Source organism: Tursiops truncatus, chromosome 15 (assembly GCF_011762595.2).
Source record: "Tursiops truncatus isolate mTurTru1 chromosome 15, mTurTru1.mat.Y, whole genome shotgun sequence".
Taxonomy (NCBI): Eukaryota; Metazoa; Chordata; class Mammalia; order Artiodactyla; family Delphinidae; genus Tursiops; species Tursiops truncatus.
Window position 1 is genome coordinate 36,387,088 of NC_047048.1, and position 104,432 is coordinate 36,491,519.

At 60.2% G+C, this 104,432-nt stretch overlaps 4 protein-coding genes across 33 annotated transcripts; 2 read left to right on the plus strand and 2 right to left on the minus strand.

Moving 5' to 3' along the window:
• Positions 1-283: 283 nt before the first annotated feature.
• PKD1 (polycystin 1, transient receptor potential channel interacting) lies at positions 284-47,702 on the plus strand. Of its 8 annotated transcripts, XM_033839620.2 has the most exons (47): positions 289-725; positions 16,709-16,780; positions 16,901-16,972; positions 17,058-17,227; positions 17,574-18,245; positions 18,344-18,527; positions 19,680-19,900; positions 20,241-20,356; positions 20,767-20,893; positions 21,236-21,483; positions 21,972-22,727; positions 23,613-23,744; positions 23,949-24,124; positions 24,346-24,479; positions 25,138-28,757; positions 28,985-29,134; positions 30,650-30,793; positions 30,882-31,161; positions 31,233-31,446; positions 31,530-31,701; positions 32,021-32,173; positions 32,912-33,056; positions 33,276-33,896; positions 34,165-34,321; positions 34,492-34,744; positions 34,848-35,043; positions 36,589-36,759; positions 36,840-36,983; positions 37,080-37,290; positions 37,389-37,515; positions 38,623-38,739; positions 38,821-38,870; positions 39,081-39,265; positions 39,356-39,449; positions 41,854-41,943; positions 42,324-42,436; positions 42,518-42,720; positions 42,796-42,990; positions 43,404-43,543; positions 43,903-44,015; positions 44,273-44,420; positions 44,546-44,671; positions 44,940-45,114; positions 45,194-45,484; positions 45,559-45,693; positions 45,768-46,073; positions 46,169-47,702. In XM_033839620.2, the coding sequence occupies exons 1-47, from the start codon at positions 511-513 to the stop codon at positions 46,640-46,642; spliced, it is 13,008 nt and encodes a 4,335-aa protein (XP_033695511.1). In that variant the 5' UTR covers positions 289-510; the 3' UTR covers positions 46,643-47,702. The 8 variants fall into 8 exon arrangements, 7 of the variants coding, with proteins under 7 accessions (XP_073648533.1, XP_033695511.1, XP_033695515.1 ...); XM_033839624.2 differs by lacking the exon at positions 41,854-41,943; XM_073792430.1 differs by lacking the exon at positions 36,589-36,759.
• TSC2 (TSC complex subunit 2) lies at positions 47,699-85,025 on the minus strand. Of its 18 annotated transcripts, none has more exons than XM_073792433.1 (42): positions 84,884-85,025; positions 84,199-84,365; positions 83,066-83,152; positions 81,320-81,430; positions 80,358-80,502; positions 79,218-79,335; positions 78,761-78,809; positions 78,218-78,343; positions 77,809-77,882; positions 76,620-76,746; positions 75,653-75,796; positions 74,638-74,775; positions 73,624-73,727; positions 73,114-73,195; positions 71,823-71,978; positions 71,212-71,328; positions 67,738-67,860; positions 66,860-66,966; positions 66,514-66,664; positions 65,099-65,221; positions 64,477-64,611; positions 62,895-63,084; positions 61,959-62,052; positions 61,638-61,740; positions 61,281-61,375; positions 60,006-60,134; positions 58,409-58,573; positions 58,107-58,259; positions 57,856-57,968; positions 57,087-57,302; positions 55,544-55,747; positions 54,764-54,832; positions 53,373-53,503; positions 51,929-52,428; positions 51,589-51,664; positions 51,238-51,344; positions 50,137-50,276; positions 49,798-49,937; positions 48,591-48,669; positions 48,430-48,521; positions 48,242-48,340; positions 47,699-48,093 (listed from the first exon to the last, which is right to left on the minus strand). In XM_073792433.1, the coding sequence occupies exons 2-42, from the start codon at positions 84,334-84,336 to the stop codon at positions 47,923-47,925; spliced, it is 5,421 nt and encodes a 1,806-aa protein (XP_073648534.1). In that variant the 5' UTR covers positions 84,337-84,365; positions 84,884-85,025; the 3' UTR covers positions 47,699-47,922. The 18 variants fall into 18 exon arrangements, 16 of the variants coding, with proteins under 16 accessions (XP_073648534.1, XP_033695520.1, XP_033695519.1 ...); XM_033839629.2 differs by having other exon boundaries at positions 50,137-50,323; positions 51,238-51,324; positions 58,409-58,570; positions 84,884-85,024; XM_033839628.2 differs by having other exon boundaries at positions 50,137-50,323; positions 51,238-51,324; positions 84,884-85,024.
• Positions 85,026-85,067: 42 nt separating this feature from the next.
• NTHL1 (nth like DNA glycosylase 1) lies at positions 85,068-91,054 on the plus strand. 3 transcript variants are annotated; one of them, XM_033839650.2, is made up of 6 exons: positions 85,068-85,205; positions 86,400-86,673; positions 87,214-87,384; positions 88,303-88,462; positions 90,650-90,755; positions 90,836-91,054. In XM_033839650.2, exons 2-6 carry the CDS (start codon positions 86,599-86,601, stop codon positions 90,957-90,959), a joined length of 636 nt encoding a protein of 211 aa, XP_033695541.1. In that variant the 5' UTR covers positions 85,068-85,205; positions 86,400-86,598; the 3' UTR covers positions 90,960-91,054. The 3 variants fall into 3 exon arrangements, with proteins under 3 accessions (XP_033695541.1, XP_033695538.1, XP_033695540.1); XM_033839647.2 differs by having other exon boundaries at positions 85,072-85,205; positions 86,435-86,673; XM_033839649.2 differs by having other exon boundaries at positions 85,083-85,205; positions 86,438-86,673.
• Positions 91,055-91,752: 698 nt separating this feature from the next.
• Positions 91,753-103,075, minus strand: NHERF2 (NHERF family PDZ scaffold protein 2). Of its 4 annotated transcripts, XM_033839644.2 has the most exons (7): positions 102,667-103,075; positions 100,014-100,214; positions 94,163-94,342; positions 93,706-93,859; positions 93,585-93,628; positions 93,156-93,218; positions 92,618-92,923 (listed from the first exon to the last, which is right to left on the minus strand). In XM_033839644.2, the coding sequence occupies exons 1-7, from the start codon at positions 102,877-102,879 to the stop codon at positions 92,765-92,767; spliced, it is 1,014 nt and encodes a 337-aa protein (XP_033695535.1). In that variant the 5' UTR covers positions 102,880-103,075; the 3' UTR covers positions 92,618-92,764. The 4 variants fall into 4 exon arrangements, with proteins under 4 accessions (XP_033695534.1, XP_033695535.1, XP_033695536.1 ...); XM_033839645.2 differs by lacking the exon at positions 93,156-93,218 and having other exon boundaries at positions 102,667-103,071; XM_033839646.2 differs by lacking the exons at positions 100,014-100,214; positions 102,667-103,075 and adding an exon at positions 96,848-97,962.
• Between the last annotated feature and the right edge of the window lie 1,357 nt (positions 103,076-104,432).

Below are 104,432 nucleotides of genomic sequence, written 5' to 3' on the forward strand. Positions count from 1 at the left end.
GGCGCACGCGGCGGGGAGGGGGAAGAGCGCAGACCTAGACTGCCCTCCCTGGGGAGCAGAGCCCGAGGCCCGGCCCACTGCTTGTGCGAAGGGAGGAGCTCCAGGCGCCCCGCCCATCTAGCCCCGCCCCGCAGGCCCCCAAGCTGCAGAGCGAAGGGCGGAGCCTTGGGGCGACCCGCCCTGGCGCTCGCCCCTCGCCGCGCCCAACAGGGCGGAGCAGGGGGCGGTGCCTAAGGGAGCCCCGCCCCGCGCCGCGCCGGGAGGAGGAGGAGCCGACGGCCGGCCCGCACTGCAGCGCCAGCGCGCGAGCGGACGGCTGCGGACTCAGAACCGGGCCAGAGTGCCGAGCGGGCGTCGCGCAGGCAGACAGGCCGCGGCCGCGCCGCCGCCAGATCCCCCTCCCGCGCCCAGCCATGCCGTGCGCGGGCCCACCCTGAGCCGAGGCCTCCGAGGCCGGGCGGGCTCGGGGCCTCGGGACCGGGCCGGGGCCATGCTTGCACTGCCCTGACGATGCCGCCCGCCGCGCCCGCCCGCCTGGCGCTCGCCTTGGGCCTGGGCCTGTGGCTCGGGGCGCTGGCGGGGGTCCCCGGGCGCGGCTGCGGACCGTGCGCGCCCCCCTGCCTCTGCGGCCCGGCGCCCGGCGCCGCCTGCCGCGTCAACTGCTCCGGCCGCGGACTGCGGACGCTCGGGCCCGCGCTGCGCATCCCCGCGGACGCCACAGCGCTGTGAGTAACCCGCCGCCCGCAACGCGGGCCGGGCGGTTGCCATGGCGCCCGGCGGGCGCAAGGACTGGCGGCTGCCGGGGCCCGGCGGGGCGCGGGGCGCCTGCACCCTTCGGGGAGAGGCCGGCCGGGCAGGCCGCCGGCCTGGCGGGCCTCACAGGGCGTGGGCGCGTCCCCGGCCTCTAGAAGGGGAAACGGAGTGCGGGCCAGGCCTCTCCCAGGGCGAGGCTCCAGCGCAGTGAGGTCGGCCCGACTAAATAAGGAAAACCTGGGACCGGGGCCGGCTCTCAGCCCGCCTGGCCTCAGCCAGAGGGAAATAGGAAAATACCGGATTCTGTGCAGGCAGAGACATCGCACAACCCGGTGGGGCTCCGCTAACGCCAGCTGACTGGGGGCCTGTAGCATCGTGCGGAGGCGGGGCGGGAAGGTCTCTGAAAAACACTTAAACTCTAATTAGAGCTTAATAGGATGCAGCTTGGCCTGGGGGCATACCCAGCACTTGGGAGCCCAGGAGTAGGAAGCTAGGAGGTGGAGAGCTCTATCTGGGATGACAGGGAAGGCTCTCCGGAGGGGGTGGACAAGAATTTGATGGATGTGTAAGAATTGGCCTGTTATTTGAGGGGTAGGAAGGTGGGTTTAGGGGAAGGGAGGAGAGAACCATGTGTGCAAAGGACTGGAGGCTGGACTTGGTCGAACGTGGGTGTAGGGGTACACCTCCAGTGTGGCAGCTGTGGGGGGAAGGGGTAGTGTGAGGGAGTGGGAGCAGGATGGGTGGTGGGCTGGCGTCATGAAGGGCCTCATTTGTGCAGTTTAGCGTTCTGATGTTATCCTGGGAACAGTAGGGGGGTAGCATGCCCATGAAGGGGTTTAAAACGCTGAAAAGCAATTGTCAGGTTTGCATTTTGGCAGAAATAATAACAGGCAGTCTTTATGGAGAGCTTGCCTCCAGCCCGGACCTGTGCCAAGCTCTGGTTGTGAACTGTCACACATAACCCTCATCCTAATCCTCTGAGGTGAGGTACAGTGAAGATGCCCATTTTACAGATGAGAAAACAGCCCAGAGGTGATGGTGATGTGATTTGTCCAAGCACAAGTAGCAAGTAACAGCCAGTACATGGCAGAGGCAGGGTTTGACTGTGAGGAGGGTTGGATTGAAAGGGATTCAGGGGACTGAGATTTTCAGATGGTTGTCCCCAGAGATGGGGACAGGCTCAGGGCCTGCTTATCCACATCCCTCCGGCCCCGTTTGGGTACTTGCAGACACCTAAGCCAGGACTCCATCACTCCCTGGCTGCATGCTGGAATCCCTTGGTGGGGGTTTAACATCCCCAGGCTTATTAAACCTGGGATTTGGTTTTGTAATGTTCCCTGGGTGACTCCAGTGTGTGGCCACCTTTTATGAGGAGGACCCTCATGGCCAGTGTTCAGACGAGTTTGGATGTTGGCGGGTGGGGCAGGGGTGGGTGCTTTTCCTGGATGGGTCCTCCTTGGGGCTTTGCTGGGGGTTGGGGCTGGGGGCTGGGGGCAACCAGGTTCTCCAGGGGCAGCGGCTGGGAGCCATGGGGCCACGCTGTCATCTTGCTCCCTGCCAGCTTAAGTGTTTGCCATCACGGCTGTCTCTGTGGAGGTGGGCTTCTGGCCTGGAGCCAGTGCCTACACAGTCGTTTTGGATCCACGCCACTCCTTGTTTCTCAATGCTGTGAGTAAGGTTACATACATCTCTCGTGGGCTGAGAGCTGCTGGGGGGTCAGGCCCCAGCTCCTGCTGGTTATTCCCGCTTCCTCATCACCTGGCGGCGTTTTGGCGTCCAGGAGCTGTCCAGGAAATAAACGGCACTGGTAGCTTGGCCAGGGGCCCGCAGCAGGGTGCAGGCTCCCAGGCATAGCAGCGGAGCCTGAGCCTGTTGCCTTGCATGTGTCCCCTTAGGCTCTGGTCTTGGGTTTTGGAGGTCCAGGGAGCTGGTGGCCTGGCCTGAGCCAGCAGGATTCCCAGGGTTGCTGATCCTGCAGCATGTGATGATGGGACTCTGGGAGGAGGGGGATGGGGAATAGAGGAGACTTCATGTTCTTGTTGACACTCTGAAGCTGCCTCTGGGAGATTTCCAGAGGACTGGGTGCAAAATGGTAAACTGGGCCCTTGGGTGCAAATGTTAAGGCCCCCTCACCCCAGTCCCTCAGGCCACCATCTGTGCTCTGTGGGCTGCCCCAGCCATTCTGCCTGTCCACCCTGCAAACCCCCTCCTCAGGGAGCAGGAGGTGGGTGAGGCTTCTCTTCTCCAAGGGAGCAGGGCTGAGCTCAGAGATGCCAGGGAGCCTCCCGGGTGAGGGTGTGCGTGTCCAGGGGCCCCAGTACCCCTGCCTCCTGGGTTTCACCAGCAGCCTCCTCTAGCGGGCTCAGGCCTGGCGTCTCTGTCATCAGTGTCTCGCAGCCACGCCTCCATTTGAGACTCCTTGGCCAGCCTGAGGTGTGGCAGGACAGCTGTGTCCAGACTTGGGTGGGAGGACAGGGGCTGGCTGGTGGGGGATTCGGGGCCCCTGGGCCTCGGCATGCAGGATAGCCCAGGAGTCTGAGACCGCAGCCTTTCTTGGGTTAAGTGATGCTGCTGGGAGATGACAGCCTGAAGAAGATGACGTTACTCAGTAAAATGTTGTTGCTCTCCTATTTTTAAAGCTTTTATCCTGGAGAGTTTGAACATACACAAAAGTGGGAGGAATAGTGTGATGAACCTCATGGACCCACTGCCCGGTGGCCTGGCCTACCCCTCCACACCTCCACCCCACCCCAACCCATTTTGGAAGCAAATTCCAGCCATCCTACTTTTGATCTGTAAGCATTTTGGAATGTATGGTGACACCTCGATCACACCTAAAACAGTGCATAATACCCTGATCACTTTGCATGTCCAGTGTGTTCAAATTTGTGGTTGTCTCAGTTTTTTTAGTAGATTGAATTAGGACCCAAATAAGGTCCACACAGTGGCAGTGCGGTTAGTTGATGTCCTTTAAATCTCTGTGGATGTGTAGGCTTTCCTTCCATCTGTTTCCTCTTGTGCGATTTATTGAAGAAACCGGCTCCGACGGCACCTTCTTTTGGATTGTGTCTCTGTGTGTCCCTCTGCCCTTGGTGTTCTTCCTGTACAGTGATGGTCGGGTCCAGAGCTGTGTTGTATGGTGAACCACATTTCAAGTGCTCGAGCCACAGAGCCAGCGGGCTACCATGTTGGACGGGACGGCATAGAGAGTTCTAGATGTGACAGCACTGCTCCAGGTGCTGTCAGTCATTTTCAGGTGTGGTTGCTTTTGGCTGACAGCTTTTCAGGTGATGTGAGCTGCTAATTTTGGCCAGGGGCCCAAAGTGGGCCTCGTACTGTCTTGTGAATGTTTGGGTCTAGGACTAGGCTCAGAGCAGGGACTCAATAGGCACTTGGTTTGCTGATTAAAATATTGGGGCCTTAGGGTCTTCCATTGGCTGGGGGCACCCAGGGCCTCGCCCTTCCTCACCTGTGCCCCTAAATAATAGGGGAATCTCTGGGCGACTCAGCCCCTGGGGCCTGCACAGGACATGGGTGTGAGGGAAGATGGACATCAGGGAGTAGACCCCTGGGCTTGGCGTGGGCCTGGCGTGTGTGTAACGTGTTAAATTGCAGGTGTCATGCACATGGCTGCCTTGAGGGCTGGCGGGGCAGCGGAGGGCCCTGTCTCTGGGCCCTCACCAGAGGGAGGGCCTGGCTGCTGTGTTCCTGGCCCTGTGCCAGGGGTCTTCAAGGCCCACGTCTCTGAGGCTTTTATGACAGCAGAGCTAGTGTTAAACCAAAAGACAGATGATAAGGAGGAGGCCATTTTGGAGGGGCTCCCTGGAAGGATCCCCAGTGTAGGTGACATTGAAGCCAAGACTCAGTGCTCACGCAGGAGTCATGCAGGGGCTGGGAGAGAGCGTCCCAGATAGAGGGGACAGCCTGGTAGAGTCTCAGAGGTGCCAGGTGATGGAGGGGCGGGCGGTGGGGCCTCTATCGAGAGAGCAGGGGGGCAGCATTGAGGGACCCAGGAGAGAAGCGTCATGATTGGCATCTTCTAGAAAGAACACTAGCTGGGGCGTGGAGACAGTGGGTTTCAGGAGGCCCTGGGTGTCCTGCGTACTCAGCTGGTCTCACCCTCACATTACCTGAGCTGCATATGATAGCTGGCACTTGGAAATGCAGACTAAGTGCACATGTAACATTAGTTTTGTGGTAAGACACAGACTGCAGATTTGTCTGAACTGTGGACAAGAGGGCACACACTGCCTTCTGTAAGGTCCCCTGGCAGGTCAGGCAGGTGAATGGGAAGGCTTCAGCTTCATCTGTGACACCTGGGGACACGAAGGGACCAACACCAGAGCATTTCCAGTGCCAGTAACCCTCAGGAGCCAGGCAGTAGCTGGGAGCAGTGAGGACAGCCACCATCCAGGAGGGTGAACACACCTGCAAAACGACTGCAGGGTGGGGAAAACATGCAAACCATCTATCTGATGAAGGACTTGTAGCTAGAATACATAAAAACCTTTATGACTCAATGCTAAAAAAATGGGCAAAGGATCTGAACAGTTCAATCTCCAAAGGAGATACACAGATGACCAATAAGCACATGAAGAGATGCTCAGTGTCTAGCTTTCAGGGAAACGCAAATCAAAATTACAGTGAGATACCATTTCATACCCACTGGGATGGCTGTCACCAAAAGACAGACAATAAGGAGTGTTGGTGAGAACGTGGGGAAATTGGAATCCTCGTGCACGGCTGGTGGGGATGTAGGATGGGGCAGCATTTTGGAAAACAGTATGGCAGCTCCTCAGAAGATTAAGCTAAGCATAGAGTTAGCATAGGGCCCAGCCATTCTCCTCTCAGGTGTATGTACACCCAAGAGACACGAAACCTACGTCCACACAAAAACTTGTACACAAGTGCCCGTAGCAGCATTATTCATAGTACCTGTAAGGTGGAAACAACTCAAGTGTCTATCAAGAGATGAATAGATACACAGAATGTGGTCTGTTCATGAAATATTATTCAGCCATGAAAAAGAATGAAGTACTGATACATGCTACAGGGTGGATGAGCCTTGAAAACATGTTCAGTGAAGGAAGCCAGACACAAAAAGCCACATGTTGCATGATTGCACTGATAAAAAATGTCCAGAACAGGCCAATCCATGTAGGCACAAGCAGACTAGTGTCTACAGCTGGGATGGGGGATGGGGGTGGGGGATGGTGGCCAAGCATTGTGGGGTTTCTGTTTTGGGGGATGAAGATGTTCTGGAATTAGATGGTGGTGGTGGTTGCACAACCTTGAGAATATACTAAAAACCACTGAATTGTAAACTTTAGAAGGGTGAGCTTTATAGTATGTGAATTATAAAACAAATCTCTGAAGAAAATATCCCAGGGGTGCACCCCACTTCTGCAGCCGCCTTGTCTTCTCCACGGTTGCCATGAGTGGGGACTCTCTGCTGAGCCCTTTTCTTGTGATGTGTTGCCCCAATGCAGTTGGGTTAGAACCACACTTGGTTCCATTTTACAGACCAGGAAACTGAGGCTCCCAGAGGTTGAGTCACTTCCTAGGGTCACGTGGCTGGTAGGTTGTGGCAGAGAGGTGATTTCATCAGCACGCTCTGGGACATATCCCTGGAACTGCATTCGGGGGCCTGGGGTACAGCACCAGTGACCTGCTTCGTCAGCAGACAGAGGTGGCGGTGGGGGCATCCCTGAGTGGGTCTGGGTTATGTTTGAATGGGACCAGGTGGGCTCTGGACTCAGGCCCCAGCTGCTTGCCTGGGCCTGCCCTCCCCAGCCCTTCCCACCAGCTCCCTCCTTGAAATTCCCTTGGCTGTCCGGGCTCTGGTCCTCCCCACTGACTTTCTATTTGGTTCCAGGAGGGAGGCAAGGAACACAGGAGTAGGGGACTTAGGCTCTGGGTCAGACCTGGTTCACATCCCAGCTCCTCCGCTTCCTGTATGACCTTGGCTGAGTCACTCGGCCTCTCTGAGTTTCAGTTGCCTCACCTGCAAAATGGGTACCATGAGTGGATGAACCTTATGTGGTTGTGGGGCGTCAGAGGTGAGGGTGTATGGTGCACCCACGGGACTCAGTTGATGGTGGCCACGATAATCATAACTGTTGTCAGAGTGGCCCCCCTGTCCCTTCTCTGTGTTCTCAGAGCCCATTACCTTATACCCAAGCATTGGCAGGAGTTGGGCCCCTAGGACCTGCCCTGCCACAGAGCAGACAAAAAGCCTGAGGAGAGGTGCCCCTGAGCTGGAGCACATGTGCCCGTGACTGTGTTGCTCAGACCAAATGCTGCAGCAGATGGGAAACGCACAGATTAGCCTTGGGCAGGCAGGCTCCTACACACCCCTTGGCACCCAGTCCAGGAGGCCCCATGTTCAGAAGCCTTCCTGCCTCCTCTGGTCTGGCCTCAGAGGTGACTTCAACGCAAAGCCAGGTGGCTGTTGGGATGTATCATACCTCGCATGTTTCTCTTGTGTTTTTATCTGTTTTATGCATTTGTGTGTTCGATGCCTTCATGTGTGGATGTGTAACATGGTGAAGTTATGAGGCATAAACCGCACTGTGAGCTCTCGTGTACACCTTGTTCTGTGCCCTGAGCTGATGAGGCACCATTGGAATCTGCGCACACTCGAGCTGCTCAGTGCTCCCCGTGGCTGCCCCGCTCACTGCAGCCCTCGAGTTGGCCCTTGAGGAGCTGACTGGTGCAGGCGCTTTCGGGTCAGGTGTGCCCAGCGTGCGCAGACTCGGTCTCCCTTTCCCAGATCTCTGCAGGCCCGTCCTGTGGCTTCTGCCTCAGAGGTTAGGTTCGGGCTCCTCTCCGGCTGCTCTGCCATCTTGTGACAGCTGGTCGGGTGGCGGTGCCGCCACCTTCGCCCCCCACCCGGGGGGCCTGTGCCATGTAGGTGGGTGTGTGGGGACCCTGGCTCCCGAGGGGGACCCCGGCTGGGGTTTGGTTTCAAGTGAGGAAGCCATTTTGGATGAGACACACATTTTCCTTTCCGGAACACTCTGCGGTGGCCAGCGCCACAACGGGAACCCAGCCGGGCCCAGCCCACCGAGTGCTGGAATGAAAACACCCTGCTCCGGCCGCGCTGTCTGGGGTGGCGGCCGCCGCCTGGGATGGGTGCGCTGGGGCTCACCCTCCGTGCTGGCTGGCCAGGCCACGTGCCTGCAGTCTCGCTGTCGGGCAATCGCAGCTGGAAAATGCGGCTCACGTCCTTTCTTCCCGGAACACCTCGTTCTTTATGGCTTGGCAGCTGTCTCTGCCGAAGGGCCCAGTGGTACCCAGCCGCCCATGCCAGGGAGGGGGCTACGTTTGGGGACCACAGTGGGCAGGGCTCTTTCTCCCTCTGAGGTGCCCATGGGCCCAGGCCTGGCAAAGTGTGTCCCCAGTTCTAGCAGGCCTGGAGTCCACTCTTGGATCCTATGGGGCTGCCCTGGAAAGGGCTCTGTCCTGAGGCGGGGCAGAAGCCAGCCTTGCCTTTTGGCTGAGGCGAGGAATGAGGGCCAGTGCTCTGGGCAAGGCTAAAAGCACCCGGGGCCTCCAGATCCTGCACCTCTAAACTGAGCCCTATAGCCCAGTGGCCGTGCCCAGCGGCTGACTGGGTGACGGGATTGCTGGCCACGCTGGATGATGCTTCTGCCCCTGGAATTCTGGAGGCCATGTGCCGGCTCCCAGGCCAGGATGGGGAGAGCCCCAGCTACCTTTGTCCCTCACTGTTCGGACTCTTGGGAGCGACCACAGGGTGAGGAGGGCAGCCTCCTGGAGCCTCAGCGTTTCCATCTGTAGAAGGGGTCGGCGCAGCCCCTGCCCTGGCTGACTGTGACGGGCCAGAGTGCAGAGGGACATCCCAGCTGAAGGCAGCACATGGGCGCCAGTGTCCATGGGTACTGGTCCTTTTCCTCCCCTTGCCCTGAAGAGTGGCCCCAAATCCCCAGCTGCAGGTGGAGGGGCAAGCTGGGCCCTCTCCTGGGAGGGTCCCCTCTTAGCCCTTCGCCACCCCCTGCCCCCAGTCTTATTAATGCCCTGACGGTGGCTGCCTCTTTGTAGGCTGATCTGGGAAGGCCCCTCTTCGGGGCTCCCTTCCTTGTCCTGGCCTGTAGTTCCAGGGGTTTCCTGGGCAGGGGATGTCACCACACCAGACGCCTGTGTCTCATCCTGGTGATGGTTCAGTCGTGGGATGGCCACGCCAGGTGAGGGAGCCCATAACATGCTCAGGGAAACACAGGCCACCTCCTATTCCGACGCCCTGGGACAAGGCGCCAGGGGGCTCTCGCAGGCCTTTCCCTGTCTTTGAGGTCCAGACCCCCCTTCTGGGCCCTAGTTTGGCGCCAGATGGGGGTGGGTGGCTCGGGCTGGCCCCTCCATGCCCTTGCGCCAAGAGCCTGCCCCCTGCCCACCCCTGCAGCTCACCCTCTCCGCATGTTTTTCTTCAGATCGGCTCTCTCTCCAAAACTTGAATTCATTAATTTAAACATCATCATTTCCGCCCCTGGAAGCCAGCCTCTCTCACCATAAATAGAAGGGAATGAAGACAGAGTGAGGTTACTAGACTCAAACTGACCCACCCCGTCCCACTGCCAAAAGGAGCCGTTACCGCGGCGTCGAGTGGGGGCACTGGGAGCCGAGCATGTGGGTGGGGTCTGGACCAGCCTGTGGGGTCCCAGGGCACCGGGACCAGCCTGTGGCCTCTCATCCCTTCTGCCTCAACCTGGCTCCTGAGGGGATGTGTTGGGGGTCCCCCGTGGCTGGGCTGAGGGAAGCCTGTTTCCCTGGAGCCCTGGGGCCTCCATGGAGAGGACAGGGCAGCTGAGGCTGCATTTCTGGAAGCCCAGCGAGAGCGGGAAGCAGGAGCCCTAGGCCTCGGATGGGGAGTGGGGGGCCTTCTGCCGCAGCTCTGTCCTGTCCTGCCAGAGGGAGGAGGCAGCTGCTGGCTCGGGCAGAGTGGTTACGTAACATCTGCAGGCGGCCTCTCCGGAGCCCATTCCCCCCCAAGCCCTGTTTCCAGCGTGGCGGCCAGCGCCGGGTGGGGTGCTGGGCTGGGGCCTGGTGCTCGCCTCCACTGCTGACCACATGCGTCTGGAATGTGCAGATGTTTCCTTGGGGGCTCCGGCTGGCCCCCAGACCCCGCCTGGCATCTGGACTGGGGAGCAGGCACCCTGGCCACTCCCCCGCCTTGACAGAGAAGGAGACTGAGGCTGCTTGGGGCTGCAGGGCAGGGTCCTGGCTTATCTGCAGCCTCCGTTTCCTCAGCTCTAGGAGGCACTGCACTTGGAGCCACCCAGGGCTCAAAAACGACCTCTCCTTGGCCTCCACCTCACACACCTCTTCCCACTCGGCTTTATCTAACAGCCCCTTCCCCATCTCTCCCTGTTGGGCCCTGAGACACCCTTCCCTGCCCCTCTGCGAGAACTAGGATGTGAGCAGGGGCTGAGCCCTGTGTGGGGAGGTCAGGGGGAGCCACCATTGTCCACAGGATGGGGGCCCCTCAGCACCTTCCGCTGGACACCTCCAGCTTGGTGGTGGAAGCAGGGGTTCTCCCCCACCCCCAGCTCCTGCTCGGAATAGGAAAGATCGGAGCCAGAAGGACACACTCCCCCGGGAGGCTTGATGTCTGATTTGGAAGGCAGGGGGAGTTGGGGCAGCCCAGTGCTGGGGGCAGACTGGGCTCTCCAGTGACAGCTGGGCACTGTGGGAAGAGGAGAAGGAAGGCCCAGGTGTGGGGGTAGAACAGGGGTCTTCACTCCTCCCCCAACACACTTAACTGTCTCGGGTCAGGAGGGGGAACAGGAGGGGACGAGCCAGGTATGAGAAAGCCCCCATCTCCATCCAGTGCTGTGGGCTAGCCTGGTCCCTGGTGCCCAGGGAGGTGACACGTGTCTTGTGCTGTTGTGGGTGTGTGCCTGTTCCCAGGTGGTGTGTGTGGTCCCCAGGTCACCCCTCCCCCTGAGCTGGCCTGACCCCTCCAGACTTGGGGTCCCTGGAAGTTGCTGGCTTGGGCCTTGGAGGGGTCTGGGAGGGTCCACATGGCCAGAGGGTGGACCCTGCTTGGCCTAGGACCTCTTGGGTGCTGGCTCTCTTCCTAGTGGGGGCTGGCTGCTGTGGTGCTTAGCCAGCCTCTGCTGCTTCTGCCAGCTCTGCTGGGCTCCTTGCGCTCCTTTAGGTGGCTCCCTGGGCTTGCTGTGTTCCCCACCGCCCCGCTTTGTAAGACAGAGAGAACCTGAGTGGGGGGCAGGGCGTCAGTGACTATGATGATGTCACGGGGGGGTGCAGTGGAAACCCGAGGGGCTGGGGGTGGGATGGGGCTGGCCCACAGCAGCCTTGGCATTCCCCCAGAACAGTGACGGCAAAAGCAGATGGAGGGACTTCCCTGGTGGCGCAGAGGTTAAGAATCTGCCTGCCAATGCAGGGGATTGGTCCGGGAAGCCCTGGTCCGGGAAGATCCCACATGCTGCAGAGCAACTAAGCCCGTGTGCCACAACTATTGAGCCTGCGCTCTAGAGCCCGTGAGCCACAACTACTGAAGGCAGCATGCCTAGAGCCCGTGCTCCGCAACAGGAGAAGCCACCGCAGTGAGATGCCCGTGCACCGAAACAAGGAGTAACCCCCGCTCGCTGCAACTAGAGAAAGCCCGTGCACAGCAATGAAGACCCAACGCAGACAAAAATAAATAAATTAAAAAAAATAAATTTATAAAAAAAAAAGAATCCACCTGCTAATGCAGGGGACACGGGTTTGATCCCTGGTCCGGGAAGATCCCACATGCTGTGGAGCAGCTAAGCCCGTGTGCCACAACTACTGAGCCTGCGCTCTAGAGCCCGCGAGCCACCACTACTGAGCTCATCTGCCACAACTACTGAAGCCTGCGCGCCTAGAGCCCGTGCTCTGCAATAAGAGAAGCCACCACGATGGGAAGCCTGCGCGCTGCAACAAAGAGTAGCCCCACTCACCGCAACTAGAGAAAGCCCACGCGCAGCAACGAAGACCCAACACAGCCAAAGATAAATTTATTTTTATAAAAAAGCAGATGGAGATGTGGAAAAGTGGCTGTTCAGGGCCTTGAGGCCAGGTGAGGACTCCACCAGTGTCTGCCTCCAGAGGCCCTCCTCCAGTGTCCTCTCTGCACCCCCACCACACTGTTACCCGTGGCACGCCCCTTACGGATGCTCCGAGGCAGCCCTGGCCTGTGGTGATGCACCTGGCTTTTGTCCTGGTTCTGCCTTCAGGCTGCAGGAGCTTTGCCGGGCAGGGTCTTTCTCTGCACTGTGGGCCCTGACCAGACCCAGGTGAGTCCTGGGGAGAAGGGGCTCCCTGGAGCTGGGAGCATGGGGAGCACGTGGCCAGCACTCATGACGGGGTGAGGCTGTCTTCGTCAGTCGGGGGGAAAGCCTCCCGGGGGCAGCTGGGCCAGGCCAAGCTGGATAGAAGACTTAGCTGGGCCCAGGATGGCCAAGAGCCATGGGCCAGTAAGGCCAGGGATGATGGTGTCCTGCCAGGGTGGGCGTTGGCTGGGACACTGAGGTAGACCCAGCTCCCTCCTCCTGCCCTGGTTTTTCTGGCACCGCAGATGGCTCCCCGCAGCTGCCGCTAATGATGGATTTTCCAGAAAATGGGATGTGGAAAAACATTGTAGGGATTTTCCTTCTTTCCTCTTCTGCTTGAGGCCCTGGCTGGGGAGCTGTCCCTGGTGCCCCTGGTGGATGTCTCATGCTTGCACTCACCCTTGTGTCCCACTGTCCCCCAGTCCCCGTCTCTGGATCATCTGACTGCCTAGGGCTTTTGCTTCTGGGCCCCTGCAGCTCTACTTCTCAGAGGCACGGATTCCACAGCTGTCCTCCCTTTAGCCTCAGAGGAGCCCCTGCTTGAGTCTCACTGAAATTTCTCATGGCACAGCCGTCCCCACTTGGTGCGTTGTACTTGACATTGGGTGGAGTCTGTCTGCCTTTCCCTGGTCTCCTGGCCTGCCTCAACCCACCGCGGGGATGGTGTGGATGCCCCAGCAGCCCACCTCTGGGCACACATGCTCATGTGCAGTGGTAGAGGGCCTTGGCCTGTACTGGGAGACACCATGTGTGTGTCTTTTTTTTTTTTTAAAGCAGATGAGACTGTCCCAAATTGTTTATTAGGTAGGAGTTTTACAAGCATTGCTTCCGTTAGCAGTAACAGCAGTGCTGGAGAGCGTTATGCCTTCTCCAGGCTGCACCGCGAGAGCCTCACCGTGCTTTGGTGATCCGCTGGGTGTCAGGATTTCTTCTTGTAGCTTTATGGAACGGATCAGTGAGGATAAACTCAAAGAATTTGTATGTGGAATCTTCGCCAACCATTAAGAATCCAGGGCTCTGCGGCCGTGCATTGGCATCGTGCTCACTCCTCAGCAACAGACTAAAGGCTTTGAGCGAACTTCAGTGGCTTAACACAGTGATGCGCAGGCGCCATGGGCTCCCTTAGGCCTGGGCGGCTGCAGCTGCCATGACACACGCAAATCCTGTGTCTCCTATATCCTGCTGGGCCTGGTCTCCCAGTCTGTGCGCTGGATCGGCCGGCCGGGGTTGGGCGGGGCTGCTGTGGAGGGCACGGAGCACCCCGGAGGAAGGCCGACTGCTGCCTCCCCCACTGCTCTTGGCTTGCTTGTGAGCGCCCAGCTTGGCTTACCCAGTGGCACCGCCAGATGGAAGGGGGAAGCTAGGCTCCGTTGTGAGGGGCAGAGGTGACCCTGCCAGAGGGTCCTGTCACTATGTCCCCTGGCCCCCAAGGGCGTCTCTGCTTCTGGAGTTCCTGGGACCCATGCTCTGGGCATGGGCTCCCTGTCACGCAGCCTTTGGGGGAAGGGACCTGCGTGCGCGCGCACACACCCGCCAGTATCCAGATGGGAAACCCAGCTGTTCAGTGGGGTTGTCTGAGACCCCTGGCTCGGGTGAGTCGGGTGGAGCTCCAGCCTTGAGCCCACTGTCAGTGGACCGTGCCGCTTCTTGGAGTGGAGGAGGCCTTGCCTTGACCTCCCCGGTTGGTGTGGCTGCTGGCCCCCCTTGCCCAGCCCATCGCCGTCTGCTCCCCTCTGAAGCCCCCGCTCTAGGTCTTGCTGGGCATCCTGTCTGTCCCCTCCTGCACCGACTTTCTCCTGCTTGAAGAGCAGAATGAAAGTGTGGGAAATGGAGGGGCCTGCCTGCTCTCAGGAGTGGGGTTATTACCGTGCACCCCTCCAGCGCTTTCTTTAGAGTTTGAACAGTCACGGGGAGCGGGGGGACTGCATCTTGCAGCTGCGTTTCTCCTGCCTCTGTGGCTAAGCGGGGGTGTGAGCCACACCTGCTCACCAGCTCCTGTCACATCTCATGGGTGAGGGGAAAGACGTCTGTGCCTCGGGGCGTGCATGTGGCTGTGCTGGTGCCCAAAGCAGTTGAACTCTCAGGGCATGCGGCGTTACTGGGTGGCACCCACACTGCCGTTTTGCGCTTGTTGCCGGGATAGAGCCTTTGCCAAATCAGGTGTCCCCCCAGCCTGCACAGTCAGGCCACTGGTCAGAGCAGCGATGGGGCTGCAGGTCCTCTGGGCTGAAGCCTCCGTCCCCATGTGGTCCCAGCAGGAGCTGCAGCCCCAGCCCTGACCCTGTGGGACCCCTGTCCAGTCTCAGAGGTCCCGCTGCTGGGAGGACCCTGTCCCTTGCAGCTATGTAGCTCTTTTGACTGTGCCCGAGGTTCTACTCACAGCCGTTCTTGAGGAAGCCCCCGATTCAGGGGAGAACTTTGGTCTTGCCCACCTTTGCCCACCTACTGCCTGTACCCTCCTGCCTGAGGCCTTATGATTTGGAGGCTGCCTGTGGCCTGCTGCCTCCCCAGGCAGGCTGCAGCCAGCATCGGCTGAGCATGTCATGTCCACATGCCGTCCACTCAGTGCCAAGTCTCCCGATGGCTGCCCCCTATGCAGAGGGAGAGACCAGGCTCCCAGGGGTTAGCTGAGTGCGTCCAGTCCCCCTTTCCTCACTCCCTTGGTGGGGGCCAGAGGGGGACAGGAGCCCCTTTGGGCCTGGCTTCCCTCGTATCACCTGCAGGCAGGTGGTACCCCTCCAGAAGTCCCCCAGGTGGCCACCTGGCTGTGTTGGAAGCCAGGATCACGTGAGCAGCCTGACTGAGAACTGGCCCCCAGCCAGTATTTGGGTATAGGTGGCCATGAGGCCCCATGTGGATAGCAGGTCCCCAGGAAGGAGCAGTGGTCAGGGGCTGGGGTGGGGGCCATTTCCTGAGCCTCATTCCAGAAGTGGTCCTGGACATTGTGAGCCAGGCAGAGGTATCATACCAGGCATCCCAGCACCACCCCTGGGCATGGTCTTGGGGTCTGGGCTGGCACTCAGGCCCCTGGCTTCCAGGAGGGCCTTGTCTTCACACCAGCCAGTTCTTATTAAGTTCTTGTTGTATGTGGGGCAGCTGGAGAGAGCAAAACCCATTCCAGAGGGTGGCTGATGGAGCTGGGCTTCAGGACACCCCTCAGGCTGCCACGGGAGCTCGGATTAGAGGGACTGTGAAGTCTGGGCGGGTGCCCAGGGATGGGGGTCTGGACCAAGCTGTGGCTCAGGTAGGGTGGGGGAGTCTGAATGTTTTAGGAGCTGGGTTGACAGGACCTGGAGACAGATAGGCCTGGAGGAGGCATTGACAGGCCAGGGAAGGGCAGACCTGGTGAGAGGCATTCTGGGGACATCAGAGGGCCAGAGTGACACCTGGAAGGGCAGAGGCCCCAAGGGTGGGAGGCCCAGGCCTCGTCAGTTTGGAGACTATGGTGGGAGGTATAGACCTGTGGGAGCACAGGGAGGCCTGGGAGGAGTGGCGACTGGAGGTGTCCACTGAGTCAGGCTGGTCCAGGGTCCCTGCCCAGGAGGTGGACGGGCCGGGTGACTGGCCTCCACCTCTATGCCGGGCGGGGAGGTGGAATTGTTGGCTAGAGAGTGTATCCTCGGAAAGACTCGCGAGGGGCTGGGGTCATGTAGTCATTGGAGTGTAGTCACTGGTGTGTCACCACCACATCACCTGCACTGGGGGTGATGGTAGACAAAAAGTGCTGTTGTTCTGTTTTCATGGTGTTTCTCCAGTTATGAGACCGGGTGTTTTTCTGTGTATCTGTGACATTTGTATATCTTTCGTTAATCTTGCCTATTTTCATCTTTAGCCTTTTTTTTCCCCCTGGAGTAACTTGCTTTCTTTATGGTTTGTTAACAGCATATGTGGAAAGGGGATTATGGGCCTTTAATCCATCATCTAAATTGCTAGTGCTTTTCCCAGCTTGTAGTTTGTTTTCTGATTTTGTGATATTTTGTGTGTAAGTTGCATGTTTTTGTGCAGTTGGATCTTTCGGCTTTTGATGTTTTATTTCTGCTCATAGTTTCATGCTTTGAGAACCCGTGACTCTTCTCCCGTGTCTTGCACCATGTTCGGTTCTCTGATATGGTTCTGTTGACCTTGAGGGCCTGGGATTATGGAGATCCAGCTCTAACTCTGGTGCCCAGACCCCAGAGACTTAGCATGGGCTGTCAGTACTGCTCTGCTATGGGGTCGTCCACCAGAGCCCCCTTCCCGTTTGTGTGGTCTGTGCCACATTCCCCCCACCCTCCAGCTGGTAGCAGCTGGGCCCCTGGCCCTGGAAACCCCTGGGCTTCCTTGTGTGTTCTGAACCCTGTGTGGAGGGGTGAAGCCTGCCCTACATGGTGCAGTCCTGCTGGGGGAGGGGGCAGGGGGTGGGAGGGGAAGGGGCAGGGCATGGATGGAGTGCTGAGGGGCCAGCTCTCTCCTGCCTCGGGCTCTCCAGATGAGAGTTCATTCAGGTCTTCCACCTCTGGCCCTGGGAAGAGGGAGCTCAGAAGGTGGGAGGCTGCAGCTGGAGAGCATCTGAGGTGGGCCCGGGTGGACTCTGTGCCATGCCTTGGGCCCCAGCACTGACCTGCAGCTGCTTTGCTCTCTAGAGATGTCTCCCACAACCTGCTCCGAGCGCTGGACATCGGGCTCCTGGCGAACCTCTCGGCGCTGACAGAGCTGTGAGTGTCCCCTCCAGGGCTGCTGCGGGATTCCACGCACTGGGCAGGTGGCGGCTGCCTGTCATTGTTGCGGTTGAGGGAGCTCGCGTCAGACCATGTCGAATCTCTCCTTTCTTTTAGGGACATAAGCAACAACAAGATTTCTACATTAGAAGAAGGAATATTTGCTAATTTATTTAATTTAAGTGAAATGTAAGTTTTGTTGGTTTTGGTGGCTGTCGGCAGCTGGGCCCGTGGCCCCCACACCTGCCCTCTGAGCCTGCCCCGCCCCCTGCAGAAACCTGAGCGGGAACCCGCTGGAGTGTGACTGTGGTCTGGCCTGGCTGCCGCGCTGGGCAGAGGAGCAGCAGGTCCGTGTGGTGCGGCCTGAGGCGGCCACGTGTGCTGGGCCCGGCCCTCTGGCCGGCCGGCCCCTCCTCAGCGGCCCCCTGTTGGACAGCAGCTGTGGTGAGTGCGGGTGGGCGGGACACACTTGGTCCCTCCCTGCCGGGCAGCTTGGCCAAGCAGCCGGCGGGAACCCTGCCGGTTTTCAGGGGTCTCCAGCCTATGGTGGCAGATGGGGATTGGGGAACAGCTGCACGAGAGAAATAATTACAGGGGCTAGGACAGACTGACTGGGGGAGGGGTCGCAGAGGCCCTCTGGACCAGGGGACCACGTAGGTGTGAGGCGGGGAAACCAGTCTGGGGGTGGGGGTGAGCGCCACGCAGCTGTTGGAGGGTCGGAGATGATGTGATCTGGGGTGTAGAATGGGGTGGGGTGCACCCTCGGGACCAGCCTGCCTGCCCCTTCCAGGTGAGGAGTACGTTGCCTGTGTCCCTGACGACAGCTCGGGCGCCGTGGCGCTGGTGGCTTTCTCAGCTGCCCATGAGGGCCCGCTGGCCCCTGAGGCCTGCAGTGCCTTCTGCTTCGCGGCTGGCCGGGGCCTCGCGGCCCTCTCAGAGCAGGGCAGGTGCCTGTGCGGGTTGGCCCGGCCTCCCAATGCCTCTTCGGCCTGCCTACCCTCCTGCTCCAGCCCCCCACTGCCCCCCGCCCCCACCTGCCGGGGGCCCACCCTCCTCCAGAACATCTTCCCTGCCTCCCCAGGGGCTGCCCTGGTGGGGCCCCAAGGACCTCTGGCCTCTGGCCAGCCCGCAGCCTTCCACGTCACTGCCTCACTGCCAGTCAGCTCCACGCGCTGGGACTTCGGCGACGGCTCCCCTGAGGTGGACATTGCTGGCGCGGATGCCACTCACCACTATGTGCTGCCTGGGCGCTATCCCGTGACGGCCGTGCTGGCCCTGGGGGTCGGCTCTGCTCGGCTCTGGGCAGAGGTGTGGGTGGAGGCGGCTCCCGTAGCCCTGGAGCTCATGTGTCTGGCCTCTGTGCATAGCGACGAGACCCTGAAGCTTGGCGTCCGAAACCGTGGCGGCTCTGGCCTCGAGGCCACCTACAGCATTGTGGCCCTGGGCGAGGAGCCAGCCCGAGGTGGGGCCGCCCCGCCCCTGGGCCTGAGTCGGGGTGGGTGGGGCAGCCCTGGTTGGGCACACATCGATGCCTTGTCTCTCTGCTCTCTGACCCCCCAGTGGTGCATCCTCTCTGCCCCTCGGACACTGAGATCTTCCCTGGTAACGGGCGCTGCTACCGCCTGGTGGTGGAGAAGGCGGCCTGGCTGCAGGCACAGGAGCAGTGCCGGGCCTGGGCCGGGGCCGCCCTGGCTATGGTGGACAGTCCTGCCGTCCAGCACTTCCTGGTCTCCCACGTCACCAGGTGCCTGCCCAAATGCCGCTGGTCCTTGGAGAGGCTGGGAGGTCGGGGGAGGTCCCCAGAATGCTGGGGTGGGGATGGAGCATGAGCACATTGGGGTATCTGGAGGTGCTGTAGCCAGCCAGCCTGGCTCTGGGGATAAGGAACCATGTTGTGCCCACGTGTGGCCGTTCCTATCAGCTCTCTCGGCACAGATGTGGACACGGGGGTGCCCACTGTGGGAGGTGCACCCCCTGCCCTGTATCCTGCCCCCACTGTCCCATTCTGGGCCCCTCCTGGCAGGGACCGGGGAGGTTCTGGTGTGACCACGGAGGCTGCACTTCCTCCTGCTGCTCCCCCCTGGGTGGTCACTGCTGCCAGGCGCTGCCCATGCACGAGGAGCCTCTTGGACGCTCTGGCTGCCCAGGCCTGTGGGGGCATGCGCTCTGTAGTGGTCACCATAGGTGGCCCTGCCTGGTCTCTACTCAGCCCTTAGCACCTGCAGTGGCTAGGGGGCGGGATGGGGTGGAGGCTGGCCCCCCTCCTCTCCCAGGGTCCCTGTGTGGGAAGGGACTGATTGGACTGTGGGTCACCCTGGACTTCCCGAGGGGAAATCGAGGCCCAAAGCAGTCATAGCCCTTGCCCAAGGTCACTTGGTTCCCAGGTAGTAATGCAGCCCCAGCACCCAGCTCTGACCACAGCACCTCAGCCACCCCTGCTGCCTGTCCCTCTGTCTAACCCTGTCCCAATATTTGCCCCTGTCCTTGTATCTACAAGCCCTGCCTCCAGGAGGGTCTCTCTGCCCTGGCAGAGCTGTGGGAAGTAGCCTGTTTGGGGGCTGATATGTGGGTGTCTTTGTCCCCAAATGCCACACCTGGAGCCTCACCTCTGGGCACACACAGGTCTACGTGGCCCTGGGCCAGAGTGAGGTGGAGCTCCATGAGGGTCTCAGCTGGGCCCCTGGCCCCATGGGATAGGTGATTGGGTGGGCACTGGTGTGGGCCTTGCTTGCCAAGTCATGTATGAGCCTCAGTTTCCCCATTTGGAAAGTGGGGGCAGGCAGAGCCTGCCTGACAGGCTGCTCTGAGGAGGGTGCCCCCAGAGAGAGGGCAGAGGGAGGGGTGCTTGTCTCTGGGGAGCCCCTGAGCACCTGCTCTTCCCTCTGTCTGCCTGCAGGAGCTTGGACGTGTGGATCGGCTTCTCAGCTGTGGAGGGGGTAGAGGTGGGCCCAGCGCCGCAGGGTGAGGCCTTCAGCCTGGAGAGCTGCCAGAACTGGCTGCCTGGGGAGCCGCACCCTGCCACAGCTGAGCGCTGCGTGCGGCTCGGGCCTGCTGGGCAGTGCAACACGGACCTGTGCTCGGCACCGCACAGTTACGTCTGTGAGCTGCGGCCCGGAGGTGCGCTGGGGCCCCTGGGAGGCTGGGGAGCACCTGCTGCCCTGGCCCAGGACACCCCTCCTCCAAAGCATACAGGGTCCCTTGGCCACCCTGGGAGCTCCTCCCATCCTGGCCAGGACAGCTGCCCCTGGCACCCCAGTTCATTCCTTAGCTGTTCAGTGTTTGTTAGGTGTTTGCTGAGTGTCTACTGTCCCGGACTGAGCCCACACTGGACAAAACAGGTGGAGGGAGCCAGGGGCTACTGCCAGGTGGCTCAGTCCCAGGTCTGGTCCCACCCTGGGCCCCCAACACACTCCTCCTCGGCCTGGGAACAGCACCTCATTGCACACTTGCACCACAGGCCCTGTGTGGGACGCAGAGAACTTCCTCGTGGGAGCACCCAGTGGGGACCTGCAGGGGCCCCTGAGCCCCCTGGTGCAGCAGGAGGCCCTCACAGCCCCCCGGGAGCCCGTTGAGGTAGGCTGGCCTTCCAGGTTTCTTGCCCTGGCTGTTGCAGTTCCCTTTAAAAAACAAGAAGCCTTTTTCTGGGCCTTATTAACATTCTGCGTCTAGTAGAGTCAGTGCAGAGGTGAGTAGCACCCAGGCCTGGCATCGGGAGAGCTCTGAACGCTCCTGAGCCTTTTCTCTTGGTGCTTGGGGATTTTTTAGAAATGAAGGTACAATTCCTGTTGCTCACAGATGGTTTTGACCTGATTTTTTTCTCCTGAGTGACATTGTCTCCCACTGTGTGAAATGAGGCCAGTGGGGGCCTCTTGAAGGCCCATCTGGTGGCTCCTCCCCTCTGACCTGGTGGGTGTTTGGGCATCGGGGTGGGGCCGGCTGAGGGCCGGGGTCGGTGGAGCTGAGTGGCCCCCCTGCCCTGGCAGGTGATGGTGTTTCCTGGCTTGAGCCCGAGCCGTGAAGCCTTCCTCACTGCTGCCGAGTTCGGGACCCGGGAGCTCGGCGGGCCTGCCCAGCTGCGGCTGCAGGTGTATCGAGCCATGCGAGGAACAGGTGGGACTCCATCCTGGCAGTGGGACCTGGGAGGCTCGAGCAGCCTCTCTGCACTGTGGTGTCTGCTGGTCCCTTGCCCGCTGGACTGGTCTCCAGCCTCAAGGTGGACAGTGGGGTCCACAGAGATGCCAACTCATGCTGGGGATCCCAAGGATGGGTTTGGTGGGGAACTTGCTGGGGCTGGGGACTCACCGGGGTCAGTCAGCTGGCCTGGTGTGGGGAGGGTTAGAGGAGTGATGGTGGGGGCCGGGTACACTGCCTGGCGAGACCTCATGTTGTAGCAGGGCGTCCTTATGATCTGTTAGCAAATTGGGGTACCTGACACCCCTCTTTTCCTTGCAGGGGCCCCAGGAAACAGCAGCGAGCCCCAGAGTAGGTCCCTGGAAAACAGGACTGAGCCCATCCCTACATGCACACCAGAAGGACACCCGTGCCCCAGATCCAACATCTGCCTGCCTCTGGACACCCCCTGCCACCTTCGGGCCTGTGCCAACGGATCCACATCAGGGCTGGGGCTCCCTGGGGTCTCCTATGCATTGTGGAAAGAGTTCCTCTTCTCTGTGCCTGCGGGCCCCCCTGCCCAGTACTCGGTGTGTATCACTGGCCTAGGTGCCTTCTGCCTCCCCATCAAACACAAATAAAATGCAGATTGTTCTGCACAGCCCTCCAGGTCCCCTAACCCACCCGCCTCCTGCCTCGGCAATGCTCTCCTCCTCTGCCAACCGTGAGAAGCTCCCGCCCCAGGGCCTTTGCACTTGCCTTTTAAGGAGGACTCTTCCCCTCTCTGGGCAAGGCTGGCCAGTGTCCAGAAGTCCCTCCCCTGTCTGGGGAAGCCCCACCCCTGCCTGCATCCTCTCTGCCCTGTGTGTTTTGTCTGTCCCCATCTTGAGTGCCTTGGAGGCCCCTGTGAAGCCTGGTGGTGTGTGAGTGAATGAGGAGTGTTGAGACCCCTGTAGGGGGTGACTCTGGGTTACCCCAGGGGGGTTCTGCAGCCCGCTGGAGCCCCTGGCCCAGTGCTGCCTACAGGCCCCTGACCCACTGTGAGGACCTGACACAGGCCCAACCCCCTCTCCTGTAGGTCACCTTCCACGACCAGGGCAGCCCCCTGCTCCCTGGTGACCTCATCAGCTTGCAGCACGATGCCGGACCGGGCGCCCTCCTGCGCTGCCCCCCAGCACTCAGCGTCCCTGGCTCCGAGGCCCCGTACTTCTCCACCAACGTCTCAGCCTGGCTGGCCCACCTGCCTGCCAAGCTGGAGGCGGCCCCGGCTGGCCCTGCCTGTGCCCTGCGGCTGCTTGTTGCCACGGAGCGGCTCACCCCTCTGCTGGGCCTGAGCCCCAACCCAGGGCTGCGGCGGCCAGGGCGCTATGAGGTCAGGGCCACAGTGGGCAACAGCGTGTCCAGGCACAACCTGTCCTGCAGCTTCAACGTCTTCTCCCCGGTGGCAGGGCTTCGGGCCATCTACCCGGCCCCCTACGACGGCCGCCTCTACATGCCCACCAACGGCTCGGCCTTGGTGCTCCAGGTGGACTCCGGCACCAACGCCACGGCCACTGCACGCTGGCCTGGCGGCAACGTCAGTGCGCCCTTCGAGGCTGCCTGCCCTGCCACTGTGGCTGCCCTGGTGCCTGGCTGTGCCCACGAGGCCAATAGCACCCTGTTCTCGGTGCTGGCACTGCCCGGGCTCAGCGAGGGCGAGCACGATGTGGAGGTTGTGGTGGAGAACGGTGCTGGCCGGGCCAACCTCAGCCTGCGGGTGAAGGCTGAGGAACCCATCCGAGGTCTCCGCGCCACGCCCAGCCCTGAGGCCCGAGTGCTGCAGGGCGTCCTGGTGGTGAGTGTGGGCCCCGCCCCCCGCCCTGCCCTGAGACAAGGTGCCTATGCTGAGGGTGGCCTCTCCCCAGTGAGGAGAGCACTTGGCTTCCAGGGACAGTGGGCTCAGTGTTGGTTTCTGGGCAGGTCCTGTTCAGTGGTTCCTCAGATGGTTCGTTAATTCCTAAGTTACTGGGGAAGTCACCTGTGAAACAGTTGCTCTGAAAATGCTTCTTTTTGCTCTCACATTTCCTGCACGAATTGTCGAACTCTCCACCCACCTCTGACCTTGTTGATCCTGGGTATGTTTTCGGGGTCCTGCTGTGTTCCCACCTGGCTAAAGTGAGCGCTTTTTGAGGTTGGGATCTGATGCCACCCGGCCACTGTTGGTGCCACTCCGGGAGCGGCTGTCCCTGTCCCTGTCCTGGGAGTACCCACCTCACATAAGGCAGCCACCAGTTCTGCAGCCTTAGCACAGGAGCTGTTGGGTGGTTGTGTCCCCTTCCCCTGGCTTCCCTGTTCACACCTGTTCTATCAGGTGACTCAGGTAAACATCCAGAATCATGAGGCCCATTGAGACTCACGTGCCTTCCCAAACGGCACTGTGCTGTCCAGCTACGGGGGCCTGAGCAGGAGCCCTGGGGTGGGGGTGCACAGACTGAGGTGGGTTGGCCCAACCCAACGGGTGCTGGGTTTATTTTACAGATGAAGAAACTGAGATACAGAGAGGTCAGGATGTAACCAAGCCCAGGCTCAGCCCCGCACTATGTGGCCTCCTTAGCCTAGAGGGAAGCCCCATAGGGAGCTATGTCCAGGCGGATAGACATGGGTTGAGGGCACAGTTGGTCCCCCAAAGACCCTGGGCTGGGGCAGGGCCATGGCCAGCTGACGCTGTGCCCTTCCGCAGAGGTACAGCCCCGTGGTGGAGGCTGGCTCGGATGTGGTCTTCCGCTGGACCATTGATGACAAGCAGTCCCTGACCTTCCACAATGTGGTCTTCAACGTCATCTACCAGAGCGCCGCTGTCTTCAAGCTCTCGGTGGGCGGGGGGCGTGGGCACAGGGTGGAGAGTAGGGTGGGGGTGGGTGGGGCGGGGGCTGGGCTGTCCGCTGCTCACCTTTGCCTTCTGTTCTGCTTTGCTCCCGAGGACCCCGTGGCAGCTGTGGGTGAGTGCGGGGAGGGGCTCTGTCCACGCTGCCCTGTGGCCGGCTGGTGGCCTGCTCACTGCCGCCTGTCCCCACAGCTGACGGCCTCCAACCACGTGAGCAACGTCACCGTGAACTACAACGTCACCGTCGAGCGGATGCACAGGATGCGGGGCCTGCGGGTGTCTGCGGTGCCGCCCGTGCTGCCCCCCAATGCCACGCTGGCGCTGGCGGCTGACGTGCTGGTGGACTCGGCCATGGAGGTGGCCTTTCTGTGAGTGTGCTGGGCCCTGGGTGGGGCCCCAGCCTCCACCTCCTCATCTGTCAGGACGTGCTGGGTACATAGGACATTGGGACCGGCTGGAGGGCTGCAGCAGGGCGGGTGGTACCCTGAAAGGAGGTGCAAGGAAAGGGGCTACAGCTGGGCCCTCCCCACCCCTCCCTCCTACCCCACCCCTCCTAGCCTGCTCACTTGCCTGCTCGCTGCCCTGGCAGGTGGACCTTCGGGGATGGGGAGCAGGTGATCGGCCAGTTCAAGCCTCCATACAACGAGTCCTTCCAGGTCCCAGACCCCACAGTGGCCCAGGTGCTGGTGGAGCACAACATCACACATACCTACACTGTCCCAGGTAAGGGGCAGGCCTGCTGCCCTGCCAGCCTCCAGCTTGGGTGAGCCCTGCCCCGGGGACAGCCCCTCCCTGGGGGACAGCCCCCCTTGGTCCTGCCTCCCGGGATCCAGCCTGGGCTGTTGGCGCAGGGCCCTCACTGGGGTGAAGAAGGGATGTCCAGGGTTGAGGGGTGGACTAGGTCTCTGAGACCCATGATTCAAGTCTGCCGGCCAGAAACCGGACCCTTCTATCCCCTCCTGACTCCTTCCCTGAGCCTTTTTTGGGGGAGAAGGGAAGATTCCTTTTAGTCATTTTTGAAATTCCAGAAGCCTCACACACAAGAAATGCAGAGTAAACAGTGGTGCCCCTATGATCCCAGCCCTGTTCCTGTGATCTCAGCCCTGCACCTATGCCTGCCCTGTCACCCCAAGGGCAGTCGTACCTGGAGACGGTTGCTCTTCATCTTTCTGCCTCAGCCCTGCGACTTGCCCTGTGCTGAGAGCACCCGGGCCTGGGTCCAAGGGCGTTCTCTGTTCGCGTTATAACTGGGGCCCTGCTTTGCGCCTCACCCTCACCCCAGGCCCCTGCCCACAGCACGGGGTTAGGAGGGGTTCTGCTGAGTAGGTGGTGGCGGTGGCCCCGGCCCCATCCCCGTCCCCATTCTGGGCCTGTCTGCCAGGTGAATACAACCTGACCCTGCTCGTGTCCAGTACCTTCGAGAACCTGACGCAGCAGGTGCCTGTGAGTGTGCGCGCCACCCTGCCCGCCGTGGCCGTGGCCGCGGGCAGCCGGGTCTTGGTGGCTGGCTGGCCTGTCACCTTCTTCCCGCACCCGCTTCCCTCGCCTGGGGGTGTCCTGTACACGTGGGATTTCGGGGATGGCTCCCCAGATGTAACACAGCCCCAGCCAGAGATCAACCACACGTTCGCCTCGAGGGGCGCATACCACATCCGACTGGAGGTCAACAACACGGTGAGTAGTACAGTGGCGAGCATCAGCGTCCGTGTCTTCGAGGAGCTCCGTGGGCTGACCGTGAGCCTGAGCCCGGCCGTGGAGCAGGGTGCACCCGTGGTGGTCAGCGCCACCCTGGATTCGGGCGACAACGTCACATGGACTTTCGACATGGGGGACGGCACAGTGCTCATGGGCCCTGAGGCCACAGTAGAGCACGTGTACCTGCGGGCGCAGAACTGCACGGTGACCGTGGGCGCGTCCAGCCCCACTGGAAACCTGGCCCGGAGCCTGCCCATACAGGTCTTTGTCCTGGAGGTGCTGTGGATCGACCCTACAGCCTGCATCCCCACCCAGCCCCATGCCCAGCTCACAGCCCACGTCACTGGGAACCCTACCAACTACATCTTCGACTGGACCTTCGGGGACGGCTCATCCAACACGACCGTCCGGGGGGACCCGACAGTGATGCACAATTTCACACGTAGTGGTACATTCCCCCTGGCGCTGGTCCTGTCGAGCCACGTGAATAAGGCGCATTACTTCAGCAGCATCTGCGTGGAGCCCGAGGTGGGCAACATCACCATGTGGCCCGAGAGGCAGTTTGTGCGGGTCGGGGACACAGCCCGGCTAGTTGCCTGTGCCTGGCCCCCATTCCCCTACCGCTACACCTGGGACTTTGGCACTGAGGATGCTGCTGCCCGCGTTGGGGGCCCTGAGGCCACATTCACCTACTGGGACTCAGGTTCCTACCTGGTGACCGTCACCGTGTCCAACAACATCTCAGCTGCCAACGACTCGGCACTCGTGGAGGTGCAGGAGCCCGTGGATCTCACAGGCATCAGGGTCAATGGCTCCCATGTGCTGGAGCTGCAGCAGCCCTACCTGTTCTCTGCTGTGGGACGCGGGCACCCTGCCACCTACCTGTGGGAGCTGGGGGATGGCGGGCGGCTCCAGGGCCCTGCGGTCACCCACGCCTACAGCAGCACGGGCTGCTTCCCCGTCAGGGTGTCTGGCTGGAACGAGGTAAGCCGTGGGGAGGCCCAGCTGAATGTCACCGTGCAGCAGCGTGTGCGGGGGCTCAGCGTCAACGCCAGCCGCACGGTGGTACCCCTGAACGGCAGCGTGAGCTTCAGCACCTCCCTGGAGGCGGGCAGTGACGTGCATTACTCCTGGGTCCTCTGTGACCGCTGCACGCCCATCCCTGGGGGCCCCACCATCTCCTACACCTTCCGGTCTGTCGGCACCTTCAACATCATTGTCACGGCTGAGAATGAGGTGGGCGCCGCCCAGGACAGTATCTTCATCTATGTCCTGCAGCACATCGAGGGGCTGCAGGTGGTGGGCGGCGGCAGTAGCTGCTGCTTCCCCACCAACCGCACGCTGCAGCTGCAGGCCTCAGTCAGGGATGGTACCAACATCTCCTACAGCTGGACCGCTCAGCGGGACAGTGGCCTGGCCCTGGCTGGCAGCGGCAAAGCCTTCTCGCTCACCGTGCTCGAGGCTGGCACCTACCACGTCCAGCTGCGGGCCACCAACATGCTGGGCAGCGCCTCGGCCAACCGCACCGTGAACTTTGTGGAGCCTGTGGGGTGGCTGGCCGCCGCCGCCTCCCCGAACCCAGTGGCTGTCAATGCAAGTGTCACCCTCCGCGCTGAGCTGGCTGGTGGCAGTGGCGTCACTTACACCTGGTCCCTGGAGGAAGGGCTGGGCTGGGAGACCCCAGAGCCATCCACCACCCACACCTTTCCCAGCCCCGGCATGCACCTGGTCACAGTCATGGCCAAGAACCAACTGGGCTCAGCCAACGCCAGCATTGAGGTGGCTGTGCAAGTGCCTGTCAGTGGCCTCAGCATCAGGGCCGGTGAACTGGACTGCAGCTTTGTGGTGGCCAGTTCCACCGTGCCTTTCTGGGGGCAGCTGGCCTCGGGCACCAATGTGAACTGGTGCTGGGCCGTGCCGGGTGGCAGCAGGCATGGCCAACACATCGCCGTGGTCCTCCCCGACGCCGGCACCTTTTCCATTCAGCTCAACGCCTCCAACGCGGTCAGCTGGGTCGTGGCCACACACAACCTCACGGTGGAGGAGCCCATCGTGGGCCTGGTGCTATGGGCCAGCAGGAAGGTGGTGGAGCCCGGGCAGCTGGTTCACTTTCAGATCCTGCTGGCTGCCGGCTCGGCCGTCAGCTTCCACCTACAGGTCAGTGGGGCTGGCCTCGAGGTGCTCCCTGGGCCCCACTTCTCCCGCAGCTTCCCCCGGCTCGGGGACTACACGGTGAGCATCCAGGCCGAGAACCACGTAAGCCGGGTGCAGGCGCAGGTGCGTGTCTCAGTGCTGGAGGCCGTGGGTGGGCTCCAGGTGCCCGACTGCTGCGAGCCGGCCATCGCCACGGGCTCCGAGAGGAACTTCACGGCCCGGGTGCAGCGGGGTTCCCGTGTTGCCTACGCGTGGTACTTCTCGCTGCAGAAGGTTCAGGGAGACTCACTGGTCATCCTGTCGGGTCGCGACGTCACCTATACTCCCGTGGCCGCAGGGCTGCTGGAGATCCACGTGCGAGCCTTCAATGAGCTGGGCGGCGTAAACCACACACTCATGATTGATGTCCAGGACGTCATTCAGCACGTGGCGCTGCGCAGTGGCCGCTGCTTCACCAACCGCTCGGCCCGCTTCGAGGCTGCCACGAGCCCCAGCCCCCGGCGAGTGGCCTACCACTGGGACTTTGGGGACGGAGCCCTGGCAGAGGACACGGAGGTTCCCTGGGTGGCTCACTCCTACCTGCAGCCTGGGGACTACCGTGTGGAGGTGAACGCCTCCAACCTGGTGAGCTTCTTTGTGGCGCAGACCACGGTCACCGTCCATGTGCTGGCCTGCAGGGAGCCCGAGGTGGATGTGGCCCTGCCCCCACAGGTACTTATGCGGCGCTCCCAGCGCAACTACCTGGAGGCCCACGTCGACCTGCGTGACTGCGTCACGTACCAGACTGAGTACCGCTGGGAGGTGTACCGTGCCACCAGCTGCCAGCGGCCTGGGCGCATGGCCCGGGTGACCCTGCCCAGTGTGGATGTGAGCCGGCCCCAGCTGGTGGTGCCACGGATGGTGCTGCCTGTGGGCCACTACTGCTTTGTGTTCGTGGTGTCGTTTGGGGACACACCGCTGGCACAGAGCATCCAGGCCAATGTGACAGTGGCCCCTGAGCGCCTGGTGCCCATTGTTGAGGGTGGCTCCTACCGTGTGTGGTCGGACTCTCAGGACCTGGTGCTGGATGGGAGCAAGTCCTATGACCCCAACCTGGAGGACGGTGACCAGACGCCACTCAGCTTCCACTGGGCCTGCGTGGCCTCGACGCAGGTCAGTCACATGGCGGGGCAATCGTTCTCCTAATCCCCCTTAGGTCGTTTGTGTGCATGAGGCTGGCAGGCTCTTGGGTCTGCTTGATATGTCTGAGTGCCTGGTGGGCTCGATCCCAGCAGGGGGAGGGGTCTTCCCAGCCGTCCCCGGGCCAGGATCTAATTGGAGGCAGGCCTAGGATCTCACCCCCGTGCGCACCCCCTCCCTGGCCCCGTTACGGACTGCAGAGTGAGACTGGCGGGTGTGCACTGAACTTCGGGCCCCGTGGGAGCAGCGTGGTCACCATCCCCCGGGAGCGTCTGCAAGCCGGTGTGGAGTACACCTTCAACCTGACCGTATGGAAGGCAGGCCGCAAGGAGGAGGTCACCAACCAGACGGTGGGTGCTGCCCTGGCCCAGCCCTGGGTGGAGCTACCGGCCCCCAGGGTGGGGGGAACTGCCAGAGAGGCTGAGTGCACAGGGCCCCTGCCTGCACATAGTACCGAGTACCCTTTTTTTTTTTTTTTTTAAATTATCTTTGGCTGCGTTGGGTCTTTGTTGCTGCGTGTGGGCTTTCTCTAGTTGCGGTGAGTGGGAGCTACTCTTTGTTGGGGTGTGCAGGCTTCTCATTGTGGTGGCTTCTCTTGTTGTGGAGCACGGGCTCTAGACATGTGGGCTTCAGTAGTTGTGGCACACGGGCTCAGTAGTTGTGGCACACGGGCTCAGTAGTTGTGGCTCACGGGCTCTAGAGCACAGGCTCAGTAGTTGTGGCACGTGGGCTTAGCTGCTCCGCGGCATGTGGGATCTTCCCGGGCCAGGGCCCGAACCTGTGTCGTTTGCATTGGCAGGCAGATTCTTAACCACTGTGCCACCAGGGAAGTCCCCGAGCACCCATTTTTCAGGGTTTTTTTGGTTTTTTGGTTTTTTGTTTTAGTACTTCTAGAAGCTATTGGTTTTAAGTCATTATTACCCTTGATGTTAATTCTACTTAACAAGATGCTCCTCTGGCATTGCTTTCTTCCAAAAAGGCCATAGCTGTGCACAAAGCTTAGAGGTACAGCACAGGCCCTAGTGGTTTGTGAGAAATTCACTGTCCCCGCAGCACTGAAGGCCACTAGCGAGGAGACACGTCCCTTCCCCAGAGCATGGTGTCCCCTCCCTGAATGAGGAGGGCCTGTTCTTGCCTGTGTGTGGAGCACGCTCTCTCTCCCTCCTTAAGCTGCCAGACGGTCAGGACCACGTATGCTTGGCCCCATGGCACCACTCCTGCTGCTGTAACAGGAGTGGGTGCATCAGGCCCTGCTGGTGCCTGGGATGGGGTGTCCATCCCCCGTGCCAGGTTTCTGCCCGGAGTGGCTGTCTGGGGCTGTCTGATGTGGGCCCCACCCCCAGTGCAGAGAGCAGTGGGAGGCTCAGACGGGGCTGCGCTGAGCTGAGCTATGCTTGTCCCCACGCAGACACTAGTCCATCTGTACTTTCACGCCTCTGTTTATCTGTTTGTAGCTGAGCACCTGTTGAGTGCCTGCTGTGTGCCAGGCCCAAGACTGGCCCGGGGTGCTGCAGAAAATAAGCCCATCATGGTCTGCACTTCATTAAATTCCCTCCTCCCCCATCCTCCTCCCCTGTTCCTCGCCAATCCTAGGAGTCACAAAACGATACAAACATCCTGGGTGAGGGCTGAGCTCATGGCCCCACAGAACCTGGGCTTCGGGCTGACTTAGGAGTTGGCTGGGTCTGAGAGGAGCTTCTGCAAGTGGGAGAATGGCAGGGGCAGGGGCCCTGCTCTTTCATGGGTTTCACTACCACCCACCACACGGGGCAGACCCAAGGGTCTGGGCCTCAGGAGCAGAGCCCCAATCCGGAGGCTCCTGGCCAGGGTGGGCATGCCTCTCTCTAATCCTGCCCGGCCTCTAGGTGCTGATCCGGAGTGGCCGGGTACCCATCGTGTCCTTGGAGTGTGTGTCCTGCAAGGCGCAGGCGGTGTACGCAGTGAGCCGCAGCTCCTACGTGTACCTGGAGGGCCGCTGTGACAACTGCGGCGGGGGCTCCGAGCGCGGGGTGAGCAGGGGGCCCCAGGTGGGGACCAAAGTTGGTGGGCCTGGGGGAGACCCGCCCCTGAGCACCTGTGATCTGGGTGCCCTCTCAGCGCTGGGCCGCGCGCAGCTTTAGCAATGAGACACTGGTGCTGGATGAGACAACCACGTCCACGGGCAGTGCGGGCATGCGGCTGGTGGTGCGGCGCGGCGTGCTACGGGACGGCGAGGGCTACACATTCACGCTCACGGTGCTGGGCCACTCGGGCCAGGAGCAGGGCTGCGCCTCCATCCATCTTGCCCCGAACCGCCCTCCACTGGGGGGTTCCTGCCGCCTTTTCCCACTCGAGGCCGTGCGCGCCCTCACCACCAAGGTGCACTTCAAGTGTGTGGGTGAGTACGGCCCACAGGCCCTGGTGATGGGGGGCACATTGGGACCCCGCTGATGCCCTGGGGTCCCACAGGCTGGCAGGATGAGGAGGACGCGGGTGCTCCACTGGTGTATGTCCTGCTGCTGCGGCGCTGTCACCAGGGCCACTGCGAGGAGTTCTGTGTCTACAAGGGCAGCCTCTCCACCTATGGGGCCGTGCTGCCACCTGGCTTTGCGCCCCACTTTGTGGTGGGCCTGGCTGTGGTTGTGCAGGACCAACTGGGTGCCGCCGTGGTCGCCCTCAACAGGTGAGCCTGTGCCCGTGGAACAGGGCCTGGCTGGGGGTGGGAGGGGGACCCGCCACCTGTTCATCCACAGCCTCTGCCCACAGGTCTCTGGCCATCACCCTGCCAGAGCCCCCCGGAGAGTCCCCCGACGGCCCCCCAGATCTCACGCCCTGGCTGTACAGCCTCACAGAGAGCACGCTGCCTGGGCTGCTGCGCCAGGCCGACCCCCAGCACGTCATCGAGTACTCGCTGGCCCTCATCGCTGTGCTCAATGAGGTCAGTGCGGCTGAGGAGCCCCTCCTGCGCTGGCCTCTGTGCTGGGGGTGGCCCAGACCCCCTCTCCTGACCAGGGCCTCGGCACCACTCCTGCTCCCAGCAGCACCCACTTGCGGGGCCCTCCCCAGTGCCAGGCTGCCTCCTCCTCTCCTTGTGCCCCTAGCCCCCACGTGGGGTCCTGGGGAATACCCCTTTTGCCCTTGACACAGGGCTCGAGTTGCCGCTGGTGTTAGGCAGCGGCCGAGATGCCTGCCCTTGGTCAGCCTGCACTGTAGGCCGGGCTGCCCATCTACTGCTGACGGCTCCCCTGTGCCTGCAGTACGAGCAGGCCCTGGCCATGGTGGCAGAGCCAGACCCCAGGCGGCAGCTGCGCGCCCAGATACGCAAGAATGTCACCGAGACCCTGGTCTCCCTGCGGGTTAACACCGTGGACGACATCCAGCAGGTTGCAGCCGCCCTGGCCCAGTGCACGGTAGGACGAGATACAGGCCCTGTGGCAGCCCTGAGCCCCCAACCCTGACGACCTGCGAGCTCCTTTCCTAGCCAAGTCTGTGTGGCCACGTGCCCATTCTCAGCTGTCCCAGCATGAGCCACGGGTGCCCCCCAGGGTGACCCTGCGGGGGTCCAGGGCACAAGGCCCAGGTGTGGGGAGGGGCGAGCCTGTTTTGTACTCTCGCCTGTGGGCCTGTGGTTACACCTGACTCCGCCACCCTGGCCTAGGACTCAGCAGCCGGGCTGGGCTGGGCTCTGTCTTGACGGCGGGGAGGGGACTGTGCTCAGGGTGGCAGGGGATTGCTGCCGAGGCCTTGTGGAGGAGAAGGGAGGGGAAGGTTTTCTGGGTGGGGGTCGCCCTGTCTGTGACATGGCTTACTTGGCTGTGTGTGTGGCCGGGGTGGCCATTGGGGCCACATTACCTTGAACTCTGCCTGTGTGTGTGGAAGAGCCACTGAAGGGCTCCTGGCAGAGATGCCCATGGGTGTAGCCGTGTTTGGCATGGATTTTCCAGCTGCAACATGAAAGGTGGTTTGGAACAGCTCCACGGAGGTGGGGAGGCCGCTGTCACAGAGGCTGCTCCAGGATCACAGCGAGCATGGCGGAGCCAAGCTGGGCTGAGGGACAGAAGTGGGGGGAGCTGCTGCTGAGTGGCCCCTACCTGGCCTGGGTCAGCTGGGCTGGAGTGGGGCTGGACATGGTGATGGGCTCCCTGCAGGTGTCCAGCTGGGAATTCGTGTGCCGCTCGTGCCTGAAGAAGACACTGCACAAGCTAGAGGGCATGATGCGCATCCTGCAGGCTGAGACCGCTGCGGGCACTGGGACGCCCACTGCCATTGCTGACAGCATCCTCAACATCACAGGTGTGGGCGCCTGCTGGTCCCCGGACCTTCCCCCACCTCTCCCCCACCTCTACCCCCCTTCCAATCTCTGCCCCCCACTGGACCTCTCCCTCCAACCTCTCCCCCAACCTCTCTGCCACCTCTCCCCCCACCAGACCTCTCCCCAAACCGGACCTCTCCCCCCAACCTTTCCCCATGATCCCTCTCCCCACTTCTCCGCCTAATCTCTCCTATCCGTAGGTGACCTCATCCACCTGGCCAGCTCGGACGTGCAGGGCCCACAGCCCTCGGAGCTGGGGGCAGAGCCGCCGTCACTACTGGTGGCATCCAGGGCCTACCAGCTCTCATCGGCCCTCATGGGTATCCTCATGCGCTCCCGTGTGCTCAACGAGGAGCCCCTGACCCTGGCGGGTGAAGAGATCGTGGCACAGGGCAAGCGCTCGGATCCACTGAGTCTGCTGTGCCAGGGCGACGCCTCGGGCCCCGGCTGCCACTTCTCCATCCCCACAGCCTTCAGCGGGGCCCTGTCCAACCTCAGTGATGTGGTGCAACTCATCCTCCTCGTCGACTCCAACCCCTTCCCCTTTGGCTACATCAGCAACTACACTGTCTCCACCAAGGTGGCGTCCATGGCTTTCCAGACACAGGCCGGCACCCAGATCCCCATTGGGCAGCTGGCCTCAGAGCGCGCCATCACCGTGAAGGTGCCCAACAACTCAGACCAAGCTGCCCAGGGTCACCGCATCCCTGCTGGCTCCGCTATCGTCCAGCCCCAGGCCTCAGTCAGTGTCGTGGTCACCCCCGAGAACAGCAACCCTGAGGCCGGGCTTCACCTGCAGCTTACTTTCATGGTGCTGAACGGTGCGTGGCATGGCGGGGCCCTCGGTGGGCGGCCTCCTCTTCCCTCCTGTGGCCCAGCCTGTGTGGGGCAGTGGGGTGGCCAGGTGAACAGGTGTTTCTCGCGGGCACCCCCAACTCGTGGCCTTCGGTAAAGTCTGTCTCCTGCTTCGTGGAGCCCTGGGGGCCTGGCTGGAGGACAGTGGGGTGGCTGGGGAGGGCTTCTGGGGTTGTCCCCTGGGGTGTGTGAGCTGCCCGAGCAGGGGTCTGAGCCTGCACATGCCACCCGCAGAGCACTACCTGCCAGAGGAGCCTGAGCCCTACCTGGCCGCCTACCTACACGCTATGCCCTGGCCCAACGAGCACAACTGCTCAGCCAGCAGGAGGATCAGCCTGGAGGTCCTGGCAGGCGACGACCACAGGCCTTACACCTTCTTCATCGCCCCGGGGTGAGCACGTCCTGCCCTGGACCTGGGAGCAGTGGGACTTGTTGGCGGGGTGGGGCTGATCTCTGAGGGCAGGTGGACATGGTCGGATCCGTACGTGCCAGGGCCCAGGGGCTCCCTGTGGGGTTTGGGGAGCAGGCCAGGTCTGGCCATGACACCCCCAATTCTCCCAGGACCAGAGATCTGGGCGCTAGCTACTACCTGAACCTGACCAGCCACTTCCGATGGTCAGCACTGGAGGTGTCCGTGGGTCTGTACACGTCCCTCTGCCAGTACTTCAGCGAGAAGGAGATGGCATGGCGGACAGAGGGCCTCGTGCCCCTAGAGGAGACCTCGCCCAGCCAGGCTGTCTGCCTCACCCGCCACCTCACCGCCTTCGGTGCCAGTCTCTTTGTGCCTCCCAGCCACGTCCACTTCATCTTCCCCGTGAGTGGTGCTGCATCCTTGGACTTCTGGGGAGCCCCAGCTCCGCCCTGAGCAGGCGAGGGCTGGGCTGCGCCCCTGGGGCCTGATGGCTCTGTCTCCCTAGGAGCCAGCCTCAAGCGTGAACTACATCGTCCTGCTGACGTGCACTGTGTGCCTGGTGACCTACGCGGTCACGGCTGTGATCCTGCGTAAGCTGGACCAGCTGGACATCAGCCGGGTCCGCGTCATCCCGTTCTGCGGGAAGGGGGGTCGCTTCAAGTATGAGATCCTGGTCAAGACCGGCTGGGGCCGGGGCTCAGGTGAGGGGGGCTGCCTTCCTGATTGGGACTCTTGTAATAGAGGGGTGGCTTCCAGCAGGGGTTTGGGTCACCATGGCTGTGCCAAGCAGCAGCTCGTTCATCTGCACCTGTGGGCATGCAGTGGGCTCGTAGTCCCTGTGGGCAGCCGCTGACGTGCGCAGCCGGGTGGAACAGCCTGACGATTGGTGTGGGAAATGATTATTAAATGGTAATAAGTCGTCCTGGTGAAAAGATTGTTTTCAAGACATCAAAAGCTCTTGAATTTTGGTTAAAAATGTGGAAAGTAACTTGATGATGTGGAGTTAGTACAGTGTAACATAAAGCGTTAGACGCTGAGAACTAAAGTGCCTTATTTGTTTGTGGGAAACTTACCAAGAGTAGTTTGAGCAGCACTTGCCTTCTCATCTGTAATTGCCACCCGAGGGGGCATCTTTGTGCCTCGGCCAGCGGACACTTCGCTGCCGACCTCTTGTCATGCTCTCCTCTCTGTGAAGTACCTCTGAGAGTTCTTTCCACGTGAAGTTTTTGCTGGCATCCATTGCTATGTGACGTCTTCGTCCTTTTTGTCTCAACGATTGCTCTCACTCATGTTGGTGAGTTTGCTGTCAGCGACAGCCTCTCCAGAGCCCCTGGGGCAGCGGCAGCGACAGTGGCCCCGTGGTCGGCTGTTTCTTCAGTCGTGTGTTTGCCTTTGATGCAAATTTCGCTTCCTTGGTACCATTTTTCATTTCTATGCTGTGCTTTCATCTTTGTCACTTGGTTCTCTCTTTTATCTTTAAAATTTTTTTTGGCTGCGTTGGGTCTTCGTTGCTGCTTGCACAGGCTTTCTCTAGCTGAGGTGAGTGGGGGTCTACTCTTCATTGCAGTGCGTGGGCTTCTTTCTCACTGTGGTGGCTTCTCTTGTGGAGCACGGGCTCTAGGTGTGCAGGCTTCAGTAGTTGCAGCACGTGGGCTCAGTAGTTGTGGCACACGGGCTTAGTTGCTCCGCGGCATGTGGGATCTTCCCGGACCAGGGCACGAACCCGTGTCCCCTGCATCGGCAGGCGGACTCTCAACCACTGCGCCACCAGGGAAGCCCCTTATTTTTAGTTTTTAAATTTTTTTTGGTCCTCTGTGTTGATGACCCACTTTTATAAAACGTCGTGTAGGTTTATCACTGGGGACATGGGGCAACACTGCTGTGCACTTGGTGGTCCGTGTGGGGACTGAGAGGTGTATGGTGACTGGTCACCAGCAGCCTCTGGGAGAGGTGATGTCACCCATCAGGACATGCATCTCTTGTGTAGCGGACTGAAGGCTGGCAGCCACCTTCACGTTCCACACTGTTACTCGTAGTTAAGGCACCACCACAACTGGCATTTGAATTGTGTCACTGGGGGCCGTTCATTTAATGGTTTGAGGCGACTGAGATCCATTTGTATCAGAGCCACAGGGTGGGGGCTGCCTGTGCCTGTCGAAGGAAGGTTGTCAGGGCAGACCCGCCCGGGGTCAATGTCTGGTGGGCGGCAAACCCAGAGTCCTGCCCCCTGTTCTGACGTCCTTCAGGGACCACAGCTCATGTGGGCATCATGCTGTACGGGGCGGACAGCCGCAGCGGCCACCGGCACCTGGATGGGGACGGAGCCTTCCACCGCAACAGCCTGGACATTTTCCAGATCGCCACCCCACACAGCCTGGGCAGCGTGTGGAAGATCCGCGTGTGGCATGACAACAAAGGTCTGGGGGCCCCGCTGCTGCCGCCCCCACCCCCCTGCTGCCCCACCCAGCTCTGACCACCCTGCCCCTCCCCTCTGCAGGGCTGAGCCCCGCCTGGTTCCTGCAGCACATCATCGTCAGGGACCTGCAGAACGCCCGCAGCACCTTCTTCCTGGTCAACGACTGGCTGTCAGTGGAGACGGAGGCCAACGGGGGCCTGGTGGAGAAGGAGGTGCTGGCGGCAAGTAAGGCCCTGCCCCGGTGGCGGGGCCATGGGGTGGGGGTGGGGGGCTGGGGCGCCTGGCCCTGGGATCTCCTGAAGCCCTCCTGTCCCCGCCCAGGTGATGTGGCCCTGCAGCGGTTCCAGCGCCTCCTGGTGGCCGAACTGCAGCGCGGCTTCTTTGACAAACATGTCTGGCTCTCCATGTGGGACCGGCCACCTCGGAGCCGCTTTACACGTGTCCAGCGAGCCACGTGCTGCGTCCTCCTCATCTGCCTCTTCCTGGGTGCCAACGCCGTGTGGTACGGTGCTGTGGGAGATGCTACCTACAGGTGGGTGCTGTGGGGGTCGGTACGCCCTCTCTCTGCCCAACCCCCAACCCCTCCTGCCCCACCCCCCAAGCCGGCCCGTCTCTCCTCTCCTGCCACAGTGTGAGGCCCGCGTCCAGTCTGATCCCACTGAGCATCGACACCATTGCCGTCGGCCTGGTGTCCAGCCTGGTTGTCTACCCCGTCTACCTGGCCATCCTGTTCCTCTTCCGGATGTCCCGGAGCAAGGTGGGTGGGGCTCCTGGAGCATGGGCACGGCTGCCCCTGCCAAGGGCTGTGCTGTTCAGTATAGCAGCTAGAGAGGGGTCAGGAGCCAGGGGAGAGATGCAGGGTGTCAGAATCAGGAGTGAACAGGGGTCACTGCTGACACCACTGAAGCAAACAGGACTGGCTGGGGAACTGGCTGATGCCCATGTCTCATAAGAAAGGGTCATATACCATGACAAGTGGCATTTCCCCCAGGAACCCAGAATGGACATCCTTAGCTGTATGTGGCTGGGTTTTTTTTGGGGGGGGGGGCAGGGTTTTTTTTTTGTTTTTTTTAAATTTTTGGTCATGCCATGGGGCATGCAGGATCTTAGTTCCCCAAATAGGGATCGAACCCACGCCCTCTGCAGTGGAAGCACGGAGTCCTAACCAGTAGACTGCCAGGGAATTTCCCGTATGTGGCTGTTTTTATATATATCTGTGTGTGTGTGTATATTTATACATATATATATATATATATATATATTTTTTTTTTTTTTTTTTTTTTTTGGCTGCGTTGGGTTTTCATTGCTGTGTGCAGGCTTTCTCTAGTTGCGGCGAGTGGGGGCTACTCTTCGTTTTGGTCCACGGGCTTCTCATTGCAGTGGCTTCTCTTGTTGCACAGCGTGGGCTCTAGGCACACAAGCTTCAGTAGTTGTGGCACACAGGCTTAGTAGTTGTGGCTCACGGGCTCTAGAGCACAGGCTCAGTAGTTGTGGCACACGGGCTTAGTTGCTCTGCGGCATGTGGGATCTTCCCAGACCAGGAATCGAACCTGTGTCCCCTGCATTGGCAGGCGGATTCTTAACCACTGTGCCACCAGGGAAGTCCCTGGCTGTTTATATTTAAATTGATTAAAATTAGATAAAATTAAAACTTCAGCTTCTCCATTACACCAGCCACACTTCAGGTGTTCTTCATTGGCATGTGGCAGGTAGTTCCTGTGATGGACAATGAAGGTGTAGAATGTGTGCATCTAGAACATTCTCCAGGAGAGCACTGCTCTAGACTCTGCCTGCCAGGAGCGAGCATGCCTCCCCACAGCAGGGGCCCAAGCTGCCTCCCACTGACCGCCTGCCTCTCCTGCAGGTGGCCGGGGGCCCGAGCCCCACACCAGCAGGGCCGCAGGCGCTGGACATGGACAGCTGCCTGGACTCATCTGTGCTGGACAGCTCCGTACTTGCCTTCCCAGGACTCGGCGCTGAGGTGCGGGCTCCCCAGGGCCTGCCCGGATGGGGTCGTGTTCTGGGCAGCCTGGAATCAGGTTTCCTCTGTGCTTCTCAACAGGCCTTTGCTGGACAAATGAAACATGACTTATTTGTGGAGGATTCTAAAAGGTGGGGGTCTCTAGAGGAAACGTGAGCCATTTCTCCTGTAGGTCAGCTGCGCCTCGCATGTGCCGCGTCACGTGTCCTCGTCCGTGTGTCGTGGGGCTGTCCTGGGAGTGTTTGCTCAGCAGCACCGCATGTCCACGTGTGATGGGACTTGGGTTGGGTATGTGTGCAGACGCGTCCTCTGGGCTCCCCTTGCTGACCTGTCGCCTGCAGCCTGGTGTGCTGGCCATCCAGCGAAGGCACCCTCAGTTGGCCAGACTTGCTGAGTGACCCGTCCGTCATGGGCAGCACCCTGCAGCGGCTGGCCCGGGGCCGGATGGGCCGCACGCCGGGCCCGGAGGATGACGGTCTCTCCCTGGTCAGCCCCTCCTCACCTGCCAAATACTTCTCAGCTTCAGGTGGGTGAGCAGGGGTGGGGAGGGTGGTGTCCCCCAGCTCCCCCCAGGAGGAGGGAAGGCTCCAGGGCTGACACATTTTGCTCCCTCCAGATGAAGACCTGATCCGGCAGATCCTGGCTGAAGGGGCTGGCAGCCTGGCCCCCACCCAGGACACTCAAGGAGAAACAGATCTGCTCGCTGGCCTGTGAGTGCCCAGCTCCTGGGGGTGGGGGGCAGCAGGGAGCCCAGCCAAGTAACCCTGCTCCCTGTCTGGGCCTGCCCTCGTGCTGTCCAGCCAGTGTGGGGCTGGGGCGAAGTTGTTAGGCCTCAGAGTCCCTCATCTGTTGAAAGACCTCGTGGGGTCACCAGGGCCCAGCCAGTGTTCCCTTTAGGGTGGCAGGAGGGAGGGATGTTTGAGTAACAAAAGGCCACCAGTGTGAGGATGGCAGAACCTGCCATGATGCAGGGTCGTTGCAGCCTTTTAAATAGTTAATGTTTTTCCTTTTGACTCTATTTCAATTTCATGGTTTTTCTTTTCTTTTTTTTTGGCCGCACGGTGGGGCTTAGTTCTCTGACCAGGGATTGAACCTGGGCCCTGGCAGTGAAAGTGCCGAGTCCTAACCACTGGACCGCCAGGGAATTCCCTTCAGTTTTATGTTTTTAAGAATGTCTCAACTTCTTGGCTGGTTTCCAATTTAATAACAAAGATTCACATAGAATTACCTCATACCTCTTTTCTCATGTGTACCTACTTTAATATCCGTATTTCCATTCCTTCTAACTATTCTAATTTTCAAGCAACCAAAAATTACTGAGATATACGAACTTTCCCAGAACACAGAGAAAAAGGTAAAGCTTCTCAATTTGTTTAACGAAGACAGATAACCATGCCGTGATAGAATTTTAATGAAGGAATTGCCAATCAATTTGGAAACCTATGCTATGAGGAAGCCCTGGTAGTAATTAGCAGCTGACCACCCCACCATCTCCAGCCCAGAGCCCTCCCTGACACCCAGGTCCAGACATCCACCTGCCAGTAAGCAACTTCTCCACTTGAGTGTCCAGGGCAGCACAGACTTGCACAGCAACACGAGATGTCTCAGGAAAGGGCAGGTGCACTCTTGGACCAACCAAGACAAAACTCTTAGATTCATTCTTGACTCCTCTCTTTTCAAGTACTTCCTCACACGAGCCTTTAACAGATTCTGTCTGCTACTTTCCAGATTCGGAATCTGACCTTCTCTCCACCTGCCCTTGCACCTACCATCCAAACATCATCCTCTGCCTGGACCATTCCAGGGCTGACTCAGCAGAGTCCTGTTCCTTCCTTACAGCTCACCTTCCTTCTCCCTGCAGCAGACCCTGCCACTGCCCTCCTGGGGTGGGGAGGGGGGCACATTGGTATGGGCTGTTGGTGGGAGGCCTCAGCTCTTCGCCATCTGGACCTCAGCACTAGGCTGCTTGAGCGTCCTCACAACATGGCGACCAAAGTGAGTGGTCCAGGAGAACGAGGTGGAAGCCATAGTGTCCTTTGTGGCCCAGCCCCTTATTCACACACAATCATTTCCACAGTATCCTCTTGGTTAGGAGGAAAGCATCACTGGGGCCATCCCGCAGGTGACCTGCTGCAACTGGGCACAGTCCTCACAATGCTCCCCCAACCACACCTGATCTGGCCCCACCCCCTCCCTGTCCCTCTCTTGCCACCTCCGTCACCCACTTCCTTTGGCTGTGGCTTCCGTTGCTCTTCTGTCCTCATCTTTTATATTTGCTGCTCCCTCTGCCTGGAGGGTTCTTCCCAAGACAGGAGCCTCACCTTCTACTTCCTTCAGGTCTCCTCTCAGATACTTCCTGATCAGAGCCTTCCTTCCTGCCCCGTGTAAATAAAGTAAAAGGCACGGGAATGTGGGCGCGTGCTCGTGCAGGGCAGAAACAGGCTTCTGTCTCCGTGTCCTCCCCTGCTTCGCTTATGCTTTCTGTCTGCTTCCCCCACCAGCATGTGCACATGACATGCACACGGACTGTGCTCGTCTCAGTGCGTAGAGCAGGGCCTGGCATCTAGTTAGGGGACGTCATGCTGGTTGTGACCGAAGGAATCAGTGAACCCAATCAGACATAGCCTTTGCTCTCCTGCAGCTTAGAGTCAAATGTCAAACTCTATGTATTCTAGCTGAACCACTGATCCCGATACGACTTGTTTCTATCTGCATGTAAAATGTAAACACACATAGAGAAAAAGGACTAGAAATAACTATTAACACTGCTGTTCCTTGCATGATGGAAATCTATTTTCTACAAATAGTTTATGCTACTTTTATAATCAGAAAAATCCATTTCAAGAGAAAAGTGTGTCCTGTATATTCATGTCTGTTCTCTCTGTGCTGTCCCACCTCCAGAAGCCATAATGCCTTTTATTCCCTGGGAGACGCACAAAACCAGAAAGGTTTGCCGCCACTCAGCGGCAGGCGTGTCTGGAGGTCCATTCTCTTCAGGGCACAGTGGTGCAGACCCGCTGCTAAGTGTGTGCACTTTGTCCCCAGTTCATGGCTGTCACCATCTTCCCTCTTTTCTTTCTCCCCCTTCTCTCCTCTCTGCTCTGGCTCCTGTAGCTGCCCTGTCTCTGTAGCAGCTCTGGAGCCCGGAAGGTCAGGTCGGGTGGCGCCGGGAGAGACAGGCAGCTCGGCATGTGAAAGACACACGTACGTTTCCTTGTCCAGAAGCCGGTCTTTGGTTTCGCGGCCTGGTGTGCTGGCACAGAGATCAGGCTGGGGGACCAGGCTGGAGGCCGGATGGTGGCGCTGTGGGGGGCGATGGCTGCTGGAGCGGTGGCTGCTGGAGGGGCAACAGGTCACAGTGATGTGAGGCGAGGACCGGGTCCCGGAGGAGGTGACCTGGCCCCTCCCCAGAGTGACCAGTGGTGTTCTGGCCTTCAGCACCATCTCCACCTGGCTTGGGGCAGTGTCCTCTCTCTCCATGGACCAGGAGAAGGGAATGGACGGGCCCAGAGAGGTGGGCTGGCCGCGCCTTGGGTGGCGTGTGGGCCGACAGGTGAGTGCTGGCTGCTTTGCCTGTGCCTCAGGTGCAGTGCCCCTGGTGAGAGGAATCAGACGCTGATACTGCCAGGGGAGAGGGGGCTGCCCAGCCCAAGCCTGACGTGGGAGCAGCCCCAGCCGGCAGAGCTGTCCAGGACAGGTGCGCTCCCGAATCCCCAGGTTGGCCCTCCCCACCCCTTCCTCTGTGCTGCTGATGACCTGTCTGTGTCTGCCTCCCCAGGGCTGGTGGAGGGTCTGCGGAAACGACTGCTGCCGGCCTGGTGTGCGCCCCTGGCCCACGGGCTCAGCCTGCTCCTGGTGGCCGTGGCCGTGGGGGTGTCAGGGTGGGTCGGCGCTGGCTTCCCCCCCAGCGTGTCTGTCATGTGGCTCCTCTCAAGCAGCTCCAGCTTCCTGGCTTCGTTCCTCTGCTGGGAGCCACTCAAGGTAAGTGGGATGCAGGGGGGCCAGGCTGCCAGCCTCTGGCACCCATGGGCCCCTCTGATGCTAGCCCTGGTCCAGGTCCTGCTGGAAGCTCTGTATTTCTCACTGGTGGCCAAGCGGCTGCACCCTGATGAGGATGATACGCTGGTGGAAAGCCCAGCCGTGACGCCCGTGAGCGAGCGTGTGCCCCGCGTGCGGCCGCCCCATGGCTTTGCGCTCTTCCTGGCAAAGGAGGAAGCCCGAAAGGTCAAGAGGCTGCACAGGATGCTGAGGGTGAGCTCAGGCCACGCAGCCAGCACCTGCCCTCCCTCTCTGGCCTCCTGGCCAGGGCAGCATCTTCCAGGAGGTCCTGCCTTTCTCAAAAGTCTCACCTGCACCCTCTTTCTGACCACCAAAGGCCCTTTAGCAGGTGGTGTAGGGCTCTGCAGCCCCCACCCCAACTCCCTCCTATCACCTCCTGGCCCATCCTCCTGCCCAACTCAAATGCCTGCTCCTTCTTGGCCTCACTGGGCCCTGGTGCGGCTTCTTGGCCTTCACGGACCATGTCTGCCCCCAGGCCTGGCTCTCAGCACAAGGCCCCCTGGCTGTGGGCACTTTGCTGCCCAGCATCCGGAAGCCCTGCTCTGTCACGGGTGGGGTGGGGGCAGGCAGGATTCGGCTGACTCCGGGTCGTCCCTGCCCCCCAGGGCCTTCTGGTATACATGTTCTTCCTGCTGGTGACGCTGCTGGCCAACTATGGGGACACCTCGTGCCACGACCATGCCTACCGCCTGCAGAGCGCCATCAAGCAGGAGCTGGACAGCCAGGCCTTCCTGGCCATCACCCGGTATGGACGCCCCGATATGCAGGCACAGGTCTTTTTGGCCAGGGTGGTGCTGATGCTGACCAGGGTCCACCTTGATCCTGTCCTTGGTCCAACCCAGCCCCTAGGGGATATCGGGAAGTACCTCAATACATTTTTGGTTGTCAGAACTGGAGTGGGTGTTGCTGACAATGGGTAGAGACCACAGATACTGCTCAACACCCTGGCTGAGGAACCAGGTTGTGCCTCGTCCCCTGGGGTAGCACTGGCCGCCTCCCCCTGGCTGGGCCGGGGCTGCAGTAGCAATGCTGTCTGGGCCTCTGACCTCTGGTGGGCACCGGAAGCTGAAGGATGGAGCATGTGACTCTGTCTGGTGTGGTCAGGTCTGATGAGTTCTGGCCGTGGATGTCCCACGTGCTGCTCCCCTACATCCACGGGAACCCGTCGAGACCAGAGCTGGGGCCCCCACGACTGCGGCAGGTGCGGCTACAGGAAGGTGAGCTGGGGTGGGGCACCCTGCCACTTACCCATCCTTTTTTCCAAAGAGAAGCCTTTGGCCAGGGTCTGGTTCCAACTCCCTTAGCTGGGTGACCTCCCTGCCTCAGTTTCTCGATGTGTAGGTGAGACAGTGACATCTATCTTCTGGGCTGCTGGGAGGGTTCGGTGAGATCCCATAGAGCTCAGCCTAGGAGGCTGGTGAACAGTCAATGCTCCTGGTTTGGCCGGGCTCATTCCCCAGCCCTCTGCTTTCAGCGCTCTGCCTGGACCCTCCTGGCTCAGGGGCCCCTACATGCTTAGCAGCCTCAGGGGGCTTCAGCACCAGCGACTACGGCATTGGCTGGGGGAGTGCTGCCCACAACGGCTCTGAGATGTGGGCCTACTCGGCGCCAGACCTGCTGGGGTGAGCACGGAGGGCAGGTCAGGGTGCCCAGGGGGCAGGGGGAGTTCCCCAGAGGAGCCCCTCGTTCCAGCCCACTCCCACGTTCTGCATGGCGCCGGCTCTGACACTGTCCTCCTCCCTGGCAGCGTCTGGTACTGGGGCTCCTGTGCCGTGTATGACAGCGGGGGCTACGTGCAGGAGCTGGGGCCCAGCCTGGAAGAGAGCCGCGCGCAGCTGGGCTTCCTGCAGCTGCACAACTGGATCGACAACAGGTGGGCGCCCTGCCCTCAGCCCCTCCCGAACCCCGCCCACTGTGCACATCAGTCACATCTGCGGGCTGGCTCACTCCTGCGCCCAGCTTCGCTGCTGCTTATCATCCCCTGAAGGAGCCCAGCGAGCCCGCCTGCAGCCCCGCGGCCTCCCCAGTGCACGCCTCACCCTCCCAACAACCTGACCCCAAGCCTCTTCTGCGAGCGCATCGGCTTCTCCTGGCGCGTCCCCTTCCTTCCCACCCCGTCTGACTCCGGGCCCTCCGCGCAGGAGCCGTGCAGTGTTCGTGGAGCTCACGCACTACAGCCCGGCGGTGGGGCTGCACGCCGCCGTCACGCTGCGCCTGGAGTTCCCGGCGGCCGGACACGCCGTAGCGGCGCTCAGCGTCCGCCCGTTCGCGCTGCGGCGCCTTAGCGCTGGCCTCTCGCTGCCGCTGCTCACCTCGGTAGGCCCCGCCCCGGCCCCGCCCCGGCCCCGGATGGCTCCGCCCCTGTCCTGACCCCTCCCCGGCCCCGCCCCCACAGGTGAGCCTGCTGCTGTTCGCTGTGTACTTCTCCGCGGCTGAGGTGGGCGCCTGGCGCAGGGAGGGGCGTGCGCGCGCCACGCGGCCTGGGACCTGGGCGCGGTGGCTGCTGGTGGCGCTGACGGCGGCTGCAGCGCTGGTGCGCCTGGCCCAGCTGGGCGCCGCTGACCGCCAGTGGACCCGCTTCCTGCGCGGCCGCCCGCGCCGCTTTACCAGCTTCGAGCAGGTGGCACAGCTGAGCGCCGTGGCCCGCGGCCTGACCGCCTCGCTGCTCTTCTTGCTTTTGGTCAAGGTGAGTGTTGGGCCGGTGTGCCCGGGGCGAGCCGGCGTTGGCGGGGTCGGTAGGCTGACGCCCTCTGTCCACAGGCTGCCCAGCAGCTGCGCTTTGTGCGCCAGTGGTCGGTTTTCGGCAAGACGCTGTGCCGGGCCCTGCCAGAGCTCGTGGGGGCGGCCTTAGGCCTGGTGGTGCTCGCCGTGGCCTACGCGCAACTGGCTGTCCTGGTAGGTGCCAGTGGGGCCATCGGAGAGGGTGGTTTAGCCCAGGCCGCGCCTCACTCATGCCGCCTTCCCCACAGTTGGTCTCCTCCTGCGTGGACTCACTTCGGAGCGCTGCCCGGGCCCTCCTGGTGCTGTGTCCCGAGGCTGGGGGTCCTGCCCTGTGCCCTGCGGAGTCCTGGCGCCTGTCCCCTGTGCTATGCACGGGGCTCTGGGCCCTGCGGCTGTGGGGTGCCCTGAGGCTGGGGGCAGTCCTCCTGCGGTGGCGGTACCACGCTCTGCGTGGGGAGCTGTACCGCCCAGCTTGGGAGCCGCAGGACTACGAGATGGTGGAACTGTTCTTGCGCCGGCTGCGCCTCTGGATGGGCTTCAGCAAAGTCAAGGAGGTGGGTACGGCCCAGTGGGGGGGAGAGGGACGCACCCTGGGCCCAGCTGAGCCCAGGGCGCAGCCGGACTGACCGAGCCCCTGTGCCGCCCCCAGTTCCGCCACAAAGTCCGCTTTGAAGGGATGGAGCCCCTGCCCTCCCGCTCATCCAGGGGCTCCAAGTCTTCTCCGGATGTGCCCCCACCCAGCGGAGGCTCCGACGCCTCCCGCCCCTCCACCTCCTCCAGCCAGCTGGATGGGCTGAGCGTGGGCTTGGGCCGGCCAGGGCCCCGAGGGGAGCCCGAACCTGAGCCCTCCCGTCTCCAAGCCGTGTTTGAGGCCCTACTCGCCCAGTTTGACCGACTCAACCAGGCCACGGAGGATGTCTACCAGCTGGAGCAGCGGCTGCAGAGCCTGCATGGCCGCAGGAGCAGCGGGCCCACAGCCTCACCTCCCCCTAGCCCCTCCCCAGGCCTGAGGCCAGTCCTGCCCAGCCGCCTTGTCCGGGTCAGTGGAGGCGTTGGCTTGGCTATAGGCCCCAGCAGGGCATCCCTGCGGGCCAAGAACAAGATCCACCCCAGCAGCACTTAGTCCCAGGGGATCTGGGCTCATGCCTCTTCTCTGGGGTGGGCCTGTGGCTTCACTCTGGCCCCTCAGAGCCAGAGCAGACACCGCTCAGTATTATTACCTTCTGCCACCCTCGAGGTTTCAGGCCAGGCAGAACAGCTGCACGCAGGTCCCCCAGAGAGCAGGCAGCACTTGTGTCTCTCTGTGGGCTTCAGCACTTTAAAGAGGCCGCGTGGCCAGCTAGGACCCAGGGTCCCCTCCCCAGTTCCCTGTGGGAGGACACAACAGTATTGGACTGAGTGCCCGGCCTCTGAGATGCTAATTTATTTCCCAAGTCCTCAGGTACAGCGGGCTGTGCCCGGCCCCACCTCCTGGGCAGACATCTCCCCCTTGCTAGGATCCAGGCTATGGGGGATGGAACCTGCACCTCCTGTCATCCTCCTCCCTAAATTATTACCTCCTCTGTCCCCCTGCTGAGTGCATTCACCTCCAGCTGCCGCTGTGTGTCTATTGTCTGTCAGTAATTTATGTGGGGTTAAAATGTATATATTTTTGTACGTCGCTTTTATTTTTCAATAGGGCCAAGGGGCCTGGTGGCTGAAACAGCCTGTGCCCACTGTCACCCACCTTAAGGGGGAGCTGGGACTGCAGAGCTGGCCTCCCTCCCCAGACACCTGCCCACACGGCTAGGGAAGCAACAGCCACTTCTTGGCTCCAAGTCTGGCCTTGGGCAGGTGCTGGGCAGAGAGGACAGTTGGAGGGGTGTAACCACCCCGGGCCCTTCTTGTCACCACCATGGCCTTATTCTCCTCCCCTGCCCAGGCCTGCTGGTGGGTCTGGGTGAGGGGCAGCACCAGTGCATGGCACGGGGCCCTAGGGTGGGTAAGGGGAAAGATCTCTCCCCGGGGGCTGGCTCCCGGGCCAGGGGAGGTGAGCATGACAGTGCACATGTGAGGCTTTCCTGAGGGCAAGGCCCCAACAGCAGCCTGACAGGCCCCCTCCCCACTCCAGTGGGCATGGCCAAAGCTACAGCCTTGATCCCACCCCACCCAACAGACGAAGTCAAATAAATGAGTTGACTGACCGTTCCAGTGTCCGTGTCCACTCCGGTGTCTGTGTCCACGCACACAGGCCTGGGCCACACCAGCACTTTATTTGCACAAATAAATACCACCCAGTGTGCCTCATGGGGGCAGGGAGAGTCCGGCAGCACGGCTGCTCAGGTGACAGCTGGGGGAGCCCAGGCACGTGCTCAGCATCTCAGAGAAGCCCCAACAGGACCAGGCACCAGCCCCCGTGCAGCCTCACACAAACTCAGTGAAGTCATCCACGGAGGAGACGAGGCGCTTCCGCTGGCCTGTCTCGTAGGTGGGCGTGGACTCAGCTGGGGCCTGCGTGGGGGCCTTGGCGTGGCCAGGAGGGTGAGTCTGCAACAGGGGCAGGCTGGCGTTTGAGTAGTGGGCTTCCTCACGGATCTGAGGGAGAGGGAGCTTCAGCAGCAAGTCCAGGAGGGGCGACACATGCTCCCCAGGCTGGATACCAGCACCCCCAGTCAGCCATCACGTCTCTGAGGGAGCGCCCCCACCCCCAATGCCCAGCATGCCCATGGCCCAACCTCCCTACCCGGTGGCGGAGCCGCTTGATGTGGCGGAGCCTGGCAATCCACTTGGAGGGATAGGTGTCGGTGGGGTTGGAGCGGCTGTGGTGCACCTGCGAGGCCATCTGGGGTGGGGAGGGCAGAACAGTGAGCCCTGCACAGGTGGCACCTGTGGGCCTGTCCCACCCACCTCCCGGGGGCCACCTCTGCTCACATTTGCGTGCAGGGCCATCTGACGGGCCACGAAGGGCAGGTTTCGGTCGGACACGATCTTGGCCACGCTGGTGTCCACGAGGCCCTCCATGTCTGGGGAGACACAGCACTCATGTGGGGCTCAGAGCCCCGGGTGCCTCCCCACCTGGCCCCGCGCCTCACCTTTCCTGCACTGCAGCGACACCAGGTTGCACTCATAATCCAGGGGAGTGATGATCACGTGGACAAAGTTGAACTGGCCCTGCCCGGACAAGAGCAGGGGTCACCCCAGCACCAAGGGCCACTTTCTGCCACCCCACACTTAGCCCAGGAGGGCAGCTGGCTCGTTGGTTAGATGCTCGCTAACTCAGCACATGTAGCCGCCACCTGCACACCCACACTTACTTCTCACCTGGCCTGGGGGCCACCACCCTGTCACCCCTCTACTGCCTCACGTACAGCCTGCATAAGCCAGACGGTCACACAGCTCCCAATCCCTCCACACTGCCCAGGGCTTCTGTGCTGCCCAGGAGACACCTGCCTCACTGTTGGTTGAGAGTAGCAATGTGGAGCTCCTGGGCCGCCCAGGATGGCACACGGAGCATCCACACCTCAGGCCCCTCTGAGGGGTGTGTGTGTGTGTGTCTGTGTGTCTGTGTGTGTCTGTGTGTCTGTGTGTCTGTGTGTGTCCCCCGCCCCCCCCCCCAACAGCTCTACAATGCAGGAGGCCCACTTCGGCCTCCCCAGACACTCCTGCCTCTACCAGAGTCTCTGCCCCAAACCTCAGGGGGTCTGTGTTCAGTGACCTCCTGCAAGGCTGCTCAATGCACTCAGAATAAATCCCAACGCCCCTGAGCACTGGCACCTCAGACCCTGGGCTGCGCCAGGCACCTGCCCACTCGGCCTTGCAGCTCATCCACACATGGCCACCCTGTGACAAGCCACCTGCACTGAGCCCGCCTCCTCCCCATGGGACCTCGAGCCCCAGCGACTTCCTCTAGGAAAGCGGGTGATACCAGGCCCAGCCCAACCGCTGAGCGACGACATGAGGGACGGACTGGGGGACAGGGCTCAGGGTTGTTACAAGCAAACGCTGCGTACCCACCACCTGCCGTGCACCCGCCAAGCACAGTCGCACAAAACCCACAGCAGTGCACGGCTCCAAGAGGAAACCAACGGGTATTGTCCTCATCACAGAAGAGGACACGGCCCAGGTGGGGGCCCGCCACCTCAGGGGGTTACACAAGCGGGTCGTGATGTCACCAACGCTGACCCAGCGAAGCTCGCTATCTCTGCTCAACACAGAACAGGGGGCACTTGCCCAGAGAGATCCGGCTTCCAGCCTGGGGCCCAGATCCACGCCCACCTGCCCTTTGGGCCCCTTGCTCACTTTGATGGTGCCGAGCTTGAAGTCCTCGCCAGAGTCATTGTAGACAATGGACACGAAGTCGTTGCCCAGGTGGCGCTTCTTGTCACAGCGATGCTTGTCCACGTCCTTGGTGGGCATCAGGGTGGCGATGTGGAAGACGGCTGCAGGGCGGAGCGGAGCTGAGCGGGGTGGCGCCAACCCAGGCAGGGTGCCAGTGAGGGCTCCTCAGGCTGAGGCTGGGGGCCAGGACAGGTGGCAGTGGGTGCAGCCCTCAGTGCCCCTGAGAGGAGGGCTAGGTTTCTCCGGAGGCTCCTGAGGGCCTGCAGGAGCTGGGAGGAGCGGGCGGGGGAGGGCACACACCTTGCATGATGTCGTCATGCCAGCAGTAGGTGAACTGGCCGTCCTCGCCGCACACGTCCAGGCCGCCCAGGTACACCTTGTCCGGCTGGCAGTCCTTGAGCTCGATGAGCTTGCCCAGCCCCGTCAGGAATTCTGTGTACCTGTAGGAGCCATGCTCATTGGACAGGATGGCGAGCTCACTGTTGCTCTGCAGGGAGACAAGCGGGGCACGGTGGCACCTGCTCCCAGGCCACCCCCCAGCCACATGCTGCCCCTCCCTGGCTCTCAGGACCCCAAGGGCTTGTTGCTGCTGGGGACCCAGAGGAGGGGTGACTGGTGTGGCTGGGCAGACAGCCCCACTTCTGCCATCGACCCGACTTGGCGAGGAAGCTTCATTCAGGGTGAGGCAGCTTCATTCCCGTCGTTGCCCAGGTGTGTCACCCCGCTCCCCCACTCTCTCGTAACTAGCCTGTCACTAAACTGGGCCAGCTCAGCTTCAGAACACACCCAGAGCCCTCGGCACCCCTCTGTCCCTGCTCCTCCAACCTGCCTCTCACTCCACCCACTGCTGCACCTCTGCCAGTTCTCAGCCTCAGCCGGAGGGTGCTTTTGAGACTCAGGTCGAGTCAACTTGAACCCTTCGCTTGGAACCACCTGAGGCCCTCCCATCTCACTGGGTGCTGAGTTCCTACCACAGCCCCACTTCCCGCCCCCACCCCGCCCGGCACCCCTCCCCTCTGCGCTGGCCCAGGAGCGCACTATGCCGCCCCCACCTGCATGTGCGCTCGCCTCCCTCACTTCTTCCACGTCTGCACTCCATGTCACCTCCCTCGGATCAGCGACATGAAAAGCGTGTCGCTCACACCTGCGCAGGCTCCCTGGACCCGCCACCTCCTCCTCCTCCTCAGTCCTCGCCACTCCGTGCACCACGTGCTCACACACTATCTGTCACTCTCACTCCTGGATCCCTGGCACGGAGCTCAATGGGCACCCGACACTCCAGCGGCCCTGCAGTGACCAAGCTCTGCGGAGGACAAGGGCCCAGACCCCCCCGCCCCAGTGGGGTGGACGCCCAGTTCTGCCCAGCATGCAGGCTGGCCCCTGCCAGCCTGGCAGCCTCACCTGGCCTTCTCCCACGTACAGGACGGCGATCTTGTGTGTGTCATACGATGGGATCTGGTCAAGGAGCTGCACTGACCGCTCAAAAGACTGTAGCCACAGAGCCCTGCCTGAGCCCAGGGCAGAGGCTGTCCCCTACCACCAGCCCTGCCCAGCAAGCCCCAGCCCAATGCCTGTCCAGGAGAGGCCTCTCCTCACGCAGGCAGGTTACCGCAGGCTGCCGTGGGGACCTGAGGCCCTAGCCCTCCACGAGCCTGGGCTATAGCCCCCACTGCCCAGCCCTGGGGCATCATCCCACTGTGCACCCCCAGCCAGGCTCCAGGGGGACCCTGAGGGGAGAGAGGGCCCGCCTACCTCATTGGGTAAAAGGATTGGCTTGTTGGACTCATCACCGAAGAAAGGTGAGTGGTAGAGCTGCAGGAACACAAAGCTGCAGGGGAAGAGAGATGATAGGGGCTGGGCTTGGAGCTACAAGCCCAGGTTCAGGGTCTCAGCCAATACGGTCACAGCCCATGTGGAGAGCAGCAGGGCCCGAGCCTCATCACCCAAGGAGCTACTCTCTCCTGTGGCTCCGAGCAGCCACGGGGCAGAGGATGTGCAGACCTGTACCCCAGCCTGCTCTGTCCTGGGCCCCTCAGGCACCACGTCCCCACAGGGAACATCCGGGCACTCCCACCAGGAGGGCGAGGCTCACCTAGGGTTGATACCCGGCACCTTCTCGGTATTGGAGGTCCCAGCTCTGCTCTTGAAGGCGTCCCTCTCCACCCTCTTGCCCCTGCGTGACGGGGCCGAATCAGAGATAGTGTAGCCTCGAGGCCGCAGCCCACTGGGGGAGCGGGGACAGCTGGAAGGCAAGGGACCCTCAGGCTGGGTGGGACCCTGGCCCTGGCTCTCTTCGCCTGGGGCTGACCAGGCAGCACCTTCCCTGTCCAGGATCCCTGACTGTGACCGGGCCTTGGCCTCAGGGCTCAGCCGGCCGACATCAGCCTTGTCCCCAGGGTCCCCAAGGATGTCCTGCAGCGTCTGTAGTTCAGGCGATGAGCTTGACTTGCTCAGGGGCTGCGAGGGCTGGAAGGCGAGCTCCACAGAGGGCCGGGAGCCCTCAGAGGAGATGGCCCGCTCGATGGGGATCCCCCCAGCAGCCAACTCCTCGGCGTGGAATGACTTCTCCTCCTGGCTGGAGGTCGAAGATGACTGCAAAGAGTATATCCAAAGAAAATCTTCATCAAGAGGCACCACTGAGGGGACTTCCCTAGTGGCGCAGTGGCTAAGAATCCTCCTGCTAATGCAGGGGACACAGGTTCGAGCCCTGGTCTGGGAAGATCCCACATGCCACGAAGCAACTAAGCCCGTGCGCCACAGCTACTAAGCCTGTGCTCTAGAGCCCGCGAGCCACAACTACTGAAGCCCATGCGCCTAGAGCCTGTGCTCCACAGCAAGAGAAGCTACCACATCGAGAAGCCCGCGCACCTCAACCAAGAGTAGCCCCCGCTCGCTGCAACTAGAGAAAAACCCATGCACAGCAACGAAGAGCCAACACAGCCAAAAATAAATTTAAAAAAACCAACAACAATGAAAATTCAATATACTAAAAAAAAAAAAAAAAGAGGCACCACTGATCCCACCTGGAGGCAACAAGGCCCCACCCATCCTCCAGCCCAGGGCCATGGAGCTGCCCAGCACCGAACTGATGGTCCCCCCATCCCCTGAAAGCACCTCCCTGTGCCCCACGCTCAGCAGAGGAGACAAGAGCCTCGCAGACGAAAGGATACCAGCAATGAGAAGCTATATCCCTGGGTAGACCACTGGAAAACCCCACACTGTCTTACAGCAGGGACTTGGTAGAACATCTAGCCGTTTTTTTAGATAAGAAAAGGCAAGGGGATGGGGTGGGCGGAACAGTGGAAAAACTTTCTAGAGTTCAGAGCAAATCAGTGATGTGCCACAAAGCGTAAGGTGGAGGTCCCACACCTGCCCCCACCCCCGACTCAGCCCCTGCCTCAGCCCCCGCCTCCCACCCGACCCCCCCCCGCCCCAGTAGCTGGGCTTGAGGTCTAGAGGCCTGCCTGGCCATGGAGGTCCAGATGGCAGCACCAACAGGGACCCTCAGGCCGGCTCTGGTCCCCAGCTGCACTCACCCTGCTGAAAGCTTCAGCGTGCCGATAGCGCCCGTCTGTGCCTAGGGTTGCCTCAAAGTCTTCCAGTTCGGGGGGCTCCACTGGCAAACTAGCCTCGCCTGGACTTCCCTCCTCCAGAACTACTGCAGAGTCTGGAAAGACACACACGGTGCTGCTGGGTGCCAGCCCGGCCGCCAGGAGCTCACGTGGCCTCAGGGGTACCAGCTTTTCCCCCACGAGAGGGCACAGTGGCCCCCCAGCAGGGCCACCCCCTCCCATCGAGCCAGCTGGAGGAGGGCACTCTTGAGCACCCTGGGTATGAGCCCTAACACAGGGTGTCTCCTACATGGGCTCCCAGGGGTCAGGATGAGAGGACATCTGCCTCCTCTAGTCCCCACCCATCCACCCCAGTGTCCACAGAAGCCACCTCTGCTCCTTCAGCAAGGCAGGTGGGCAAGGGCAGGCCGGACTCCCATGAGGAAGCCCCCCACCCCCCGCCCCGCCTGAGACGGGGCCTCCGCTCAGGAGGAGGGCATGCCTACACCAGCCCTCAGGAACTGGGGAGAAGCCAGAGCTCCTCCCTGCTTGGCCCCGGTCGAAAGACTGCAGCGGGAAAGTCCCTGTGTGGGAACACAGGCTCAGGAGCCATTCTGGAGAGCGGAGGCTCGCCTTCCGAGTCCAGGCCGACTCCGAGCCGGGCGCACTTAGGAGAGAGCATGACGCCCCCAAGCCGCGTTTCCTGTGCCAGCACCAGGGCGAGGGGGGTGAGAAGAAGCAACCGGGTTAGCGCCGCCCACACGCAGCCCCGCACACGCGCAGTCCATTAGCTGCCCATAAGAGCCCCTCTGCCACTGCACGCTCCTAGCTGGCTCCTGCCCATGCAATAGGGCCCGGGCGGCTGGAGCCCCGAGCAGGCCACACCCTCCCTGCCGGGGCCTGGGAGCCACGGGCCAGAAGCCGGTCTGCAAGGCCCTCGGCCAGCCTACTGTGAAAGGTAGACACGTCCCAATTTGTGGATTCACAAAGCCAGTCAGAGCACCAGGGGCCAGGGCAGGGGCAGCTCGGCCGAGGCCCAGAGCCAGGCTCGTACCCCAAGAGCTATCCTCCGTCGGCCTCTGGGGTTCAGTTGCCCGAGGTCACCTCCTCAGGCCTGAAGGGGCTAGGAGGGCCTGTCTGGCTCAGGAACAGAGCTCAGCCATGAAAGCGCGAGACAGTGGGGGTTCCCGCTGGCAAAGCAAACGCATTCGGCACCAATGTCCTCGTGCGAGTCAGGGCCCTGCACCCAGAGGGCGACGAGAGGCTGAGGTGCCATCATGGAGGGGTGAGCGGATGAGGGACGATGAGTCAGCATCTAGGGGGCAGAGTGGTGCTCTGCAGCAAACACCGCTTTCCTTAAAGAGACGCACGAATACCTGCCCAGGAAATGCTCCTATGCAGCTTTCCTTGGCAACTGGACTGGTACAGGGAGGAGAAAGAGGCCACTGCAAGGGAAACCGTGAGCGGCCAGTCAGCAGAAGGAGAGACTACGCACAGGTCGAGCAGAGAGCACAGGCACCACTAGTCCTGCACAGACCCAGAGCCTGGAGAGAGAGAGGGGAGGGCCAGCGATCGGCTGGAGGGGCGGGTGTGGCACACACGGGTCCCAGCTCTCCAAGCTGCTTGAGCGAACATCTGGCGGGAGTGCATCCCTCCTTCTCGTGAGTAGAGGTCCTCAGCCTCTAAGTGTCATCTGGCCACAGGGAAGGCCAGGGGTTGAAGGACAGCATGGGCCCAGCTGGGCAGGGCCATGAGAGCGCAGGCAGGCGCAGGCAGGCTCAGGTATGCTCGGCGCATCCAAACCCAAACCCAAACCCAAACCCAAACCCAAGCAGAAGTGTGGCAGCCTCCTGGAACCCTTGGCACCAGGCACCCAGAGGAGGTGCAGAACCAAGGCCTCGCTTGGCCCTGCCCGTGTCCACCCCATGAGTAGGGCCAGCTGAGCAGGGCCTTGAGCCCACCGATTCATGGTACCGCGCCTCCAAAGAAGAAGGTCGCCCCTGCAGGAGCAGTCCCCGCTCTCTGGAAATGGGCATCCCCCCACGGCCAGCCTTCTCCCAATGCCTGAGGCTGGCAGCACCAAGGCTCAGGACCCCACCCCAGGCGCATCTGCCATCAGACAGGGCACACCAGGTGGGCGAGAGGCCAGCGCTCACCTGTGTTAGAGCGTGGGGGTGGGGGGGGCTTGGCTGAGCCGGCCGCCGGCACCGACAGCGACTTGTAGAGGGCCGTGTCGCGACGCTCCTTGAAGCGCTCGGCGGCCATCAGGGCATTGGACAGCTCCTGCAGGGGCGTGTTGTTGATGTCCGAGGAGAAGGGACTGAGTGGGTTCTCCAGGCTCATCAGCCAGCTGGTGTTCCCTGCAGAGGGGCAGCCAGCACCCCACAGGGCTCAGGGCTCGGGCCCAGCGCATCCGAACAGCCATCCCCTCCCGGACCTCCCCAGGCAGCCCCAGCCACGCTGGCCTTTAGGGAGCATGACTCGTGCTCCACCAGGGAGTAATGGTGGGGGGACCAGGCAAGGCACGCCCCTGGCCTTGCCCTGACGCTCCCACCCCCAGTCCCCCTGCCCCGGCCCTGAGGTCAGGGCAGCCACCAGTGGTCACTAGCCTCAGTGACAAGCACGAGGGGCCCTTAGCTCACAGCACCTGCTGCCCCAGGGCAGTTCCCACACTCAGGACAGGCTCAGCCAGGCTCAGGGCCAGAGGGCGAGCAGCCAAGGCAACTCAGCGCAGCAGACTCCTCCCCAAAGGGGGGTTCTGGGTGGGGCTCAGAGAGGCTTCTGGGCTCTGTCCACTCTCCCCTCCAGGCCCAGAGGACCACGCTTGGACTTGACCTTCCTCACTGAGCAGCCTCACATCCCAGCATCTCATCTGACCTCAGTCCACCTCCTCCCAGCCCACCTGGTTTCCTGCCTCCCCCACGGCCATGCCCTCACAGGAACCGGGAGGACTGGGCTAACACACACGAGGAGCCTCTCCCTGCCCCGACCCCCACGGCCCCACAGCCCAGCACGCAAGGCCTCCATGGGGCCAGCACCCCATCCCTCTCCTCACCACTCGGTCACCACTGGCCCCACACTGCACCTGAGATTCCTCCCAGGCTCTGGGCCTTGGCTGAAATGGCCCTGTCGTGGACTGAGTTGTGTCCCCCCAAATTCACGTGTTGGAGCCCTAACCTCTGGGACCTCAGAAAACGACTGCATTTGGAAACAGGCTCTTTAAAGCGGTGATTAAGGTAAAATAAGATCGCACAGATGGACCCTAATCCATTCTGACTGATATCCTTAAAACAAGATTAAGACACAGAGGGACAACCGCGTGAGGATGCAGTGAGGAGACGGCCATCTAAAAGCCAAGAAGAGAGGATAGGAGAAACAAGCCTTGCCGACAACCTAACCTTGCACTTCCAGGCTCCAGGGCTGGGAGGAAATAAATTCTGTTGTTTAAGCTGTCCAGTCTGTGGTGCTTCGTTATGGCAGCCTGAGCAGACCAGGACAGACCTTCTCCTCACTTAGCCATGGGACCTCCCCTCACTGTTCCTCTCTGGGGACTCGGCTCAAAAGTCACCTCCAAATTGCTCCCGTGGCCCAGTCTGCCTGCCACTGGCTTCTGTGTGTCCAGAGTCTTTATGTAACTGTCCCACACTACGGGTTGACAGCGGCCCAGGACAGCTGAGCGCAGGTCCACCCCTGGGGTACCTGTGGGTCTCCGGACCAAGATCTCTGCCCAGCCCTGGGTCAGCAGGGGGACGTAAGCCGCCAGGTTTGTCTTCTCCTTCTGTGCCGGTAGCTGGGTGCTGGCTGAGGCTTTCTCGGGCTTGCTGGCTGGAGCAGTCTGTGAGCCCGGGGAAGCAGGGCTGCCAGGAAAGTGGGAGGCTGGAGCATCCAAGGCACCAACTCGAAGGCCATGGCCCCCTGAGGAGGAGAGCAGGAGGGCTGGTGACCACCACCACCCAGTGGAAAAGCCACTGGCAAGGCCTGGCTGCTCCACCTGGGGCCTGGGCTGGCCAAGCCCTGAGCTAGTGCCCAGAGGCAGCTCAGCCATCCCCAGGCATGGCCCTCTTCCAGTGTCAGTGTCGGCCTTGGCGGACCCAGGGCAGCAGGAAGGGCCCCCATCACCTGTCCCATAGTCAGACCATGGCTCATTTCAGCTACAGTAGAGTAAAAAGCTCAAGGGGTGAGCTGGGCTGAGGGCCAGGACTGCTGAGGGCTCATAAGAAACACTGACCACGAGAACAGGCCTCCAGCGGCAAGTAGGCCTCGTGCCACAGCTGCACAGGAGGTCATGTCCCCCCACACCCCAACCCCGTGACAAGGGCTCACGGACAGCACTCTTAGTTATTCAAAAATTGGAGCAGGCCTAAATAAAGCCAGCCACCTTGATCCTCAGCTCCCAGGACCTTCCTGAGCACAGGGACTCGCAGAGGCACCCAGGAGGGAGGCAGGGTGGGCAGAGGCAGAGGCTCACCAGACATGGAGCGGACCCGGTCCCGGGCTCCACGGCACACCTGTTGCCCAACCTGGGACTCCAGCTTGGCTGGTGCCTCCTTTGTCTGTCTCACGTGCACACTGGGGTCAGAGCTGAGGACAGAAGGGTCACCACAGAGCGTAACCAAGGTATTCCAGGGGCTCCAGGCCAGCACGACACTGTCTCATGCAGGCCTGGGCTCAGGACAGCCACCATCAAGGTCAGGCAGGCAGGGGCAGAAAGGTGGTCACCTCAACTCTGGGCCCCCCTGCAGCTCTCCTGAGTCCAGGCCCAGCAGAGACCGGGTCCCAGTCCCCACGCTCGTCGTCACAGTGACAAGCTTGTTCCCAACCAGCCAGGTTTTCGTCCTGCCACCTGCCAGGAGGAACTCTCCCACGGGGGACCTGAAAGCATAGGAATGTTGGTCAATACCTCACCCGCAAGAAGAAGTCCCACGTGCCACTCCTGCTGCCCCTTTGACCAAGTGCAGTCATAGAAGAAAAGCTAGGCCCTGCCCTCCTGCCCTGCCCCAGTCCTGGAGCCCGACTCGCACCTCTTGGGGACCGCCGTGAAGTTGGAGAACACGTATCTGGCCATCATGTCCAGACACGTCTCTGTGAGCTCCAGGTGGAGAGTTTTCAAGTTGTCGTCAGCCTGGGCCATTGAGTTCTCATCTGCAGACCCCAAGCTGGCGCTCGTGAGAGATGTCTGGATCCTGCTGGAGGGAGGAGTCACGGCGAGGTCAGGGTGCCAGGTGGGGGCTGAGCCATCTACCACCGGGGCCAAAGCTCAAGGCATGCAGGTGCTGAGAGGGCTGCACTCAGAAAGACCCGCCAGGGCGTGTGGCCAGTCGAGCCACAGCTTGGCAAACCGAGTGGACACATCATCCCAGGGGGTGGGCAGACAGGGGCTCATGGGAGAGACCCAGGCCCGCTCATCGGAGCAGAGGCTTAGGAGATGGGGAGAGACAGGCTGTCCCCTCACCGAAGCACAGAAGAGTCAGGTGATGGCTTTGTGGCAGAACAGTGTAGTCATGCAGAGACACGGAGACCACAGGACACACAGACAAAGATTGCATTCTGCCCACAGGGCCACCTCCCATGGAGGACAGGAAGGGTCTGGGCTTTGTGTGAGGCTCTTCACCCACACACTTGGGCCGCCCCGGCCCTGCCCCAGTGACCAGGAGGAGGGGCTTGTGCAGGTTTCACTGATACAAATTTCATACTCCCTTTGCCGAGTTTTGCTCATGATAAAGAATTTGTTGGAAAAGAGCTAAAAGGAGAGCCTCACTGACCACTCCCCAACCCCAGCTCCCCACCAAGTCAAACCCCACTTGGTGGAAGCCAGCCTGAGGCTGGAGCCCCAGTCAGGCGTCAGCAAGCGGGTGGGTCTCCGAGCTGTGGGACACTGAGGCCTGAAGGAGCTTCCAGGTGAGGAGACAGTGCAGCCTGGCCTGTTGGCACGAAGCAATAACCCTCCCCCCGCCAGAGCCCACACCTGCACCCGGACACAGCAGGGAGAAGTGATGAGACTGCACCCCTGGAGAGGCCAGGCCTCCCCTGCCCAGCCTCTCGCAGGCTGGCCCCCAGCCCACTGACCTACACAAAAGCCCCCATTCCCTCTCAGCTACAGCAGAAAACAGACCTTTCCTAGAAAAAAAGCTTAAGAAGAAAGTCCACTGAAGAGAATATAAAAGAAAAGCCGAACCCTGGAGAGTGTGTCCCCACCTGACCTGCATGGGCGCTGCTTTCATTTGCAAAGGCCCCTGACCACCAGGGAGAGGCCTGTGGGCGCTGCCACTGGACACCCTCTATCTCACAGTGGTCACCCTGCTTTAGGCTCCCAGGCCGGCCTCTGAGTATGCTGTGCAGCCAGCCCGCACCCATACGAGCCTTGGTGACAGAATGCAACCTTTCCACCCCTCTCCACCAGGCTCCCCGGGCCCAAGGGCAGGGCTTGGCAGGACGGGCCCCTGCGGCCTGAGGGCTGCCACTTGGGCTCTCCTCCAGCTCTGGCCAGGGAGGGCGTGGGCAGGAGATGAGGTCATGCAAGCAGCCCCATGCACCGCCACCCGGGTGCTCCCGCCTGGCAGCGCCACTTCACGGGCCAAGCTCCAGGGTCTGAGCCCCCCACCCAACAAAGCCCACTACCTGCGGACCACATGTTCAGACACACTGATGCTGCGGCACCGGAAGGCATCGGCTGCAGAGCTCTCCTTGAATTCTTTCACGGGTGGAGAGTTATTCAAGCCTTGTTTGGGGGGTCTGGCTATCCTCAAACTACCAGGTGAGGAAGGAAGGCCCAAGCCCCAGAGAGCCCAGCTCCCGGGAGGGGAAAACAAGCCATTGGAGGGATGAGGAGGAAAGGTCACAGGCCACAGGGTCAGGATGGAGAGCCCACGGGTGAGATGAACAAAAAACCATGCCAGAGGCCAGTTAGCAGGGGGAAGAAACAGAAAACAAAAATGCATGAAAATACATCTTGTAAACATGACAGAAAAAGTAAGGTTTCACGCATGATACCAAAACAAAGAACATTAGTGCAAACTAAATGTGTGTGGACCGCATCGCACGGCAGATTCCAGGCTGTGCTGACCAGGCGTCCCGCCCACCCGCTCGGGACCAGGTGCTGAGGCCCCGAAGGTCATAGCTCAAAAAGAGGTCAGTTCTTAGCTCAAGGCTCTGGCCCCCAGCCACCAGGACCTTGAGAGAACAGCTTCTGACTTAGGTCACACTGACGTGGTCATTCTGGAAAATGCCGTATTCCCACCTAGGGAGAGCCAAAAAAGCTTGGACAGGAAGGTGGGGGACAGGAAGGGGGGCAGCCGTTCAAATGAAATGCAAACGAAACCACAAGGCCTAGCACGGCTCTTCTCAGATTTGGCGAAAGCGGCTGTGATGAAGAAGAGCATGACCCCATTAGCAATGGGCTGGGCGAGAGCTCGGGGGACAAGCCACCCTGGCCCGAGGCTGGGCATCTGTGGACCCTGGATCCTCCCATCCAGGCCAGGTGTTTGGCTTCTCAGGAGTCAGCTGCCCTGATGCAACCCTGGGCTTATTCAGCGGAGTCAGTCCCAAAACCTGACGCCCTAGAACTAGCACCTCAATCTCCAACTCAGCAAATCTGTACTCGCCCGTCACCCAGGCAGGATTGGCCACGACCCAGCATGCAGGCTCCACAACACCGCAGGCCACAGCAACCGGCTTGCTGAGGAGCAGCGCTGGCCTCTCCAGCCACGTGTGGGGCGTTTGCAGCCTTCTCAGGCCCCGCCCTGCTTCACAACCCCAGGGCACCTTGGAGCCCAGCGTGGTCTGCGCAGGGCGTGCCCTCAGCCCCAGCCCGTACGCACCATGCCGGCCACAGGCCACAGCTTGCGGGCCTGCCCTGCCCCACTGACACCAGGCCCGCCCACACAGGCCCCGCACCTCTTGGGCCTCTCGTTGAGACTGGTGCTCCGTGCTCTAAAGCTGTCCTTTTCGGGGGTGTCATCAAAAGACAGGAGAACGTTGGAGCGCAGACCCTGGCAGAGTGGAGCAGACCTGAGCCGCAGGCCAGAAGGTACTGGCCCTCCAGGCACCCACAGGCTTCTTCCCTCCACACCTGCCAGCCCAGGTACACTGTGAGCCTGGGATGAGCTACAGGCCCAGGACAAGGGTGGCAGAATTGTGTCCCAGTGGCGCCCCACCTCTCTCTCCCCTGCCCGTCACCCTGATCCAGCCATGGTGAGCCAGCGGCAAAGCAGGTCCCGGCCCTAACAAAGGACGCGGCCTCCGCTGGCTTACCTTAGTGATATAAGGAACAAAATCTTTCCGGAAGGGCAGGCGGCACCTAATGAACCACATGGCTATGACGTGATGGGCCAGGCACACAATGTACTGATTGAACCTGCGACAAGAAGAAAAGAGAAGTGCTGGAGGTCCAGCGTGGCACCCGAGGGAAATGAGCCAGGAGCTGGGGGTGCAGATCAGAGGTGCTATGGCCACAGGGAGCCTATGTGGCTTTCTACTCCGAGAGGCCTGGCCTCCAGCAAGCAGAGGCCTCCAGCTGGCCTGGGCCACAACCAGGAGGGGTAGGGTCTCATAGGGATACACGGCAGCACTTACTTGGAGGGGTTGGTATACGGCAGGGAGATAGCAAACACACTGGCGTACTGCTCTGCTGCAAAGTTCCTGTAGAGCTGAGGTAGCCTGGCCAGAGCTGCAACACCAAGAGACAGCCAGTGAGGGAGCCCAGATGGGCCTGGCAAAGATGGGCCCACGGCCACAGCAGGGCAGGTGTTGCTAGAGTCCTGTGCTCTGTGTCTAAAAAGCCAGTGCAGCTACTCCGACCCAAGAAGGCAGCAAAGCAGTGAAGGTCACAACCCACCCAAACAGGACCTTCCCCTGCCCCTGGGCCTCGGCTCTCTACTCCAAGGGCTGGCAAACTATGGTCCCCAGGCTCAATCCAGCCAGTGGCCTCACTTTATGACCTGTGAGCTAAGAATGGTTTCTACCTTTTCAAAAAGTTGTAAGCAAAAAGAACAGGCAGCCAAGGCATATCACACATGGCCCTTTACAGAAACAAAGCCCTGCCCTGCTCCTGTTGTCCACACGACTGAGGGCCAGACATGCATGAGGTACTGGGAAGGGGCGAGTGGGGCACCCCAAGCTCCTGGACGTCACAACCTGAGGGGTGAGTAGAGCCTCTCCAAGTTGTAGTGTGTGCTGAGGGGGGACAGAGAGGAGGCTCTAAGAGCCAGGCCGAGTAGGGACCAAGGTCAGGCAACAGGAGGCTCTGTGCCATTTAAACTGACACTGAGGGGAGGAAAGAAGCCAGCCACTCGAAGGCCAAGAAGGAAAGCGTTCAAAGCACAGGGGCAGAAGGTACAAAGGCCCTGAGGCAGCAAAGGGTGGCCCACGGAGCACAACGTGCCTACAGGCAGCCAAGGTGAGGTCTGAGAAGGCAGCACAAGTTACTTCAGGCAAGGCACAGCCCCAAACTCAAGGTCCACCTCACTCACACACACCCAGATACACACGTGCGAAGCCACAGATGCTTACTCGACAGGAACTCGAGGAGTGGAATGGCCATGCTGGCCGTGGCTGAGATGTGCGTGAGCTTCACGACCAGGACAGGCAGCGCCTTGATGATGATGTCAGGCATCTCCACGCTGCAGATGGCCAGGGCCACCACGCACTGGCTGGCGCAGCGGTAGATGAGGCCTTGCTCCAGGCAGTACACCATCTCCCGCTGTGGGACAACATGGATGCCTCAGACCAGGCCCACCACAGGCTGGCCCTCTGTGCCCCGTCCCTGCCCATAGAGAGCCATTCTGGTGAGCCAGGGCCTGGTCTCCCCTCTCCCACTCCAGAATGTTCTATAGAGGAGAAGACCAAGACTCAGAAAGGCCAAGTGCCTTATCCCAGGTCTCAGGCACCTAAGCGGCAGAGCCACCAGCAGCTGACCCCACCTGAGCCAAGGGGACAGCAAAGCTGGTCTGGTCAAGGTCTTCCTGACACCTCCCCACACCCCCACAAAGGTGGGGTCCCAGGTCCCCAGCCCACCCTGGAGCCAGGACATGCTAGGCTCATCACCCCCTTGGTTCTGGAATCCCCAACTGATTGGCCTTTTGGCAAGGGGAGGATCTGCCTAACACAGCAAGGCCGCCGGGCCCACACCAACCCTGGACAGAGTCCCCCATGAAGATGGCTCAGCTGTGCCCAGCAGGAGACAAGTGCCATCTCAGGCCACAGCCTCGGGCAAACCACCTGGTAGCTTAAGGCCCTGTGGATGATTGTGATTTCCTGCAGCCAGCCCCACCCCTCAGAAACACTTTGGGCCTTGAGGGTTCTCGGGGAACCCCAGTGAGAACCAGGCCAGGCCACACAGAAGGAGCTGGAGCTCACACTCACCCCAGGAGTTGGGGTGGGCAGTGAGGTGGGGGATGGCAAGTCGAGTGTGAGTTTCCAACAGCACTTTGATCAAGAGCAATGGGCTCACCACCCAAACAGGACTGAGTCTGAGTTTAGGCCTCTCGCCTTGCTGTGGCCTTGAGTGGGCTACCTGAGCTCCCTAAGACTTCTGTTCCCTGATTGATGAGGGCAGAGTAACAAAATTATCAGGAATTTAAAGAGAAAGTAAAGGTGATGGCTCATTGCAGGCCTCCCACCCAGCAGTGCAGAATTAAGAAAACAGGCATTACTGCGTGTGCTTTTTGCACCTCATGACAGAGTTGGAGGTAGGCGGAGGGGGGCCCTCTGCCCGGCTGCTATGCCTCTCAAAACAGGCTCGGCGCCGCCAAGCGTCTCAGCACCTATCCTAACACTGTAGCAAGGACAAGCCAGGCAAAGCTCCTTAGAAAGAAAATAGCACTGCATATGTGTGGAGGGGGGATATTCAAGCATTTCATTAAGCCCACTCCTCCCTGAGACAACTCAGGAGCACCAGTGAGTTCAAACGTCCGCGGTTCCAGGCTGGGCCAGCTGGCAGGGGTGCACTGGCCACATAGGGAAGCAGAGCCAGATGCCCTCGCCCTGGCCCAATAGCCACCCGTTAGGAGGAAAACGCTGGGCCCCTTTGGCTGAAGCAAGCATCCTGGGGACCAGGCTTTCAAAGCTCAACCAACCCGCTCCCATCTGGTACCTGTCTGGTTTTGTCCAAGTAGTTATGATAAGAAATTAACGCTGTCAGCACGGGAACCACAGCGAGATGCAGGTCGGTTCTGGAGAACCCTTCTGGGGTGCTTCGGAGCCGCTCGAGGGTCTTGGGACCTGAAAGCTAACAGCCAAGGGCCAGATGTGAAGCCCTGCCCGGCAGCTGGGTCAAGCTGGGTGGCCAGGGGGCACGGGGTGGCCCCTGAGAATGTAGGCCCAGTGGGAGAAGGGGTCAAAGCCCGAGGACCTTCCTACTTCCTGTTCTAGCCAGCAGCCTGCCTTCTCAGAGAAGTGGGAGGCTGCCCACTGATCCGCCAGGGAGACAGACCCCAGGGAGGAGGAGAGGGGAAGGAGTTAAGACCCTGCTCAGTCCTGCACACTCGAGCCCTTCACTGAGGCCCCCAATCCTCTGCCCGAGAGTTGGGATGGGAGGACAGGCTCCCAGAGGCACCATCTGCACTCCAGCCGGGGTCCGAGCCTCTGAGGGAAACAAGTTTGCCTCCCAGGCCTCAGTCTTTCAGAGCTGAGGAACTATGCTGTGGCCCCACCCACCACATAGGCCGCGGACCCGCTGTGCACGACGCAGGAAAGGCCCGAAGCGGAAGGCGCACCATGGAGCAGAGGGCGGCAGATAGCTGGTCAACACTACACGGGGAGGTGAAGATGAGGACCTTGTAGCGCAGAGACTCGGGCAGCTTGCTGAGCACCAGCTTCAGCACCTTCCAGTCAGTCTCCTGCAGGAACAGGGAAGACGGGGTCTCAGGGTTGGAAGCTTGATCTGGACAGCAGCGAGGCCTCAGACCTGCTCTCCTGTTCTCCACACAAGCCTGGGCCCTCAGTCCCTGCAGCTCGGGGAGCAGACGCTACTCAGAAAAAAGTCAGCCCTGGACGGCGGCCGCTGCCTCCAAACGCCAGGCAGGGCAGGAGGCCCAGTGCAGCACCACCCCTCTCCTCTCAGCAGGACCTGGAACTTCTGCACACCGGCCCCATCTTCCCCACCTTCCCAACGGTGATCCGAGGACGGCCTACCAAGGGCACTGGACCCAAGGGGCTCTGACGATGCCCGCCCAGAGCACAATGAAGATGGATCTGGAAAGAAGCTACTGTACTAGCTTAAAGAGAAGCAAGTATTCCTCAACGATCCATGAGCCCACATACCTGCCACAGGACCAAAGTTGACCCAGAACCACAGCATCGAGGACAGGGTTGTGGCCTGCACGGACCTTCCCTGGTGAGCCCTCCCAACCTCCACTGGGGTGACCACTGCCCATAAACTACACCAATGGCCAGGAGTCCTAAAAGCCTTTCCCCAGATCCCAACTGTGACACGGAGACCTTGAGACGCTCACAGGAAATCTCCGACAAACACCTTTAATGCCAAACCCCGGTACCCCCGGGGAACCTGCTACCGCCTCTCCATCCAGCTCTGCTTCCCCACCCGTGGCCCCCAGGAGTGCCCCCCAGCCTATTCCGGGCTGCCCAGCCCCGCCTGCGGCACACTGCTGACCAACCCTCCTCCCTCGTTGCCCCATTGGGGAACAGGCCCAAGCTCCTCCACCTCCCGCCACAGGGAATTTACCTCCCCTACTTCCAGGCTTTGCTTACTCCTGCCGCTGGAATCTTCCCCCTCTTTCAAGACTGCCCTCACCTGCCCCTCCCCATGCCCCCAACCAGATGTGACGGCACCCCCCGCTTCAGTCCCGCACAGCCTGTTGGTGCCTCCTCCCAAGGCACACCCCATCCTACAATCCAGTTATTTGTCAATACACCTCACTCTTGTACCAAAACCACCACCTGGAGGAAGGAACGTCTCCTCGGCTCCGCACCCAGCTTCTGGTGATGCACCACACACAGCAGGCGCTCAACACATGGCTACGGAACCGCTGTGAGGCCTCGAGGCAGACAACCAAGAAACAGGCAGTGAACCTCCCAAGGTTGCCAATGCGGGAGAAGAACAGTGGCCCCCGGGCAGCACCAGTCACTGCTTGGTCTGACCTAATGCAGCCGGAGGGTCTGACCATCTCACCTGCTTCAAACACTGCAGCAGGACACGGAAGAGCAAGGAGTAGGGCAGCGAGCCGAGCCGCACGGCGGGGCCTGCAGGTGCCGGGCCAGGGGGCCCAGTGGGAGGTGACAAGGGGCCACCAGCCTTCTTCTCAGAGCCCCTCTCCAGCTCCCTGTGGAAGCAAGTGGGAGAAGCACTGAGGCCAGAGCTCCCGCTCCACAAGGCTAAGGACTGATGCAGGCCCCAAGCCCCAACCCAGGGCTGTGCTCAGGATGCCTCTGGGACCTTCCCTCAGACACAGGACCACCCCAGGGCGGAGGGCAGCGAGCTCCCCACCCCCCACCCGCCCCAGGACCCAGGACCGTACATGTAGTCGCAGACGCAGTAGGGGCTGAACCTCACAAGCCCGTCCTTGCTGGGCAGGCCCAAGCGGTGCAGCGAGTCGGCCCGCAGCTGCAGGAGGAAGTCGAAAGCCTGCGGAGAGCAGGAGGCATGGTCCAACAGAGAGAAAGCCGCCACCTGGCCATGCAGACCAGCGCAGCTCTCGGGAAAGGCTGCCGCGCTAACAGCAACCACGCCCTGACTTCATTGCAGACGGTGGTGCTGGCGGAGAGGCGCGGGCACTCATGGCCTCCTCCCTCAGAGCCCATGGAGGCTATGACATTCCCACAAAAGCTGGGCGACATGGCAGCCTCTCACACCCGGGGAAACAGCGGGAGTGGACATACTGCACCTGCCCAGGCATCATCGCACGGCCCCGGTAGAGACAGCAGAGCTCTGCTCAGGACACTGTCACTTCCCCCAGCTATTGGTGGGTCATTTAACTGGAATCCCCAAATGACAGGGGGCTGCCCCATTGGGCAGACGCTCTGAAAGGGAGCGGGGCTTCCATCCCAGTGCCCTCTGCTCATCCTGGTGCCAGCTCCCATGGTGGGAGCTCATACCAGTATGCCCTGCCCTGCACCCCTGCTGCCAGTCACTAACAGACTCCGCAGCACCAGGGGTCTGGGGCTCCAGAGCAATTCCCTTTCTCTGCCCCCATCTCAGGCTGCCATGTGACTGAGAGGCATGCAGACCACAGGCAAAGGAAAAAGCAGCAGGTCCTGGGGAGGACGCAGCCACAGCTGGTGCTAAGGAAGGAACAGTCTGCTGAAGACCCCTCCCGGGCCCCCTGCCACCTCTCCAGTCTGCAGCCACTGCATTCACCAGGCCGGATGCAGCTGCTGGGTGCCCCAGGGAACATACCTGCAGCCGGATGCTGCTGGCAATGGGCAGGGTGTAGGTGTGCTTGTAGTGGAGCTGGATATGGCTGACAAGCGTTTCATACACACGTGTGGCGTGGCTGGCAGGCAGGGTGTACAGCTTGGTCTGCAGAGAGAGCGCGCTGGTCACTGCAAGGGCAGGAGGCCAAACTGCAGCCGGGGAGTCAGCACCTTGATGCCCGGGGGGAGAGGCCAGGCAAGCACTTTGGAGGTAACTGGCCGTACCCACCATTCTTTAAAATGTACAAACACTTCAAGCCACCAACTCTGCTTCAGGGCTTCATCCCACGGGTACGCCCACATGCGCCCACCCTTGGTGAAGGCAAAAAACCAGAAACAGCCACATATCTGTGTTATCAACAGGGAATTGGTTAATGAATCAGAGAAACCTGCCCAATGGCACACAACACAGCAACGCATGACAGGATCCATGTGCACCGACAGAGCACCTTCTCAACGCCACGAGGCAAAGCGGGAGAAACCAGGGGCAGAGCAAGGTGGGAGGTGTGCTTCGTGAGGGGTTATAAAGGGGATAATTCCCCTAGCTGCTGGGGCTGTTATTAACCCCACAGTGAGCCCGTCTCCCCCACCTCTGCAAGGTCAAGAGCACCTCCCTGACAAGCCAGGCTACGGGAGGCCAGGTGTGAGAGTTCGCAGTGCTGCCAGCAACCTGGTTCTGGGGGCAGGGGTTATGGGGTGGTGCTGGGGCAGGAGGGACCCAAGGGACCCAGCTACAGCCAAGGGTCCCCTTTGTGGTACTCTGAGCCTTGGAGGAGAGCAGTGCTTCAAAAACGTATCACTGATGTTCTTTTATTTACTTATTTATTTTGAATTTCATTTATTTTTTTATTGATATTCTTTTTAAAGAAAAAAATGATTAACAGAGTGGTGTCTCTCTGGTTCAAAAACAATATAGGGACTTCCCTGGTGGTCCAGTGGTAAATGCAGGGCACGCGCGTTCAATCCCTGCTCGGGAAACTAAGATCCCACATGCTGTGGGGCAGCTAAGCCCATGGGCCACAACAACTGAGCTCGTGCGCCTCAACCAGAGAGTCTGTGTGCCGCAAACTACAGAGCCCACGCACTCTGGAACCCACACGCCGCAACTAGAGAGAAGCATGCGCGCCGCAACAAAGAGCTGACGCAGCCCCCCAAAATAAAATAATTAATTTTAAAAAAACAACATAAAAGCATTATCCCTGCCTTCCACAAAAAACAAAACACACACACAAGGGAGCGGGGAGGGAGTTGGACACCACGCTTGACAAAGCACAAGCATCTCAGGAAGGACACCCATGGAGTTGGGCAGCCACTGCTCTGCCTGCCCATTTTGGTGGGAAGAAAGGAGGGAACAGAACTTTTTGCTATGTTTATGCTGTTCGTGTGTTTTAACTAGACATATATATTACTTTTTAATTACAAAAAATGAAAACAGGCTGGCCCAGGACTTTGCTCACGTAGGAAACAGCTCAATTCTGCGGCCCCGGGTTACCAGGGCTCGATTTCCAAGTGAGGGCAACAGACCATCTCTTTTTCATTCTCCGTATAGGCTTCTGGGTTCATCCAGGCCACAGGGCTCCCCACAACCCCTCAAGTCAGGACACAGGGAGCACGGGGCTGCTATGGACAAGACACCAAGGAGGTGCCGTCCACTTTTTATCAAATTTTAAACTTCCACACCAGATAATAAAAGTCCATCACGTATAAACATGACGGAAACTGTTCTACCATCAACATTTTACGAAGTAGTTTATGAACCAATTGATTCAAATATTACATTTTACACAATACTGATACTGGCAGGTGACCTTAAGTATAGATAACACCACAATGCTTTGCAAGTCAGTGATCGAGGGCGGTAGCCAGTGGAAGAGCCTGATCGCTGCCCTGCTGGGGACGTAAAGGGACAAGTCCACAGCTCCATCAAGCCTCAAGAGCCAGGCGGTGCCCAGGAGCGTGTGAGGACAGCCACCACGCAGGAGAGTGAGCACGACGTGGCAAGAATGATTGGGAACAGAGAATGTGTGCAAATTGTCTGACTGATGAAGGACTTGTATCCAGGGTATGGAAAGAACCCTTACAACTCGAGAAAGACAAATAACCCAGTTTAAAAATGGGTAAAGAGGGCTTCCCTGGTGGCGCAGTGGTTGAGAGTCCGCCTGCCGATGCAGGGGACACAGGTTTGTGCCCCAGTCCAGGAAGATCCCACATGCCGCGGAGCGGCTGGGCCCGTGACCCATGGCCGCTGAGCCTGCGCATCCGGAGCCTGTGCTCCGCAACGGGAGAGGCCACAACAGTGAGAGGCCCGCGTACCGCAAAAAAAAAAAAAAAAAAAATGGGCAAAGGATCTGAACAGACATTTCACCAAAGAGGATACACAAACAACCCGTCAGCACATGGAAAGATGCTCAACATCATTAGGAAAACGCGAATCAAAACCACAGTAAGATTTCACTTCATACCCATTAGGATGGTGATAATCAAAAAAACAGAAAATAAGGAGTGTGAGTGAGGATGTGGAGAGAATGGAAGCCTCATCCACTGATGCTGGGAATGTAAAATGGAGCAGGCCCTGTGGAAAACAGCCTGGCTGTTCCTCAAACGATTAAGCAGAGTTACCGGCTGACTCAGCAATTCCACTCCTAGGTGGATCCCCTAGGGAAATGAAACACATGTCCACATAGAAACTTGTGAGTGTTCACTGTAGCACGATTCACAACAGCCAAAAAGTGGAAGTGACCCAAGTGTCCATCAACTGATGAATAGATAAGCAAAATATAGTCTATCCGTACAATAAACTATTACCCATCCATATAAAGAAATGAAGTACCGACACACGCTACAACATGGATGAACCTTGAAGACATTATGCTCAATGCAAGATGCCAGACACATGAGGTCACATATTGTGTGATTCCATGTCTATGAAATGCCCAAAATAAGCAAATTCACAGAGACAGAAAGTGAATTAGTGATTGCCAAGGGCTGGAGGTGCTGAGGGGAGAATAAGGAGTGACCGCTAATGGGTATGGAGCTGCTTTGGGGTAAATGTCTCTAATGATGGCTGCACAACTCTATGAATACAACAAAGACCACGGAATCATACACTCTGAACGGATGAACTGTATGATATATAAGCTACATCTCAAAAAAGCTATTAAAAAAAGACCAAACAACCGTGGGGACAGAACGGACACCAGCCCTTCCCACCTCATTGGCTGTGGAGAGACGTGAGGTGGTGGTTCTGGCCCTGGCTTGGGAGTGTTTCTCACAGACTGGCTCTGGCTGGGCCTTGTCCACGCTTCCCTGACCTGGTCAGGGCTCTGACCTGGTCCCCCCACTGTAACGAGGAGTTGGGATCACACTCGGACTGCCCTCTGAGACCCCAGGGAGTGCCCAGGTCTCCTCGGGGATGGGTCGCTAAAGAGCAGCACTCCAATGAAATGCAGAGGCCCACCTGAAGGATGACCAGGAGTCCCAGGACTGCAGTCTTCACATCCTCCAAGGAGGCCGAGTACACCACCACATCCCTTTCCTCCAGCTCAGGGGGTGGAGACAGGGAGCGGGCAATCACCTACAGAGAGAAGATCTCTATTTAAATTCCCAACTCTGGGCTCCCTGAGGCAGCAACCATCAGATCTGATATTTTCTACCCAAAAATACTTTCTCCTTTATTTCTCAAGAGGAAAGATGCACTCCCCTCATCCAAGGCATGGTTCAGAAACTGCAATGCATTTTGAAATTAAAAGGATGCTGGCTGTGCAGAAGGACAATGTGCCCAAACCCCACCCCCAGCCAGTCTCCCCCGAAGCCACAGAGCCATGTCCCAGGACCCCTGGGCAGCACGGCAGCAGGACAGCGCCAAGCAGCAGCAGGCCCGGCCAGACCTCCCAACACCGCCCCATCTCTGTTAGGAGGGAACCCCATCTCGGAGAGACCCAGGCAGTCTCCCTGCAGAGAACGGAGACAGCGGGTCCAAAGAACATTGCTGTCCGCTGGGCTCTGCCACAGAGAGGGGTCCCAATGGCAGCCCAGGCGCCCCAAGCCCCAGGCTCGAGTGGCTCTCACTTTCTCAATGATGTCCAGCAGGCTATTAAAGTGGTGGGTGTGGCAGCCTTCAGCCAGATCTACCAGCAACTGGGTGGCCAGCTTTCGGACTTGGTGGTCTTTATCCTCCGGGACGTGGGAGAGCTGTGAGATGACCACTGAGTTGATCAGCTCCTCCTGCACCAAGCACAAGAGAAGCCAGGTGAGCCACTGGCCACACGGCCAAAACTCACCTAACACGTCGTTAAAGACTTGGGACAACAGCAGCGGGGTGTGCGAGCGCCTGAGAGGCCCAGGCCTCTTCCAGGGCACTCTGTGCGTCCCCTTGGCTCAGGAGAATGATGACGACTACACGTTGGCCCAGCCGGGGCATGGCCCACAGGCTCAGACTCAGACGTGATGCAGCAGTGAATGTCCCTGCTCCCTCTCTGTCATTCAACATCACAATTAAGAAGGATCCCATGTGGAGGGCTCTCTGCCCTGGGGATAGAGAGACCTCATCCCCGACATCACAGAGCCCACTATAACGGGGCAGCAGGACGAGCGCTTTCACAGAAGCAGGTACAAAGCGCTACAGGAGCAGAGAGCAGGACGAGAGCGACCCCAACACGAGGGACTCAAGAACCCAGAGGGCTTCCTAAAAGAGGCAGCACTGAGCTGGACTCTGAAAAAGAATGAATTCCAAGGGACAGAGATGCAGGGAAAGGGAAGGCTGAGAGGGCAGGAGGGGTGGGCAGGTCCTAGGGATACCAGGCATTCCAGTGAGGCCTCGGTGAGGAAGGTGCTGGGAAACGAGGGGAGATGTAGAGCCTGAGCACACCTCCCAGAGAAGAGAGCCCAGTGGGCAGAGGCCGCTGCCGATTCTGAAAGAAGGACAGGCCCTGGCTGCAAACCTAGTGAAGGATGGACTGGAGGGGAAGAAATGCAGTAGAGAGGTTGGTAGGGGCTGCCACCACCCTGGCATCTGGTGATCAGCCCAGAGCCCGGAGGATGAGTGTGATTATAAAAATAAAAAGAAAATGTCCCCATGCAAGACTGTTTTCCTGAGGGCAGGGACTATGCCATCCTGGCCACTCAGCCACAGGCCTGGCAGAAGGCACCAAGGAAGGGAGGGAGGGAGGGATGAACGAGGAAACAAAGCCTGCCACAGAGAGGCGCTGGCAGACCCCAGGTCCCAGGCCAACCCCAGGAGGCATGTAGTGCCCTGAAAGGGCCACGCGCTGCCTCTCGGGTGAGCATCACCCCGCATGGCTTGTGGAGGCCGCCCTCGCACCTGCTGCCCCAGGGCTCCCGCGCCAGCATGGATACACACCTCATAGAACTGCCTGTTGATGAGCAGCACGAAGGACAGGACGTCTAGCACCTTGATACGCACAGCACTGCGCAATTCGTTTCTGGGGGGAGGAGCACACCTGTTGGGGCTGGGCGGGTGCACCAGCCACCGGCCTCACCCTCCCCCAGCCCGAGTAGCCCAACCTCCAATGGCTTCCCTGGGGACCCAGCCCCCAGACCCACCCACCTCCGTGTCAGGCAAGACTGACTCCAGATCCTCCCCGCGTGGGGCCCAGCTCGGCAACATCCAGACCAAGAATGGGGTAAAGGGGCAGAGAACCTGGCCCTCAGAGATGGCCTCTTTCTAGATGACCACTCCACAGGAGGGAGTAAGCACAGAGGCCTCAGAGAACTCTGTCCTCTGGAAGACAAACCCTTTCCTGCTCAGTGAGAACTGTCACTTTCAAGAATCGGAGAGGAAAGTGCTAACTCTCAGTGTCCTGCCTGCAGTGCAGACACAGGGTCAGGTGGGCCTCCAGAGGCTGCCTACCTGAAAAATCTCTCCATCAGTAACTGCAGGTTGTGAATCCAGCCATCCTTTGCTGGATGGATTGACTGAGCCCTGTAGGTTATTAAGTTTAAGAGGGAGGACTCCTGTCAAAGGAAGAAAGACCTGGAGTGAATGAGCCGCTCTGCCCTTCCAGAGATTTTTTGATAAATACGGCCCCATGCTGCTGGCCCAAGAGACCAGCCACTCCGAGGCCCAGGTAGGGAGCCCACACGATAAAGGCCCTGCTGGCAGCAGTGAAGATTCATTTAAAACCCACATAACGGACTTCCCTGGTGGCACAGTGGTTAAGAATCCGCTTGCCAATGCAGGGGACATGGGTTCAAGCCCTGGTCCAGGAAGATCCCACATGCCGTGGAGCAACTAAACCCGTGTGCCACAACTACCGAGCCTGTGCTCTAGAGCCTGCACACCACAACTACTGAGCCCACTTGCTGCAACTACTGAAGCCCACCTAGAGCCCACGCTCTGGAACAAGAGAAGCCACCGCAGTGAGAAGCCTGCGCGCCACGACGAAGAGCAGCCCCCGCTTGCCGAAACTAGAGAAAGCCTGCGTGCAGCAACGAAGACCCAACACAGCCAAAATAAAGAAATAAAAGATAAAACCCACATAAAAGCCTTGCATCAGGCTGAGCCCTTCTGGCACCAGGACTGCCTGCCTTTCGGAGAGCAGACATGCTGAGCATGAAGCCAACTGGCCCCTCCCTCCGCACAGGTAGGAGGAAACGGATGCTTAGGCTGTGATGTGCTCTCACAGACCCACACGCATTCAGCCTCCTGACGGCACGGCAGACTTCTCTGCTGGAGCACAAATCCCAGGGGAGCAGAAGCCTGCCAAGGTTTTTACTTCAAACTCACGGAAAACTTGCCTCCAGACCCACACAGCCAGACCTCCGGGAGCTGAGCAGCCCCTCCTCTCCCCCAGCAGCCTGACCTAAACCACCCGCTTGCCCAAGCACCAAAGGCCCACTGTGCTGGAGAGAGAGGTGGTCTTACAGGCCTCTGGTCTGCACATCTCTCAATGAGCTCAAAGTATCTCTCCTGCGAGCCATGGAACTCATTTTGATCACACAGCTCTTCCACCGTGGTCAGCAGGTCGTGGACGATAGCTTTGAGTTCTGGGCTGTCCAGGCTCTGCAACACGAAGGCACGGTTACACAGGAGGGATCTCAGCTCCCTTCAAGGACTCGGCATTGGAGTCCTCAGCTCAAATGAGCTGAATCCAGACACCCTCTCAGGTCCTCCCACTGGACAGGGGGCACGAGTGCTATTCCTGCCCATTGGGGAACGGTGGGGCCCAAGGGGTCCTGGCTGTGCCCACATGGCGGGCCTCCACTACTAGTGTGTTCACACCTCCCTCAGGCTCTCGCATCTTCTGGAGGCCCCAGGGGTGTGGCCTCCCAGACCATCACTCCAAGATGAAGCACTGCCTGACCAGCTGGTCGTGACAATGATCTGGCCCAGCAGCCACCCCTGAGGGACAAGAACCCAGGCCCTGCTGAGTTCCGGTCCTTCCTCCCACGGGCCTGGCCATCCGCCTAAAGCCCGCCCCAGTGCCCCAGACCCGAGCCCATGCTATATGGGGCCTCATCTCATCTGCAGCCCCTGCACCATCACGTCCTCCTTCCTGCCACAGTCAAAGCCCTCCTCCAAAGTTCCACCAACTGCGGGCAGCATTCGAGACACTTTGGGAACTGTCTTCAGGGTCCACTTGCAGGCCATGGAGGCCACCTGGCATGTTACTCTGTCGATCTTGATCAACACTACCCCCCACCCCCCTTACTCACCTATTACATAGTCCTGCTTCAACTGATAGAGGGGATTTGGGAAAAACAGCCGTCTTCAGTGGACGGTGAGTTGCCACCCAAGAGCCATCAGAGAACACGGCCCAGCAAGCTCTGAGGGAGGGCCCTGGAGGGGCGGGGAGAGGCCCCCATGGGTCCACGCCCCCCAGGAAGGGGCCCTCTGGCCAACGGGTCGGCCGTCTCGGTTCTCCCTGTGCCCACCTCACCTGGAGCTGCTGAAGCAGGCGTTCAACAATGTTCAGCAGGATGTCCCATGTCACAGCCTGGAGCTCCCTCCGGTACTTCTTGATAAGTCTGGTTATGGAGAGCACGATCTCATAGGACACCACCTCGTTCGGACAGGTCATGGCCTGGAACACGGCCCGGGGGGCACGCAGCATCAGCCCCTTTGCGCTCACGCACAGGAAGCCCCAGCACGTCGCCCTTGGAACCTAGCATGAGATGCCTCGCTCCCACGCACATCTCGTGGGCCACAAAAGTAGTATCTCAGGAACCCAGAAGTGTGTTTTCTATACTGGCTCCAAAGGGCCTGACGTAGCCAGACCATTCATTTCAAATTCTGGGTCCCTGGCTTCCTGGCCTAGAAGAACCTGAAAGCTACCCTGATGCAAGCAACGTGCAAAGAACATGGCCTCCACTGCCCAGGAGACAGGGTGTGGCCAGAAGGACCCCATTAGGGGCAGCTGGGACATGACACAGCTCATCTGCTTGTCAGGTAAGATGAGGATGGTGTGATTGCCCCAGCTCACCAGGGTGCCATGACAGCTACATGAAAACATGCAAAGTGCTCCGAACTCCACCAGGCACGGTGGAAACACAAGCTATTAACTCTGGCCTCATTCTAGACCAAGAGCAAGTTTGCCACTTGACCAAGGAAACTGTCGAAAGCAAGTATGTCACTATCCCCAGGGGGAATCCTGAGCAGTCCTGATGCTAATTTGTAGAAAATGAAATTCACAAAATATAATATTTGCTTGAGGATAAAACCTTCAAAGGCCCTACATCGCAACCCCACTTGCAAAGCAAATGACTGCACACGTTCCCCCCGTGCCCACCCCCCACCTCCTGCCCCTGCAGCAGACTCCCCGTCTTGACAGGCCTGTCCCCACTGGGTGGGGCTGAGGTGAGCTTTCCCGCCCTCACCAGCTCACTGCGGTACAGAAGCCAAGTTACCTCATAAAATGACGGCAACACAGATGTTGGGGAGTTCTTGAGAGAGTAGAGCCGGTGGGCTCCCCAGAGAGCCATGCCAACAAAGAACACAGCTCCTCTCAGCAGTGGGGCATCTTCCATGTAGGCTCTGAAAGCGTTCCCCGGGAAGACAGGATATAAGCAGGGCCCAGCCCAGCATCTACCCAGGCTCCTGGCAGCCTCCCTGGAGGTCCCTACACTTATGAGGCAGAAGCAAAGCTGGGGAAGTAGGCTGGGCAGGGGACTCAGGGGCCAGCAGCAACCGTGTGATTCATTCACGCATTCGCTCAACAGCCCTCAGCATCATGGTGCTGACAGCCTAGGAGACACAGGTGTGAACCAAAGGATCACGTAAATAAACACCAAGGTTCCAACTCAGATTACAGCTAAGAAGGAAAGCCATGGGATACGAGAGCAGACCTGCTCAGGGTGATCAGGGAATCTAACCGCAACACTACAATGTCAAGGACACACAGGGAAACTCAACCCAGGTGGAAGGACATTTCAGCAAGATGAAAGTTATGTGCAAAGGTCCTGGGTGGGTGGCAGAAGGGCAACAAGGCGGGAACGAGAAGCTCACAGGCTGAGCAGGGCTGGACCATCCAGGCCTTGCCATTTGGTTTTTATCCTGAGAGCACTAGGAGCCACTGTGGCTTCAAGCAAAAAGTGACACAGTCAGATCTGTGCTGGAAAAACTATGTGTGGCTGCTGTGTGGAGGAATGGACTTCAGGAGGCCAAGAGTGAGTGCAGGAGAGCAGTGAGGAGGTGAGAGCTGAGGGGGTGGGGGGGCCTGGGAGTGGACAGACGACCATCTCAGGGGCAGAAGCAACACCACCTGAGACGGTCTGGCTGTGGGAGGTGAGGCAGGGCCTCGTGACAAGTGGGTGGTGAGGCAGCCCCACTGGAGGAGGTCCGCCTGTGGGAGGGAGGTCGAGAGCTCAGTTTTGCATGTTCTGACTTTACTGGCAGGAGGAGGGGAGGACAGGTGACCAGTAGCATAAGACGTGAGCCCTAGATCAGGACTCGCTTCTGGAGCAGCCACCCCACCAGAACAGGATGCTCCGCATCAGCCTGTGCCGAGGCATAGAGCCCACACAGGGAGCCTCCTTGAGGAGGCCCTGCGGCCGCCAAGCCGCCCTCACCCATGCCGGCTGGGCCACCCGCACTCGCCTGTCCTCCATGATGCGGCACATATTGTAGATGGCACTGTGGCCCAGGTGGGTGCCCAGGAGATTGCGCATCAGCTGGGAAGCAAGACGCACCGTCGTTAGACTGGCAAACACAAACACGAGCCCGGGGCCTCGCACGGCCACCACTCTGAAGCCCTCCACGTCCAGCTGTTCTCCACCATCTCCTCCCGAACAGGGGCAGCTAAGTTCTCAAAATGTCACCAAAACCCTGACCTCAGCTCAGCCACTGGGAAAATGCCACTGGCTTCCCCTCAACAGGCCATTGTCTGGCCGCTCCGAGAATAAGATGGCCATTCATTGAGGACAAGATGGCCCTTGTCCTGTCCATAAGCCTGGCTTATCACTTCATCCGGGCAAGAACTCTGCAAGATGAGAGTTTAGACCCCTACCTTCCAGCAAGGCTCACAGAGCTCCTTGACATTGATGGTGCGGCAGAGGGTGACGATGAACAGGGGGAGGCTCTCGGCCGGCAGGCAGTTGTAGCAGACCACGGCGTCCAGCACCTGCAGAGAGACCTGGTGGGGCGGAGAAAAGAGTCAGGCCAGCCCTGCCTCCTGCTCACAGGGAAGTGACACCCACAGCTTCCTCCACTGACCATCCTTTGGTCAGCAATGACTGCCCCTCCCCTCTGTCAAAGCAGCCTTCCTGGGAACCACAGAGTGAGCAAGCATCTGGGAGGCACTTTTACATCCCAGCCACGGTGGGTTATCCCATCATGAACTATGACCCCACAACGGATGTCATCCAACGCCCTTACTTACAGGAGACAGTCCTGAGGCTCAGAGAGGTCAAGCAGCTTTCCCGAGGCCACACAGCCAGTGAGGGGCAGCACAGGGCTTGACCCCAGGGCCTGGGGTCTCAGTTGCTACACCACCCGGCCTGCCCAGAAGGACGGTGAAAGGGACTGTCCCTGGACGGGGGCAGCTACTGACCTCTATGTCCACGGAGGACACGGTCTGGACGCACAGCAGGCAGATCATGCTGTGGGAAGAAACACAAAGTCAGCTGAGAGGACACTTCCCAGAGGCTGGGTGGCTCCATTTTACTTCCTGGTTCCTCTACCAAGTCAGTTAAAAAAGTGGCTCATCCTCCCTCAGGGCTCCCCTCACCCAACCACTGCTCAGCACTGAGTGTACAGCACCAAGACCAAGCCTCTGCCCACAGGGTTTCACAGAGTGTTTTGAACAAATGACAAGTAACAATAAACAAAACATCAGGTAATATCACACATCTGCTACAAACATTATGTGGAAGGTGGCTTTGGCCACTTCCAACATCTCCATTTATTTGATGGTTTTAACAGCTTTATTCACCCTACAGAGCTGAACTGCAGAAACAAGACAGCAGCACTGTGATCAGTGCATGTTACTGATCACATGTTTTTCTTACTGGACCATGGATGCAATGTATTCATCGAGGTAACAGCTGTTGAATTTGACCAAATTCACAAGCACCAGAAGGAATTCTGAGGACAGGCCAATGTCCATCCACTGCAGGACAAATTCAGCTAGGGGAGAAAAAGAGGAGAGCAATGTCCTTCCTACTCACCTCCTCCCCAGGAAAATGAGTCCCCATCCCATTCACTGCTGGAAACAGCATCATTGGTCCCCATGGAATGAAAGGCAGGCCAGCACGGGACCGATGGAGGCTCAGCTGGAGCCCGAGCAGGTCAGCATGTCATGGACTCTGGAATTCACCAGCTCCCAGGATGCATGAAGGGGTCTGAGCTGAGGCAGGGGCAGCGTTTGTGCATTTGATGCTCAGAGCCCTGACCCCGATGCTGGGGGTGCAAACTCGGGGCGAGTGTCTAGGAGGCCCCCATCCCCACAGAGAATCTCTCAAAGGAGACACAAGCAACGCTTGGTTGCTAGACACATAAACTTGGACAGAAAAACTAACCACATCCTCACTGTCAGCACCTGTCCTGCAGGTGGACCAACAGCTGAGGCCCATTTCTGACAGAACAGCAAGGCCCAAGTCAGATTTACTTCTTCCTTTACCTTCCTCTTCTCCCCACAGCAGTGACATGAAATCTCAAGACTCATGGAAACCTCACACCATAAGGATAACAGGGAGGATGGCCACCAAAGGGAAGCGCTAGGAGGCCAGACCGGGCATGAAAAGGGCAAGGAGAAAGACACAGCGAGGTGGCCCCAGCCCCCCAAAAACCTCAGGGCACTCTGGATAAGACCCAGCCTGAGGCCTGGGTCAGCAGCATGCTCTCCCAACAGCAAAACGCAGACCACCTCCTGCCCGCCTAAAAGGCACATCTAGGCCCCACTCCCCAGGGATTCAGAGCCAGCCTGTCTGGAGTAAAGCCCAGACTCTGCATTTTTAACAAGCTCCTGGGGAGATTCGGGGGGCTGATCCTGGTTGCACACAGATAAGCAGACCAGTGTGTTGCAGCGCCCTCTGCAGGCCACGCCTGTGAACTGCAGCACTCCCTCTGGGCCCGACAGGCCTTCCTGCATCCCAGATTAAATTTGATCACCAAGGCCAGAGAGACCTCACACCCAACGTGGCACCCACCCAGCTCTTCCTCCAAGTAGGTGATGTGTCTCCCATTGTCCGTGAGGGCCTTGAAAACTTCCAGTCTCTCGTGGAGGTCTTCGTTAGAGGGGTAATCCTTGATGACCTTAAAGAAGAGGGCCCTGAGAACGCCCAAGCGGTCTCCCTGAAGACAAAACCATCGGGTCAGCAGTCCCGCCAAGATCCCCCTGGGTTTCCCAAGCAGCTATGAGAAGTCCAAGAAGTGCTGTGGGCTCCAAGACTCCCAGCCCTGGGGCCCTTTCTCCCTCCCCGAGGAAGCGGCTGTGAGGGACTAACTGGGTAGGGGATCAGGCGCACTGGTCATCGTTTGACCAGTGTGTGTGTGGAGCACCTACTATGAGCCCAGGCCTGGGCACACAGCAGGAGCCAACGCACCCACCCTCGAGGGATGCTCACGGAATGATGATAGCCATCTAACGAAGCTGAGAGTGGGGACTTCTCTGAGCAGCGGGGTGTGAAGGCATAGAGGAAACAGGCCAAGAGGAGAGGAAGCCTTCCAAGCAGGAATGGTGAGAGGTGGCCTGGGTGTTCCAGCATGGCAGGAGCCCACGGTGAGGGGCAGGAGCCCACGGTGAGGGGCAGGAGGTCAGTGAGAGCAAGAAAACAACAGCTCACTCGTGTGAGGAGCCATTCTCATCATTTTGGGTGAACTGCCTCATTTACTCCCCAGAACGTCCCAGAAAAAAGGGAATGACAAGCATCCCCACTTTAGAGGAGAGGAAGTGGAGGCTCAGGGGGCTCCAGTGACTTGCCCAGGGTCACGCAGATACTAGAGGTGACACCAGCATGCCCACTCGGGCAGTCCGGCTGCAGGGCCCCTGGGAACCAGCGAACCTATGCCTGGTGCTCTCGCCAAAGACGAGGGTCCAAGTGTGGCCCGCGGGAGCAGTCAGCACGTGGTCCGCCCAGCTCCCCCCAGGCACAGAGCGGCCACCTCTTACCTGCCCCTGCACGATGGCCTTCAGCAGAGCCAGCACGGCGTGCCGGGCCTCTGGCGGCCGCTCTGGCTGCAGCAAGTCCGAGACGGCCTTCCAGAGTGCTTCCACCGCATGCTGCCCGGCAAAGAAGGGACAGGGATTGGTGTGCTGGCCCCTCAACTTGAGGGACAGTTCCATGGGCAAAGGACAGAGCAGAACAACGTGGTCTTTTGACTTAGAACTCACTCTTCTAAAGCCCTCATGTACCTGTCACAGCCCACAGCGACCACGAGCCTGACAAGGGGAACAGCTCCAAGCTACTTCGAACCCTCACAGGTCCCTTTAACCCTCACCAGGCCATAGTCTGAGGGGAGGGAGGAAAGCAGGAAGGCCAGGGAGGCCGTCCTGGCTGTCTCCAGAGATCAGCAGCGAGTCTCTGAGAGCTTGCTCAGGCTCCATGGGAAAAGCCACTGGAAGAGTCTCAGAACCAGAAGTACCACAGCGGTCCCCGGGCCTGCAGCCTGACCCAGGAATCCCATGCTCTGTATCTCCCCTGTGTAAACAAACCAGCTTCGGGCCACTCAGTACCCCACCCCAACCCCGACTCTGCTGCCTGGCTTGGCTTGCTAAGAACTCTGTCCAGGCTTCTGGAATCTGCCTCCTAAGTCCACCCAGCCCACAAGGGAGCTGCTGGGTGCTTTCCCCTCAGCTCCCAGAATCAGTCTCTCTTGTGTCAGCTTCCCTTTCCCACGTTAACCATCCCTGACTCCCTCCAGCCAGAGTTTCCAGACCACTTACCCTTTCCCGGGCTCACTCCTCTTAAGAAGGGAACTAAAATGTCTTTTCAATGTTGTCTGACCAACATTATTCGGGCATACACTGGAATACACTGGAAGTTTTACTTCCTTTGTCCCATTCACAATACTCCTATTGATGCACCCTAAGCCACAAGAGCACACAGACACTGAGCCCATGGACTACTCCAGCCTCTTAGGCCTATCTGTCTATTCACTTGACGGCAGCTCTGACACGGCTCCCCTTTCCGTACTTATTGTACACAAACAACTTTAAGAACATAGATGCCTATCCTCACATTTATCCCTGGTCATGTGCAGCCTGCACGTTTCAGATGACCTGCAGAGGACATAGTGATTCCTCCCCACTGAGCAAATCTGAACCCGCCAGGTATGAGACCCATGTCTCCTCCTGTGTCACTCACACAAAAGTAGGTTGAGGCGAGAGCAGAGCCCTTGAGGAACTCTAACGGCAGGAAGCTTCCCACTCTGTCCACAGGACATCAGGAGAGAGCCTGGAAGTATCTGCCCAAAATAAATACTCCTACATCTGTGAGGCTGCTTAATACCACCCAAACATCTCTCCCAGAAAGACAGAGACTGGTGTGCCTGGGCTTGTTCTCTGTGAAACCACATGCTCTCCTGACGTTCCCCTATTTTTCCTTCCTGCGAATCTGTAATGTGAGAGGACAAGTGAGCGTGCGTTTCTGTAAGCACCACAAAACCGCTTCTGGATCTGCTAAAAGAGCCTAATCCTCTTGCTCCCCACCTCCACATGTGACTGGCCTCTCAGGGTTATGCTCAGGACATTTCCAGAAGCTTCCTCATCGCTAAGATGAAGACTAAATTTCCCTCAAATGGTGCATATCAGTTCATTAGTGAAGTCAGCTGTCAACCCTGCTCCTAAAAAGAGCCAAATCAGGCTTTAATGAAGCTCACATGAATCTCTCCAGGCACCCAACCAAGACACACCTACCTCTTCAAATTTCTTCGTTTTGGCAACCTCACAGATCTGCCCTATCACCCGGATGCGATTGTTGAGGCCACATTCAACACTCAGCTCCTGGAGAGATGAAAGAAGGCCAGTGCTCAGACACCAGGTCTCCTTACCTGCCAATCAAGAGCACTCTAGGAACTGCCCTGCCTTTCCCATGCTGGAGACCCACAGCAGAATCTTCTGAACCAAGAATCACCAGAGTTGACTAGTCCACCTTAGGGGAGTAAGAACAGACAATTTTTTTTTCTTCCATAGCTGCACTTTATTAAAATAAAATTCACATACGATAAAATTCACCACTGTAATGACTTTAAACTGTATAATCCAGTTTTTACCACATTCACAGTGCTTGCAACCAGGTCCACTAATTCCAGAACACTTTCATCACCTCAAAAAGAAGCTTCACTCCCCATTCCCTCCTCCCCCCAAGCCCTGGCAAAGGCTAATCTACTTTGTCTCTATGGATTTGCTTATTCTGGGCATTTCATATATATGGAATCATACATTATGTGGGCTTTTGTGATTGGTTTCTTTCACTTAGTATAATGTTTTCAAGGTTCATCCATGCTGTTGCATGTTATCAGTGCTTCACTTCTCTTTTTGTTAAATACTACTCCATCGTATGAAGGCATCACATTTTGTTTAAACCTTCACCAATTGATGAGCATTTTGGTTGTTTCTGAACGAGAAACTTTACAAGTGCAAACATTCAACATTATTTATGGGTAAAGCACTGAGTAGGCACGTCTGTGAGATTCCAACACAGACAAAAAAGTGAAGCCTTACTTCTCGCAGAAACTCACACATTACCAGTTACCCCTGGCCATAACCCTAATCACCTGTGGAGACCATGGCCTTTAGGTCATCTAGTAAAACAAGTTTTCTTGCATCAACATCTGAATACTAACTCAAGTGTGCTGGACCAAGTCGCCAAGATCCTGACTTCCTGAATTTCCAGAGAAAAGACACATATGTCACCATGGTACTGGGGACAGCAGCCCCACAGACGGTCACCAGCAGCCCATCTCCCACAGAACCTGGTGACAGACCAAACTCAGCCTTCCCTGCACCTCCCACTAAGCTAGCAGAGAAGACCCAGGCAGCTCACTCACTCTCAGGATTTCCGCCGTGATGATAAACTCCGTCTGTTTGCCCTCTGCAGACCTGGGATTTGGCCTTGGAGTTCCCAGTCCCAATAGAATCTTGAACTTCTCCTTCAAGCCTGAATCTTTGCTTGCTGGCTTGGCCATGCTGGGCAGGGACGCATCAGAGGACTCCTCTGTGCCGACAATCAGGCAGAGATCTCAGGGACGGCTCCACCCACCTGCCCCGCCGCGGACCGCCCGCGAACCCTAGGTCTCCGGTGGGCACGACCTTTCTTCCCTCCCACAGCCCCCGAGAAAACTCCACCACAGGCTGGCGCGGTTCCGGCCAGAAATAAACCTGGAAAACGCCAGGCCGTCCGCCCGCCTCAGTGCATGGAGTGAGGGAGGGGAACTGGGGCCAGGGGGCGGCCGCCGCGGGGTCCAGGGAGCCCTGACGTTTGCCATCTCTCTTCTCCCCGTGTGGAGGAGGACTGTTGGGGGACGCCGGGAGCAGGGACCCCCTCGCACCCGCCATGACTTAAAACCAAGGAATGCTTGGAGCTCCAGAATCAGGCTGCGGTGGGCGCGCCCGAGAGCCGGGCCTGACACTGCGGGGTCCGCCCCCACGGCCTCAGTGCCGAGCAGGCCTGGAGAGGCAGCCTCCTCCGCTGCCCCGTCGGAGTCGGCGGTCAGGACACCTCGAGCCACTCACCACTCCCCGCGCCCGCAGCGAGCGGGACAGTCCCAGCGCCGAGAACCGAGCACACCCCCGGCCACAAGCCGCCGCCGGAAGCGCGACCTGCACTTCCGGCAGCGGGAGGGCGCCGAGGGCCGCCCTCTGGAGGAAAGGCTGGGCGAGTGCTAGTCACGTGATGGGGTCCCAGGGGCCGCCGGGACGTGTAGTCCGCAGGAATCCGGCATGAATGCGGTGGGCGTGAGGATGGTGACCCGCAGCCGGAGCCGGGGACCCGGGGCCGGTCAGCAAGGAAGTAGGGAGAAGCCCGCGCCGCTCCGGAGAGAAGAGGCGGCTGCAGGTAGCGCCGCGCCCGCGCGGGGTCACAGGAAGAGAGGCGGGGTGGGGGCCTGAGTTCCCGCCCTAAGCTCTTTCCCAGGAGACAGGGGCTGGGTTCAGGCGTTCCCACCTCCCCCACCTTCGTCCTGTTGAAGAAAGTTCTCCCGGTCCCGCTAGCATGCCCTAGGGTACTCCACTTGTGCCAGGCTGATTGCGAGGCAAACCGGCCCTGTCCTCATAGTTGCTTCCAGCTCAGAGGCCCGGTGCCAAGGACTGTCCCAGCCAGAAGTTTTCTCCCCCTGCTAGAGGGTGCCTCTGAGAGAAAGTGGGAAACAGCGTGGCTTTCCTTACGTTTACGTCGTTATTAAGGACCTAATTTGAGATTCAGCGGTGGGCGAGAACGACAGGGCCCCCTGCCACTTGTCCTGCCTGGACGTCTGCAGGATTGTCCAGAGGAGGATTCTTACGGACACCCAAAGACCCCAGGGGTAGTCCAGACAAAATGACACACTGGGCAGAAGCATGGCTGGGGGGGACAGGCACGCGATAATGCCAGCCAGGTAGGCAGGAGCTCTGATGCCAGGACAGAGTTTGGAGTTTTAAACAGAAAGTGACACAACTCAATTCAGATTTTTTTTTTTTAGCAGATATTAATTTTTAATTTTTATTTATTTATTTATTTATATTCGGCTGTGTTGTGTCTTCGTTTCTGTGCAAGGGCTTTCTCCAGTTGCGGCAAGTGGGGGCCACTTTTCATCGCGGTGCGTGGGCCTCTCACTATTGTGGCCACTCTTGTTGCATAGCACAGGCTCCAGACACGCAGGCTCAGTAGTTGTGGCTCACGGGCCCAGTTGCTCCGTGGCATGTGGGATCTTCCCAGACCAGGGCTCGAACCCATGTCCCCTGCATCGGCAGGCAGATTCTCAATCACTGCGCCACCAGGGAAGCCCCTCAATTCAGATTTTAGAAAGTTCTCTCTGACAGTGTCGAGACTAGATTGGGGGCACCATGGTGGAGGCTGTTACTTAGAGTCGTCATGTGCTAAAGTGGATTTGGTCAGAGGGCCAACGGCATGAGGAAGGCTGACCTGGCCCGGAGCACATGCTGCAGAGGCCAGAGCACCCGCAGTTGTAGTAGGTGATGGGTGGTTGTTGAATAAATGATGTAGGATGAGATAGCAGGTAGGGCAGCACCCACACCTTTTCCTTACCTGTAGCCCTCACTGAAGGGACCAAGTGGTACTTTTTGCAGAAGGTAGGAAAAGCTACAGCCCTGTGAAGCGTCAGCGGAAGGCTCAAAGACTGAATGTGGCCTACGAGGCCTCAGAAGGTGAGAAAGGAGAGGGAGTCGAGCATCTCCAGTCACCAGCCTGGGAGCCTCAGGACTGGCGGCAGCAGCTGGAGAACATCCGGACCATGAGGAGTGGAAAGGATGCGCCTGTGGACCAGCTGGGGGTTGAACACTGCTATGACCTCAGCGCACCCCCGAAGGTAGGCGGGCACCCATCTGCTGGTGACCCCCTTCTGAACAAGACACTTGCTTCCTCTCAGGCCTTTAGCAGGGGACAGCTGGCACATCATGGGTGTTCAGTAACTTTTGCTGAGAGAGAGAGGGAGTTCCTTACACTTCACTGGCCCAGAGCCTGGTCCTAAGACTAACTTGATTCCAATCCCAGCTCTGCTACCCGGTGACAGGCCTCAGTTTGCTTGTCTGTAAAGTGGGCAGCAGCATCCTTTGCAAAGCAATAACGATAACAAGAGCAACCAAGGGCTGTTGAGCACTGACGTCATGCTGGGTGCAATTCTGAATGCAGTAATAATTCTTTAAGCCTCACAGTGATCTTGCAAAGCAGGTGCTGCTATTTTCCACATAAGTGGAAAATACACCACACACACACCCTTGGCCTGGGCGGATAGGAGGCGGATATCCCATGCACTGCCTGGGGTGACACGTGCAGATGAGTAAAGGGCTTGGCTGGGCTGAACACCCAGGACCCACCCCCACCCTGGTGCCTGTCACTGTGCAAGCAGGTGCGGAGGTACCAGGTGTTGCTGTCACTGATGCTCTCCAGCCAGACCAAGGACCAGGTGACAGCAGGCGCCATGCAGCGGCTGCGGGCCCGGGGCCTGACGGTGGACAGCATCCTGCAGATGGATGACAGCACACTGGGCACGCTCATCTATCCTGTGGGCTTCTGGAGGGTGAGCCCAGCCCGTGGCAAGTGGGGCTGCGGGTGCCACTGGCCTGCGAAAGATGTCAGACTGAGTGGGCTGTGGGGTGTGGGAGGCCGGGGCGGGCATCCCTGGCCGTGGGGGCCTGGCTATGAGTTCCCACTGGAGCACCGCCCTGCCCCTGCCGCTCTGACCAGCCCACAGGGGGCCTGGCCATGGGGCCTCAAGTCCAGGCACTGGAGCTCCTTGGCCTTTCCTGTTTGCAGCCCACCCCTTCCTTCCTCCACCTCCCTTCCCAGACGCCTGGCCCTTCTCTTCCTCACTAAGGCTGCCCACCCATCTATCCCTTTGTTTACTCCAAGCCTCCCTGGAGTGCACAACCCCTCTAGGGCCCCAACAGGCCACAGAGTACAGGGTGGTGGGTGGGCGTGTCTGTTGAAGGCAGCCGGGTGGGTGGGGCTACTTCCCCTCGGCACTGGCGTGGGCTACAGTTCATCAGATGGGTTTTAAATAGCCCTGTCCACTCAGGCACAGGATGGGAACCGCCCGGCTGGCCTGGCGGCTGGTGGGGGAGCCCCAGGCTCCAGCCTTCCTTCCTGAAGGCCCAGGTGCTGTTGAGCCCAGCTTCTGGCTTAGCTGGTCCTGCTTAGCCTGCCTGGTCTCTAGTAGGGAATGATGGGGCAGGGAGACTCAAGCCTGACCCCACGCACTTGTCATTGGCCCCAGGCAAGTGGGAGGCAGGGTCTAGGCCTGCATTGGGCCTTCCTTGGGCTCTCCTGCCCTTGGCTTGTTCCCACCTCCTGGGGGGACAGAGGCAAGCAGGTGCCTCTGAGTGTGTCCTGGACAGCTGGCGGGTAGCTCTGGGCACCTGTGGGTTTCCTCTGGGCCTCGTCTTCCCAGGTCGGGCTATACTCCTGACCTCCAGCGCTGACCCCCGCAATCTTTCAGAACAAGGTGAAGTACATCAAGCAGACCAGTGCTATCCTGCAGCAGCGCTATGATGGGGACATCCCAGCCTCCTTGGCAGAGCTGGTGGCACTGCCAGGCGTCGGGCCCAAGATGGCACATTTGGCCATGGCAGTGGCCTGGGGCACTGTGTCAGGCATTGGTGAGTGGCATGCGCCCACAAGGCAGGAGTGGCAGGCTCCAGGCTTGCTGGCTGCCATTGAGGTTCCCCCATCCTTGTGACCAGTGACCCCAGCTCAGTTCTCCTCATTCACAACTCAGCCCGAAGGGTCAGAAAGGTGTTCCCAGCTCAGAGCTAGGCCCACCCCACCCAGAGATGGGTACTAGCAGGAGGAGTTCCTGTTTGCTGAGGAGCTCCTATAGCATGCTGGCCTCTGGGAGAGGCCCTAGATGGACTCGGGTCTATGCTGCATGAGGGAGAGAGACACTGGGGTAGAAACACTGATGGGGGCATGCAGGGCACCTTTGGAGTTGGCCTGGTCTGGGGCATTTCGGAGGAGTTCCTGAGGAGGTGATAATTCAGCCAAGAGCTGAAGGGTGAGGTGGGCTGGCCAGGCCAAGAGGAGGAAGTGCATTTTGGGCAGAAGGAACAGCATCTGCAAAGCCGTGAGCTGGGGAAGAGGGCCAGAGCACAAGGCTCTGGAATGAGCGTGGGCAGAGGGGGCAGGGGCAGTGCAGACATGGGGACCCGGGGTGAGGAGGAAGCGGCTGGGGGGGCCCTTCCTGGAATCCCTATCCTGGGTCCTTGTATGGCATTCTGGCATTGGAGGAGCTCCGAGTGGAGACAGACCCCTGGGTTGGGGTGGGACTGCTTCCTCAGATCTTTGCCCAGCGAGTGGGGGCTTCTGAGGCTGCACAGCGCAGGCCCAGCCAGCCCGGAAACCAGGGCTTGACCCATGACCTCCTTGTGTGTTCCCACCGTGGTGCTTCTCAGGGACTCATGCAGAGGAGCCAGGAGAGGTGGTGGGGATCCCCCCAGGGCTTCCGAGGCTTGTGAAGCCTGCCCCCTGGGGTAGGGACCCCTTCCCTGCAGTGCCCGCCAGAGGAGGAGGGCTCTGGCTACCTGATGAGGTTGGAGCCCAGAAGCCCTGAAAAGCGGGAGCCAGGCCAGGCGGGGCCCGGGCAGAGCCTCCCTCACTGGGCTCCTGCGGCTGCCGGCCTCTCAGCAGATACTTGAGCTTATCTGGGCGGCTGTCCTCGGCTGCCCGTGTCTAGGAGTGGTCTGGCAGGTCTGTGGGGGAAGGGCCCCTGCCTGCAGCTGGTTGCAGCAGTCAGGAGTGTGGGAATGCTGCCCTATCTGGTTGTCTGTGGGCCAGGCCACCTGCAGGGAGATCCTAGGGAGGGTGGGCCCCACTTCCCAGGGGGTTTCCTGAGAGAAGAAGCCCCCTCGAGTAGAGAGCCAGAGCCATGGGATACAGCAGCCGATCCCAGCTCTGCCCTCCCAGCTGGGTGACCCTGGGCAAGGCACTTGGCTTCTCTGAGCTGGGCCACAAAGCAGGGGAAGTAGTTGCTCCCATTAGAGGCACAGGTGTGCAGAGCCCTGCTGGACAGGCCCACAAGTGTGGTGTGGCCCTGGGCTGGGCTTCTGGGTAGCTTAAGTGCATGGTCACCTACGTGTTACAGAGAAAGAAACAGGCTTGGTGGTGACCCAGGGGTGTGGCTTCTCCATCTGCATACTCTCCCTGTGCCCCTGTTATCGCTGTTTGGGGCAGGCCCGAGCCTTTTTCCAGGCAGCCAGCAGCAGGGGAAGTGGGCCAGTGCAGGAACTCGCTTTCTCTTCGGCAGACACATAGGAGGAGGAGGCAGGGGCTGCATCTGGCTAGGGGAGGGGGCCTTGGTGAGCAGGTGCCCAGGCCAAGCCCCAGGGTGGCCGGCCACGGGGAGCCGGGACTGCGGCCGGGTGCACAACAGCTGCAGCTGGCCTGGCCGCGCTCCCCTCTCCGTCCCTGATGGTGCAGTGGCAGGTGCTGGCTCTGCAGGCAGTGACTTCATGCCGGCCCACTAGGTCAAGCTGCTGCCACCCAGCCTAGCACCCATGGCTGGTGCCTGGGCCAGGAGGCACTGCTGCCTGCACCCCAGGAAAAAGGCCCAAGTCCTCTGGATCTGACTCCAGCCCCTGCCTAGCAGCAGGGATGGCCCATGTGACTCTCTCTCAGGCCTGCGCAGTTCTGGGTCCTCCTCAGAAGCCAGCGGGGGTTGGGGAGGTGTGTAGGGGGATTCAGGCTTCAGACTCAGCCCCCCACCAACCCGCACTGGGAGCCGTGGCAGGGATGGGGCAGTCTGGCCCGGTGAGCCTGCCCCGTGTTCACCCTGCCCCATCTCCAAGCAGCAGTGGACACACACGTGCACAGAATCGTAAACCGACTCAGATGGACCAGGAAGGCAACCAAGTCCCCGGAGGAGACCCGCAGGGCACTGGAAGAGTGGCTGCCCAGGTGTGCAGGGTTGGGGTGGGGCAGGGCGGGCTCCCCTCCCTCCCACCCTCCCTCCACACTGATGGCTCCCACCCCCACAGGGAGCTGTGGAGCGAGATCAATGGACTGCTGGTGGGCTTTGGCCAGCAGACTTGCCTGCCCCTCCACCCGCGCTGCCAGGCCTGCCTCAACCGGGCCCTGTGCCCAGCTGCACACGGACTCTGAGGGCCTGGGGCCTCTGCCCGGCACCACTCTGGCCTCTTTGTGCCTTTGCTGGAGAGCCATAGCCTGTTTATAATAAAGTTTGGGGGCTGTTTGTAGTTAGGGTCTGGCTGATTTCTACCCCGGTGGGTGGGAGGCGGCATGCTGGAAAGCACATGCATGAGCTGTGTTTGCATCCGTGCTCACGTGTGTCTGGAACAGGGCTGCCTGGGAGGCCAGGATGGGGACGTGACCATCTGGACTGAGTGCTGGGGGGCAGGGGTGGCGGGGGGGTTGTAGGAGCCAGTTGCAGCCAGCTGTCTGGAAGCCCGCTGGGGACGTTGGAAGCCCAGGCTGCCTCCCGCAGCAGCTGGCTGGGGACGTGGAAACACACGCCCCTTCCTGAACTTGTGCACCCTGAGAGCCCCAGCCTCTGCCACGAAGGCCCCACCCTCAGTGTTTACAGAGCCACCTGGTCTCAGAGGGACACCAGCAGGCCCAGGGAGGGCAACACAGGGCACAGGGCCTGACCTGCGTGTACCTGCTGGGGGGCCAGGGGCCCAGAAGGCTTCACAGGGAGGTGCTGGTGAGAGGGCAGGGTTCCGAAGCACAGGGGTCCCAAGTGCGCTAGAGAGATAAGCAAGAGGGAGCAGGAGCTGAGAGGGGCTAGCGGATGGATTTGGGGAGGGGAGGCTTAGGAATGGGACTGTTTCCAGCAGCTGAGACTTGGGGAGCTGCAGGCTGCCACCTCCCTGCCCAGACCATGATCCCTCCAACCCCCAAAATGAAGGCTCAGGAAGGACAGAGACAGCCAGGGTCCAAGGAAGGCCTGTTTATTCTGAAGGCGCGCGTGTGCTATGGCTTATGGGGCAGACAGCGATGTCGGTCGGTCAGGTTCTGGGCAGGGGAAAGGCAGAGTCGGTGGGGTTTCCTCTGGGGGAGGCTCCTAGCAGGGGCCAAGCCCGGAGCCTGGGGTCCTTCCTGGGGACAGGCTCTCACACAGTCACACCCCAAAGGTCTGGGGGCTGCCGTGCAGGGACAAGGTGCCTGTCCAGAGTCTGCCCTCCTCAGGGGCACAGGGCCTCCATTCTCAGGCCCCTCAAAGAGCCCAGGCCCTGTACCCCAGACCCACCCCCCCAGGGAGGGCAGGGACAGGGCAGAGGGGCAGCTCTCACAGCCACATCTGGCATCCCCAGCACCCCCCAAAGCCTGAATGAACACGGCCTGCAAGCGCCCCAACTCTGTCCCTGGACGTCCCTGGCACTCCTGCTTGGGATGGCTGCTGCTGAAGGGGTGGGGAGAAAATGGTTTGCAGAGAAAGGTTTGTTTTATTGCAATTATTTAGAGAGCACGTCCTGAGGGGGGTGGGGGCAGGGCTCTGGTATTAAGTGGAAACATGTGTGGAGCTAGAGCTCTTTCTGGAAAAAAAGCAAAAACACAAATTCCTTTAAGTCAGCAGGCCCAGGCAGAGCAGCAAGGGCCGGGCCCCGCGGGTTACCACTGCCTCTTCCCCTCTCCCCCTCTCCCCCCTCTCCCTCCTCTCCCTCCTCTCCCTCTCCCCACATCCCATCACTGTCTCTCTGGGTATCTCACATCTCAGGGGCTCTCTCTCCCCATCTTGCTGCCACACTCCCCTAGCACCCAGTGGGTGGGGGGCAGGACGGGGTCTCACTGGGGCACAGGTTGGTTCTTGGGTGGTGGTGGGACCACCACGGCTTGGGGGGTAAGGATGTCCCCTCCAGTCCACTGAGGGGAGCTCTGGGCGGGCCCGAGGGGCAAGGCCCAAGGTCCATGCAGGAGGAGCCCGGCAGGAAACAGGCAGGGAGGGCTCAGAAGTTGCTGAAGATCTCTCGCTTCCGGTTCCAGTCCATCTGCGGTGCCCGCTTGTTGACCCTGGTGGCTCTCACCTTCTCCTTGGCCTCGGCTGCAGTGGGGCTCAGGTGGAGGCCGCTCTCCTGAAAAGGGTCGCGCTTCCAGGTGCTGCCATCCTAGGGGCAGATATGGTGGGTGGGTGGCCAGAGTGAGCCCTGGACCCAGGCCCCCAGACAGGTGGCCTTTCCCAGGGAGTTCACACCAGAGGCCACCTGGTGGCAGGCCCAGGAGGGCTTCCTAGAGGCGGTGGCCTCACAGCTCAGGCTGACAGCTCCACAGATGCCCGCCCCCAAGGCCTCAGGCCCCCCAGTGTGTGAACAGCAGTAGAGGTGGATAGGCACCCGCTACCTCAGTGTCCTTGTCTAAGCCAGGCAGGTCACTTCGGGATGAGCACACGGAGCCACCATTGAGCTGGGAAACCAAGGGTAAGGCTTGGCTTTAGGGACCCCACCCAGGAGCCGCTGTGCACACACAGGCTTACACGCACACGTGCAGACACGCGTGCACACGCCAGAGCTGCCTTTATTCCTCTATTTGGCAGTGGCCACTGAGCCTCTACTACACCCTGGAGGTGCCCGAGTGCCCTATGGCGCTGGGGTGTGGCTGACCCAAGACGGATCCAAGGGGCATCATGGCTGGGAGTGACAGGGCCAAGCTCGATCTCACAACCATGCTAGACAAGGACAGAAATGTCGGAGGGGCTCTGTCAGGTCTGGGGACCCCCAAAGGTGCCCCTGTGGTCTCCTGGGCTCACCCTGTCCACTCCCACCCTCTCACCTGGGCCGAGCTGGTCCCGTTGGTGACTGGTGATGGCAATGGACCTGTGGGGACAGTGTGTCACTGGCCACTCAGCCCCCAATGCTTTACCCCAGCACTGGGCCCCAGGGCAGCCGCCCACCTTCCACATGCTCCTCGGTGGGTGTGACCCGCAGCCGCTTGAAGTGCTCATCTGTTTCGGGGTCCACCACAAGCAGCCGGGCCTCGTCCTCCCGTGCCTTGATGCTGGCAACCACCTCCACGTGGCGCAGCCCCTCCACATTCTGCCCGTTCACCTGCCGCCGCCAGCATGGGATCAGTGCTGCCTGAGGGCAGGTCCCCACCAGCCCCCCAAGCCACTTGGCCAGGTGTGACATCAAATATTCATCAACGCTGTCACCAGCCACGGCAGCAAGAGGAGCACCAGCTCAGGTTCCCAGCATCTCCCTCCTCCCAGTGAGGACCCGGGGCCCAGACACAAACGCGCGCACCGCGGGAGGGCACAGGCATAGACAAACATACGGACACACACAGGGGACACGGGCCCAGTCACAAACAGAAAGGACACAGGAGCAGACATATACACACAGGGCGGGTACCTCTATGAGTCGGTCCTGGGCACGGAGGCCAGAGTGGGCAGCAGGAGAGCCTGGGTCCACCGAGCGGATATACTGTCCAGGCCGGGACTTGTCACTGTGCAGGTTAAACCCGTAGCCCTGGGGGCCTTTTTGCAGGTGGCAGAGCCTCGGGCGCAGCTCCCTCAGGGGCCCATTGACATCCTGCAGGCACAGGGATGCAGGGTGAGGCTCCAGCTCTGACCTCCCACCCTAGAGGCGCTGACCCCACCCCTGAGGCTTCCAGTCCTGTCCCCAGTGTGCAAAGGCAGGAGTGGAGGTGGTGGGAGGGAGCCCCAGCCCCACACTCAGCATCATGCCCCCACCTGACAGCATCCCCAGGTCTCAGAGACCAACACGGGGTTGGCGGGGGGGGCGGCTGGGGGGGTGATGCTTAGGCTGCCTGTGATGATCCAGCTTCCGGATCCTGAACAAAGCCTTAGGGACCTGCGATAGGGTCAGGGGCCTTACAGGGGTGTTGGGAGAATCAATGGGCTCAAGGCTAGGGCTGAGCACAGACCAGGGGCCTAGGAGAGACAAGTGCGATGAGCTGCCACTCGTCACAGCGTCCAGGAAGGCTGTGGGCCCCGCCTGTCCTCTACCCAACCCCCATCCGGAGTGTGGGGCTGGCAGGGTAGGGCCGTAGGACCGGCTGTTTTGTTTATGCTCCCAAAGGTCTCCCTAGGGCTGATGGCAGTGCGGCTGTGTTTGCTTTCACATTCCAGATCAAGCTGGAGCCGCCCCCGCCCCCACAGGGCCCAGAGGCTTGGGAGGCACCGGCTGGAGCCTGGGCAGGAGCCCCAGTGAGGGAGCAGAGTGAGGGGCCGAGGATGGGGCCTGCCTCCCATCTTCCCTGCCCTCCATGGAAGGCTCACGGTGCCCTGAGGGTCCCCCCACCAACACCCCAGGGCTCTGCCTCCGTTTACCTCTGGCATCCTGCAGTAGGTTCTGGGCTGGGGGTGCGGGAGGGCCGTGCAGGCAGAGGCCAGACCCCAGGGCCCCCACCCAGCCAGGGCCTGAGGTAGTGACCACAGCGCTGAGTGGCCAGCGGCCACCGGTGCTCAGTTGAACATGGCGGTGGCCGGAGGGAGCGGGCGGCCAGCAGCTCAGGTTTCCTGGGAGCTTGGGGCTCAAGTGCGCGTGCAGATGAGACTATGCAGGGAGGGGGTGCTCACCAGGGCCTTTTCCTGTCCCTCTACCTCCCTGTGTGTGGCCAGTGACCCTGGGCCAGGCTGGGGGCTGTACTGAGGGAGGGCCAGCCTCCAGGCCTTCGAGCTCACCCCCAAACCCCAAATCGGACTGTGGCCACCCAGCTGTGGGACCAAGCGTGTCTCTCCTCACAGGGTGGTGCCTTACCTCAGTCTCTAGGCCCTCCCACCCCTGGGGAACACCTTCTTCCGGTCCAGCCTGTGCCCCTTCTCCATGACCCCTTCCCCGACCCCCCAAAGCCTGCCCCCTTGGAACCCCCGCTGCAGGCCACCATCTGCCCCATAACCCCAGGAATTCCAGGGACTGGGCTGCTGCTCCTCAGTCCCCCAGGGGCTCAGCCAGGCATCCTGGGCTGAACTTGGGGCTGTGAGACCCCTGGGTGCTCCAGGAGCTCACTTATAGACTCAGCCCCTCTCCAGACACACCTGGAAGTACAGGTGTGCAGCTCTGACGTGCCTCTCAGGTCCAGGCTGTCAGAGCACAGGTCCCAAGGCTGGCCGGGGCCATGTGTGGCCGTGGAAGTGTGACATGAGCACACCTGGTGGTGGAATTGGGCCCGGGTGGCAGCGGGGCATCACATGGTCACAGAGACCAGACATCCAAACGTACGCTCGCAAACAGGCTTCATGGACCCGTGCAGTGACCCATCGTGTGAAAGGACGGCCCTCAGCACTGGGCCCTGTGGCCTCTTCCCACACCCTCCACAATGGTTCCAGGGAGTGTTCTCTTAAGGCCCCCAGATGGGAAGCAGGACTGTCGGAGGGGACAGCTGGGGCCATGAAGCCAGGCTGAATGCAGTCATTTCTGGTTCGAGACCGTACTGGCCATCTCCCTGCCTCAACCCAGCACGGCTGCCTCTCACCGCACAGCCAAGAGGTTTCTCCTAACATCTGACCTAAGTCCCTCTCCTTACGATCAGGGTCCAAGGAGCGCCAAACTTGGCACTAGACCCCTCAGGTTGAGGGGCTGCAATGGGGGACAGTGGGGAGACAAGGCTGGCAGCAAGGCGACCCAGGGGGAAAGCCCGCGGGGAGGCCCAGCACCATAGTAGGTCAGGAGGGGGTGCAGGCTGGGCCTGGCCGCATTGCTCACATTCCTCGCTCCTGCCCTGGCTCAGAGCACTTCCTGTTGCCTCCCAGCTAGGCCCTCAGGCTTCCACAGGCTTCCAAGCCCCATTCCCTACCAGGCAGCCACAGAGCTGGACAAGCCCTAGTCTCCCGGACATGCCTCTAACCAGACAAAGAGGCTGGCATGGGGGTACCCCTGGAGCCAGGCTGTACCACCCCCCAGATGGTGACTCACCAGCCCTGGCAGAAAAAGGCCCCCATTGTTGCTCAGGGTCCAGCCTGCTCACACCAGGGTCACCAGGGTCCCCAGCGTCCCCTCTCCCAATCCTGGGGGACAGAGACTAAGCTGGCTGCCAGTTTCCTCATTGCCCACCCTGCCCCCACCCCACCTGACCTGCACAAGCCTCCGGGATGGGCTCCGTGGAAGGGCTCCTGGGGCCGGGGAGGGTGGTGTGGCACTCCCAGAGCGGGCCATAGGAGGCGGGACAGAAGCGGCAAGCGGCGAGCGTCCAGCTGGAGTGGCCTGAGCTCTCCAGCCAGCCCAGGCTGCCACCCCATTTATCCACCTCCCACTGTGGCCCAGGCTCCCCAGGGACGGGTGGGGACATAGGGCTGAGTCACTTTGAGGAGCAGGGTGGTGGCTGAGCCCCCCTCCCCTTCTCAGGCTCCAGCCGGGTGTCCCCCACCGGCCAGGTTTCCGTCCCAAGAAAGGAAGGAAGGAAACTGCTGGGAGGCCCTGCCCTTCTCCCAGGACCCAGGGCTGGGGAGACAAGGAGGCAAAGGAGGGGACCCTGACCTCAGAACATAAGACAGTCCTGCTGCAGCTCACGGGGGGATGGGGAGCAGGAACCAGGGAGCCCCAAAAGCCCTCTTGTAGGCACCACGTCCTGTACCAGGCGGTCACCCTCTGCAGGACTCTGTCACCTCACTCACTCTCAGCCCCCAAAGGCCTCCAGAACTGGAGATGGAGGCATGGGCTGGCTGTGAGGGGGAGGAGGGCCCGGGGTCTATCACACCCCTGCAGCCCTGGCACCGCTGGCTGCCCCGTCGCTGTTCGGGGCGGTCCCCCATCATCACTGTCACGATCAGCTGCACTGCAGCTGCGGCCACCCCAGCCCAGTCTGAACCGGGCTGAGTCACCACTGACAGCGCTGACAGCCCCCGGAAGGGAGGGGCCAGCCACATCAGTGTCCTCCCCTGCGCACCCCCTCCTCCCTACCCAGGACAGGAGGACACTGAGGCTGAGAGAGCCAGAAGGGCCCTTGGGGCCTGGACTCCCACCTCAGCCCTTCCCCCCACAGGGCATGGAGGGTGGGCCCCTTCATCCCCCACCGTGAAGCAAACAACACACATCTCTCCCCAGTTCTCCTGACCCACTGCTGTTGAGGCCCTATCAGGGCATAGCCCTGTATATAAGCATCGTTCACCCAGGCTCCCTCACAGCCTGTGATGGGCGGAAGCTAAGCCTGGTTTGTGGAGGTCAGCGGAGGTCCAGCTCTTCCTTCCCATGCTCTGAGCTCAGCCGATTAAATACCGGGTCTCTGGCTGGGAGGGAAAAGAGAGACCGTGCCCTCAGGGACTCCCCTGACCTTATGGGGTCCCTGTCCCCCTGCCAGCCCCAACCACGGAGGGACCTGCCAGACGGGCCCCACTCTTTTCCTCTAAAATTACACCAGCAGCAGGCTTCCCTGGTGGCACAGTGGTTAAGAATCCTCCTGCCAATGCAGGGGACACAGGTTCGAGCCCTGGTCTGGGAAGATCCCACATGCCACAGAGCAACTAAGCCCGTGCGCCACAACTACTGAGCCTGCGCTCTAAAGCCAGAGAGCCACAACTACTGAGCCCATGCGCCACAACTACTGAGCCTGCACTCTAGAGCCCGTGAGCCACAACTACTGAAGCTTGCACACCTAGAGCCCGTGCTCCGCAACAAGAGAAGCCACCCCAATGAGAAGTCCGCACACTGAAACAAAGAGCAGCCCCCACTCGCCACAACTAGAGAAAGCCCACGCGCAGCAATGAAGACCCAACACAGCCAAAAATAAAATAAGTCGAATAAAAATAAATTAAAAAAAATACACCAGCGGAAGACCCCTCCTAGGGCTTCCTGCAGCCCCCAGAGCCTGAAATAGTGGAGGGAGAAGGTCCCACCCAAGGACAAGGTGCCTCCCCACCCTCCAGATAAGGCCTGAGGGCAGAGTTTTCCACAGGAAAGTGAACTCAGCCATTTGTGTCTAAATCAATGGACAAACGCCTAGGGGGAGGGGCGCTTCCTCCTGGGGGTGAGATGCCCTGGGAAGGAGGGAGACTCCAGCTCTCAGTCTGGCGGGGTGGTCAGCCAGTGCACCATCCCAGGGCTCCCCTGAAATCACAAATCTGACCCTAACACCCCCTACTCTGGCCTTCAGTGGCCCTGGGGCAAAGTCCAGACTCCAGGACTTGGCACTGTGGCCCTAACCATCACCCCCTAGCCTGCCGTAGAGCCACAAAGAACAAAAAAGTGGGGCAGGGGTTCATGCTCATGCCTGTGCCCAGGTTGCCTCCCCACCGGGAATGCCATCCCCTCCAGGAGAAACACAAGGCCCCACAGGATCCAGGTCACAGGCATGGCCAGCTCGCCTGGGAGACATCCGGGACAGGGACAGGGCAGGTGTCAGGGTCCCCTGCACACCCAGAAATGTCAGATCTCACACCTCCACCAGCCCCAGGCCAGTGGTTCTCAAAGTGGGCTCTGGGGAGCCCCTCGGCTTGAATCTTCCTTTAAGGGATTTTTCTCTTTAAAAAAAAAATGAAGAAGGTAGTAGGGGCACAAAATACAGAAGGTAGTAAGGGCGCGGGGCTTCCAGGAGGGCAGGACAAGCAGGCTCTTCCTCCTGGCATCCAGGTGCTGCCCCAATAGGGCCACTGCCCAGCCCCTGCTACCTAGAAAGAGACAGAACTAGACTCCCCACCACCACCACCTCCCCCTTCCCCAGCTCTTCCCCAGTTAGCTCTTCCTGTCTGGAGGGGGGAGCAAGGAGAAGGGGGAGGTGCCGCAACCCCTGCAGACCCCAGAGCTGAGGACCCAGCTTAGAGAGTCTCCTCAGCTGCCACCACGGAGGAGGGTCAGTCCCTCTGAGGCCTTCAGAGCACAAGCAGGCTCCTCAGACAGACACCCAACACAGGCACAGAGCTGAGCACGCTCAGTCCCAGAACATCCCAGCAGCCCCTCCCCAGGTTCCTCAGCCCCTAGGCCAGGGAGGGGGTGGCTTGTCAGAATGACCCTTCCTAGGACAAGTGGCTCTGAGGAGCGTCCTGGGGAAGAGGGCCAGAGACGGGGGCTGTGGACCAGGGCCAGGTTGCCCTGACACTACCTGATTTAGAGCACAGGCTGAGGGCAGAAAGAGTGGCTCCAGGTAGCCAAGAGGGTTTTCACCAGGGGCAGAGAAGGGGCCCAGAGGGGCAGCAGAGATGGAGACAGATACTTCTGGAGGTGACTAGAGGCAGAGACTGCTGTCAGGAGGACAAGAAGGTGGTTCTGGGAGAGCCCAGGTGGTCCCTGTGGGCAGAGCCCACCATACCTTCTGGGCGACCTCAGAGCTGAGGCTGCTCCCTCGTGCCCAGTCCGGCTTTGGCTCCCAGGGGTCGTGGGCAGGGGGCAGCCCTCGCTGGGCCATCTCCTCGGTGCAGGTCAGTTGCCGCCGGCGGAGCTCTTCGTCCGTCTCCTTGTCCACCACCAGCAGCCGAGTCTGCCCCTCCACGGCCTTGATCCTCTGCACCACCTGGGACAGGTGGGTGGTGGGAGGTCACGGCCAGCACTCCAGGCAGCAGGCAGCACATGGGCAGCGGCACCACCCAGGGCTGGCCCAGGGCTGTGGGCAGGCTGCGAGCCTACCAGGGGCAGGGGTGGGCGGCTGGATCGAGAGGCCCGCTGGCTCCGCCCCCCACCCCCACTCCAGCAGCTCCCTCCCTCTTCTCCTGGGACTCCGGACACAAGCGCCCAGGCTGCAAGGGCTGTGGGGGCCTCACAGGGCCTCACCTCGGCCCAGGAAGTGACAAAGACGGGGCTCGGCTGAGCTTCGGGTTTTCAGCATGCGTGTGTGCATGTGTGCGGCCTGCACCCTGCAGCCTTCTGTTTCAGGGTGTCTCTAGGTCTGGGTTTGAAGGAGAGAACTGTCTCCCTGGGTCCCAGTTTCAGTGTGTTTGTGCCTTTTTCTGTCTTTTCCAGTGGTGGAACATAGTGGTCTAAACCCCTGCCTCTAGGCCTTCCATTCTCTTCCAGATCATGACAATGGACCTATTCCTACTGGACCTGCGGAGAGAACACCTGGATTCCTGTGGCAAGGCACCTCCTCAGGTACCTACCCATAACCCGGAAAGCAGGATTCAGACACAGCAGGGAGAGGTGGGGAGGGGCAGGTCCACCTGTGGGACAGGTGTGGTTACACAGGTGTCTGTGAAGTATCTAGAGCATGTGCATGGTGACGGCGCATACATGCTAGTGTGTGCCCGCAGGAGGGGCAGTGCCCACTGGGCATTGGGGAAGGAAGGGCAATACCCCACCCCTACCCCTAGGCCTGGGAAAGGACAGACAGGGCCCCCACCAGCTTCTCAGTAGATGTTCTCAAAAGATAGGAGGGTCTGAACCAGGCCCATCTTTGCCCCAGCCCTCCTCTGTACCTGTCTTTCCCCATGAGCCACAGAGTCACAGGAGGACTCCAGGACCCTCATGCTTCCTGACTGTGGGACCCAGACGAGTCACCCAGTATCCCCAAGCATCAGTTTCCTCATCTGTAAAATGGGAGCCGTAACTGTACCTTCTCCCTCCCAAGACAGTGGGAAGGTCTCAAGTGGTCCTGTGTGAAGTTCTTAGAGACCAGCACCCCGGGAGGCCTGGGATAAGCATTGCTCTAGGGGCAAGGGTGGCAGCAACTGTTAAACAGAGGCCAGGCGCCAGCTCTACCAGGCCCTCCCTATGGCCTGTCAATCCAAGCTCTCTGGCCTTGACCCCCACCCTCCAGCAAACAGCCTATCCAGCTGACACTCTGGGTAAAAGACAGAAGGACGGCAGACAGACGGACAGACAAAATCTCCAAGGGTAGAAGTGAGAGTTCAGCTCCCAGCCCAGCCAATTTACTAATCTCTAGGCCCAGGCCTGGCCACACAGACAGGTGTTGGGGGGACACAGAGGAGCCTGAGTAGAAGGGGTGGAGGAAGACTGGACCCAAGCCAGGTGAGTCCCTGGTCAGTGGGAGACGGACACCCCCCAGGGGTCAGAACCTGCAGAGAACCTCCCTCTGGCCTTTATCTTCAGCTGCAAGGGGCAGGGGGCTGCGATCAGTGACCCCTGCCAGGCCATCCAGCAGCCTCTTTGGAGAAGAATGTGCTGCCACAGCGGTGACTCCCACCAGGACCCAGACACCATCAGCCAGGACACACACTAGTACACTGGCTACAGACACACTGACGACTACACATAGCCAACAGACACAGAGGCCGGGACACATATATACACAGCCACACACAGGAGGGTACACACACACACACACACACACACACACACACATCTCCCAGTTCACACACGTCCAGGCATGCAGATCTGTATGCACACACATATATCTAGGAGTGCAGACCTGTATACGCATGTGCATACAGTCCAGCACACACACTCACTCAACTGATGCAGGCACACACAGGTGTGCCCTCCCTGTGACATCCCCTGCAGGTACACACACGAGGGACCTGTACATTCACAGACATACCCAGTTGTGTACACACGCACATGTGTACACGCTGATAGAAAAGCACCCGTATCCCCAGGCACAGGGAGACCCCCGAGGGGCCAACTGCTCCACACATTGCGCTGAGGCCGGAACAAGACTTAAGAGCGAGGGCTGAGACACGGAGGAGCCGCAATGCGGGCCCCTCCCTGCCAGGATTCCACCCCCCACCGCCTCGCTCCGTGCAGGACCGACCCGGGCTGGAGGAGGCTAGAAGGAGGCCGGTTGCCTCTGCCTCAGCGGCCACGTCCCCCACCTCTCCACGGGAGCCCACCGCAGGCCCTTGTGCGATCCCCTCCTGGCCCGGAGAAGGGAGCTGAGGCCTGGGCGCAGGCAGCCCCGAGCTCGGTGGTTATTGGCGCCCTCCGCGCGCGCGGGGCAGGGACGCGCTCCGGGGATGGGGGCGGTGGGGGGTGGCGGAGCGGTGGGCCGGGGATGGAGCACAGGCACCCACCTGGTGGTGCGTCTCACCCTCCACGTTGACGCCGTTGACCTCGACCAGCCGATCTCCGGCGCGCAGCGCGGCCGCCTCCGCCGGGGAACCGGGCTCCACGCGCCGAATGAACTGCCCGCGGCGGCCCTTCTCGCCGTGCAGGTGGAAGCCGTAGCCGTGTTCGCCGCGCACCAGGCGGCACAGACGCGGCCGCAAAGGCTCCGGTGCGGCCATGGTGCCGGCTGCCCACCGGCCGGCCAAGGGCTGGCCACGGCGCTTTCGCCCGCCGCCAGCAGGCAGGGGCGCGGGGGCCGGCTCGCGGGGATGGGGGGGGCGCGGAGGCGGCGGCGGCGCTGGAGACCCGGTGGTGGCCTCGGCGGCTCCCGCTCGGCTCCCGTCGCCTCCGGCTCCGGCTCGGGCTCTGGCTGCGGCACCGCCCCCGCGCCCGCCCCTTCCCCGCCCCCTCCGCCATGCCGCCCCCGCCCCGGGTCCAAGCCACCCTGGTCATTTCCTTTGCCTCCGCGCTCCGCCAGCCCAGGGAGGCCCCGGGGGAGGCGTCAGGGCACCCCCGAATCACCAGTACCCCTCTGTCTCGCTCCCATTCTGGGCAGCCTTCTTGGCGCCAGCGCCTTTGCCTCCTATGCCAGTAACATTTATTGAGCACCTACTGTATGAGCAGCAGGGGTATCAAGGCAGGCCCCTGAGGCGGGAAGGGGGTGGAGAAAGGATCCTTAGACTGAGGAACCCCTATACAGGGGCCCGAGGGTAAGAACAATGGCCATGGCTCTGCCCACCCTCCTCGGGAACCCCCCTCCCCCTCCCCCCCTCTCCCCTCCCATGGCCCGTTCCTGTATCAGAATCCCTCCTGCAACCCAGAGCTTCCCTGACCCAGCACAGAGTCCCAGGATGGTCCAGGAGGCAAAAAGAGGGGTTTGAAACTGACAAGGCAGCAGCCCCTTCCTATATCCTGTAGGCCAGTGACTGAGTGACTTCCTGGCCCTGCCCAGGAGTGATTGTGCCTATCTGTGCTACGTTGGACCATTAAGCATTCCCCACCACCATCCCCTCCCTTTGCCAGGACCCCTCACTCCTATCCCTGCCCATCCCAGGCCTGGTGGGTGACTGCAAAGGGTGAGGGAATGACATGCACTTATCTGGCTGGAAGGAAGGGGTCTTTGCTACTCTCCTCCTGACCTAGGATGAAATGTGCTGACGGCTTGGGCCTCTGAGCACTAGCCAGTCAGCATTCACGGGAGCTGCTCCCTTGAGCAGGCCCCTCCTGCACCCCAGCTCTTCCTCCCCTCCCCTCCCTCCACCTCCACCAGCATGAATGCCCCCTTCTCCCAACCGATGGAAAGTCATTTATTCTTTGTGTACCTCTCTGAGTACATTTTACCTGGAAAAAACCTAGGGGTCTCAGGCCATTTTACAGATCAGGAAACAGGTCTGGAGAGGGAAGAGACCCATGCAAGTTTCCCCAGTTCCCCTTGGGCCCAGGGTGGTGAGATCCCAAGTCCACCCTCTTCAGCTTTCTCAGTCACACATACAGGAAGACAGCTGAGCTGCAGGCTCACCCTCAACCTGCCCCTCCCCAGCCCTGCTCAGCACCCTGCACATGCCTGGCCCCCAGGGGTCAGGCACAGCCAGCCCAGACAGTTCCCCATGAGGGGAAAAGCAGGCTGTGCTCAGGCCCAGTCCTTGCTGCTCCTTCTTCCCTTGCCAGTGCCTGCAGCCTGGGCTCATAGCCCCGGCCCAAGCACAGGGCCTGCCTCTAGGCAGCCTCCTGG

Excerpts from the sequence above, each read along its gene's own strand:
- PKD1 (XM_033839620.2), top strand. The coding sequence starts at position 511 with ATGCCGCCCGCCGCGCCCGCCCGCCTGGCGCTCGCCTTGGGCCTGGGC. Across the intron at positions 30,794-30,881 it reads GCGGGGGCTCCGAGCGCGGG|CGCTGGGCCGCGCGCAGCTT; the intron begins GTGAGCAGGGGG and ends GTGCCCTCTCAG. Across the intron at positions 38,740-38,820 it reads TCCCAGGACTCGGCGCTGAG|GCCTTTGCTGGACAAATGAA; the intron begins GTGCGGGCTCCC and ends GCTTCTCAACAG.
- TSC2 (XM_033839628.2), bottom strand. The coding sequence starts at position 84,336 with ATGGCCAAGCCAGCAAGCAAAGATTCAGGCTTGAAGGAGAAGTTCAAG. Across the intron at positions 62,053-62,894 it reads ACTCCTCGAGTTCCTGTCGA|CTCTGGCCAGGCTACCTCAG; the intron begins GTAAGCATCTGT and ends TTGGTGTTGCAG. Across the intron at positions 61,741-61,958 it reads CCGTATACCAACCCCTCCAA|GTTCAATCAGTACATTGTGT; the intron begins GTAAGTGCTGCC and ends TTCTTGTCGCAG.
- NTHL1 (XM_033839647.2), top strand. The coding sequence starts at position 85,091 with ATGAATGCGGTGGGCGTGAGGATGGTGACCCGCAGCCGGAGCCGGGGA. Across the intron at positions 87,385-88,302 it reads ATCCTGTGGGCTTCTGGAGG|AACAAGGTGAAGTACATCAA; the intron begins GTGAGCCCAGCC and ends GCAATCTTTCAG. Across the intron at positions 88,463-90,649 it reads GGGCACTGTGTCAGGCATTG|CAGTGGACACACACGTGCAC; the intron begins GTGAGTGGCATG and ends ATCTCCAAGCAG.
- NHERF2 (XM_033839643.2), bottom strand. The coding sequence starts at position 102,879 with ATGGCCGCACCGGAGCCTTTGCGGCCGCGTCTGTGCCGCCTGGTGCGC. Across the intron at positions 100,215-102,666 it reads AGGGTGAGACGCACCACCAG|GTGGTGCAGAGGATCAAGGC; the intron begins GTGGGTGCCTGT and ends CACCTGTCCCAG. Across the intron at positions 92,924-93,705 it reads CACCGAGGAGCATGTGGAAG|GATGGCAGCACCTGGAAGCG; the intron begins GTGGGCGGCTGC and ends ATCTGCCCCTAG.